At 42.6% G+C, this 144,179-nt stretch overlaps 1 protein-coding gene and 1 non-coding gene across 2 annotated transcripts; both read right to left on the bottom strand.

Moving 5' to 3' along the window:
* Window positions 1-65,478: 65,478 nt before the first annotated feature.
* On the bottom strand, window positions 65,479-142,409 carry HS1BP3 (HCLS1 binding protein 3). Its single transcript, XM_075201376.1, has 7 exons — window positions 142,302-142,409; window positions 136,487-136,652; window positions 114,499-114,706; window positions 111,477-111,681; window positions 70,530-70,699; window positions 67,663-67,795; window positions 65,479-66,363 (listed from the first exon to the last, which is right to left on the bottom strand). Exons 1-7 carry the CDS (start codon window positions 142,325-142,327, stop codon window positions 66,120-66,122), a joined length of 1,152 nt encoding a protein of 383 aa, XP_075057477.1. The 5' UTR covers window positions 142,328-142,409; the 3' UTR covers window positions 65,479-66,119.
* Window positions 142,410-142,583: 174 nt separating this feature from the next.
* Window positions 142,584-142,665, bottom strand: TRNAS-AGA (transfer RNA serine (anticodon AGA)). The gene has a single exon. It is a non-coding gene; the product is annotated as a tRNA-Ser (tRNA).
* Between the last annotated feature and the right edge of the window lie 1,514 nt (window positions 142,666-144,179).

Genomic DNA, 144,179 nt, shown 5'->3' with positions numbered 1-144,179 from the left:
GTGAAGTTGACTAGAATAGGGGTAGTGAAACTGGGAGGAGGGAAGATGATAAATTCAGTTTTGGACTTGTTGTTTTCCAGGTATTGTTGGAATATCCAGATTGCGCACTTTGGATAAAACAGAAGGAGAGAGGTCTGGGGAGGAGGGTAGATTTGGGTGTCCTCTGCATTAGTTCACCAAGAGAAGAGGTATGAAGAGAGAAAAGCAGATGGACAAGAACAGAAAGAGGAGTGGAGGGGAGGATGCCAGAAGTAGAGACACTGAAAGAGCATTTAGAGAAATAGGAGGTGAAACTCTATGGAATGAAGGGTGTCCAGGAAAAGATGGTGGTTAACTGTATCAAAAGCAACAGAGAGGTCAAGTAGGATGAGTAGGGAGAAGTGATCCTTTGACTTAGCCATGAGTAGACCATTGGTAACTTTATTGAGGACAGCCTTAATGGAGTGAAAAGAGTGGAAGCTTAGGGAGTTTAGGTGTCAGTGAGTGGAGATACAGTGAGTGAAGCAGTTTGGAAGCAAAGTGGAGGAGAAAATGGGGAGATAGCTGGAGAGAGAGAGGTAGGGTTGAGAGATAGTTTCTTAAGGATAGGCAATATACTATTAGGTGAGCTACAGCTGTGTTTTAAGACGGAAGGAAAAGATCCATTGGAGAGGGGCAGATTGGAATTGTGATCTAGGTGCGACAAGCATTGGGGGAGGGAGAGCAGAAGATTGGAGGGAATGGGTTTGTGGGTGCAGGTTGAGTGACAAGAGTAATAGAGAAGTATATAGACTGTCACGGTCACTAGGAGTCTTGACCCATAATCTACCAATAGTTGGCTTTACTCACCAGAGGCGCGGAGTCTAACACAGCGGCTGTCTTCTCCAGGAACTCCCGCAAGGAAGTATGGGTTTTAGCGGCTGCCACGGCCCTCTGGAGAGTATGGTAGAGTAGCGGATTACAGCTATACACGATGGGGGTCAGGTGTTAACCTGAACCAGGTAGTAGGAGGAACACTGAAGAAACAGGAAAGTCACTGGAGAGTTGGGACTGTACTGTAGACAGTGGATAATGAGCCATTGATGAGAAGGCTACTGAGATAGACAGTTCAAAGGTAGGTAGTATATAGATGAACTGCGGCTGACGGATATACCACGGACGAGGAGATGGGAAATCAGATGACGGATGCGGAGGTAGGTAATACAGGAGGTATACTGTGCTGGTAAGTATCACCACAGACGTGGAAACGAGTTATCCAGATAGCGGGTACAATAGCAGGCAATGGAAGAATGCACTGCGGTAGACAGGTATTACCACTAATGTGGGGATGAGACTTGTCCAGGCTGCAGGCACGATACAAGGTAACGTGGAGATGTCTGCGGCTGACAGGTATTACCACTAATGTGGAGATGAAACTTGTCCAGGCTGCAGGTACGATACAAGGTAACGTGGAGATGTCTGCGGCTGACAGGTATTACCACTAATGTGGAGTAGAGACTTGTCCAGACTGCAGGTATGATACAAGGTAGCGTGGAGAGGTCTGCGGCAGACAGGTATAGTCGCGGGTGCACTGGAGAGATTCTACGACAGGCAGGTAACACGATGCAGGAGCAGAGGACACCTTGGTTATCTCAACAGAATGAGGACCTAGAACAGGCAAAGGAAGTAGGGTAGGGGTGCCTTAAATAGTGAAAGGCAATTAATCAACCAATGAGAAGAGGGAGAAGGTTTTAACAGTCCTCAGGTCTGCACATGCGCAGAACCATAGCTAAGATGGTGGACGGCCGCGGCGCTGCACAGGCGCCGGCAGAGAAGTTAGTGACTTGGATCTTGGCCTAGAGGAACCAGCGATCCGGTGAGTGACATAGACCTTGTCCTTTGTAACGTGAGAGAAGGAACTAAGGGTGGGCAGATGAGTGGAAGTGAAGGTAGTATGGGATGCTAGATCAGGCAAAAGTAGATTTATTGAAGTTGGTGTCAAGTTTATCTTTGTAGTAAGTGGCGGTCCTGAGCAGTGAAAGAAGAGTTGGGGAATAGTAGGGGTGGGCAGAGAAGTAAGTTTAAAATGGCAAAGAGGCAATGGGTTTAGTAAGCTGGGTGGATATTAGGGACTTAAAGTAGGTTTTCTTGTTTAGGAAAAGAGGACAGTATAAAAAGAATATAGGACACCTTTTAGGAAGTCAGCATCATGAATACTTTTTACATTTTTCATTTAATATACTGATAATTTGTCTCACAGTCATTTTCACATAACTCCTAGCAGTGAGTACATCACAGCTGCCTTTATTTCAAGTATCACACATTTTTAGCATAACTGTTTCTTATACATGAAAGCCTATTCCACCTATTTACTACCCTTTCAATAAAGAAATTCTTCTTCAGGTTTCTCTATAAAACTACCATGCTCCAATTTTAGTGCATGTACCCTTCCTCTGTAGATTGCTCTCCTCTTGTGCCTTGTTAACACCTCAATATATTTTAACACATTATATCCCACCTCTCTCTTCACTGCCCCAAGCCATATACATTGTTACCCTATAGTCATCCTTGTAACTTTTCTGACGTAGACCATGTACCATTTTATTAGCCCTTCTTTGCACAATGTCTAATTTATTCATGGCTTTCGGGAGTTATGACCTCCAGAGCTGAACTCAGTATTGCAGATGTGGTCTCAACAGTGACCTGTATTATGGTATCACCATCCTTCTCTTTCTGCTACTAATCTTCTCTTCCTATGCAGCCTAGCATCTGACAGGCCTTTACCACTGCTGTCATCTGCCATCTTAAGAAAATAGTGACTCCCAGATCCCTTCCCTCCTCAGTAGTTGACACATTTGTGCCATTAAAACTATATTCTACCTTTGGATTTTTGAGACCCAAGGGCATGGTTTTGCATTTTTCGGCATTGAACTGTTCCTGCAATACTCTTGACCATTCACCTACAGCTTAGTCCACAGCATTGAGGACTGTCACCCCATCTGCTTTGGTCTGGCCATCATCCTGTACAATAATTGCTTAGTTCTCGTTTTGCCACATGCAACGCCATAAAAACTGGTGAAGGTATAAATACCTGGCAGGGTGGAGACGAAACAGTCACACATAAAGTACTTAAACAGCCTTGAACATACGGACAGCAATAGAAATAGAGACCAGAGCGCCTTATCCTTACCACCTGCTCCTAGCGTTTTCTGCCCATTGCAAATTGTGGAGCAGGTACATGACTCCGCTGCTCAACAACACTGTTCCACTGAATCACAAGTGACTCCCCTCATTCATCTACCACCACTCACATAATACTTCCTTCAACGTCCTCCCCGACCTGTCAGCTGCCACTGTGGTGTGGTTCTAATGACCATTTCTCTTCCCCGCTTGCCTCTGCCGAATAGAGCTGCATGAAACAATACTCAGCTGCCCAGGTGATACTGGTCCTTACCACTTCAGTAGGCAAGTCTCTTCTCAAATGCAGTTCCTCTATCTGAGTCATGTTTTCTCTTCGGGGTTGCAGATCTTGGCAAGGTCTACCAGGCGTTGACTCAGGAAACCCCTGTCTGACTCACAATCAATGACTGGTGATGACATATACACACTAAGAACAAGGTGAAAAGCCACTTGGCACATAACTTAGTAATGTACTAAATAAAGGTTAAGGGCACAGGACTCTGTCCTTGACAAAGGTAAAGTGGCTGACGTAACTGTAACCATTCAATGTAAACAACATGTAACAAAACTATGGTATAATTTCAGTGCAAAAGATTAACTTAATATTTATTATTAGCATCAGGGCCTGATAATCTAATAGTCTGACTAGGCAGCAGTGCCCTAAGTAATGCTCTTTATAGCCTCCGTTCTGCTAGAGTCCTGACTTTAATAAAAACTAAATGAGTGCCAAAGATTGCTGTGACCTTGTTAAAAAGTCAAGTGGGGCTGAGTTTTGAAAATAAAGGAATATAAACATCTGACAGGGGGGGCGGGGGGGGGGGGGGCGTGGGGGCGGAGGGGTGGACGCAAACAGATTTTAAATCAAGTACAAGTTTGTTTTACCTACCGTGTATTAACCTAGCGAGCTATTAAGCTCTTAGTCAATCTTCGCCTCCCTACATCTCCAATCTCATCTCTACCTACACTCCTACCCGCCCCCTCCGCTCTGCCTCTGACCGCCGCCTCACTACTTCACTGATCACCTCCTCTCACTCTCGTCTTCAGGACTTTGCCCGGGCTGCTCCCCTGCTGTGGAACGATCTTCCACGTTCCATCAGGTTAGCATCTACTCTCAAAGGCTTCAAGCGTGCCCTTAAGACTCATTTCTTTATTCAAGTCTATCAGTTCTCCTCCTAACTCTCTTGTCCTGGCTCTCTCCCCTAGTTAGTACCACCCTATTTGTGTCTCCCCCTTCCCTTTAGGTTGTAAGCTCTCATGAGCAGGGCCCTCTTTCCTTGTGTGCTCCTTCTACTGTTCCTTCACCCTCTGTACCTATTGGCCTGCTTCGCCAGCCCTGTTTTACCTGTTTTATTAAGCTTCGGCCTTCTTCCTGCTGATTTCTACCTTCCCTTTCACTATCTGTCAGATATAATCTGATTTGCTTTACCCATGCACCTGTGTTTGTATATATTTGTGTATCATGTTGTGTCTTGGTTCTGTTTTCTGTATATGTAATGTACGGCGCTGCGGACCCTTTGTGGCGCCTTATAAGTCAAAGATAATAATAATAATAATAATATTAGCCTGTGTCAGCCTGAACCCTTAATCAGAATCTGAGTAGCATGCACTAGGAAAATCAGTAGCAGCATTGATGAAATGTAAGAATCAGCATTGGAGGTACCGCTAAAGGCATACAACAGTATGAACAGTAATAACCAAGGAAAGCTCTTCACAATGAGGCAGATATTAATACCATGTTAAATGGTATTAATATCATGTTAAATGTTTCATTCATTGCATAAACCACTCTCCCATGGTGTGAACTTCACATTTAGACCTACAAGCTCACACCTTGGCTAAAACCACTTTCAGGAGATATGGATGAAGTGGAACTTTAAGACAGATCAATGCCAGACCTCAGATGTGTCACAATACTATTGATTAATCCCGTATATGTAGTGGGTTGCTCACACCTACCAGTTCTGGAAAGCTGTTCAACTGTTGAACTAGGAATCAAAAGCCTAGATGGATCTCCAGCGGTCCTCCTCCATAGGCCATAATGGAGAGGTAGTAGGAACAACAGGCACCTGGAACTGCTGGAACTGGTCAGGATACTCTGCAAATAACTGGAATGACTCTGGATTCACTCTGGACTGGATCTGGACTCCCTCATTGATAATAGCAATATTTACCTATCGATCCGGCGACATTATTGGTAGTGTTATTTAAGACATTATATGTTGGTCTATCTTACAATCTAAAGAAACTTGAGTGAGTTGTATTATATACAGTATTTCTAACTCCTAGTTTTGTGATGTGTATCTTCCATTAGTTGGGTTCTGATCATGTGATTCTTTGAGCATGTGATCTTCACAGAGCACTGGCATTAAACACTATGCATAGATATAGAATTTTTTATTCTGATGGAGCATTTTACCGTGTTCTTTGCTAAATTAATTGTTGGTTTTAATAATTATTATTTTATAAAATATGTGATCTACATTAAATACAATAATGACTACTTCTGTTTGAGCTTAAAAGTATGACTATGGGTTTATACAAATTTCTGTACATGTAGCACTTTTGCAGCGGCCCAGATGATGATCTTTTGATGAAGACGGTGCTATATAGTTCAGAATGATTGATGAGATCTGATGGAATCGTCTTTATGACACAAAAGCAGGGAATATGTCAGGGAATATTGAAAATTTGCTGGAGATTGCTGGTATCACTATTAATTTGAAGAGACTGAGTCTATAAGCTATTCAGACTGAGAAACAGAGCGTGGGGAGCACTCCACATAAAGATATTAATTGACAGCAAAGGAACAATGATAACAGTTATTGTATGTACATGTATATAGGTATTTATGATATTAAATATGTGTTTGTGATATAAAATTCACAGATCTCATCTATTTATTCATTTGAGCGCTGAGCGCTGTTTCCTCTTTTATCCTTTTATTTCTGGACTTCATGTAGACCTGTGACAGTTTACACTTTGTCAATGGCAGACTCCTCTCTGTGAATGGCAGTTCCTTTTGTGATTCTGGCAGCCCTCTCTAGTAACCTGACTGCTCTCTATGTTAGAATGGCAGCTCTATTGACAAGGCTGGCAGCTCTCTCTGTAAAGTTGGGAGCTCGCTCTGTCAAACTTGAAAGCTTTCTGTGTAAGACTTGCAGCTCTCTCTAAAGGATTTGCAGTCCTCCTCATCGCCTATAAGTTCACTGTAATGGCATTGTTTTTCCGCACTTCTACTTTTCCTCCTCTGGCACAAATTTCTTTCCAAATGGCGGGCTCTATTCATAAATGATTCCCATTACCTGTCATTTACACTAGACTGTTCAAAGCTAAATGTAATAATACTAATATAGTTGCCACACAAATGTATTCACTTATGATACAGTAAAAATCTTATGATCACTGTAATTTTACACTGTAAATGTTACAATATTAATAATGAAACTAACTCTTCCAAAGCACAAAACAAATCAGGGTCATGTGAGTGGTCAGTAAATGACAGGAAACTACATAAACATTGATAACAGTGTTTCCTTCTTCTGCATAAGGGTTAGTGATAATGAAGAGGCTTCCTTGAAATGTGATACAAATAAAAAATCAATGGGATTTTCCCAGTTAAGGGAATCTTATAAATGATGTACAAACCGTTCAAAGTTTTTTCTTCAATGAGGATAGCTGTTCTTAATTACAGACATGACAAAGAGCTGACATTGTCCTGTCCCAGGTATATAATTATTACTGAGCTCCGGAATATAAAGAAAACGCCTGAAAGAATAAATCATAAATGAACGAGGCCCGAGAACTGAGAGACAGGATCACTGTCAAATTTGGCATCTCCTGTGGGTGGGCAAGGTTAACGAAGCCTGGATGGATCACTAAGGATGTGCCTGGGGTCTGTTGGTGCAGTTTGAATAAGACCACACACACACATACACACAGGTCAATAGGGGTCATCTTTCAATTGCATTTACCAATATGCCAAGTAATGATCCATTCATATCTGCCCAAATTCCAGACAATGGCTGCAGAGTCCAGCACTTTATTATATTGCTTACTCTGTTCTCCCATCTAGGGGTATTTAATATGAACGAGGGAAAAGCCATATGGCCCTATACCTCCAACGATAGCAGTGCTGATGCCAGCGGTAACCCCACCAGTGGTTATTTGGTTATTATGATATGCCGGTGGTAGCATAGGGAAGCCTATTTAACAAGGATGGCGGCAGTACTTATTTATTTATTTTCCACCAAGTGGAACTGAAAGTGCAACTCTGGGCTTTCAGTTCCATTGCTGTAACGGTCCAGAGATTGAATAAGACTCCAGTGGCAAGAAGGAAGGCAGGCCACACGAGATCATATAATAAAGAATGGTCAACAGTAGCCGGGTTCAGTACACATTAATAAGGCAAAGGTTTCAGGCAGAGGCGTAGTTGAGGACAATCCGAGGTCGGTACACGAGTAGTAGATAACTGGAGGCAGAATGCAGCAACAGGGACTAGTTCACTGGCAGGAACACAACAATCTGGCAAAGAAGACAGGAACAGGCCAGGCTTTTATAGGAAGTCAAGGCGAGCAGCTAGAACATGATGGAACATCAGGAGATCGGTGAAACTGAGCTAGAACACAGAGTAAAGGCAAGGAGCTCTCCAGCAGCCAGAATAGGTCAGTCCGCAGAAGCCTTGGGTTCAAATACAAACAATTGCACTTGCACTACCAGCTTGATGGCTTGTGTAGAGACTGGCCCAGTGAAGCAACAAGTTAATCCTTGTTGCTCAGCTGCATTGGCAACATCTTATTGATAACCTATGATAATATAAAATCATAATTATCACCACTTAATAAACAGACAAGTAGTGTGGCTGAGGCTATATAAAAAAGTGATGTGAAGTTCCTACAAAGATCAGACAGGAGTGTCCAGTAAGCGCATGTGCAATTTTTTTTACAACAACTACAGCACTCCCTATAATAGATAGCCACCAGCAAGGCGCCAGTTTATCCAGCATTGTTCCTTACACCATCGCTCCTGATTGTTCTATTGTTTATTCTTGTAAGACCTTGGCTTCCTTCCCAGCTCCAACCCCAGTAACATCTGTCTAACCTCCCAGCTCTGCTGGCTGCATTCCTAGTTTATTTCTTGCTTAATTTACTACCTACCATTGGAACCCACCTCAGCCTGCACAGGTGCATGGTACAGGTACATGATCTACAACCTCAACTTCTGAGTATCTTACAGACTACCTACCATTGGAACCCACCTCAGCCTGCACAGGTGCATGGTACAGGTACATGATCTACAACCTCAACATCTGAGTATCTTACAGACTACCTACCATTGGAACTCACCTCAGCCTGCACAGGTGCATGGTACAGGTATATAACCTACAACCTCAACCTCTCAGGACCTTACAGACTACCTATCATAGGAACCCACCTCAGCCTGCACAGATGTATGACCTATAACCTCAACCTCTGAGGACCTTACAGACTACCTACCATTGGAACCCACCTCAGCCTGCACAGATGTATGACCTATAACCTCAACCTCTGAGGACCTTACAGACTACCTATCATAGGAACCCACCTCAGCCTGCACAGGTGTATGACCTATAACCTCAACCTCTGAGGAGCTTACAGACTACCTACCATTGGAACCCACCTCAGCCTGCACAGATGTATGACCTATAACCTCAACCTCTGAGGACCTTACAGACTACCTATCATAGGAACCCACCTCAGCCTGCACAGATGTATGACCTATAACCTCAACCTCTGAGGACCTTACAGACTACCTATCATAGGAACCCACCTCAGCCTGCACAGGTGTATGACCTATAACCTCAACCTCTGAGGAGCTTACAGACTACCTACCATTGGAACCCACCTCAGCCTGCACAGGTGCATAACCTACAACCTCAACCTCTGAGTATCCTACAGAGTACCTACCATAGGAACCCACCTCAGCCTGCACAGGTATATGACCTATAACCTCAACCTCTGAGGACCTTACAGACTACCTATCATAGGAACCCACCTCAGCCTGCACAGGTGTATGACCTATAACCTCAACCTCTGAGGACTTTACAGACTACCTACCATTGGAACCCACCTCAGCCTGCACAGGTGCATGGTACAGGTACATAACCTACAACCTCAACCTCTCAGGACCTTACAGACTACCTATCATAGGAACCCACCTCAGCCTGCACAGGTGTATGACCTATAACCTCAACCTCTGAGGACCTTACAGACTACCTATCATAGGAACCCACCTCAGCTTGCACAGGTGTATGACCTATAACCTCAGCCTCTGAGGACCTTACAGACTACCTATCATAGGAACCCACCTCAGCTTGCACAGGTGTATGACCTATAACCTCAACCTCTGAGGACCTTACAGACTACCTACCATAGGAACCCACCTCAGCCTGCACAGGTGCATAACCTACAACCTCAAGCTCTTAGGACCTTACAGACTACCTGCTATTGGAACCCACCTCAGCCTGCACAGGTACATGACCTATAACCTCAACCTATGAGGATCTTACAGACTACCTGATATTGGAATCCACTATTGTCTGTGCAAGTGTTTACAAATTGACAAGCTTTAAATGTAATGATATTAATAATGAATCTAACTCTCCCAAAGCACAAAACAAAGCATCATGTGAGTGGTCAGTAAGTGACAGGGAAACACAAGAAAAATTATAACAGAGTTTCCTTCTTTTGCATAAGGGTTAAAAAAAATAGTGAATATGAAGAGTCTTCCTTGAAATGTGATAGAAATGCAAAATTAATGGGATTTTCCCAGTAAAGGGAATAGTGCAAACTACCTCACAGACAGTTTAAAATAGTTTTACTATGAGGATAGTTGTTATCAATTGCAGGCATGCCACACAGCTGACAAACATTGTCGTTTACCAGGAATATAATTATTACACAGAGAAGTGGAAATGAAAGTCTACAATTACTAATTGGAATATAAAGTGGATGCCTGAAAAATAAATGATCGAGGGCTAAGAGCTGAGCAACAGGATCACAGTGGAATGGACGAACCACTATAGATGTGACAGTGGTCTGTTGGTATAAGAACACACACAAACACTATTTATTTTATTTTTTTAACTATTTCTATCAATGTATTTATTATTCTTTCCCTCCAAGTGGAACCGAAAGCCAAAGTCTGCGCAAGCATATCCCCTCAAATGGCCTGGAAAATGCTATAAGTTAACCCTTACCGCTCCAGTTCAGTATCCTCAGCGATACTTGATTGATAAATGGCGGCGATAAGTGATTTTCTATTGTCAAAAAATCAGCCTTACTGTCGCATATTAATAAATAGCCATCCTATATTCTTTCTTGCAACATATGTGGAATATGTGGAATATGTCTGCATATAATAAAGTACTTAGAGTCAGGACGGGCTCTGGGTTCTAATGAAACTTTATACCCAATAGACCATATTTAAAAACCATGGATGTTTTATAGTTAATTAGAAAGTGTGCAATGGAAGCCCATGGATTAATCATTGTCCAGGGTACAGGGTAGATTGAATTACTGGGAAGTCATGCTGTATCGTCTGGTGAATACCCAGGCTGCAGCTTGCCCTCTGCAATGAATTTTTTTTATTCTCTCTATTTAACATGAGTGCTCATAAAACAGCTATGTGTATATACTACACCAAACTAGTCCTAGAGGCTACTGGGCGACATTGGAATACATTAAATACATACTTACTAACATTCCTGGAGGGGAGATACCGCAGCAACGTGCAGATTGGAATTGCTGCTCAATGCAGTGATCCGTACATTATGCAGTGGGGCGGGATCAGGGTTATAAGATTCGCTGTGAAACGCTTCATTAAGCCCCACGCACTTCACTAAGGAAGTGGGCAGGTTGCAGAGGGCGCACTTCTCTCATGGGGGCCAACTCTAAGAAATTTGGGAGTCTCCTGGACATTTTGGGAGAGTAGGCAACTATGATTAGATGTGTGTAAATATAATGTAAGCACTTCGGTTAACACTGAGTAACTCATGTCTGCACATTACAATGAAGTCAATTTTAGGAAATTATGTCATCCAATGAGGAGAACTACAGTATCTGAATAATAGGAAGGACATGGTCCAAAAGAAACTGCATATATCTAAATACAGTGGGGGTCATTATGAAGATTTGCATATAGCTTACTGTGCAAAATAAACCCTGTAACTCACTGCAACCAATCAGATTCTAGCTGATATTTTTTAGAACAGTTCAAAAACAAAAGGCAGCTTTTGATTGGTTGCAATTTTTTTTATGTCAGCCTTTGGACAGTTTATATACAGACATAATAAAAATTATAAATCTGTTTAAATTTATATACTCAACAAAGTTGGAAAAAAACACTCGTTTCCATCAGGAGTGGAGTTCGTATGTTCTCCCTGTGTTGGTATGAGTGCTACAGCTTCCTCCCACCGTCCAAAAACATACTGGTAGGTTATTTGATTTGTGACAAAAATGCACCCTAACGTGTTTGTGTTGTGTAGCAGAGAATTTGGACAGTAAGCTCTAATAGGGCTGGGACTGATGCAGATTACTACATATTTCGTACACAGTGCTACGTAATATAGTGGCGCTATATAATTAAACAGTACTAAATAAGTACAACCTTTCATAAATTTTGATTAAGTTGATCAGAGAAACCAAGTCAATTCCTTAGGTGTGATAGTTACCAATTTAGCTTCACAGAAGGGAAAAATGTCCTTCCCAACTCCAAAAATGACACTCTGATGAATTCCCTGGATCAATCGTCCTTTTCATTTCGTCTATTTATTATAGCGACAGATACCATTTCTTGCCAGAAAAGCTGACAATCCTTTTTTTTACATTTCACCTGGTGCATTTGTCATCAACACTTAATTCGCAATTGATACCTTTGTCCTCTGTAGAAATGAAGCCGTTTGTATTTAATGCACATCTCTATCAAGGTTGGGGACCCAGGATCGTTAGTGGTAATTGCTCTGGTCTGAGATGAGAGGTGCTGACATTATGCTGTTCACTTTCCCCCGTCAATTATTCTCCCTCTTCTGACTGCCATTGTGGTGGTTTATAGTGTAATAAAGTAACTATATTAAACCATAGTTTCATCAATGACTTTCAAAGCTCTGCTTCTGAATCACGTTCTAACATCATTTATACTTAAAAGTATCTAGAATAACTTGATTCAGCAAAATGATTCTTAGCGGACTAATTATAATGAGTCACACGGCAGGTAGTGGTATCATGGTTCAGTTGAATAAGCACTTCTTTCTATAGACAGAATGTAATAATAATATAAATGCATTTAACACGTTCAAGTCTAACTTGTAATTTGATTTACAACGTAAAAACAGATCCAAGCTCCTTATAATATACATAAGAGCAGAGCTGGAATAACAATGAGCCTGATGCGGCTGCAGCCCAAAGCCTATCCACAAAAAATAGGCCCAGACCAGCCAGGAGCAAAAATAAAATTTGTTTGTGAGGGCACCTGGCGCAGGGAGGGGGAGAGGGCTTTGGGGCGATGAGCAGGGTTTGTGATGCGGACCTGGTTGCTGGGGGACGGCCCTGTTGTTCGAAAGTAACAGGCAAACTGTACCAACTTCCACCCAATCCCAGATGGAGGTCAGAAGTGCTCAACACAACAGGTAGAAAGTATTTATATTTAACAGGGGATATGTGACACAGGGGATATGTGACAACAGGGTATATGTGACACAGGGGATATGTGACAACAGGCCCAACAGGGGATATGTGACAACAGGAGTAACAGTGGATATGTGACACCAGGGGATATGTGACAACGGGCTTAACAGTGGATATGTGACACCAGGGGATATGTGACAACAGGCCCAACAGGGGATATGTGACACCAGCCTTAACAGGAGATATGTGACAACAGGAGTAACAGTGGATATGTGACACCAGGGGATATGTGACAACGGGCTTAACAGGGGATATGTGACACCAGGCCCAACAAGGGATATGTGACAACAGGAGTAACAGTGGATATGTGACACCAGGGGATATGTGACAACGGGCTTAACAGGGGATATGTGACACCAGGCCCAACAAGGGATATGTGACAACAGGAGTAACAGTGGATATGTGACATCAGGGGATATGTGACAACGGGCTTAACAGTGGATATGTGACACCAGGGGATATGTGACAACAGGAGTAACAGTGGATATGTGACACCAGGGGATATGTGACAACAGGAGTAACAGTGGATATGTGACACCAGGTGATATGTGACAACGGGCTTAACAGTGGATATGTGACACCAGGGGATATGTGACAACAGGAGTAACAGTGGATATGTGACACCAGGGGATATGTGACAACGGGCTTAACAGTGGATATGTGACACCAGGGGATATGTGACAACAGGAGTAACAGTGGATATGTGACACCAGGGGATATGTGACAACGGGCTTAACAGTGGATATGTGACACCAGGGGATATGTGACAACAGGCCCAACAGGGGATATGTGACACCAGCCTTAACAGGAGATATGTGACAACAGGAGTAACAGTGGATATGTGACACCAGGGGATATGTGACAACGGGCTTAACAGGGGATATGTGACACCAGGCCCAACAAGGGATATGTGACAACAGGAGTAACAGTGGATATGTGACATCAGGGGATATGTGACAACGGGCTTAACAGTGGATATGTGACACCAGGGGATATGTGACAACAGGAGTAACAGTGGATATGTGACACCAGGGGATATGTGACAACAGGAGTAACAGTGGATATGTGACACCAGGGGATATGTGACAACAGGAGTAACAGTGGATATGTGACACCAGGGGATATGTGACAACAGGAGTAACAGTGGATATGTGACACCAGGGGATATGTGACAACAGGAGTAACAGTGGATATGTGACACCAGGGGATATGTGACAACGGGCTTAACAGGGGATATGTGACAACAGGCCCAACAAGGGATATGTGACAACAGGAGTAACAGTGGATATGTGACACCAGGGGATATGTGACAACAGGAGTAACAGTGGATATGTGACACCAGTGGATATGGGACAACAGGCTTAACAGGGGATAGGTGACAACAGGGGATATGTGACAACAGGCTTAACAGGGGATAGGTGACAACAGGGGATATGTGACAACAGGCTTAACAGGGGATATGTAACAACAGGAGATATGTGACAACAGGGGATATGTGACAACAGGCTTAACAGGGGATATGTGACATCAGGGAATATATGACAACAGGGGATATGCGAGAAAAGGCCCAACAGGGGATATGTGACATCAGGGAATATATGACATCAGGGGATATATGACAACAGGGGATATGTGACATCAGGGAATATATGACATCAGGGGATATGCGACAACAGGCCCAACAGGGGATATGTGACATCAGGGGATATACGACAACAGGCCCAACAGGGGATATGTGACATCAGGGGATAAGTGACATCAGGGGATATGTGACAACTGGGGACATGTCTGCATGCTTTTATACATTGAGTTTCTGCCACATGAATGGTTGATTAGATATTTGCATTAACTAGCAGTGTTCAGGTAACCGAATAAAGTGGACAGTAAATGTGTATGTATAGTGAAGAGAGAGAGAAAGATCAATATAGATACATACAATAGACAGTGTATGTATATAAATGTATACACAGATTCAGGTTTTATTTTTTGTATTTATTGTTCTTCAGTTTTCACCACCCTGTTATTTGTTCAGTGTTAAAACCTGAAAATTAGCATTTTCATGTATGTTTCTGCACTTTATAAATAAAAATAATCAACCATTGTTTGTATTTATGTCTTCCATGGTCAATAAAATAACATACCTTTATCTCTCAACTGTGCTGATTCCATCAGGATAGTCCTGATTTTAGGGGACTATCCTGGTTAGCCAGGAGCTTGTCCCAGCATGAGGGACAGCTGGGACTTATTTCCACTCTTCACGTTACATATCTGCTGTGTGAACCAGTTAGTGGTGCACTCTTTATATAAGGGAGGATGGGAGGGAGATGTAGGTGGCTGGGGGGAAATGCAAGCTATGCCCTCCATGGTGCTGACCACACCCACACACACCTGACCACACCTGCACATCACTGGCCACACCTCCGGAGAGACAGCACTTCTCACAATAGACCCTTTATAATTTTCAGCCCCAGGCCCATGTGGCCCTTAATTGGTCCCTGCATGAGAGGGACTGTAAATGAATTACCTGTGTATGATATCACATTATTCATTGAAACTGAATTTGGCACCTATCCAGGAAGTTTTCTCTGTGTAGTAAATGGTTCTGTGCAATGTTACTCTTTGCCCTTCAGTAAGAGAACCGGACAATCCTGACTTGTAACGACCATACGGCTTTGTACAATCCGACAGAAAAGCTGATGGGATCTTAAGAGACTTATTCCAGTCAGATATAATGTTGATGAGGTGCAGTCTGTAATATATAATCTGCAACTATAACTGCGCGTTGAAGTGTCTGTACAACGTGTCAACAGCTTTTTCACACTTGAGATGAAACTGGATCAGTTGTTTTGTTATTGTTTCACACTAGCGTCCTCTTCAGACCGGAATTACTGTTTTTCTTCCCTAGTTTGTGTTTTCTGCTTTCTCCTGCTCTTAAGATTGCCACACAAAGTTCCATCAGCCAGTAATTACAGGTAATCAGTGATTGTTTGTGCTGGTATTTATGTATATTAAAGTACACGCTGGATATGTGGACTTTGTTTCATACAGAGGTGCGCTTGACACCACAATCTTCCCGCAGCTGCTATTTGACTCTCATTGTGGCTCTGAATAATGAAGGAACGTATCTGCTGATTTTGAGGGGAGAACTGGGAGATACATCCGTGAACACAGCTCCGTCAGCTCCATTTTTCGAAATTACTTCAGCCTTTGATGTCCAGGAGTGAACAGAACTGGGAACGGGTGTTGTGCCATAGACTGTGTACAGTAAGAGTGTCCCAAATTCAAGTGCACGCAGCCACGCCCAAATCAAGCTCTGGGCATCGCAATGTTATTTGTTTTTCTGCTGTATCTCTTGCTCCAGAAACAGGGCTAGTCTGAGTACTAGTGATGACAGTCTCGTATGCATGCTATAACATGTGTTTGCAATCAGGAGCAACTGTAACAATTTATTTTATGTTCAGTAGACATTAACAGCATCCTAATAAATGTATTTCATGAGATAAAAAAATAAACAAAAAGCTTATTTTTTTATCATTAATACCTTTATTATTAACAGGTGGCATTAATTATATGTTATTTTTTTCTGTGTGTTCTTATGCGAATTTAAATTCAAAGAGGTATTGGACGTACCCTGCAGTGTGTTGTGTAGTAGAACACAGTAAATCTACACCTGAATTCAACTGCGCGCGCATATCTTCAGATCCGTGCCTTGATGAATTCAGCAGTGCGCAGTCAAACTACATGTGTTTAATACCAGTCGCAGGTTACTCACAATATGCGTGCCTCAATGAGTCAGGTCCTCTGTGTCTACCTGCTGCCTCCATTCCCCTCCTCACATCATGTCATTGTCCCTGTCACATCAATTACACAGTCACTTGGACAGTCTACACCAGTGATGGGCAAATTTTTTCAGGAGCGGGCCAAATAAAAAAGAAAAACTTTAGGAGGGCCAATATAATTTATTAAAAAACGCAAATATTGAAATATATAGTATATATATAATACACATTTTTTGAATGGGACGGGAGGGTGTTATATAGCAGTGTTACCTCTATAAGTGCAGCGATCGTACAGACACAGCACTTATTTCAGCAGGTTGTTGCAAATCCGTCTTTCTGGAGAGCCACTAACTGACAACACAGCAGCCAGTCGAAATCCGCCTTAGTACATGGCCCAGCCCATCTCTTCCCACATGACTTTCAGCCATTAGGGGGCAGGCAGGTGTTTGAGTGATTGACATACAAAGTGTCCTTTTAGGAAGGAGGATGAAGTGTAATGGAGGAAATAGCTGGGAAGGCATAAAAATGAAGGGTCGGCCCTAATAATTTTATGCATATTTTAATGAAATTTTTTAAAATATTGGCGGGCCGGATAGAACCTCTAAGTGGGCCGGATCTGGCCCGCGGGCCGTAGTTTGCCCATCACTGGTCTACACTGTCCACACTGATATACTCAGTGCTGTTGATGATCTGAGGAAATAAAAAGAGGGACTCGGATGCAAGTCAAAAGCACCTTCAAAATAGGTAAGATGACAAAGCAGCAAACCTGCCTACTTTTCCTAACGTGCTGAAACTGGGTAATGACATGGTTTTGGTGAAAAGTGGGTGGTGCCATTCCCCACTCAGTGGCGGATCCATGGGGGCGATCGCAGCAATCGACCCCCCACCCCCCCCCACCCCCCCAACAGCACAAGTCTATCTTTAAATTGCGTCCAAGACACCGTTCAAAATGGGGAGGGGTCAAAGCCAATCATGAGCATGGGGCGGGGCCAACCGGGGTCAGCCAATCAGAATGAAGGATGGGTGTGATTATGCTAAATCACCCTCCCTAAAAATTAGGTCTAGGTCCGCTCCTGCTCCCACTTTCATACAACCCGAGAGCCATCACGTTCCTGCACTAGGGAGCATATTCAATTGTCTGTGGTTTCCGTCGTGGAAAAATTATTTCCGTTATTACGGTAATAGTAAGCTGGATTTCAGCTCGCTGCTCCCTGAGCCACGAGCTGAAATCCAGCGTGAAAAGTACCGTAATAAAGGTATTTATGCGCACTATTACCGTTATAACAGTAATAGTGCGCGGGGCGCGTTACTTTTGGCTTTAACGCCAACAATTGAATATGCCCCTAGGTGTTTACTGGGGTGGGGGTTATGATGCCAGGAGGTCTCCCCCAATTTCAGGCGTTACCTGGACATTCCGACACAGACACTTATAAACAGGCAGGCTAGAAATACCTGCGTAGCCAGTAGTGTGTCACAATACTTTTAGATGCCTCTAATAGTTGTGTCAGGAGGGTATCAGGTTTTTACTGACACCTATTTTTCTGCTTGTTGACTGTTGAAAAGGTTGTTTATTTTTTACTGACTTAAACAATCGATTAAAACAATCCAGTGATATTGTTTGTTTGGTCTTTGCATGTGAGTAGAGGTATGTAGCATTGTGCAGTCAAGGCTTGTGATTTGGTTCCCAGGCAACCGATAATAAAACACATTGCTTAGTATGGGATCTGCGTTCTCCAATGCAGAAGCAAAGCTTCCTCATTGGGGTTGTCATGGAAACGCGGTGATATAGTGATGATGATGATGATGGTTTCATGACTTCCTCTTTGAGGGGCTGGTGCTATTGGGGAAGAAAAAAAGTCCCTTTTACTCTATAGTAATAAATAACTATTAGCAGTGATCACTATTAGAAGTGATCTAGTATTTCTGAGGATCAAGTCCCATCTGCACCTCGACTTGTTACATGTTAAAGAAAATTTTATAAAAAAAATGTACAAATATAAAGAAAGTAGAAAAATTATTACCTTTGCCGATCTTGTAAAGGTCGGCCTTAGTAGTTGCTGCTTTCTGTGCCAATACTGGTGCCATCTTGGCTTCCCAGTTCGCATTCCAGATCCTTAAAACTCTCTGAGACCTTGGGTGTTTTTTGTCCCATTTAAATGTATTATCTTCCTTATGCAATAACCATCACCCCACCCTATAATCGTCAATTGTTTTTAATTTATAGTTACCTATGTGATGATCCAGGGCTGATCTAGCAATGTATCGACACTATATTTAGCTCTGCTAACTGCTCCACAAGGTGGCAGTTTTATAGAGCCTGCAGAAAGCCCAGCAGCATGGATGAAACATCTGTGAACAGAATAGGTGTACGCTGTGCTTGCTGCTAGCAGTGGGGCATGTGGTATTTAGCTCATACTTGCCAACTCTCCCTGAATGTCAGGGAGACTCCCTGAAATAGGGGTGATCTCCCTCACTCCCTGAAGAGTCTGGCATTCTCCCTGATGCTGAGCCAGTACAAGACGTGGTTGGCTTCACCATCTGTGGTATGATGACGCAGTTCAGAAATTTTGTCTTATGTCCATGTATTGATGCCAATGGAGGTGGCCATTTTCATGGAGACCAAGATGTAATCAAAGACTGACAGGTAAGACAACATGACTTCAGTAGTGGAGATAGAAATGTAAAAGACACTTCAGTTTCTAGAGATTCATTAGCTGCTTTTCTTTAACGCATAGTTGACTACTCTCCCGGAATGTCTGGGAGACTCCGGCATTTCTGGGAGACCTCCCGGGCTCCCGGGAGAGCAGGGCAACCTCCCGGTTCTCGCCCCCACAATAGATAAGTGACAGGGGGCGGGGCTTAATGAGGCAAATATCGCATAATCTTAACCTCGTTCCTTGCTGCAAATGGCCAAAATTGTGACAACCATTTAGGGGCAGGGCCAAAATGATGTGATTCATCAAGCCCCGCCCCCACCCACCTCCCCCTGGGATCTCCCTGAAGCCAATGAGGAAAAGTTGTGAAACTACAAGTCCCAGCATACTCTACCAGATATCAGCTGTCTATCTGCTGGCAGAGCATACTGGAGCTTGTAGTTCCACAACACCTGGAGAACCACAGATTAGCCATGCCTGGCCTACTTGGTCCATCCAGTACACATGAAGGTGACAATCTACTCGCGGGAGACACCTCCGCAAGCTAGAAATGCCCCATGTTTACAAATAGGTGGTAAAATCCTAAGAGCATCTCAGTACAACAGTATGCAGTCCAACCACTTAATACTTTAAAACCACCAATTTAATCTTTTTAATTTTTCCCCTAAATACTGCTCAGCTTAGCTTAAATCTCTCATTTCAATACTGCATAATGCTTACAAATGAAAGTTTTCACATAACAGAAAGAAATCGTTCTTTAGCCTCCAGCACTTTTTACTAACTTCCAAAATCCACAAGAACATTTCTGTTATTGTAAGGAACTTACCAAGAAAATATATCAGTGTGAGTGATGAGAAAAAAATATGGTTTAGTTGAAAAAAATATATATAATATGTCAAAATAATTCACTTTTTCTTGCTGCAATCCTGGATTCATTTATTATATGTGATCTGTTTATTTCTTCCATAGCTACAAAATAAAAGTGAGAGGCCGGAACACAGCTTTCAGCGTTCTATTAAAGAGCACCTGTCACCTTCTCATAGTGGAAACCACTTTATAGAAGTAACTGGTTTTCAAGTTAATGTTATCTACTAAATCGCTAAGAACCTGTGACATCACCAAGGCTCCAGCCACGTTGTGCTTTATGTGTTAGTGGTGTCATTGGCTTTTACTGAATTAATACAATACTAGTTAAAAGCTGGAAAAATTAAGAATAAGATCATGTTGGACCCATTTACACCCAATTGGACTTTTCCCTTGTGACAGCATTGATTCAATAGTTTGTAGGATGGCTGCTCAGCCGCAAGATACTTACCGTGGGAAAAATCACAAATACTGTTCTTGGGACCACAGTTATGAGCATTAATATTTGTTTCATCAAAGTTACCGGATTTAAGATTGTCGTAGCATCTTGTTCTCTGACTTCGTAGGCGATGACGTGATATTATCTCTGTGACTGAGGAGTCATACTTGCATGGTGATAGCGATCACGTTCTCGTTCTCTATGGTCATCAGTCATAGTTTGTCGTCAGCCTTTGTCCCGCTCCGCCCTTTATCCTTTTGTTGCTTCTTGCTGTACAGTTACTCCCACAGCAGACATTTGCCTTTTAGGTGGCATCGCAGTTACACTTTGTTGCTTAAATTAACTAGTATATTCCAACTAATTTAACACTAAGTGCAAATAAAACGCATGCCTAGAAAATCGAGTCAATTTAGAATAGCAAAGGTTGTTATAAATGGTAAGTGTCACACCAAAAACCTAAATAAACCAAACAAAATAAGCTGAAAAAAATTAGGTATATCTAGTCAGTAGGAGTAGTCAAATACACAAAAGGGAGCAGCATTAGCCTTTTATATATATACAAGTTAACCCGTGCATGATACTCATGCATTCTAGTCAAATCAAGCTACTTAAGGTCTTAAAAAGGTTCTTGTCATGCATTTGGGCCTAGCCCAGGCCTCCTCAGGGGAAAAGCGTTACTTCCCGACGCAAGCGGCCTTTTTAATGTGTGTTCATGAGGTAAAATTACCTCACGAAAATGAGTTTGACCCCTCAACTCGTAAATTTAGCCTTTACTACCCCTCCCACGGGGGGAAGGGGGGATGATGGAAGTTAACTGACTTAACTATTCTAATTTTTTTGTCAAATAATGTCAATATATTAAATTTCAGGTCAATTGGATGAGCCCTTTCTGAGAAAAGTTTTTTCCACACACACTAATGCACGCCTCTACACATGTGTGTTCATGAGGTAAAATTACCTCACGAAAATGAGTTTGAGCCCTACCAAATTTCAGCCCTTTTTTAATTTTTCTTTCCCACACACACTAAGAATTTAGTAGGTCAGTGTATAACTCCGCCCAGCAGGTGGCGCTGCAACTTGGGTTTTTTTCCACACACACACACACAGACAGACAGACGCCACTAAGCATTTATATATTAGATATATATATATATATATATATATATATATATATATATATATGTGTTCTCATAAATATCAGGTCACATAATACCTGCCTCCATTATCTGAAGGCAACAGGTGGACTTGAACTAAATATGGATGTTGCTGCATACTACCCAACTGTTTCAGTGGGACCGTCTTGAGGGCAAACGCAAGGGCTTAAATTTGCACTAGGCTGACTTATTTGTGCTTTAGCATTGCGTCCATAATAAAATAATAAAGTCCCAATTGTGCAACATACAATTCAACCTCCTCGATTGTCCAGCATAAAATGCAATCCTACTGAACTCATTTAATACAGTCACTACAATTGTCCATCATACCATGCAGACTTGTTACACTTGTCACTTAAAATGTTCACTCTCGTATGTTCTGTGTCCTTATCTGTCTCCAATCTCTTTGCCATGAGAACTCTACGAGGACACAGTATAATAAGACAGAAAGGTCCAGTCTGGAGACAACGGTCTAGAGACCCAACAAATCAGGTACCAACTGGCAGATGAGCAGGTCACCAGGCAGATTGAAGTTAGCTTTCCATCCATGTAAAAGGTATAGGCACGCTTACTGTATAAAAGAAAGTATGGACTTTAAAGGTTATGGGGTGTTTGCACAATCTTGGATTTTGAAAAGGAGGAAAAGTAAACACAGACTATTAGGCATTTTCAAAATGTAGAAAAACATGTACCTAAACAGTTTCCTAGGGGAGAGTGAAAAATGTATTATTTATATATGGAGAGTCAGCAAGACCACCTTTATTACATATGCCACATTGTGCGTTTGCAGCTTTTTATTACATTGGTCATATATTTCTCAAGCAGGTGAAACAAGGACGAGACCCGATCTAAGAGAGAGCTTTTATGGCTGAGCGTCCTTCCACAAAGCAGAGCATTACGCCTGTAAGCTCACTCTCTACCTCTGAATCTCATTTACATAATTATGTCCTGCAAGAAGAAATCTTGTTTCTGCCCTTCAATGCAAAATTAGGGTCGCTCATGTGCTCCAACTACATTTAGCAAGGAACGGCCCGATCTCTCCAAATCTCTCAGCGATGGTGTAAACTTTTTTTTGTCCCAGCTGATGTCGCCATCTTAGCCCACAAATCCATGTGCTGTCCCATAAAACCAGGTAAAATTTGTGCAAAAGTAGATGTGTGACATCACAAAAGAACATTCGCCTTGCAGTTTTATACTTTTGTGGATTGTTTAGCTGCTTTTATCTTGTTGAATAATTTATAGAGATAGTTTGTAAAATATTTTCTTTATCTGTAACTCAGATATCTCTTTATAATTGTAGAATTCCCACAGGCTCGCATGGGAACGGGTCCCATAATAAACCATTAATGTGTATATGCTAAATCGGCGGTTCCCAGGGGTGCCGCGGCGCTGTCACTGAGGTGCCGTGGGCCAGGCAAAAAAAAAAGAAAGAAAACAGAAACTTACCAATCTGCGTGGCGCCGGGACCCAGCAGCCTCCTCTCTCCCGCAGCAGCTGTCACTGACGTCATTCAGTGACAGCTGCGGGAGAGGAGGCTGCTGGGTCCCGGCGCCGCGCAGATTGGTAAGTTTCTGTTTTCTTTTTTTTTTTTTTTGCCTGGCGCGGGGCAGAGGGAGGGGGACAGAGGGCAGACCGAGGGCAGAGGAGGAGGAGGGCAGAGGAGGAGGGGGACAGAGGGCAGACCAGGAGCACAGATGGCAGAGGAGGAGGGGGACAGAGGGCAGACCAGGAGCACAGATGGCAGAGGAGGAGGGGGACAGAGAGCAGACCGGGGGCAGAGGAGGAGGAGGACAGATGGCAAAGGAGGAGGGGGACAGAGGGCAGAGGAGGAGGGGGACAGAGGGCAGACCAGGAGCACAGATGGCAGAGGAGGAGGAGGGCAGACCGAGGGCAGAGGAGGAGGAGGACAGATGGCAAAGGAGGAGGACAGAGGGCAGAGGAGAAGGGGGGCAGAGGGCAGACCAGGAGCACAGATGGCAGAGGAGGAGGGGGACAGAGGGCAGACCGAGGGAAGAGGAGGAGGAGGACAGATGGCAAAGGAGGAGGACAGAGGGCAGTGGAGGAGGGGGACAGAGGGCAGACCAGGAGCACAGATGGCAGAGGAGGAGGGGACAGAGAGCAGACCGAGGGCAGAGGAGGAGGAGGACAGATGGCAAAGGAGGAGGACAGAGGGCATAGGAGGAGGACAGAGGGCATAGGAGGAGGGGGACAGAGGGCAGACCAGAAGCACAGATGGCAGAGGAGGAGGGGGACAGAGAGCAGACCGAGGGCAGAGGAGGAGAAGGACAGATGGCAAAGGAGGAGGACACAGGGCATAGGAGGAGGACAGAGGGCATAGGAGGAGGGGGACAGAGGGCAGACCAGAAGCACAGATGGCAGAGGAGGAGGGGGACAGAGAGCAGACCGAGGGCAGAGGAGGAGAAGGACAGATGGCAAAGGAGGAGGACAGAGGGCATAGGAGGAGGACAGAGGGCATAGGAGGAGGGGGACAGAGGGCAGACCAGGAGAACAGATGGCAGAGGAGGAGGGGGACAGAGAGCAGATCGAGGGCAGAGGAGGACAGATGGCAAAGGAGGAGCACAGATGGCAGAGGAGGAGGGGAACAGAGAGCAGACCGAGGGCAGAGGAGGAGAAGGACAGATGGCAAAGGAGGAGGACAAAGAGCAGAGGAGGAGGGGGACAGAGGGCAGACCAGGAGGACAGAGGGCAGAGGAGGAGGGGGACAGAAGGCAGAGGAGGAGGACAGAGAGCAGAGAAGGAGGGCAGAGGCAGGGGCGGATCCAGAAGTTAATTGTACCGGGGGCGATTTAGGGGGGGCGATTTAGCCACGCCCCCTTTTTGACACCTAAGGCTGCTGACGGCTGCACACTATGTGCAGATCCGTTCAGCAGAGAGAGTTAGGGAGAGAGTCCTGCCCGGCTGTGTCAATCAGAGCAGTTGGGCAGGACTCTCTCCCTAACTCTCTCTGCTGAACGGATCTGCACATAGTGTACAGCCGCCGGCAGCAAGCCCCTGCTAGGGGGGGCGATCGCCCCGATCGCCCCCCCCCCCTGGATCCGCCACTGGGCAGAGGAGGGGGACAGAGGGCAGACCAGGAGGACAGAGGAAGGGGGCAGAGAGCAGAGGAGGGGGACATATGGCAGAGGAGGAGGACAGATGGCAGAGGAGGGGGAGAGAGGGCAGAGGAGGGGGACAGCGTGAGAGATGGCAGAGGAGGGGCCAGTGTGACAGAGGGCAGAGGAGGGGGCCAGCATGACAGAGGGGGCAACGTGAGAGAGGGCAGTGTGCCTGGATGCAGAGGGGGCAGTGTGCCTGGTTGCAGAGGGGGTAGTGTGCCTGGTTGCAGAGGGGGCAGTGTGCCTGGATGCAGAGGGGGCAGTGTGCCTGGTTGCAGAGGGGGCAGTGTGCCTGGATGCAGAGGGGGCAGTGTGCCTGGATGCAGAGGGGCATTTTTGCATACAACTAAATAAGTATTTCTGTCGTGACCTAAATACTTATTACAACTTTTTGACCCAACTACCTCTAAAACAGGACTGTTCAGTAATTATTTTGGAGGGGTGCCTTGAAAAAATTTGGAGACTCTAAGGGTGCCGCGAACTGCAAAAGTTTGGGAACCACTGTGCTTAATGCCTAAGGAACTAGACCCACTTAAATCTTGAAGGCTAGGTGTCAATGTGATTGGCGAAGGTAGTGAATTCTTATGTAGCACAAGAGATGTCTTGGAGAAAGGAGTGGGCTGTGGTAATAAGGGAGGATGATAGGCATAGGTCATTACCAGAACTAAGAGTAAGAGTAGCAGAAAACAGAGAAAATGGGAGATATTTAGGAGGGTGCAACAGTGAGAACTAAAATTCTAAACTGTATTCTAGAAGAAGCAGGCAGACGGTAAAGTGGCTGATAGAGAGTATCAGCATTAGTTAAATGTTTAATGAGGAAAGTCATCCTGGCAGCTGCATTGAAGGTGGATTATTGTACCCCCTGCTTAATAATGGAAGGATGTTTAGTGAGGGATCACAATAGTCAAGATAGGAAATAATGAGGGCATAAATAAATGTTTTAGTGCTGTCATTATTGGGGTATGTGTTAGTGAGCAGGAATGGTCCCAGCACAGATGTTTGTGGTACTCCAACTCACAGAAGAAGGTGGGGGGGGAGTAGTAGCGACTCTCCACAGATGGAGTGCCAGCGACCCCAATGTAGAGAGAAGTGGACCTGTAGTCAGAACAAAACCCTAGGAAGCAGGACAGCTGACTTAGTGTTTATTAGGGAGGATCAGTTGTAGGGTTTGCATAGTTAAATAAACACAAATAGAATTAGAAAAATCTTATAAGCTAAAGGTGAACACCAAAATTCCATTCTTAGTGATACCTAGTCGATTATGTTAGCATACACTTTTTGCTGCAGCAATTTTCTCGTTAATGTTAATGCAAATTTTAATAGTAAAACAATTGAGTTTTCTCACCTGTGAGGCATTTCCTTTCAACAACAAAGTAAAAGTAATAGGTCTGGCAGGTTTGGTCTTCTAAATCTGCAGTCACATTGTACTGTGTTATATAGGTAACACACAAAGAGGAGAGCTCCATTGCTCCAATGCTAATTGTCATTGCTAAATTGAAATAATAGGGCTGCCAGGCTTGGTCTTCTTGCAGTCACATTGTACAGTGTTATCAAAATGGATTCACAGCAGTACACAGATGACCAGGAGCACCAAGCAGCTGCTGGCACCAGTCATGATGATAATAATCCCTCTATGTCATCTGCTAAAGCCTATATTAAAGTGCATAGTGTTTTTAAGTCAGGGAAACAAAAATATAAAAAAACACCTTTTACCTTGGTCAAGAAAAAAAGACCTATAATACAGGCAAAGTTATCTGTAGAAAAAAATAAAATTGCCAACATGCCATTCTACACACGTAGTGGCAAGGTAAGAATAAGGCCTTCGCCTTTCTCTATGAGTGCTAGTTCTGCAACTGTCACTGAGGCATCATCTTGTAAGGTCAGTCATGACCAAGCAAGACCTTGTCATTCGGACTCCAAAAGTGCTGTCCAAATACTGTTATGGAAGAAAACATTAGAGCATTAGAGGAAAATGTATGCTCAGATTCAGAAATGACACAAATCCCTGAGGAGAGTCTATCCACGAGTGCTATGTGTAATCCTGACCTGTCTGATAGTGTACCCATAAAGAAGGCCCCTTTCAGCATTTCTGCAGATGTGTGCATGAACAGTCCAAGTGTAGCCGGTGATACACAGATTGAGGATGCCACTTTGGAATTGCAACAGGATGAGGGGGATATTTGTGTAGCTGACGAGGTCCTGCACCATTGAAAGCAGTTCTTGCACGTGATACGAAGAAGGCTATTATCATGCCTGGGCATAAGACCAAAAAAATCCACCTTTTATGTGTGGAATTATTTTTACCCAAATCCTGACAACAGTTGTCTAGCCATTTGTAGCATTTGTAAAGTCACAGTCAGTAGAGGTAGGGACCTTAACCATCTAGGAACCTCATCCATGTTACGCCATTTGAAGCGAGTTCATGGCAAGCTGTTGGAAAAATTGGAAACTTATGCTAAAAAAAATAACAGCAGTCCATCATCAACTAGGTCCCTTCTCTCAGCTAGATCCCGGCACTTGCAATCTACACCCACAACACCATCCTCATCAATATCCTCAATAGCGATCGGAGTTAGTCCTGCATCCAAGTCTAGATGACTCTTCCAATATCCTGGATTCCTCAGAAAAATTCTTGAGCGTTAGTCCCACTGCTGCTGCTGCTGCTGCTGGGGGTGAATATTCATCCCAGAAGCAGATGAAGAATAAGACTACTAGTAATTTACAACAATTGAATGTTAAACAATCCTTTGCAAGGGGAAGCAAGTATGAAAGCTGTCACCCAGTCGCAAAGCGGATCACAGCCACCATGGCGACTATACTAGTATTAGATCTGCATCCAATATCCCCTATTAATGCAGCTGTTTTTAGACAATTACTTGAGATCTTGTGTCCCCGTTACCAAATTTCGTCACAACACCGTTTTACTAGAAAAGCTATTCCTCACCTCTACCAGAAAGTTCGTAAAAATGTAATTATTGGGCTACAAATGCCATTCTACCCACTGTACACTTAACCACAGATATGTGGACATGCGGAACTGGGAAAACTAAAGACTATATAACTGTGACAGCCCACTGGGTTGGTGATTCGCCTTCACCAGCAGGAACAGAATGTACCCAAGTACACAACATTTTTCAGAGGCAGGCTACTCTGTGTATCACCAGCTTCACTAAGAGGCATACAGCTGACAATCTGTTACAAAAACTAAGGGATGTCATTGCAACATGGCTTATCCCGCTTGGACTCTCCTCAGGATATGTAATTTCTGATAACTCCACCAATATTGTCAGAGCATTATAGCTGGATGAATTCCATCACATTCCCTGTTTTGCTCACACAATAAACTTGGTGGTGCAAAGCTTTTTAAAAAATTACAGGGACGTACAAGAGATGCTGTCTGTGGCCCGTAAAATATCTGGACATTTCAGGCATTCGGCAACAGCGTGTAGGAGATTGCAGCAGCTGCAAGAGCAATTTAATTTGCCTTGCCACCAACTGAAGCAAGAGGTGGTGACAAGGTGGAATTCCACCCTGTATATGCTTCTGAGGATGGAGGAACAGCGAAAAGCCACCCACACTTATTCCACAAGCCATGACATCACCAGGATCCAAGAGATATCAAAATCTTGAAATCGGATCACTACATTTTGGCGACTGTGGTTGATCCTCGGTTTAAGACCTATGTCTTCTCTTTGTTTCCAACTGACCCAGATCTGAAGAGATGCATGGAGCTCCTTGTGAGCAAGATGACAGCTCAAGTGTTACATGACAGGATGGTGTCTCCTCCTTCAGTTTCTCACTCAACTGCTGCTAGGAAAAAACTTAGCTTTCCCAAGACACCCAGGGATGATGCAGATGACTCTGCACCAAATTCTGACATCTGGTCTGGTCTAAAAGAATTGACCAAAAAACATGATACCTCTACCGTAACTCCACCTGATCCTACTATCAGCATCCAAAGGATGGTGGAGGATTATTTTCATGACAGCATAGAAATAGACATATCAGACAGTCCCTTTACATAGTGGGAGGAAAAAAACGGAATTTGGAGACCCATGTACCAACTCACTTTGCACTGCCTAAGCTGCCCACCCTCGAGTGTGTACTCGGAAACAGTTTTCAGCACAGCCGGGAACCTTGTCAGGGATCGGTATTACTTCAAAATACTGATACTTCTGTAATGGTGGATTCCAGCAGTGATGAATTAATAATGTGTGAGGATGATGTACACACTGATGAGGGTGAGGATGAGGCTGATGCTGAGGATGATGACAACATCTTGCCACAGTAGAGTTCATTAACACTACTGTTACCTTAGGTGGCTTAAGGCCATTGTTACCTTATTTTGTGGGAGCCCAAACAAACCAAGCACTTCAGCCACAAGGAGTGGCACTTTTGTGGCTGAAGTGCTTGGTTTGTTAAAGTGTGCATGTCCTTTTTAAGATCCAACATAAGGGTGGGTGGGAGGGCTCAAGGACATTTCCATCTTGCACCACTTTTCTGCCACTGCTGTGTGCCAATCAGGCGCGGGCTGGGAGAGGGATGGCCGGTGGGCACACAGACGGCCGCATCGCATGAAACGGGATGCGGCCGCTTCATTGATGATGCGGCCGCTTCCCCTGTCATGTGATGCAGCCGCCTACCCCCCGGCCCTAATAGCGGTCTGACCGAGCGGCCCGGGGGGCCTCTGCCCCCCAGGCCAGCCCGCCCCTGGTGCCAAGGTTTCCTAGATGTGGTAGGAACTGCCGTGTGTTTGAGTCATTGCTCTGTCGCTTACCATCCAGCCAGGTCGCTGCAGTATTTGTTTGAAAGTGTATTAATATAATATTGTGACGTGTGAGGTGGTCAAAATTGACTGCAAATGACTTGAAATTAGTGTTAGTGAGGTTAATAATAATGTAGGAACAAAAAAGGAGCAAAATGATGTGATTTTAGCATATTTTAGCAATTTTTCTAAAAAAAAAAATACAGATCCAAAACCAAAACCCCTTCACAGGGATCAGTGAGCATCTCTAATATATATTAATGTCAAATACTGGATGTCTTGCATGTGCCAAATAAATAGGTAAGTATCATCATCATCATCACCATTTATTTATATAGCGCCACTGATTCCGCAGCGCTGTACAGAGAACTCATTCACATCAGTCCCTGCCCCATTGGAGCTTACAGTCTAAATTTCCTAATACACACACATACACAGACAGACAGAGAGAGGGAGAGAGAGACTATGGTCAATTTTGATAGCAGCCAATTAACCTACCAGTATGTCTTTGGAGTGTGGGAGGAAACCGGAGCACCCGGAGGAAACCCACGCAAACACGGGGAGAACATACAAACTCCACACAGATAAGGCCATGGTCGGGAATTGAACTCATGACCCCAGCATAGTGAGACAGAAGTGCTAACCACTTAGCCACCATGCTGCCCTAAGTAAAGGTGGAAACTGTTAGTACGGTACCCTGACGAGTGTATACTTTGATGCAAAAAACCATCTCTCTGGGGGTGGTATTGCTGGGCTTTAAGCATAAGCTCTTGGTCTTACAAATTGATTTCCTGTATTTCACTTATTTTAAACCAGTAGGATGTCATCGTATTCTTTAACTATTTAAGTGGATTACACAGCTACATTTGTATTTAATAGTCAGGATTTTAAAAATAAATAAATATATTTGATCCTGTTTTTGTTGTGCATTTTATAACCTGCATCGTTGCATGCAGAGGCCGAGCTAAGGAAACAGTGTGGGTGAGCTTCCTGTTTGGAACAATGGGATAAAGTATCAGGGGGATAGATAATAAAACCCATGTCCTGCTTAGCGACCGCTGTATTTTATGTGTTACAGTATACACACTCCTGTCTCTGTTAGTTTAGCGATTTGAACAATGCGCCCTGTTCTTGTTGGGTATAATATGTTCATCAAACATGTTGTCTCTGCACCACAAGCAGTTTTCAGCACTTCAGTTATCCACATACTCACTGAAGAGCACTCTAGGCTAAACTTTGACTTTGTTTGTCTTTTAATGATGTCAACCATGTCCGTTTGCTCGGATCACTTGGTAACAGCAGTTCATGATGTTTCTTTACAGTTCAGCTACACTGTTATGGGTTAGAGTGTCTCTGAAATCTGTCTACGTGGAGACAGTTCATCTTAAAACAAAATTGTTAATTTTAACTCATCTTGACTAGTTAATCTTAACTAAATGCCCATCCAGTAATTCCATAACTGGTATTCAATCTCATGGAGTATTTGGGGGTGAGGCGCTAAGCCAGATCTGAGCTTCAACCCCTCTTGCAGATGCTCTCCCCGTAATTTATTTCATTTTATTGTTAGTTGCCCCTCTAATAGACTGGAACTGTGACTGTTTAGCTTGGATTAGTGAAGGGGTGCAGTAGAAATGTGCCCACCATACTTACAATACAATAGTATGTCATGTGAGGCCAATCATGTGACCACACAACAGATTGAGATTGATTCACAGGGGGGCGACTCAATTAGGAATGATAGCCCTGTAATTTCCTAGCGCATTCTTTTGCTGCGCACATTGTAGGCAGTTATTATACTGATTTACTGTAGTACTATGTCTCTATCATGCACTGACACTGGAGGGAATTTGAGGAAACATTACTTCACAGATATGGTAGTGGATAAGTGGAATAACCTCCCATCTGAGGTGGTAGAGGCTAATACAGTAGAGTAATGTAAACATGCTTGGGATAGGCATATGAATATCCTTACAAAAAACTAAGGATCAAATAGGGTTTGAGTTTACCATAGGTTAAAAAATGGGCAGACTAGATGGGCCAAGTGGTTCTTATCTGCCGTCAAATTCTATGTATTTGTGTTCCTATCATGTCAGTACAGTCACGGAGGCCAGCAAAAGCCATCAATAGATGATTATTATAGTTTATTAAGTTTATCTACTACCATTGATGCCCCTCTTAAGGCATCTAAAGAAAGGACCAAAACATAGTTACCTGGCATCAAACTTCATAATTACATAATTATATGTTTACTCCAGTGTTTGAGAGGAATTCTTTCTTCATATATATTATAGTGATGTTCCTAGCGAATTGATAGGCTGCATTCATGCAATCTCATAACTACTGGTTCAGCCCACTAAAAGGCCGTCTCCAAGGTGTTTGTGAGACAGGTGCAAGGTAAAGGATTGTCCACAATGACATATATGAAGCATTTCCCTGGTGCAGCTTTCTCAGGCATCTAACTGTTAATCATGGTCAGATAATGACCCCGATAACTGCTGCAGCATAAACCAATAAATGAAAGATATGCAAAGGCAGAAAAGCGACTTAAAGAAGCAATGACATATAATCACACGGCATTACCGAATAAATTGTACTTTATCAATTGATATTTCCTCTAGATTATCTCTGTCCTTACAGCTACCTGTCCATTCGTTAGCATGGCTTAGAAGACACTAAAGAATGCAGCTTTGTTCTCCATTTAGACAAACATCTGCAGGTCTCGCTGCCTAGACCGTCACACACCTGCGTCCTTCTCACTTTACTTTGATCATAGATGGAGCCTAAAGGAAGGACATTCCTAAACCATGACTTGTTATTCTTACTTCTTGAAGAGGCATATTCTGAAACTGATGTCACAGAGAAACCTCTTGTGGAATTGTATGAAATAATAACAAACAGTAGTTAATGAACAACCTGTGAAGAGCATTGTAAATATATGTTGTAATCCTAAATACTGAGTGCTGTATAAGCACAAAGTAACCGTCGTATTTAGTGTACAGCCTATACTCCTATGGATAAATAATCTGGCCACACCGGGCACTTATACTGCAATGATATTAGTAGATTATATTGGGATGCAGCATCTAGTAAAACAATGTATGTGGTACAGTGTACTTTGTTGGGGGATAAACATTTCCAAAGCCCTAGTGGACAAAACCCAGCATTCTGAAGGAGATATCACACCTGGCTTTATAACAAAGCAGAGAACAATACTGAACGGGAGCAACTGGCGTCTGTGTCATGTGACCTCTTCTACACATAGTAGGGTAGGCACACAGCTCAACCAATCAGAGGAAGTGCAGGGAGTGCAGTTGTTCCTGCCCCATGTGCTCTCCCTCTTCCTGTGTGGGCTTTCACAGTCAAATATTCTTTAGACCAGTGGTTCCCAAACTGTGCACCTAGGCTCCTAGGGGTGCCTCGGCGATCTCACAGGGGTGCCTTGGCTAGGGTCGGTGGTAAGCAAGGCAGGGGACTACTTGGTAATTATTTTGGCTTAGGGTTTCCGTAATGGTTTCAAGGCACCCCTAAGGGTGTCTTGAACTGAAAAAGTTTGGGATCCACTGCTTTAGACTGTCAGTGAGTGGAGGGCGCAAAGCGAGTGCACTAATTTATGGGCATGTGGAGAGTGCTCGTGAGAGGGGGCATATGGGGAGCTCTATAAAGTGGGGCATGTAGAGAAGTCAAGGTGGCATGTAGGGAGATGTTAGTGGCATATTTAGAAGTCTGGATGGCATGTTGGAGGATGGGAGTCGCATGTGGAGGCATGTGAGGTGATCTGAATCACTCGTATTGAGGTCCGAATGGCACGTGGGGGGTATGTGTTGAGGTCTGAGTGACATGTGGGGAGGTCTGAGAGGCCATGTGGTGGAGCTGTGGAGTATATGTGGGATCTGAGAGCTAGTGGGCTCTGAGGGCACATGGAGACATGTTCATGCAGGGTCTGAGTGCATTGATGTGGCATTCTGTGGCAAGTGGGGGTCTAAGGGCATGTTTGGGAATTTTGGAGCATGTGGGAGATCTGAGTGGTACGTGGGTGAATTTTGGAGCAAGTGTGAGGTCTGATTAGCACATGGAAGAATTTTGGAGCAAGTGAGGGGCATGTGGGTCATTTTTGTATGAATGATTTGGGTGCAGAGTTCGTTTTCGGACTGGTTATACATTCTTAAAATTACGGTTAATGTGCATCCATTTTGAATATTGGAGTCCTTTGAAGTACAGGGTGATTCAAAAGTTACAGTACACCCTTTTATTTCAAAAACTCTACAGGAATTGGGCCGATTGGCCGATTTCAAGATGGCGCCCATGTTTGGTACATACTGTAAAAGATAGACCACGTCACCCATACCTTACTGGAGTATTCAGGTTTCCCAATTTCCTGTAGAGTTTTTGAAATAAAAGGGTGTACTGTGACTTTTGAATCACCCTGTATATCAGTGTGACCATTACTGTTATAGAGTCTACTGTATCCTCTGTGAAAACATCATGGGATAACGCACAACTAGACACAGCAGTGGAGTTAGGACATACTGGTAGTTTCAAAGGACCATTTCCAATGACTCATACACTAAGCTAAGGATCCCCCTCCTGGGGAGAAATTCAACCTTCAGAGCCAGGCACAAATAAAGCTAATAACTAACTGATCATTAAGGTAGAAAGATAAAAGTATGTGGAAAGCGAATAAGTAAAGTAAGAGGAAATAAAGTGAGGAAATATAATATTAACCAGAGGGAAAGAAAGAGCAAAATAAAAGAAAAAAAATAAAGGAAAGAATGATAAAAAAAAGATAAAAAAGAATACTTGTACATACCAAAGCAATAAGCTGAGCATAGCATTAGGGATGAGTGAATCAATCTGGAGTCTTGAAATCGCCTTTTTTTTCAGTCAACTAAATTCTGCAGTAGGTGGTTCAATTTATCGTAATATTGTAACATGAGTACCAAAAATTGTGTGTTCACTATTGACAAATCTTAAAAACACCTTTTGTCAAGCTCATAACCTAGCATCAGGCATTTGAAAGAATTATTACATATGTTATACCAACTGCAACAAAGAATTTTTCAGTTCAGCACGGATAATGCACCTTTATCAGTTTAAGAAATACAGAAATAAGTTGCTCAAATTACTGCCATATATTTTTAGAAATAAAATAAAAGATAATAAGTATACAACTCAAAAAAAACCAAAAATAAAATGACAAAAGCTGAAAAATAAGTTACCAAATGCCCGCCCTAGCTCCCAAACAATAAGTCAAACCAGACCGATACCCTAATATCTGGGTGAAGTAACCTAGCTACACAAAAGCTTCCTGCAGGGAACATCGTTTTAACTGGCGAAACACTAAATTAAGTCACAAAATCACAAATTATAAATATGGTGAATTGCTCACTAATCTAATTTTCGGCGGTTTGCTCATCTGTACAAAACATCTATCTTAAAGATAAGATAAAGATAAGCAATATAATGAGGAAGGTATCACAATCACCTGACAGAATGTTCCATGTCTCCATTATCGCAGTACAGGGGTAACGTTATTTTTGTTTATTGCAGAACAATGTCTGAACTCAACACTGGCCTAAGGCTCAGTTTACACATTAAAGATATTTATCTGCAGTGGGACGGATTGCAATAAAGCACGATTGCAAATGCTAATTACATTTACTTCCTATAATTTAATGAACTGTTGGTTTGTTTTACGTACTGGCTGTTCTGCATTTCGTGAGCTTACACAGAAATGTACAACAGAAACATATTTTGCGGCTGACAAGGAACAGAGGCGCCTAACAATCAATGGAACGTTAAGGAACATTGTGTCAAGAACCCGAATTCTACCGCAGTTTATCTCATTAAGTGCATATGTTGACGTGCTGGATGCTGATGTTACGCAATTACCAAACAATAACAACCATTATTTAAAAGACATTTTATCCAGACTCTTACTCTCTGTCATCTAAGCCTTCTTATAGTAATGCCAAAATATCCACCTGATTTGGCCCCTGTAGATAATATTAAACATGTATCTTTTGTTGGGGCAGTGGTGGACGACAGCTGGCTAGTGGCCCTTCAAGGCAATATCCATCTGGATTAGGGATGTGCACCGGCGACTTTTGAGGTCTCGTGTTTTGTGTTTTGGATCCGGATTTTCTCGATGTTTTGGGTTCGGATTTGTTTTGCAAAAAAACTAAAAAGTGTAAAAATCAAGTTTTTGGGCTTATTTTCACTCCTTTTTTCATTTTGCAACGAGGTATCTTTCTGGACTGCGTAGAGGAGTGTTCCCCACAATATAATTAAAAACCCATCGACTAGTCTGAATTACACCCAAAAATAGTATCTGGACTGCGTAGAGGACTGGCCACTGGCCACCACAATATAATATATAGAAAACCTTCAACAGGTCTGAATTACACCCAAAAATAGTATCTGGACTGCGAAGAGTAGTGGGCACTGGGCACCACAATAAAATATATAGAAAACCTTCAACAGGTCTGAATTACACCCAAAAATAGTATCTGGACTGCGTAGAGTAGTGGGCACTGGGCACCACAATAAAATATATAGAAAACCTTCAACAGGTCTGAATTACACCCAAAAGTAGTATCTGGACTGCGTAGAGTAGTGGGCACTGGGCACCACAATAAAATATATAGAAAACCTTCAACAGGTCTGAATTACACCCAAAAGTAGTATCTGGACTGCGTAGAGTAGTGGGCACTGGGCACCACAATAAAATATATAGAAAACCTTCAACAGGTCTGCATTACACCCAAAAATAGTATCTGGACTGCGTAGAGTAGTGGGCACTTGGCACTAGGGATGTGCACCGGCGACTTTTGAAGTCTCGTGTTTTGTGTTTTGGATCCGGATTTTCGCGATGTTTTGGGTTCGGATTTGTTTCGCAAAACACCTGCCGAAAGGTTTTGGATTCGGATTTTTTTTGAAAAAAAACTAAAAAGTGTAAAAATCAAGTTTTTGGGCTTATTTTCACTCCTACGCTATTATTAACCTCAATAACATTCAATAACAATAATTTCCACTAATTTAAAGGCTATTCTGAACACCTAACACCTCACAATATTTTTTTTTTTTTAGTACAAAACGTTGCAACGAGGTATCTTTCTGGACTGCGTAGAGGAGTGTTCCCCACAATATAATTAAAAACCCATCAACTGGTCTGCATTACACCCAAAAATAGTATCTGGACTGCGTAGAGGACTGGCCACTGGCCACCACAATATAATATATAGAAAACCTTCAACAGGTCTGCATTACACCCAAAAATAGTATCTGGACTGCGTAGAGGACTGACCACTGGCCACCACAATATAATATAGAGAAAACCTTCAACAGGTCTGCATTACACCCAAAAATAGTATCTGGACTGCGTAGAGTAGTGGGCACTGGGCACCACAATAAAAAATATATAGAAAACCTTCAACAGGTCTGCATTACACCCAAAAATAGTATCTGTACTGCGTAGAGGACTGGCCACTGGCCACCACAATATAATATAGAGAAAACCTTCAACAGGTCTGCATTACACCCAAAAATAGTATCTGGACTGCGTAGAGGACTGGCCACTGGCCACCACAATATAATATATAGAAAACCTTCAACAGGTCTGCATTACACCCAAAAATAGTATCTGGACTGCGTAGAGGACTGGCCACTGGCCACCACAATATAATATAGAGAAAACCTTCAACAGGTCTGCATTACACCCAAAAATAGTATCTGGACTGCGTAGAGTAGTGGGCACTGGGCACCACAATATAATATATAGAAAACCTTCAACAGGTCTGCATTACACCCAAAAATAGTATCTGGACTGCGTAGAGGACTGGCCACTGGCCACCACAATATAATATATAGAAAACCTTCAACAGGTCTGCATTACACCCAAAAGTAGTATCTGGACTGCGTAGAGGACTGGCCACTGGCCACCACAATATAATATAGAGAAAACCTTCAACAGGTCTGCATTACACCCAAAAATAGTATCTGGACTGCGTAGAGGACTGGCCACTGGCCACCACAATATAATATATAGAAAACCTTCAACAGGTCTGCATTACACCCAAAAATAGTATCTGTACTGCGTAGAGGACTGGCCACTGGCCACCACAATATAATATATAGAAAACCTTCTTCAGGTCTGCATTACACCCAAAAGTAGTATCTGGACTGCGTAGAGTAGTGGGCACTGGGCACCACAATAAAATATATAGAAAACCTTCAACAGGTCTGAATTACACCCAAAAGTAGTATCTGGACTGCGTAGAGTAGTGGGCACTGGGCACCACAATATAATATATAGAAAACCTTCAACAGGTCTGAATTACACCCAAAAGTAGTATCTGGACTGCGTAGAGTAGTGGGCACTGGGCACTAGGGATGTGCACCAGCGACTTTTGAGGTCTCGTGTTTTGTGTTTTGGATCCGGATTTTCGCGATGTTTTGGGTTCGGATTTGTTTCGCAAAACACCTGCCGAAAGGTTTTGGTTCGGATTTAAGGTTTTGGATTCGGATTTTTTTTGAAAAAAAACTAAAAAGTGTAAAAATCAAGTTTTTGGGCTTATTTTCACTCCTACGCTATTATTAACCTCAATAACATTCAATAACAATAATTCCCACTAATTTAAAGGCTATTCTGAACACCTAACACCTCACAATATTTATTTTTTTTAGTACAAAACGTTGCAACGAGGTATCTTTCTGGACTGCGTAGAGGAGTGTTCCCCACAATATAATTAAAAACCCATCAACTGGTCTGCATTACACCCAAAAATAGTATCTGGACTGCGTAGAGGACTGGCCACTGGCCACCACAATATAATATAGAGAAAACCTTCAACAGGTCTGCATTACACCCAAAAATAGTATCTGGACTGCGTAGAGTAGTGGGCACTGGGCACCACAATAAAAAATATATAGAAAACCTTCAACAGGTCTGCATTACACCCAAAAATAGTATCTGTACTGCGTAGAGGACTGGCCACTGGCCACCACAATATAATATAGAGAAAACCTTCAACAGGTCTGCATTACACCCAAAAATAGTATCTGGACTGCGTAGAGGACTGGCCACTGGCCACCACAATATAATATATAGAAAACCTTCAACAGGTCTGCATTACACCCAAAAATAGTATCTGGACTGCGTAGAGGACTGGCCACTGGCCACCACAATATAATATAGAGAAAACCTTCAACAGGTCTGCATTACACCCAAAATTAGTATCTGGACTGCGTAGAGTAGTGGGCACTGGGCACCACAATATAATATAGAGAAAACCTTCAACAGGTCTGCATTACACCCAAAAATAGTATCTGGACTGCGTAGAGGACTGGCCACTGGCCACCACAATATAATATATAGAAAACCTTCAACAGGTCTGCATTACACCCAAAAATAGTATCTGGACTGCGTAGAGGACTGGCCACTGGCCACCACAATATAATATAGAGAAAACCTTCAACAGGTCTGCATTACACCCAAAAATAGTATCTGGACTGCGTAGAGGACTGGCCACTGGCCACCACAATATAATATATAGAAAACCTTCAACAGGTCTGCATTACACCCAAAAATAGTATCTGTACTGCGTAGAGGACTGGCCACTGGCCACCACAATATAATATATAGAAAACCTTCTTCAGGTCTGCATTACACCCAAAAATAATATCTGGACTGCGTAGAGTAGTGGGCACTGGGCACCACAATAAAAAATATATAGAAAACCTTCAACAGGTCTGCATTACACCCAAAAATAGTATCTGGACTGCGTAGAGGACTGGCCACTGGCCACCACAATATAATATAGAGAAAACCTTCAACAGGTCTGAATTACACCCAAAAATAGTATCTGGACTGCGTAGAGTAGTGGGCACTGGCCACCACAATAAAATATATATAGAAAACCTTCAACAGGTCTGCATTACACTGCACATACGGCTGCTCCTCCATCCTCTCCATCATATACATGTTGGAGTTTCAGCGTGTAAAAACCTCTTGTTTTTGATAATGTCAGTGCATTTTGAATATTTTTCAATTTGCCCCACAACACTGAATGTACTTTATCTATGATACGCATCTATCTTTCTTGACTGCGTAGTGTGGTGGCCCCGGTACACAATTTGGTACCGAGGCCACAATATAATTAAAAAACCCTCCACGGGTCAGAATTCCACCAAAAAAGGGTATGGACTGCGTAGTGTGGTGTGCCCGGAACACAATTTTTTAGAGCGCCAACAATATATTTAAAAAATTGGGCATCAACTGTCACCGTTGTTTAATATCTGATACACCTAAATATGGACTGCACAGTGGAGTGGCCCCGGTAGTAAATTTGGTGCCGGGGCCACAATACCTCCTCCAACTTCCAAGTGTAGTGTTTATAAAGACAGACAGCGTCGAAGTGTTATTAGTTGACTTTCTTAACCCTAAAATTGTCCCTGTTGCAAATATTCGTGCAATGGAGAGTTACTTTTTCATTGAAAGACTCAAGCTTTCAAGTGTAGTGTTTATAAAATATAAACAACAATACAGTAGTTTTAGAGCACGTCAATACCTCTTGTTTTAAATTATGACAGGGCATTTTACTTTTGGTTTAATTTCTTGAATTTGTTTAAATTTGGTTTTACTTTTTGAACATGGCAAACGACTGTTGATTGGTCATATAATGCAAAAAAAAAAGTTCCAAGATGGAATTGTCCTTGGGCCCTCACACCCACCCTTATGTTGTTGAAATAAGACATGCACACTTTAACAAACCAATCATTTCAGCGACAGGGCCTACCAAACAACTGTGGCTGAAATGATTGGTTTGTTTGGGCCCCCACACCAAAAAAGCTATTCATCTCTCCCTGTACAGACTAAACATGCTCTACTGAGGCAAGATTTCGTCCTCATCCTCAACCTCTGATTCCTCTCCCAGTACAGTGTGTACTTCCTCCTCATCACACATTATCAATTCGTCCCCGCTGGACTCCACAACCACAGGTCCCTCTGTACTATCTGGAGAGCAGTGCTGTACTTCATTGAGGAATTGATTATTCATTTTTATAAACATCATTTTTTCAACGTTATGAGGCAGCAACCTCCTTCACCGCTCACTGACCAGGTTCCCCGCTGCACTAAAAACTCTTTCCGAGTACACACTGGAGGGGGGACAACTCAGGTAAAATAGAGCCAGTTTGTACAGGGGCTTCCAAACTGCCTTTTTTTCCTGCCAGTAAGAATATGGACTGTCTGACATGTCTACTTGGATGGTGTCAGCAAAGTAATCATCCACAATTTTTTCTATTGTGACAGCATCCAATGCAGCGAGAGTAGACATGTCTGCAATGGTTGGCAGGTCCTTCAGTCCGGACCAGATGTTATCAGCATCCCCGCCAGCTCCTCTTTTAGGAAAACTGAGCTTTTTCCTCGCAGCCATAGATGTGGAAGAAAATGAGGGTGGAGCTGTTGGCATGTCACGGTCCTCTTCAGAGGACAATCTCCTGACCAGCAGGTCTTTGCACCGCTGTAGACTTGTGTCCGCCGGAAACAGAGTGTCACTCACCGGACCGTGAGTGCCTCTTCCCGGACATTTAGGAACCGTGGCCGTCCTCTATCCTGAGGGTCTGCGCATGCGCAGCCCTTTCCTATACTTCTGTGTATGTCCCTTTAACTTAATTGGCAGATCAGGCAACCTCCCTATATTAAGCACCTGTGGTCAACACCACGTTGCCTGATCTTGGAGTCTCATTCCCTATGAGTCTCTGAAGGTGTTCCTGTATTCCTCGTGTTTTCAGCGCTGCTGATTCCTGTGGTTTCCAAACCACTTCTACTTCTGTGGTTTCCAAACCACTTCTACTCTGTGGTTCCCATACCACTTCTACCATCAACTATATCATCGTGACTGTTAGCTGATTCCTATCCGCTGCCTCCGTGCACTACAGTCTTCCAAACCACTTCAACGCTACTACTTATTATTGTGACTGTTTGCTGATTCCTATCCGCTGCCTCCGTGCATTTCAGTCCTCTAATCCACATCATCGCTATTATATTTCACTGTGACTGTTTGCTGGTTCCTACCCGCTGCCTCTGTGCACTCCAACCGTTACTTTTCATCCACTCACCTGTTCCTCATCAAGTCAGTGAGCTGATTCCTATCCGCTGCCTCCGTGCACTACAAGCCTTCAGCCTGCAACTCGCCTGTGTTCATTATCGTGACTGTTAGCTGTTGTCTATCCGCTGCTTCCGTGCACTACAGCCTCCAGCCTACAACTCGCCTGTGTTCATCATCGGGATTGTTAGCTGATGTCTACCCGCTGCTTCCGTGCACTACAGCCTCCAGCCTACAACTCGCCTGTGTTCATCATCGTGACAAGTTAGCTGATTCCTATCCGCTGCTCCTGTGCACTGCAGTCTCTTCTCAGCTCTCCTGTGTTTCCTCGAGTCTGCTGCTCTCATTGCCATCTGCTACTCTCCGTGATCAACAGCTCCTGGTCTACTCTGCTATCCCGTGTTCCATCGCTACTGACAACTATTGGTTGCTACTGGTTACCTCCGTGTACCGCAGAGCCCTGCTGCTGCTGACCGCGCTATCATCCATCTACTGCTGATCCGCTCTCCACGCCTTCACGTGTCCCGCAGGTCTACCCTCCTGTCTGCATTGGATTTATATTTCATCTACTACTCCTCTGCTGGATCATCTCCACTCTCCTGGGTCCTGCGTGAGTCCAGTTCCACGTGTTATTGGTTCCTGTGGATTCGTGTCCCTGTTGGTCTACTTATCTGTGCGCTGCACCTACTGACCGCTGCCTCAGGTATCCTGGGCCTTCTCATCCAGTCGGCCTCCTGCCGCTCAGGTATCCCTGCACTCCTATCTGACTACCTGCTTCTGAACCACGGTATGCATACTTCTCATTGACTGTGCTGGTGTATTGCATATCTTGCTGGACTGTGTTGGTTCTCCTCTGGAGTCTGCTATCCACTGAGTTTATTGCCATCATTGACTGTGTTAACTTGTGCTGCACTACTTCAAGAGACTTCCTATATTTGCAGACCTGTTCAGTCATTTATATATATATTGTGCATGTTACTGTGGATCGTATATAAGGTGCCTGTGTATATCCTGTGTTGCAGTCTCTTCCCGTGCACCTCCTCACATATATATTCAGTGGTACAACTTGCTAGTAGCAGACCACTGATCCCTGTTTCCAGTATCACCTGTTCCAGTATCCTCTCACATAGCAGTGGTACAACTTGCATCGCAGACCACTGACTCCCCGGATATCTCCACTTGGATTCCATTCCTTCACTCAGACAGCGGTACAACTTGCTATCCGCAGACCGCTGACTCTCATCACCTCCTCGTTTCTGTTGGACATTCCTCCTCACTATAGCAGTGGTACAACTTGCTATCGCAGACCACTGACTACCTTCACGTGTCCTTGTCCTACAGTTCCTCGTGTACTATTACCTCCATATTACCAGTGCTGCTAGTCATAGACTTTCCTGAGCATCTCATCATCTGCTGTTTCCTGTTCCGTGATCACCCAGCTACCAGAGTACCCTATTACCATCTACATTGCTCTGGTAAGCCTACCACCTGGTGATCCCTGGGTAAAGACTCCTAGTGCCCGTGACAGTAAGATCAGGCCATGACAGACCCAGATACGGAACCTACAGCCAGAGAGATGCTGCAGCATCTGGTCAGCCGTGTAGAGCAACAGGATGCCCGCCAACAGCTGTTACTTCAGTGTTATCAATCGTTAACCTCCCAAGGAACATCTGGACAGACAGTGACAGCTACTACGGGGGCTCCTGTGCTTTCCTCCGTTTCCCCAGTGCCATCCCAGGTGTCTACAGCTTCTACGCTTCACCTGCCTACTCCGTCAAAGTACGATGGGGACCCCAAAACTTGTAGGGGTTTCCTTAACCAATGTTCAGTCCATTTTGAGCTCCAACCTCAAAATTTTTCTACCCATCGTTCCAGAGTGGCCTATCTTATCTCTTTGTTTTCTGGACAAGCCCTGGCTTGGGCCTCCCCTCTGTGGGAGCGAAACGACCCAATATTGCAAGATAGTGCCAAATTCATTGCTACATTTCGAAGTGTGTTCGATGAACCAGGTCGTGTGACCTCCGCTGCTTCCAGCATCCTCCGTCTGCGACAAGGATCTCATACAGTAGGACAGTACGTCATTCAATTTAGGATCTTAGCCTCTGAACTTCAGTGGAACACTGAAGCCCTAGTTGCCGCCTTCTGGCAGGGGCTCTCCGATAAAATTAAAGATGCACTGACTACCCAGGAGCTTCCTTCGTCACTTGAAGATCTGATCTCTCTTTGCCATCGTGTGGATATGAGATTTCGTGAAAGAGAGGCTGAGAAAACAACTTCTGCTAAAGCACCTCTTCGTTCTAACCCTCAATTTCGTCCAGTTTCACCCTCTGTGATTCCCATGGAGATAGGACGTTCCAAATTATCTTCAGAGGAGAGGAAACGAAGAGTAAAGAATAGACTCTGTATCTATTGTGCTGATTCCACTCATATGCTCAGCTCTTGCCCTAAGAGATCGGGAAATGCCAGGCCCTAACTAGTTCTGGAGAGGTGAAGTTAGGGTCCCTGGAGTCCTCTCCATCTTCCATGAAATCTAAAGTCTGCGCCTTTGATGTTACGATTTCCTGTGCTACCAAAACCTTTGAGTCACAGGCATTGATTGATTCCGGAGCAGCAGGAAATTTTATTTCCAAATCATTAGTAAATCAATGGTCTCTACCAGTGATTACCTTAAAAACACCCATTACTGTGACGGCTATAGATGGATCACGTCTCATCAACGGTCTCATCACTCAGAGTACGTCTCCAGTAACCCTTCAGATTGGTGCCCTGCATCATGAAGAAATATCGTTTTTAATCCTTCCTGTTACGACAAGTCCAATTGTCTTAGGCCTTCCATGGCTTCAGTGTCACTCTCCCCAGATTGACTGGCGTACCCCTCAAGTCACGTCTTGGGGGTCTGAATGTCACCATCGTTGCCTTTCCCAAGTCATTCCTCTCAAAGTACAGCAATCTTCCATCTCATCTACCTCACCGGGACTCCCTCCTCAATATGCTTCATTTACTGATGTTTTTGATAAAGCTCAGTCTGAACGTCTCCCTCCTCATCGTTCTTGGGATTGTCCGATCGACCTTCTACCTGGCAAGACTCCCCCCAGGGGCCGGGTCTATCCACTCTCGTTACCTGAAACTCAAGCTACATCTGAGTATATACAGGAGAACCTCCAGCGTGGGTTTATTCGACCTTCCACCTCTCCCGCTGGAGCTGGGTTCTTCTTCGTTAAAAAGAAGGATGGATCTTTACGCCCTTGCATAGATTTTCGTGGACTCAATGCCATTACTATCAAGAATCGGTACCCCATTCCGCTGATCACTGAGCTATTCGATCGCATCAAGGGAGCCCGTATCTTTACTAAGTTGGATCTTCGTGGTGCCTACAATTTAATCAGAATCCGTTCCGGTGACGAATGGAAGACAGCGTTTAACACCAGAGACGGGCATTACGAATATCTGGTAATGCCTTTCGGGCTGTGTAATGCCCCCGCTGTTTTTCAAGGTTTCATTAATGAGATCTTCCGGGACTTATTATATGTATGTGTCGTCGTCTACCTGGACGACATATTGATCTTTTCACAGGACCTGCCTTCTCACCACCAACATGTGGCAGAAGTCCTTTCCAGGCTACGGAAAAATTCATTGTTCTGTAAATTAGAAAAATGTTCATTCGAATTACCCCAGATTCCATTCTTGGGGTATATAGTTTCCGGAGTTGGCCTGAAGATGGATCCCGACAAGGTGAATGCTGTACTACATTGGCCCCAGCCAACTACTCTTCGTGCTATCCAGCGTTTTTTAGGTTTTGCCAATTACTATAGACGCTTCATTCAAGACTTTTCTTCCATTGCATCTCCTATTGTGGCCCTGACTAGGAAGGGGGCTAATCCTAAGCAATGGTCACCTGAGGCTCTTCAAGCCTTTCAAACACTAAAAGAGTCCTTCTCTTCGGCTCCAATCCTTCGACAGCCTGATGTGACACTCCCCTTCTTCCTGGAAGTAGATGCCTCTAATGTGGGCTTAGGAGCTATTCTCTCCCAACGCTCGGAACAGCAAAAATTTCATCCTTGTGCCTTCTATTCTCGGGGTCTCCTGCCCGCAGAGAAGAATTATACTATCGGGGACAAGGAGTTACTGGCTATCAAAGCTGCATTAGAGGAATGGAGATACTTATTGGAAGGAGCTCGCCATCCGGTGACGATCTTCACAGATCATAAGAACTTGTCATATCTCCAGTCTGCCCAATGCTTGAACCCTCGTCAAGCAAGATGGTCTCTTTTCTTTTCCCGTTTTGAATTAATAATAACCTTCAAACCAGCTGCCAAGAACAAAAAAGCTGACGCTTTATCTAGAGCTTTTGTGACGTCCTCTGATCTAGAAGAGGTTTCCAACCATACCATTCTAGACCCCAAATGTATCTCACTGGCTGCTTCATCCACCAAAACGCTACCATTTGGGAAGACCCTCGTGCCTCCTACTCTAAGGAGGAAAATCCTTTCGTGGTTCCATGCCTCTCGTTTTTCTGGACACGCCGGTGAACACAAGACCTTTGAGATTCTCTCTCGAAGTTACTGGTGGCCCTCAATGAGGAGAGACGTCAAAGAGTTCATTGCTTCCTGTGAGCTATGTTCCCAGTTCAAATCCTCCCGCAGAACTCCAGCAGGGTTGCTGCGACCACTACCCATTCCGTCCAAACCGTGGACCCATATTAGTATGGATTTCGTTACTGACTTACCACCTAGTAAGAATCATAACACTATTTGGGTGGTGGTGGACAGATTTTCGAAGATGGCTCATTTCATTCCTCTGACTGGTTTGCCTTCCTCGTCTATTCTGGCTGAACATTTCATTAAAGAGATCTTCCGTATCCATGGATGTCCGTCTGAGATTGTGTCGGATAGAGGAGTACAATTCGTTTCCAGATTCTGGCGAGCCCTTTGTAAAACCTTGGGCATACGATTAGCACTCTCATCTTCTTACCATCCGCAATCTAACGGACAAACTGAACGTGTCAATCAAGATCTTGAGACTTTTATAAGGATGTTCTCTTCAGCCAATCAAGACAACTGGGTAGAGTTGCTCCCTTGGGCTGAATTCGCCCATAACAACATGTACCATGAGTCATCATCCAAAACTCCATTTTTTGTGGTCTACGGTCACCATCCGTCTTTTCCGGAATTTCCTGCCCTCCCGCCCACCCAAGTTCCTGCGGTGGAAACTGTTTGTCAGACCTTTAAAAATATCTGGTCTCAGGTTAAAACCTGTTTAAAGAAGACATCTATCAAATATAAATCTTTCGCAGACAAGAAGAGGCGGGCTATTCCACCACTAAAAATTGGAGATCGTGTCTGGTTATCCACCAAAAATATTCGTTTGAAGGCCCCATCTATGAAATTCGCCCCTCGTTTTATTGGTCCATATAGGATCATTCAAGTAATCAATCCAGTATGTGTGAAACTTCTTCTTCCTAAGAATCTTCGGATTTCTAATGCCTTCCATGTGTCTTTACTCAAACCTCTTATTATCAACCGTTTCTCTAATCCTCCCTCAGCTCCGCAGCCAGTTCAAGTTCATCAGGAGGAGGATTTTGAGATTACTGAGGTACTAGACGCAAAAATTTCGCGAGGAGTCCTCCGTTTCCTTGTTCATTGGAAGGGCTTTGGTCCTGAGGAGCGCTCTTGGATCAAAGCTGAAGATCTTAATGCTCCTGCCCTTTTGAAGAAGTTCTACTCCAAAAATCCGGACAAGCCCGGTTCCAGGCGTTCTGTGCCCACCTTTAAAAGGGGGGGTACTGTCACTCACCGGACCGTGAGTGCCTCTTCCCGGACATTTAGGAACCGTGGCCGTCCTCTATCCTGAGGGTCTGCGCATGCGCAGCCCTTTCCTATACTTCTGTGTATGTCCCTTTAACTTAATTGGCAGATCAGGCAACCTCCCTATATTAAGCACCTGTGGTCAACACCACGTTGCCTGATCTTGGAGTCTCATTCCCTATGAGTCTCTGAAGGTGTTCCTGTATTCCTCGTGTTTTCAGCGCTGCTGATTCCTGTGGTTTCCAAACCACTTCTACTTCTGTGGTTTCCAAACCACTTCTACTCTGTGGTTCCCATACCACTTCTACCATCAACTATATCATCGTGACTGTTAGCTGATTCCTATCCGCTGCCTCCGTGCACTACAGTCTTCCAAACCACTTCAACGCTACTACTTATTATTGTGACTGTTTGCTGATTCCTATCCGCTGCCTCCGTGCACTTCAGTCCTCTAATCCACATCATCGCTATTATATTTCACTGTGACTGTTTGCTGGTTCCTACCCGCTGCCTCTGTGCACTCCAACCGTTACTTTTCATCCACTCACCTGTTCCTCATCAAGTCAGTGAGCTGATTCCTATCCGCTGCCTCCGTGCACTACAAGCCTTCAGCCTGCAACTCGCCTGTGTTCATTATCGTGACTGTTAGCTGTTGTCTATCCGCTGCTTCCGTGCACTACAGCCTCCAGCCTACAACTCGCCTGTGTTCATCATCGGGATTGTTAGCTGATGTCTACCCGCTGCTTCCGTGCACTACAGCCTCCAGCCTACAACTCGCCTGTGTTCATCATCGTGACAAGTTAGCTGATTCCTATCCGCTGCTCCTGTGCACTGCAGTCTCTTCTCAGCTCTCCTGTGTTTCCTCGAGTCTGCTGCTCTCATTGCCATCTGCTACTCTCCGTGATCAACAGCTCCTGGTCTACTCTGCTATCCCGTGTTCCATCGCTACTGACAACTATTGGTTGCTACTGGTTACCTCCGTGTACCGCAGAGCCCTGCTGCTGCTGACCGCGCTATCATCCATCTACTGCTGATCCGCTCTCCACGCCTTCACGTGTCCCGCAGGTCTACCCTCCTGTCTGCATTGGATTTATATTTCATCTACTACTCCTCTGCTGGATCATCTCCACTCTCCTGGGTCCTGCGTGAGTCCAGTTCCACGTGTTATTGGTTCCTGTGGATTCGTGTCCCTGTTGGTCTACTTATCTGTGCGCTGCACCTACTGACCGCTGCCTCAGGTATCCTGGGCCTTCTCATCCAGTCGGCCTCCTGCCGCTCAGGTATCCCTGCACTCCTATCTGACTACCTGCTTCTGAACCACGGTATGCATACTTCTCATTGACTGTGCTGGTGTATTGCATATCTTGCTGGACTGTGTTGGTTCTCCTCTGGAGTCTGCTATCCACTGAGTTTATTGCCATCATTGACTGTGTTAACTTGTGCTGCACTACTTCAAGAGACTTCCTATATTTGCAGACCTGTTCAGTCATTTATATATATATTGTGCATGTTACTGTGGATCGTATATAAGGTGCCTGTGTATATCCTGTGTTGCAGTCTCTTCCCGTGCACCTCCTCACATATATATTCAGTGGTACAACTTGCTAGTAGCAGACCACTGATCCCTGTTTCCAGTATCACCTGTTCCAGTATCCTCTCACATAGCAGTGGTACAACTTGCATCGCAGACCACTGACTCCCCGGATATCTCCACTTGGATTCCATTCCTTCACTCAGACAGCGGTACAACTTGCTATCCGCAGACCGCTGACTCTCATCACCTCCTCGTTTCTGTTGGACATTCCTCCTCACTATAGCAGTGGTACAACTTGCTATCGCAGACCACTGACTACCTTCACGTGTCCTTGTCCTACAGTTCCTCGTGTACTATTACCTCCATATTACCAGTGCTGCTAGTCATAGACTTTCCTGAGCATCTCATCATCTGCTGTTTCCTGTTCCGTGATCACCCAGCTACCAGAGTACCCTATTACCATCTACATTGCTCTGGTAAGCCTACCACCTGGTGATCCCTGGGTAAAGACTCCTAGTGCCCGTGACACAGAGACACAACATACGCTTTAAACCGAGGATCGAGCACGGTGGCCAGAATGTATTCCTCTGACTTTAAAAGAGTGACCACCCTCGGATCCTGGCAAAGCGTACGAAGGGCTACATCCACAAGAGCTACATGCTTGGTATAATCGCAATGGCTTACTAGCTCCTCCTTCACTTTCTCCAGCTGCTTCTGCAACAGCCTGATCAGGGGAATCACCTGACTCAAGTGTCGGAACTGACTTCTCGTGTGGCAAGTTCAAATGGCTGCAGAACCTTGCACAACACAGAAATCAGTCTCCACTGCGCTTGACTCAGGCGCATCCCCACTCCTTTGCCTATGTCGTAGGTGGCTGTGTAGGCCTGAATGGCCTTTTGCTGCTCCTCCATCCTCTGCAGCATATAGAGGGTGGAGTTCCAGCGCGTCACAACCTCTTGTTTGAGGTGATGGCAGGGCAGGTTCATGGTTTTTTGATGTGCCTCTAGTCTGCGGTAGGCACTGGCTGAATGCCGAAAGTGTCCAGCAATTTTGCGCGCCACCGCAAACATCTCCTGCACACCCCTGTCACTCTTGAGGTAATGCTGCACCACCAAATTAATGGTGTGGGCAAAACATGGGACGTGCTGGAAATTGCCCATATTTAATGCCCGCACAATGTTACTGGCATTGTCTGACACCACAAATCCCCATGAGAGTCTAAGTGGGGTAAGCCACTGGGAGATAATTTCCCTCAGTTTCTCTAAAATGTTGTCAGCGTTGTGCCTCTTATTAAAGCCTGTAATACACAATGTTGCCTGCCTTTGTACGAGCAGCCATTTTGTAGATGCTGCTACTGATGCAGCTGCTGCTGTTGCTGCGGAAGGGGATGCATCTACCCAGTGGGCTGTCACAGTCATATAGTCCTTCGTTTGCCCAGAACCACTTGTCCACATGTCCGTGGTTAAGTGGACAGTGGGTACAACCGCATTTTTTAGAGCACTGAGGACACTTGATCGTACTTCTCTGTACATTTTTGGTATCGCCTGCCTAGTGAAGTGGAATCTCGACGGGATTTGGTACCGGGGACACAATACCTCCATCAACCCTCTAAATCCCACTCCACTGATGGCGGACACCGGGCGCACGTCTAACACCAACATTGCAGTTACAGCCGCAGTTATACGCTTTGCAATAGGGTGACTACTATCGTATTTTGTGGTCATGGCAAACGACTGTTGGACGGTCAATTTTTTTGTGAAAGACTTAGCGGTCTTACGACTTCCCCTCTGGGAAGATGACCGAGTTACAGCAGCAACAGCAGCAGTGGCAGTAGTAGGCGTACCGCTGCAGGATTCCTCGGATGAATCCCGTATTGAGGAGGACTCAGTCTGGCTGCTGACTTGGGCTACAGGACTGAATCTGATGGAGATTGTGGAGGAAGTTGACGAGGAGGGTGTTGCTGGTGTGTATCCAACTGGACCACGGGATTTAGGTGTCCCTGTACCGATGAGGGTCCTAGCCCCAGTTCCTGAACTAACCACTGAACTATGAAGGTTATTCAGGTGACGTATAAGGGAGGATGTTCCTAGGTGGGCAAGATCCTTACCCCTGCTTATTTGAGCTTTACATAAGCTACATATTGCCATACATTGGTTGTCTGGATTTGGATAAAAATAACTCCAGACCGAAGAGGTGCATTTTTTGGTCTTCTGACCAGGCATGACGATGGGCTTTTTCATCCCATGGACATCAGCTGTTTCCCCCATTGGTGCCTCATTTACAATAACCACATCACCATCCTCATCATCAAGTTCCTCCACAGCGCCAGCTACATCATCAATAGGCTCCTCCCGAGCCACCTCTTCCCGTACAGTGATGGGAAGGTCAGGCTTGACAACCACCAACACCCTTGGACTCGCCTTGGAGATTTGTGATAATTTCTCTTTAGAAGGCAGAGTTGTTTGCTGTTTTGTTGCTGACAGCATAACTCTCTTCAATTTTTTGTAGGGGGGGGGGGAGGAGGAGGGCTAAGATCCGTGGGTGAAGCTGAACCACAAGTCATGAACACGGGCCAGGGCCTAAGCCGTTCCTTGCCACTCCATGTCGTAAATGGCATATTGGCAACTTTACGTTTCTCCTCAGATGATTTTAAGTTTCTCTTTTTGCTACTTTTTCTTAACTTGGGCTTTTTGGATTTTACATGCCCGGTACTACGAGATTGGGCATCGGGCTTGGAAGACGACGTTGATGGCATTTCATCGTCTATGTCATGACTAGTGGCAGCAGCTTCAGCATTAGGAGGAAGTGGGTCTTGATCTTTCCCTACTTTATCCGCCAAATTTTTGGTCTCCATTATATGTAGCACAAGATACTGCAGAATGTGTGAACTTGGTAATATTGCAGTACCAATGGACTTATACTGCTGGATTGGTTTTGCAAATTTGGTTATAATTATTTTTTTTTTATTTTTTATTTTTATTTTTTTTATTACTTTTTTTTTATTTTTTAAAAACTTGGGAATAATGGGGAAATAACTATGCCCTTAGGAGCACAGAGCACAGGACACAGCACCACTGGACTGAACAGGACACAGCACAGGACCCAGCAGCACTACTGAACTCAGCAGGACAGAGCACAGGACACAGCACCACTCGACTGATACTGCAGAATGTGTGAACTTTGTAATATTGCAGTACCACTGGACTTTTACTGCGGTACTAAACAATGAGAGTCCCTATTTTATATCAATGTGCTTGGGGATTTTTTTCTCTGTATTTCTTCTTTTTGGATAACGCCACCCATTTAAGCACCTGCCATGAATCTATAAATGATTAAGCAACTTCCACTTCTGCATTGTTTGATTGAGAGGCATATTGGTATCAGTAGCTGATGGGGAGTACTGGGGCTGTATTGCCATTTGGAGGCTATTTGGGGTACCCAATTTAAAACCACATATATGTATGGCCCAAAAATAGGGACTCTCATTGTTTAGTTAGGACCACCCTATTACCCGAAGCGCCGTGAAGTGGCTGGTGGCTTAACAAACTTTTGCAAATGTGTGCCACTGCGAATTCTGCATTTTTATATACAAGTAATAATATAAGCTGCTTTGCTGGTTATAGCAGTGTGCTGGGGGATTTTATTCTCAAGACATGTATGTAGTAGAAATGTACACATGAAAAAAAGTGATAACAAAAATAAAAAAAGCTTACTTTGAGACAAAAGTTTTTTGCTCAAATAGTTTGCGCTTCTAATTGAAATCTCTCCACTAGATTTTCATGTACTTTTCCCTGTCCTTACGACTCTCCCTTGAATGTTTATTAAAGCTCTGGATCACATTAGCTATCAACAATAAAACATGCATGTTTACACTGATAATTACCTAAAGAGCTGTAACATAAGAAGTGTAAATTTGTAGTGAACATGCTGTTTTGTGAAATCAATCATCTATATTTCTGCAAATGAATCTGCTTGCGAATGGACTTGTGGGCAAAGTTTGGGTACCGTTTGCATCTGATGGGAGGAGCTGGGTGAATTTGGGGTGTCCTTTGCAGAGTAATGCTTCTAATTATGCACCCACACCAAAGAATGAGATTTTACTTTGCGGGTTACCATTATTTGGATGAGATCAATCTGGTGGGGAAGGTGCATTTGAAAGCATTCTCTGCTTTTCAGGAAGCTGAACTGCAAAATGATTCTACAGGTACTCAAAGTTGCCACTAAAAAGGAGTCACACTTCACTTTAAATTAGGGATGTGCACCGGCGACTTTTGAGGTCTCGTGTTTTGTGTTTTGGATCCGGATTTTCGTTATTTTTGGGGTTCGGATTTGTCTCGCAAAACACTTGACGAAAGGTCTCGGTTCGGATTTAAGGTTTTGGATTCGGATTTTTTTTGAAAAAAACATAAAAAGTTTAAAAATCAAGTTTTTGGGCTTATTTTCACTCCTAGGCTATTATTAACCTCAATAACATTCAATAACAAGCATTTCCACTAATTTACAGTGTATTCTGAACACCTCACAATATAGTTATTAGTCCAAAACGTTGCAACAAGGTATCTTTCTGGACTGCGTAGAGGAGTGGGTCACCACAATATATATTAAAAACCCTGAACTTTTATGATTCGCACCAATAAATGTACCTGGACTGCGTAGAGGAGTGGGTCACCACAATATATATTAAAAACCCTGAACTTTTATGAATCGCACCAATAAATGTACCTGGACTGCGTAGAGGAGTGGGTCACCACAATATATATAATAAGAAAACCATCAACTTGTTTGATTCGCACCAATAAATGTACCTGGACTGCGTAGAGGAGTGGGTCACCACAATATATTAAAAACCCTGAACTTTTATGAATCGCACCAATAAATGTACCTGGACTGCGTAGAGGAGTGGGTCACCACAATATATATAATAAGAAAACCATCAACTTGTTTGATTCGCACCAATAAATGTACCTGGACTGCGTAGAGGAGTGGGTAACCACAATATATTAAAAACCCTGAACTTTTATGAATCGCACCAATAAATGTACCTGGACTGCGTAGAGGAGTGGGTCACCACAATATATTAAAAACCCTGAACTTTTATGAATCACACCAATAAATGTACCTGGACTGCGTAGAGGAGTGGGTCACCACAATATATTAAAAACCCTGAACTTTTATGAATCACACCAATAAATGTACCTGGACTGCGTAGAGGAGTGGGTCACCACAATATATATAATAAGAAAACCATCAACTTGTTTGATTCGCACCAATAAATGTACCTGGACTGCGTAGAGGAGTGGGTCACCACAATATATTAAAAACCCTGAACTTTTATGAATCGCACCAATAAATGTACCTGGACTGCGTAGAGGAGTGGGTCACCACAATATATTAAAAACCCTGAACTTTTATGAATCGCACCAATAAATGTACCTGGACTGCGTAGAGGAGTGGGTCACCACAATATATATAATAAGAAAACCATCAACTTGTTTGATTCGCACCAATAAATGTACCTGGACTGCGTAGAGGAGTGGGTCACCACAATATATTAAAAACCCTGAACTTTTATGAATTGCATCAATAAATGTACCTGGACTGCGTAGAGGAGTGGGTCACCACAATATATTAAAAACCCTGAACTTTTATGAATCACACCAATAAATGTACCTGGACTGCGTAGAGGAGTGGGTCACCACAATATATTAAAAACCCTGAACTTTTATGAATCACACCAATAAATGTACCTGGACTGCGTAGAGGAGTGGGTCACCACAATATATATAATAAGAAAACCATCAACTTGTTTGATTCGCACCAATAAATGTACCTGGACTGCGTAGAGGAGTGGGTCACCACAATATATTAAAAACCCTGAACTTTTATGAATCGCACCAATAAATGTACCTGGACTGCGTAGAGGAGTGGGTCACCACAATATATTAAAAACCCTGAACTTTTATGAATCGCACCAATAAATGTACCTGGACTGCCTAGAGGAGTGGGCACTGGGCACCACAATGAAATATATAAAAAACCTTCAACAGGTCTGCATTACACTACACATACGGCTGCTCCTCCATCCTTTCCATCATATACATGTTGGAGTTTTAGCGTGTGACAACCTCTTGTTTTTGATAATGTCAGTGCATTTTGAATATTTTTCAATTTGCCCCACACCACTGAATGTACTTTATCTATGATACGCATCGATCTATCTTGACTGCGTAGTGTGGTGGCCCCGGTACACAATTTGGTACCGAGGCCACAATATAATTAAAAAACCCTCCACGGGTCAGAATTCCACCAAAAAAGGGTATGGACTGCGTAGTGTGGTGGCCCCGGTACACAATTTGGTACCGAGGCCACAATATAATTAAAAAACCCTCCCCGGGTCAGAATTCCACCAAAAAAGGGTATGGACTGCGTAGTGGGGTGGCCCCGGTACCCAATTTGATACCGGGGCCACAATAAAATAAATACACCCTCCACGTGTCAGAATTCCACCAAACAAGTATCTGGACTGCGTAGTGGGGTGGCCCCGGTACCCAATTTGATACCGGGGCCACAATACCTCCTCCAAACATGGTACAGACAATTCGTCATTGAGATCCCATCAAGTATGTTAAAGACAGACAGGGTCGAAGTGTTATTGGTTGACTTTGTAAACCAAAAAACTGTCCCTGTTGCACATAGTCGTGCAATGAAGACTGACTTTTTCATTTAAAGGCACCATCTTTCAAGTGTAGTGTTTGTAAGTCTAAGTCATATTATACTTTTGGTAAAATTGGTTTATTTTGTTCCTCTTTATGGTAACTACTAATAGAATTAAAGTATTAAATAGAAGCGGCAGTTCCTCTTTATGGTAATTAGTAATAGAATTAAAGTATGAAATAGAATTAAAGTATGAAATAGAATTAAAGTATTAAATAGAATTAAAGTATGAAATAGAATTAAAGTATTAAATAGAATTAAAGTATTAAATAGAGTGGTATAGAGTTGTAGTGTGGTATAGATAGAGTGGTCCCCACAATATAATAATAAAACCCTCAACTGGTCTGAATTCCACCAAACAAGTATCTGGACTGCGTAGTGTGGTGGCCCCGGTACACAATTTGGTACCGAGGCCACAATATAATTAAAAAATTGGGCATCAACTGTCACCGTTGTTTAATATCTGATACACCTAAATATGGACTGCACAGTGGAGTGGCCCCGGTAGTAAATTTGGTGCCGGGGCCACAATACCTCCTCCAACTTCCAAGTGTAGTGTTTATAAAGACAGACAGCGTCGAAGTGTTATTAGTTGACTTTAACCCTAAAATTGTCCCTGTTGCAAATATTCGTGCAATGGACAGTTACTTTTTTATTGAAAGACTCAAGCTTTCAAGTGTAGTGTTTATAAAATATAAACAACAATACAGTAGTTTTAGAGCACGTCAATACCTCTTGTTTTAAATTATGACACGGCATTTTACTTTTGGTTTAATTTCTTGAATTTTTTTAAATTTGGTTTTACTTTTTGAACATGGCAAACGACTGTTGATTGGTCATATAATGCAAAAAAAAAAGGTCCAAGATGGAATTGTCCTTGGGCCCTCACACCCACCCTTATGTTGTTGAAATAGGACATGCACACTTTAACAAACCAATCATTTCAGCGACAGGGCCTACCAAACAACTTTGGCTGAAATGATTGGTTTGTTTGGGCCCCCACACCAAAAAAGCTATTCATCTCTCCCTGTACAGACTAAACAGGCTCTACTGAGGCAAGATGTCGTCCTCATCCTCAACCTCTGATTCCTCTCCCCCTACAGTGTGTACTTCCTCCTCATCACACATTATCAATTCGTCCCCGCTGGACTCCACAACCACAGGTCCCTCTGTAGTATCTGGAGGGCAGTGCTGTACTTCATTGAGGAATTGATTATTCATTTTTATAAACATCATTTTTTCAACGTTGTGAGGAAGCAACCTCCTTCGCCGCTCACTGACCAGGTTCCCCGCTGCACTAAAAACTCTTTCCGAGTACACACTGGAGGGGGGACAACTCAGGTAAAATAGAGCCAGTTTGTACAGGGGCTTCCAAACTGCCTTTTTTTCCTGCCAGTAACAATATGGACTGTCTGACATGTCTACTTGGATGGTGTCAGCAAAGTAATCATCCACAATTTTTCCTATTGTGACAGCATCCAATGCAGCGAGAGTAGACATGTCTGCAATGGTTGGCAGGTCCTTCAGTCCGGACCAGATGTTATCAGCATCCCCGCCAGTGCCTCTTTTGGGAAAACTGAGCTTTTTCCTCGCAGCCATAGATGTGGAAGAAAATGAGGGTGGAGCTGTTGGCATGTCACGGTCCTCTTCAGAGGACAATCTCCTGACCAGCAGGTCTTTGCACCGCTGTAGACTTGTGTCCGCCGGAAACAGAGACACAACATACGCTTTAAACCGAGGATCGAGCACGGTGGCCAGAATGTATTCCTCTGACTTTAAAAGAGTGACCACCCTCGGATCCTGGCAAAGCGTACGAAGGGCTACATCCACAAGAGCTACATGCTTGGTGTAATCGCAATGGCTTACCAGCTCCTCCCTCACTTTCTCCAGCTGCTTCTGCAACAGCCTGATCAGGGGAATGACCTGACTCAAGCTGGCAGTGTCGGAACTGACTTCTCGTGTGGCAAGTTCAAATGGCTGCAGAACCTTGCACAACACGGAAATCAGTCTCCACTGCGCTTGACTGAGGCGCATCCCCACTCCTTTGCCTATGTCGTAGGTGGCTGTGTAGGCCTGAATGGCCTTTTGCTGCTCCTCCATCCTCTGCAGCATATAGAGGGTGGAGTTCCAGCGCGTCACAACCTCTTGTTTGAGGTGATGGCAGGGCAGGTTCATGCTTTTTTGATGTGCCTCTAGTCTGCGGTAGGCACTGGCTGAATGCCGAAAGTGTCCAGCAATTTTGCGCGCCACCGCAAGCATCTCCTGCACACCCCTGTCACTCTTGAGGTAATGCTGCACCACCAAATTAATGGTGTGGGCAAAACATGGGACGTGCTGGAAATTGCCCATATTTAATGCCCGCACAATGTTACTGGCATTGTCTGACACCACAAATCCCCATGAGAGTCTAAGTGGGGTAAGCCACTGGGAGATAATTTCCCTCATTTTCTCTAATATGTTGTCAGCGTTGTGCCTCTTATTAAAGCCTGTAATACACAATGTTGCCTGCCTTTGCATGAGCAGCCATTTTGTAGATGCTGCTACTGATGCAGCTGTTGCTGTTGCTGCGGAAGGGGATGCATCTACCCAGTGGGCTGTCACAGTCATATAGTCCTTCGTTTGCCCAGAACCACTTGTCCACATGTCCGTGGTTAAGTGGACAGTGGGTACAACCGCATTTTTAAGAGCACTGAGGACACTTGATCGTACTTCTCTGTACATTTTTGGTATCGCCTGCCTAGTGAAGTGGAATCTCGACGGGATTTGGTACCGGGGACACAATACCTCCATCAACCCTCTAAATCCCACTCCACTGATGGCGGACACCGGGCGCACGTCTAACACCAACATTGCAGTTACAGCCGCAGTTATACGCTTTGCAATAGGGTGACTACTATCGTATTTTGTGGTCATGGCAAACGACTGTTGGACGGTCAATTTTTTTGTGAAAGACTTAGCGGTCTTACGACTTCCCCTCTGGGAAGATGACCGACTAACAGCAGCAACAGCAGCAGTGGCAGTAGTAGGCGTACCGCTGCAGGATTCCTCGGATGAATCCCGTATTGAGGAGGACTCAGTCTGGCTGCTGACTTGGGCTGCAGGACTGAATCTGATGGAGATTGTGGAGGAAGTTGACGAGGAGGGTGTTGCTGGTGTGTATCCAACTGGACCACGGGATTTAGGTGTCCCTGTACCGATGAGGGTCCTAGCCCCAGTTCCTGAACTAACCACTGAACTATGAAGGTTATTCAGGTGACGTATAAGGGAGGATGTTCCTAGGTGGGCAAGATCCTTACCCCTGCTTATTTGAGCTTTACATAAGCTACATATGGCCATACATTGGTTGTCTGGATTTGGATAAAAATAACTCCACACCGAAGAGGTGCATTTTTTGGTCTTCTGACCAGGCATGACGATGGGCTTTTTCATCCCATGGACTTCAGCTGTTTCCCCCCCTGGTGCCTCATTTATAATAACCACATCACCATCCTCATCATCAAGTTCCTCCACAGCGCCAGCTACATCATCAATAGCCTCCTCCCGAGCCACCTCTTCCCGTACAGTGATGGGAAGGTCAGGCTTGACAACCACCAACATCCTTGGACTCGCCTTGTGGATTTGTGATAATTTCTCTTTAGAAGGCAGAGTTGTTTGCTGTTTTGTTGCTGACAGCATAACTCTCTTCAATTTTTTGTAGGGGGGGGGGAGGAGGAGGAGGGTTAAGATCTGTGGGTGAAGCTGAACCACTAGTCATGAACACGGGCCAGGGCCTAAGCCGTTCCTTGCCACTCCGTGTCGTAAATGGCATATTGGCAACTTTACGTTTCTCCTCAGATGATTTTAAGTTTCTCTTTTTGCTACTTTTTCTTAACTTGGGCTTTTTGGATTTTACATGCCCGGTACTACGAGATTGGGCATTGGGCTTGGAAGACGACGTTGATGGCATTTCATCGTCTATGTCATGACTAGTGGCAGCAGCTTCAGCATTAGGAGGAAGTGGGTCTTGATCTTTCCCTACTTTATCCTCCAAATTTTTGGTCTCCATTATATGTAGCACAAGATACTGCAGAATGTGTGAACTTGGTAATATTGCAGTACCAATGGACTTATACTGCTGGATTGGTTTTGCAAAATTGGTTATAATTATTATATTTTATTTTTTTTAAAAAATTTTTATTTTTTTTTACTTTTTTTTATTTTTTAAAAACTTGGGAATAATGGGGAAATAACTATGCCCTTAGAAGCACAGAGCACAGGACACAGCACCACTGGACTGAACAGGACACGGCACAGGACCCAGCAGCACTACGGAACTCAGCAGGACAGAGCACAGGACACAGCACCACTGGACTGATACTGCAGAATGTGTGAACTTTGTAATATTGCAGTACCAATGGACTTATACTGCTGGATTGGTTTTGCAAATTTGGTTATAATTATTATATATTTTTATTTTTTTTTTAAATTTTTTATTTTTTTTTACTTTTTTTTTATTTTTTGAAAACTTGGGAATAATGGGGAAATAACTATGCCCTTAGAAGCACAGAGCACAGGACACAGCACCACTGGACTGAACAGGACACGGCACAGGACCCAGCAGCACTACGGAACTCAGCAGGACAGAGCACAGGACACAGCACCACTGGACTGATACTGCAGAATGTGTAAACTTTGTAATATTGCAGTACCACTGGACTTTTACTGCTGAATGTGTGAACTTGGTAATATTGCAGTACCAATGGGCTTATACTGCAGGATTGGTTGTGCAAATTTTGTGGTAATTAAAAAAAATTAAAGTAGTTTTTGGTATTTTTTTAAAAAACTTTTTTTTATTTTTTTAAACACAGGGGAATATTGGGGAAATAACTATGCCCTTAGAAGCACAGAGCACAGCACACAGCACCACTGGACTGATACTGCAGAACACAGCACAGCACAGCACAGCACAGAACTAAACAGCACAGCACAGAACTAAACAGCACAGCACGAGATCTACCAGGACAGAGGATCACCTAACACACCCTCCCTCTACCCTGATCAATGCCCGAGTGAAGATGGCGGCGACTAGCGGGGAATTTATAGGATCCGAGTATCGCGAGATCCGACAACGGGATTATGAGTCAGAGCCTCAGTTTCACATTTGAATTTGGCGCCAATATCCGGATCTGTCTCGGATCCGACTCGGATCCGCAACGTTCGGGTGGGCTCGGATTTCATAAATCCGAGTGCGCTCATCCCTACTTTAAATGGGTCGTATTTCACACCTTTCTAGGTATTTAATGAGAGTGAATTTCTCAAGCTGGGTACACACTACAGAATTTTCCGCCAACTTTTTATGGGCAGCAGGGTGGCTTAGTGGTTAGCACTTCTGCCTCACATCACTGGGGTCATGAGTTCAATTCCTGACCATGGCCTTATCTGTGTGGAGTTTGTATGTTCTCCCCGTGTTTGCGTGGGTTTCCTCTGGTAGGTTAATTGACTGCTATCAAGATTGACCCTATTCTCTGTGTGTCTCTGTCTGTCTGTGTCTGTGCTTGAGTGTGTGTCTACATTAGGGAATTTAGACTGTAAGCTCCAATGGGGCAGGGACTGATGTGAATGAGTTCTCTGTACAGCACTGCGGAATTAGTGGCGCTATATAAATAAATGATAATCATATGCCGATCGATTTTACATGCGATCGATGGTCCGATCGCTCGGTCCATGGACTGCATACACACTAGCCTTATTTAGGATGATAAAGGGAAGAGCCGACGTCCCTTTAGCGACTTTTTACAGCCATGTTGTCGTGAGCAATGATTGCAATTTCGTATACACTGAAGCAACATTTGCGGCGCATCGGTCGGAAGTTTATACACACTACACAACGGAAATGAAATTGGAACGAAAATATTTAACGGTGCGACCAACCAAATGAGGTGACAATCGTCCATTTGGGCAGACTTTCGACCATCGTGTCACTGCACACACTGACCCGACTATTGAACTAGTGGTCGTATGTCGGCTGGTTGAGCCGATTATTGGACAAAAACCCTGTGTACCTAGCTTAAGTGCTCTTTGATCAATGTTCTAAAAACCTCACAAAAGTTAAACAGACCCAATGACCCCTCACTCTCATTATTAATTTACTGATGTCATTGATTATAATTTGTGAATTCTTATGTCATCACTTTGTGTTCAATAAGAAAACTTGTGTATAATAAGGGACGATGTACTCCTTACTGTAAAATATTACAGATGTTAAAAGTTACCTTGAATTTCTGTAGCCTTTATAAAACCATCAACCCACAACCTAATGCTTTTACATGGTCAAATAACTTCATGTTGACTTAAAATATCCATATAATTTACAGAAGGAAGTGCATTATCCCAATTATAAACATGTACCATCCAAAACATCATAGTTTTTTTTAGAGGGGCCCCTTTACTTTTTCTAATGATCGTTTACAGATCGTTATCAGATCTTCAGAACATTGCCATGTTCAAACTATCACTCGCTAGATACATATTGATACCTTCTGAGAAACATCTCGAACCTAGTAGCCAACTAGAAAAAAAAATCATATTTTCCACATATCCCCTAACGATATATTATAATGAATGAGAATCACTGCTATCCTGTCACAATGGAAACCCTCCAAAGCCCTCTGGCTGTGGAGTTTGGAAGTGATTACTTGCAATAGGAAAGGGAGCTTTCTCCACCCTGAAGGGCAGCATTGCAAATTTGCTGTTCAGTGCAACCCTGCATAAACAATTTCACCTAATAAGCTTGCAACACAAACATCATTTTTTTGCAGTAACTGTGTTGCCCTAATGTATACATGCTGCATATTCATTTAGGACCCCTCCATCAGGGGCAGGCTGGTAAATGTTAGCCCAGGGGGCAAGACTAAACTCAGCAGCCTATTAGGAATATTTTAAAGGAATAAAAAAATGCAGGTGGCCCAGTGACTCAGTCCAAGGTAGCCCACTATAGGACCGGCCCGGGGCGGGTCAGATGCCCCCTTCCCTCCATCACCTTGTGTGAATAATAAATTAAATTCATTGGACCTTGTGCATTTTTCTCTCAGGTCAGCACACAGGAATGTCAATACTGCAGTGTCATTCCACAGCAGCAGTTACTCAGTAACACACGAAGGATTTATTCGACTAGACAAGAAATTCCTACCTGTTTCAAATCAATTTTATAGCGAATGTTGAGTCATAGGGTAAGTTCACTTGTAAGGACAAGTATAATCCAGGAAATGTCTGAGGTAACCCAGACAGAAGGCTGGTGAAGCCACCGCTAAGTCTAGATTGATGAGTATGATGCAAAAATTAAATTAAATTAAAAAGGAATAGAATACTGAACAAATATTTTGAAAGTCTGTTTTCCGTAGATGTGGAATATAAGACACATTCACAAGATTACAAGTATGTAGGCTAAAAAGAGATCTAATGGTATTATAGCATCATGGATAATAATATATCTATATCGGTTATCTCTCTGCCTTATTAAATAACATTTGACAGACCACGCTTTATTCTTCCTGGCTGGGTAAAATAACCAAGGGAATCGAACCTTAAATAGTGGCACCAGACACCATGTGACCCAACCGTATTGGAATGAACCAATCAGCTGCAAGTTAAACACTCATGCACAGTCTGGAGTAATCCTCAAATAGCTTTTATGCCTCTTTTAGCTGAACTGAGGTAAATTCATTATAAGTTAGTAGCACAAATGTGGGGCACACAATGACACTTTCTGACTAACTTTTTGAGACTAAAGGAATTCTCATATTTTCAGTCACTTAATTTATGCATATAATTTCTCAGTGAACCTTAAGACGGAAACATGCACTTTAGCCAAAGTAGAGAGATACAGATGAGATTTTTATTGGTGTTTGATCAGCATTTTAACCAAAGAACCCCTGACTGTCATCCGAATGAAGGTAAAACCCTATTGCAGGCAGCAGGGTTTGAGAGTTCAATTCTGAAATGTCACAGGTCCATTAAACATGCCATAATGTATGGCACCTAATATAAAAATATTATATACTACCAACAGTCCCAATTATGGCAGGCGTGTCTTAATCCTCAGACCCCCCCCCCCCCAAAAGGCGGACTTACAAGAAAGTAGGAGTGGCTATATGGGAGCGTGGTAGTGGTTTTGCAGAGATTTATAGTGGTCACGGCGTATTCTGTACTGATTTTGCTTTTTAAAATGATAAAAGATTTGACACTGTTATAATTCAATGCATTACAATATATGGGGTTACTTTGTTTCCTTAGCAACAGTTAGTGACTATCTCTGTATTACTCTTCCTGTATCTATACGACATAACACTGACATATTAAGTGAACATGTACATTTATTATTAGAAAAGTTTCAGGAACTAGTTTATTGAGAAACAATTTCAATTTTAATATACAATGCTCTGCAAATGATCATTTCAATTATTTAGTAGTACAGGAGATAAATGCAGAGGTAACATGGGGAAATAGTAGCGATGGAATTATTACATTCACTTATAAAACACATTGGGGCATATTTACTAAACTGAGGGTTTGAAAAAGTGGAGATGTTGCCTATAGCAACCAATCAGATTCTAGCTGTCATTTTAAAGAATGTGCTAAATAAATGATAACTAGAATCTGATTGGTTGCTATAGGCAACATCTCCACTTTTTCAAGCCCGCAGTTTGGTAAATCTAGCCCATCATCTCTCTCAGATTGTAGTAAGAACGCAGACATTATTGTTGGTCAGTATGAAACTGTTTTTCTGGTGGGTAACATTAATGTAGACCCATCGCCTACACACAGCAGAGGTAGCCATTTTGTGGGTTGAACGAATAATTATGAGAATGCAGTATATCAGTTTATAAGGAACTAGTGGCATCCTAGAGGCATGTGGCATTTTAAAGTGCCTCGTGCCTCAGTGGAGTCTCTATTTCCAAGCGAAATGATAGGCTGAGTTCTTAACGATTTGTTCGCCTAACAAAATGGCTGCCCCCAGTGTGTGTAGAGTATGCATGTTAAGTTTTTTTTTTATCTTAATTTTGGTAAATATGTTAACATTTTCCTTTTTAGGTCATGTTTTTCTAATCCTAGATAAAGGATAGCTCCACTCAAAACTAAAATGTTAACCATTCATTAAGCTAAACAATAATTGTGAATACTATTTACCTGAAATCAGTAATTCCTCAAAATGAAATGTTTGCTCGATCTCTGCAACCATCCAGTTTTGAACCAGACAACAGAGTTGTCAATGCCCCTCCTCCATGAACTTCCCATTTGCACAGGGGAGCGGCATTGACAACTTGCCAGGTGGAGCATTGAGAAAGTTGACTCATCAGATCGCGAGGTCACTATACCCCAGATAAGTAACATTCAGTATTATTATTTAACTTATTGGGCACCAGACTAAACAGATTTTTTAGCTTTGGGAAGAGGTACACTTTAAGTTTACAAAATGCCTTTATGACATAGGCACCCAAATTATAAAGTGACTAAAAATAGTGGGTGCAATTATAGTACCATCAAGGAGGGGACATATTTTTGGGAAGTCTGTCATTGTTTTTAACCAAATTATACATAACAGCAAAAATGTTACATTCTTTACTAATTAACAAATATGCCAGAAATGTTTTTTTTAAAGTGTGAAACCAAATTGTTCCATCGAAATTAAATCAATGTTACATTTTGACCGAAGTTGTAAAATGTACTAACATTGTGTATTTGCATATTGTTATTAATCCAATGACCAAAATGTTCTGTTCTTGTTCTGTGTTGTACATAACAGAGTCAGCAAAGTCGTTTTTCTTTGTTTGTGAATCACACATTGTTATGATCATTCCTAACAGCAAATCTATAGACAAATCTAATTAGACGGTTAATGCATTTCAGTTTACAGAGTGCTATGATTGGCCACACTGAAATATAGGCTCAAAGTGGGACTTATTAGATTTCAATGTTTATTAGTTTCCAAACAAGTGCATTAAACATACTTATATTGTAAGCACTGATTGGTTGACACTAGTGTCTATATGTGTTGCTATACAGGGCACCGATTTTGTGTATTCCACAAGAACCAATGACAATGACCTACGTTGTAGTTATTAAGCCACAACTCCCAGCACGATCTGAAGACCAAAGCATTCTGGGAGGAGCAGTACAGTGACTGCGGAATAGTTCATTCTCGCTCTAGGGCGACTTCACATTCCAAGTGGATTTGAGTTAATGTTTGTTAAAGTTTTGCCACGTTTATTAAACATTCAAGGCAGGTAGCTAATGAGCCCTCCTGTGTATGTAGAGGTGTTAAAGGACACTTTAAAGAGAGAGATCAGTAAAATTCCTTCAGAACAGACTGAGTGAGTCACTGTCTGCAGACTCGTTCTCTTTAATGTAATTGAGGATGTCGGATTCATCCATAGCCTGTATGCTGGGCTCTGTGCGCTTGGAATCCGTGTGCGACGGGCTGGACGACTTCTTCGTCTCCTTTAGAAAAGTGGGTTTCATCGGTATTTTGGGCTTTGGTTTAGTTGGTTTATTCTTTGACTTCACGCCGAGATTCAAGAGTTTCTCCAAATCTTCTTCAACTCTGCAGGCAAAATAAACAAAGGAATAACTGTTATAATCCAATGTAGTTACTAATTTAACCAGGGACAGAGTGCCTTTTGCTAGCAATATTCATTTCTTGCTCATCCGGGATTGAAGTGGGCGGGGACAGAACAACCAGCCAACCAGATCACCAGGATGGTCACAGAAGCAGGAGATGAACTGGTCATGTGACCTGCCCTCCCGTGCGATTATATGAGGACAGGGCTGCATGTGACAGGGGCAGTGTCACGTTGTCAGGAGGAGACTGGAAGTAAGCAGGAAGCCAAAGGCTCTGTGTAAAATAGAAGGAGCGGGGTCCTCCAACAGCACAGCAGTCATGTGAGGCTTCTGTCGCATTGAAACGGAAAGATTGTCAAATGTATCTCGATATAAAGGTTGTGTTTTTACAATGCAAAACTCTTCTATTATATTAAGTTACTCCGTGGATCTCCCTGTTTATTTGTGATGCTTTCATTGCCATAGCTTTCCGTGTCTGCCAGCCAGGAATTTGCATAAATCTACAACCACTTGATTGCCGATTCACGCATGAAGTATTATCTAAGACTAACCCAGTTTTTCATTTATTTTCTTCTGTTATCGCCAACCTGAGTAATGCGGTGGTGTATGTGCCTCTGCGAACCGTGTTATGCAAAGCATGGGGAAGCATTGCCGGTGAGATTTGGTGAATCGTAGCACTGGCGGGGGTCCGTGATCCATAGAATCCTTATCTCAGGGAAAAACCCTATTTCTGGCTTTTTGCTCTTTAATAAGTAGACCAAACAGTCCTAACTGCACAGAATGGTCTCCCCAAATCAGGACAGTTGTACATTAATGATACTAAAGGGGGTTTCACCTTGACGCTATTTGTAAACACCACATTAGTAATTTGTAAGCATTACTGTAATGGGCCTCCTGTGGTTTGATTAATTCAGAAGTGCCCTGATAATTAATGGGGACCTCTGCTGGTCAGCCTCTCTAGTAACCTCTGGCCGAATAGAGGAGGGCAATAAAATTAAAATATATAGAAGGAAAGTGTAATGTCCCTTCAAATCCCTTATTCACTTTCATTCATCCAATGATCTTATTATCCAGAACCGTGGTGCAATATTAATGAAATACACTCACTCCCCCTAGATTATTTTTTTTTTTTAACAATGTCCCACCCACTCCATTAAAAATCATAAGGACAATTAAGGACAAGCATAAGGACAATTAAGATTTTGTGTAGGAAAATATTACCCGGAACACGATGAAGGCGTAATTGAATAGTAATTTAATGCTCAGAAAACGCAATCACTACCTGAATAAGTCATCCGTGTCCTCCGGAGACGATGGTCTGAACAGCGGATCATTGCTGCAGGCGGACGGCATGATAAGTGAGTCTCCAAGTTTCACAGTCCCTCCCAGATCTTGTTCTTCAAATAACTTTATATCTAGAAAAAAAACCAATGTATAGGACATCAGATACTAATGGTGGCGATCCATTATAACATAACTTACACCTGTGCTTTACTGATCTCCTAATAATATTTATTGACGCCTGCATTATACTAAGATGAATAATACCTGATAATGTGAGTGTTCGTCTTTCTTTTCCCCATTAACTTGGCGCGTCTATGTAATAATGTCTAGGTACTATAAGTAGGACAATCTGAGAGGTCTCAATAAATCTGCATCACTTTGGAAATGTGAAACGCAACAGCACGGAGTATATTACACTTTGCTTCTCAGAAACTCTTTATGTGCAGGTTGTTTTGGTGTGTTTACTGCTGGTTGTTACGAAGGAATACAAAACACTTTATCACGTTACTTTTAAAGCTGTAATGTAAGACTGAAGATTCTATTTTATCTCGCTGCAATCTCAGCATCCGACCCCCATCACTGCTTACTTTATAACAAATAAAGGGATTCTATCATTAAAACAATGTTTTTATGTTCTGTACTGTGTTAGGTTAGTGTCCTGTAATCAACAGTAACATAACAAAAACACGTCAAGCTATATTCTTGTGCGCAGGCCTAGTGTGTCTCTGTGCCCATGGTCCAGCCTACTTACAACACTGCCGCTAATTGCTACTTACCATTCTATGAACGACATTAGCTGCTAATTACTAATAATCCAGCTACTTCTTTCTTGCAGTGAAAAGCAACAGATTATGTAGCGTTTAAAACTACAGTGATGACAATTGCAGCTCAAATAAGGAAACAGCACAAATGAAACATTTTAGGCAACTTTTATCCACATAAATAAAGTAATAACTGTGGTCTGTGAATTCACACTTACTGGGCTGCAAACTTAAAACTTGCATTTTTGGACTTGTCCCGTATACATTTTCCAAAATTTCCTGTATTATATATGGTGCTTTGTCCACGGACTATAACTTATGACAGCAACGTGGCACATTGGCTCTCTTTATGGCAGGGTTATATTCATTGATTTGATGTATATGCCGATCACCAGGGATTGGGCTCTGATACACTCACAATCAGGTACAGAGCTCTACATTATATACCAATCATCAGGGATTGGGCTCTGTATAGTATACTGACAATCAGGGACTGAGCTCTGCATTATATACCAATCATCAGGGACTAGACTCTGTATAGTATACTGACAATCAGGGACTGAGCTCTGTATAGTATACTGATCACCAGGGACTGGGATCTGCACAGTATTCTGACAATCAGGGACTGAGCTCTGCATTATATACGGATCACCAAGGATTGGGCTCTGCATTATATACGGATCACTAGGGATTGGGATCTGTATGGTACACTGACAATCAGGGATTGGGCTCAGCATTATATAGCGATTACCAGGGATTGGACACTGTATGGTACACTTGACAATCAGGGCTGAGCTCTGCATTATATACCGATCACCAGGGATTGGGATCTGCACGGTATACTGACAATCAGGGACTGAGCTCTGCATTATATACTGATCTCCAGGGACTGGGATCTGCACAGTATGCTGACAATCAGGGACTGAGCTCTGCATTATATACTGATCACCAGGGACTGGGATCTGCACAGTATACTGACAATCAGGGACTGAGCTCTGCATTATATACTGATCTCCAGACACTGGGCTTTGTATACTAGATTGGCCACCAGGCAATGTGCTCTGTCCCGTACACTGACCATCAGCAATGGACTCGCTTTGTACACTGACCACACACTTAAATGTCTCCCTCATGACCAACTTGAAATGTCAGCTGCTGACAGTAAAGATAGGATGGTCTCCACTGAGTTCTGTTAAAAAAACCTTATGAAACTACATGGTAACTTGTGTATCAGCATGTTTTACAGAGTCACCCCCCTGGTGTTCTCCCATCTGCAACATATTTCTCCCTCTATAGCAGAGAGCAGCAATATATCATGTGTGTTATGACAGCCTTAATGTCTGGGATTACATGTTCTGTACTACTCACACGTCAAGCCCTCACCCGTACGCTTCCATAGAACAGGAAGTTACGAGCAGAAAGGAAATTATTCTTCAAATTCTACTAATCGCATTCAGCATGTTAAAATACATATTTATCAGACAAAAATATATATAGAAAAAATGGGCAGTAACAAGTATAGAAATACATTATTATGTTTTGTTTTTGGATATTCACCATGACTATATGCATAGATTGTATTCTTTGTGTGAGCTGGATGTTCTGGGGTCATCTCCAAAAGCAGCAACATCAAAATGTGTAAGAAATCAACAATCCCCCTTCTCTGAGTTTTGGGTGCCTTTTCCCCAACACTCTTACGGTCAATGCACTGGGCCCGAATTCTGTATTATTGCACCATTTTGCGATGCTAAATAGTTTAGCATAATGTTGGGAAAATTATCCATAATTGCAGCAATAGCTGGAAGTAGTGCGGCTGCCAGATCACTAAACTGCGGCCTACTCACAAAATCAGGCCCCGGGACATTAGCAGCGCGTCGGGATTTAGGGGAAAGGCCACCAAAAATTCAGGTAATGTAGTCAAGGGGGTGGGGGATTACTTTATTAAAAATATTAATTAAAAAATTGAACCAGCCTTTAAAGACACACATCTCGCTCATTCACTGTATACCTGGTATCACATGTGTGTCTCTGAAGATGACATGGTCTTGCCTTTTATGTAGATTTTTATATTAAGAGAAATAAATACTTGTATAAACGTACTCACCATCTACAGCCATCAATGTTTTCTTGTTGATAGAAGAAGTTCTTCCATTTGGTTCAAACAGGTCTGCATCTGGATCGACTTCATCAGTGAACAGACCCATCGTGGGCCTGGGCATTACCTTGGCGTCTTCCATGATCCTCGTAGCGACTTTCTTCTTCACTCTTTTTGTCCTGGAATAATGTGATCAATAATGTATCAATGTGGACATATGATACATACTTGTACAGAGGTTAGGATATAACATACACCGATGGGGTGTTCCCAGCATGCAGTGGTCAGTGGTCGGTACCTAGCAAAAGTGGTCCAAGGAAGGACAACCAGTGAACCAGCGACAGGGTCATGGGCACCCAAGGCACATTGTTGCGCATGTAGAGTGAAGGCTAGTCCGCCTGGTCCAATCCCACAGAAGAGCTACTGTAGCACATATTGCTGATAAAGTTAATGCTGGCTATGATTGAAAAGTGTCAGAACACAGTGGATCGCAGCTTGCTGCACTTGGGGCTGTATAGCTGCCATGCTCACACCTGTCCACCTCTAAAAACGCCTACAATTGGCATATGAGCACCAGAACTGGACCATGGAGTAATGGAAGAAGATGGCCTGGTCTGATGAATCATGTTATATTTTACATCATGTGGACGACTGGGTACATGTGCATCGTTTACCTGAGGAAGACATGGCACCAGGATGTACTATAGGAGAAAGGCAAGGTTGTGGAGGCAGTGTGATGCTCTGGACAATGTTCTTCTGGAAACCTTGGGTCCAGGCATTCATGTGGATGTTACTTTGACACATACCACCTACCTAAACATTGTTGCAGACCAAGTACACCCCTTCATGGCAACGGTATTCCCTGATGACAGTGGCCTGATAATGAGCCCTACCACACTGCACACAACTGTTCAGGAATGGTTTGAGGAACATGACAAAGAGTTCAAAGTGTTGACTTGGCCTCCAAATTCCCCAGATCTCGATCTGACCGAGCATCTGTGGGATGTGCTGGAAAAACAAGTCCGAGCCATGGAGGCCCCACCTCACAATTTAGAGGGCTTAAAGGATCTGGTGCCAGATACCACAGGACACCTTCAGAGGTCTTGTGGAGTCCATGCCTCGATGGACCAGAACTGTTTTGGTGGCTCAAGAGGGACCTACGCAATATTAGTCTGGTGGTTTTAATGACTGATCGGTCGTTTTACTATACCAATAAGCCCCAGGATTATAAACACAATCACAGGTACAAATAAAATACATACTCAGAGGTTGTATGATAAGATCAGGTATGTTGTACATAAGATAAACCACACCTTCCTTCTATCACACAATGGTGATACTCCAATCACATTGGTTGCTCAAACTCCTGAAATATACAAAAGGGCCACCACTAAATATGACTGGTCAACAGAAATAGTCCACATACTGTACTACTAATGAATGATACACCAGTCCATATTGATATTAAAATAACTCCAGTGAGATGTATATACAGCGTTCCGGTAGGAATGCTGTTGGAAGAAAAGCCCGTTGCAGCGCGGTGGCTTAGTGGTTAGCACTTCTGCCTCACAGCACTGTGGTCATGAGTTCGATTCCCAAACGGGGCCTTATCTGTGTGGAGTTTGTATGTTCTTCCCATTTTTGCATGGGTTTCCTCGGACACTCCCAAAAACATACTAGTAGATTATTTGGGCTGTGGACAAAATTAACCCTAGTCTGACTGTGTGTGTTAGGGAATTTAAACTGTAAGCTCCAATGGGGCAGTGACTGATGTGAATGACAAATATTCTCTGTACAGCGCTGCGTAATTGGTGGCGCTATATAAGTAAATGGTGATGATGATGTAGAAAACCCAAGTGCTTATCCCTATTTAATAGTGGCTTCTTCGAAGCTACAGTACAGCTACTTGAATACCGTGTATACAATATAACAATGAATTACTAATGTGCAGCTTCTAATATTAATTATTACTTAATTCTGTTGTTAAATATACAGAATGCTGGTACATTGTTTTTAAATTGTGATCAGTCCTCATTATTTGGATATTTGCTTTGAATGCTAATTGATTTTTTTTTTTCCAATTATTAATAAAAGTATATAAAATAAATCTGGAGAAAAATCAAGTGCTGTTTTCAGCCTATCTTTTTTTTAATTAAGAGACTGCAACTTCTAACAGGGCTTATAATGAGCAGCGATAAGCGTATAGCCAATGTGCTCACTAGGATAATGGGATTTTAAATGGCACGGTACTTTACAGTTAAAAGCTCTAATTATACCGTTTTAATAGCTCTGACGGTAATATAAGGGAAACAGAGAAGGATTCACATAAAGCCACAGCATGGGAAATGCATGCGGAAAGAGACACAAGTGGTCCGGAACTGATTTAGGTGACATTAAAGGGTCAAATGTTTTATCTGAGTGATGTCACTGGTTGATAATACATTGATAGGCACAGGAATATGGTTTCAGCACACAGGATGGCTGTCTTTGCTCTGAGTGTAGAATAATGTTTCGTACAATTCTATTATTTTCCTTGCCAAATTTTGAGCCACTGCTATTGGATGATTAAACAGTTATCACCACAGCTGGTACATTTATAAAATTGTGCTTTTTTAAAAAAAAAAAAAAAAAAAGACATTTAATGCTAATTTCACATTTATAGCGGGAATTTGTGCATCAGAACTCCAGTTTTGGGGCCCTGATACAATTCAGATAAAGAGACTCAAAAAAGGGCAACAGCTTTTAAAACTGCTCTTCGCCAAGATATCCATTTATTTTGTTTTTGCAAAAGTGAAAGAGATCCAAGATGAGCACATCTAGCATCATCTAGGCACAAATTCCAAATTATAAATATATCATACTGCCTACCTTGGGCAAGTTCTATCCGGGAGAGGGGCGTGTCGGGAGGGCGAGGGACGCAGCCAAACGCGTCATTTTGGCCCTGTCCCCACGAAGAAAATGCTGTTTTGCCGTGACGCGATTCACAGTGAATTGCGTCATTTTGGGACGGCAATAGCGGGATGCGGGAGATTTGCCTGCTCTCCTGGTAGTCCGTGAGACTGACCCGAATTTCGTGAGTCTCCCGGACATCCGGGAGAGTTGGCAAGTATGAAATATATCTACATCCCAAATGTTCACATCATAATAACACGATCACCCTGTGCGATTACAGCACATCCTGGTTGATGTCAACGTAGCTTTTAACAGACATTGAGCTCCATTTTTATGTATTCCCAGTATGCACGCGAAAAGGGTTGCATTAATATATATGGGTTGGAACCAATATCACCAAAATTCAAATGTAATACGAAGAAATCTAGCAAATTTGTTTGGGAAGATGGGTCCTTGGCAATATGCTCCTGGCCCTCCAGATGGACAGCCGTGGCTCAGATCATAGAAGTGGAGATGCGGTTTCCTTCTCATGCATATCTCTGAACGCTCAAACAATATGGCAGCTCCCGCTACTATTTATTTCTACAAACAAGACCGTGTGTTCTCTGGGGAAGGGCTATGCCCACATTTTACTGTGCTATTATGAAACACAGAAAAAGTGGAAAGAAACTTATTTCAGTACAAAGAAGGCAACTTGGGAGGCCTCATTAATAGACTGGAGAATGCATCTACTCTAGCCAAGATTGCTTTCAATGTAGGTTTAACACAATAACATACATAAGAAAAATAGACGTGCATTCTTTGCTGTCTAAGTTTAAATGGCCTGGCTAAATGCTCTCCAGTGCTATCGCTGAATAGTAAACTTTAGTTAAGAATTCTTCCTGCTATGGAACAAAACGTCCTAATTATGTGTAGCATCTGGGAAAAGTTCTTGTGGAGTGATGGCTGCTGAGAGGACTGTGTAATCATAACACATACCAAGAGCACAGTCTGCTCCCTTGACAGCTCAGAGATGTGCCCGAGCCGCAGGTTTCCCCATCGTGTACACACAGAGAGAAGATGTGTTAACAGACTGGAATATTTGCAATTTTCCCAGTTTTCAGGCAGCTTAAAGCAACAGTACCATGTTATTTGTAAGTAACCAAAATGCCTTCTAATTACTCCTAATTCCAAAGATAAATGCTAAAAGGATGACATTTTATACAGCAAGTCATGCCTGTGTATCATATCACCCAACTCTGGAGTGACTGTGACAGGCGATGTGGCCATGTTGTGATGGGGCGCGGCCATGTTGTGATGGGACGTGGCCATGTTGTGATGGGGCGTGGCCATGGCACACAAAAAAATGGGGGTTGGCCACACCCCTAGGGGCTTTCCTAGCGCTTTTGAAGTGATAGGTTGAGCCTTTCCCCCCTCCCCTTCCTTCCATTCACTGTCGCACGCACTAGTGGCAGGTGTGCGCTGCACCGAGAGATACCTGCCAATTTTCTGACCCCAAGGGACAAAGCTGGTCCAATGAAAACGGCGGGACAAAGCCTTCAAATCGTGACTGTCCTATCTAAAAAGGGACAGTTGGGGGGGGTATAATGTATTACTCAGCTGTATGAAATACATGAAATAACGTCAGTGTTTATAAGTAACACTATACTCTCTTCCATCCCTCTGCAGCAGGTTACCATGGTAGATGGCAGGTGCTTCTCTAACTTAGCAGAAGCAGGGTGACTGACAGACTTGTAGACTTGCTCTACAAAAATGCAAGTGATTTGTTAGAACCAAACACAGGGATAGTGATGTTTCTGTATTTGATTTATGTCAGATACGATAAGGTCACTGTGCTACTGTGGTAGAAGATTAGGCTGTCTGTAATAGAGGGGTAGGTAATGCTTGAGGTAATACAATGTATTTTACCTCCATAGTTCATACTTGATAATGTAAATGTTGGGTTTTAGTTGTCCTTTCATTTAAAATCAGGGTTAATTGTGGCTTTGAAGTCGTCATGGCCGGACGCACCCTACAGGAGCTCCGGTTCTAGCAGCCAACGGATCCCTGATTGATTACCCTGCATCGGGTCCTGGCATCTGCTGCGGAGACATCCGCTGTATCAAAGGAGCATTTTCCAGTGCTTCCGGAAGCTTTCATCAAAGTTTTACAAAACCTCTATCAGTCCCCTTGCACTCAAGTCCTCCCCGTTTCTGGTGGTGAAAGGCACGAGACAAGGCTGACCCATACTTGGAATGTCCGGGAGACTCCCGAAATCCAGGTCGGTCTCCCAGACTCACGGAGAAGGCAAGTCTCCTGCGTCCCGCAATTCCCGGGCCAAGATAACGCGATTCACAGTGAATCGCTTCGTTTTGGCCCCGTGACAAAACGGCATTTCTGTCGCAGGGGCCGGGGCCAAAAATGACTTGATTGACTGTGCCCCGCCCCCTCCCGCGGACTGCAGTGCCTAAAAGTAGGCAAGTATGGGCTGACCAATGTCTCCGCTATTGTTTGCAGGAGTTCTTGAGCCGCTGGCGGTGACTGAGGATCAACCCAGATTTTATGGGTATCCACATGGGGTGCTGCGATAACAAGCTTGCACTCTTTGCGGATTATTATATGCTTCTCATGGTCTCCAATCCCAAATGTTCTATCTCGCCCATGCTTAACACTGTCCATATTTTTGGCTCTTTTGCGGGATACAAAATTTATTTGGAAAAAAATCTGAATTTATGCCCCTCACAGCAAGCAAACATATCCTACGCGATGTGGACATTACCTCACGGTTTACTCTATCTCCAACTAAAATTAAGTACTTAGGGATTTATATTCCCGCTAAAATCTCTAAAATACCCCTATAACTGATAAAAACACAACTCTTTTAGCAAATTAGTCTAATCTGCCCCTGTTATTATGTCGTAATGCTGCCATCAAGAGTGCCACTTTCCCCCAAGCTATCTTATCCCCTTCGAGATGTTCCCACGCAGCCTTACTAAATTTGATTTATATACCTGTACTAGGCTATTTTACCATTTTCTATGGCGTAATGCTAAACCCCAAATTGCCAGGAAAAAGACTGACTCTTGGTAAAAGTCGCAGAGGCACAAATTGCACTGGGGTCATGAGTTCGATTCCCGACCATGGCCTTATCTGTGTGGAGTTTGCATGTTCTCCCTGTGTTTGCGTGGGTTTCCTCCCACACTCCAAAAACATACTAGTAGGTTAATTTCGTCCACAAAAGTTATGTTTGATCCTGGGGGCAAAATATATAGTTTTCAACAGATTCGTGACAAATTTGGCACACCTAATACTCAAATTTTCATGTTCCTTCAATTGAGGCTTTATGTTTTCTCATTACTGACAACTTATAAACATCCGGAATCCACGGATACCCTGGATTCTCCAATATCCTTCTTGAAGTCTAATACATGTAGGATCTGATATTTATATGCAGTCCTGGGCCAAAACGTGGAGACCATGGCAAAAAGACGCTCCTACAATGAATAACATAGACTCTTTGTAAAAGCAGTTTGATTCCTTGTGGAAGTCTCTAACATCCTCACAACTCCAAGAGATGCATTTCAAAACAATTATTACCTATTTCCCAACATTAGCATCCATACGGGGTGGAGGGGGAGATGGAGACATGTCCTTAATGCAAACCGCAATGTGTGAAATATAAACATAATATATGGAATTGTAGAAAGATTAACAAATTTTGGAATAAGGTTGTTATCTTTAGTAATACCAGTCTAGACACCCGCAAAACTAAAGATCTGCAGCACAGTGGCTCACAGCACTGGGGTCCCGAGTTCAATTCGTGACCATGGTCTTATCTGTGTGGAGTTTATATGTTCTCCCCGTGTTTGCGTGGGTTTCCTCCGGGTGCTCTGGTTTCCTCCCACACTCCAAAAACATATTAGTAGGTTAATTGGCTGCTATTAAATTGACATATGTGTGTGTTAGGGAATATTGACTGTAAGCTCCAATGGGGCAGGGACTGATGTGAAAGAGTTCTCTGTACAGCACTGCGGAATTAGAAGCGCTATATAAGTAGCTGATGATGATTTGCAGACCCTTTTGTTTGCTACATTTGAACCTTGGAAAGACGTTTCGCCCCCTTGTACACTAATTCCTGTGCTAACAATTAATGATACCATTGCCAAGCAATTGCTACTACACCAGTGAACGTCCCCATCCCCACCTCTCCTCACTACATTAAAATGAGACCTATTACATACTTTATATATATAGATAAGGGAGCCACTCTCCTGGGTATTGAAAGGGGTGTAAAAAATTGTAATCAAGGACTATATCTTAACTCGCTGAATGCTGTTGTGCAATCTAATTTTATGAAATTGTTTGAATCCACCGAGCGGTTTCTGCTCCGATAACTTCAATAATGTATCAATGTTTATCTACTTCACAATCTGTGGTTTCTGGTCTCCCCGTTCCTCCTTGTCTTCCCCTTCTACTGCCCACCCCCCCTTTCCGCGGTTCACCACACCACCTATGTGTTTTGGATTTGGAGGAGACACACTGGGGCACATATTTGTTTAGAGGTTATTATGTTTAGAGGTTATTATGTTTTTTTTTATTAGTTTGGTTTGGTATGTTTTCTTTTTCATTTTTGATATTGCTTCCTTTTTCTTTTAGTGTAATGCAATGTTCTCCACGTGATATTAACGCTTTATATTTTTATCTGGAAGGACATGTGATCATTAATGTTTTTTTCTTCTTCCCTTTTCATGTTTGACTATAATATATATCGCTGAATGTCTTCATGGCTCGTATTTGTATTGTGATATTCCTGCAAAATTTTTAATTTTTATTTCAATTTTAATAAAAAGAGTTTGAAATAAAAAAACAGGTTTGTATACACTGCTTGGTAGTCTCAGTTAGTCCAACATAAGGGCACAGGTAAATATCACATAATTATGTCATTTGGTTCAAGTGAAAAAGCGTGTGCTCAGGATGATGTTGTCAGGCAATCCACCAGGACTAAAGACTAAAGCTGGGTACACACTACAGGATTTTCGCCCAATAATTGGACAAATCAGCCGACATGCGACCGTTTGGTCAGATATCGCGTGAGTCTGTATAGTGACACGATGATCTAAAGCCGCCCCAAAGTGCCGATCATCGTTTCATTTGGTTGGTCGCACAGTTTAATATTTTCCGATTAATCACCTAACGATCATGTAGTGTGTATGCACTCATGCTCACCATCTCCATAGATACAGAGTCGGGGGATCTTTTCAGCCGATGATAGCCCTGAGTGTCAGAGTGAATAACTGTAGTGAGGGCAATAAAAGGAATCATTTATTTGTTCGTTCTGAGGCAGAATGTCCCAGCTTCTGTGACTCAGAATGCTTCAGAGTCACAGAAGCTAACAAAATTCGTTAGGACATGTGGACAGCTATAACAAGGCCGTTTTAATCAGTGTGACAAAGTGACAGTAGTAAATGAATGAATATTGTGCTGTCATTCTCCGGACAGGAGGACCAGACAAACGACCAGATGAAGAGCACAGATCTGAAGGTAAATCGTGTCAGTGTGTATGGATGAATCGTCAGAGTGATCAGACCTTCAGTCGTAGGTATAATCGTTTGGGATAACAAAAAATTAGACAACGGAAAAATTCTTTAGTGTGATAATGAATGTTTTCACTAACAATAGAGCATTGTCTTATACATCAAGGGTTCACTGTCGGTGGGGAACAAGATTCGCCAGATTTCATCATAGATCAGCCTCCCCCATAATATTTTTAAAACTATTTATTTTATCATCAATAAGAACTATTTTATTATTTTTATTACTCTGGCCCAGTATTGCCAGGGCGGATGAGTATCGTTCAGCCACCCTGGCGAGAGTTTAATGCGCATCGGGGTGCTAACAGGATTTTTAGCGCTGGGATAAAAAGCAATAAAGCAAAAAAATTAAGAAAATCACAGTTATTACTGCATGTTCACTTTAATTTAAGTGTGCACAAAAGCAAGGTTGAAACAATAAAAGCATAGGATCATTGACTATTGTCAGCTCACGTCTCTGTAATTCATCAAACATCTATATGATATAATACTCGGCTCTGTTTTTCTAGGAAGGACATGTAACTCATTATTGAAACTATTTGCAGAGTTTGCCAAATTCCACGGTCAGAGTGGGTGTTAGCGTTCCATAGTTTTACTGATCTTTTTGAAAAAAACAAAAAACTTTTCACACCTCAAGATGAAGAGGTAGATTTACTAAAATGTCTGAAAAAGGAAAAGTGGAGATGTTGCATATAGCAACCAATCAGATTCTAGCTGTCTTGTTTTACAATGTACTAGATAAATGATAACTAGAATCTGATTGGTTGCTATGGGCAACATCTCCACTTTTCCTTTTTAGACATTTTAGTAAATCCACCCCAAAGTATATTTCCTTCCAACCACAAGAGGTGGTGTTATATGCCTTATCTGTGTGGAGTTTGTATGTTCTCCCTGTGTTTGCGTGGGTTTCCTCCGGGTGCTCCGGTTTCCTCCCACACTCCAAAAACATACTTGTAGGTTAATTGGCAGCAATCAAAAATTGACCCTAGTTTCTCCATGTCTGTCTGTCTGTGTGTGAGTGTGTGTCTATAGTAGGGAATTTAGACTGTAAGCTCCAATGGGGCAGGGACTGATGTGAATGAGTTCTCTGTACAGCGCTGCGGAATTAGTGGCGCTATATAAATAAATGATGATGATGATGATGATGATATAGTGAGCTTTTATACAGGCCATAAATATAATGTTAAACAGTGATGACATCTCCCCATATATGTATGTTATCCAGTATAAAGAAATGTTTCTTGGATAGAGTTCTTTCCAAAACACGTTCTTCCACCTGTGCTATTAATTTAGATGTTCTTCTCTGAAATCTATAGTTCCAAGATATGCTTTCTTGTTAATTGTTGCCCAAAATTGTACTATATAAAGTTCAGTCCGGACAAAACAATTATTTTGGCTTCCTCCTACTCTTGAAATACTGTATATGTCGTATTTGATTTGCTGGCATAAATCATCTATATAGCCCTGGGTTAAAGTTACTTTGACTTACACACATAACTATTCCACAGAGGTATATAAAGAGCACTGAAAGTTCTCCTGGGAACTGTAGCTACCACTTTCATTATATATTGGGGCAGCACGGTGACTGAAGGGTTGGCACTTCTGCCTCTCAGAGTCGTGAGTTCGATTCCCAACCAAACTCCTGTGAAGAGTTTGTATGTTCTCCCTGTGTTTGCATGAGTTTCCTCCGGGTGCTCTGGTTACCCCCCACACTCCAAAAACATACTGGTAGGTTAATTGGCTGCTATTAAATTGACATTAAATCTGTCTGTATAAGTGTGTGTTAGGGAATTTAGAGTGTAAGCTCCAATGGGGCAGGGACTGATGTGAGTGAGTTCTCTGTACATCGCTGCGGAATTAGTGGTGCTATATAAATAAATAATGATGATGTTATCCCAGCACCTTACTCTGACTCTGCTTCTGAGATTTCAAGCAGTAATAATAGAGTCAAACCCAAATCCAAGACCGCTGTAGACATGTGACCTTATGCTTACTCACTCACGAGCCAATCATGTCACTAGGCTCTTCCATTCCCTTTCGGACGCACACATAGGTGGCCAACATAGACGAGATACTGCCATGTGGCGCTCCAGCCAAGCGCACAATCATTTCATCGATACTGATCGGATCATTATGGCGTATTGCGCTTGCTTTGGGGCCAAACACATGAAAACGTCATGGTAAAATATATAAAAAGTCACAAACACACCTATATAAAACACACCTGCATTAGACAACCATATTTGAGGTCAGAATAACAAGGGAGGGGGCAATGTAACTGAAGCTCAAGGACACATTTACAAGTTTGGTTACACCCTTGTACCTCCTAATATTATTAAATAAAACTCTTCACTTTATCACTCCGCCCAGAACAGGCTTCAATTAGTTGTGCCCCTCTCCCCAATTGATAGGCCCATAGGAAATTTAAATTGGCCCTTAGGGAATTGCAATTGGTCCACAAAAAACTTGATCCTCTAAAGAGAACGAAATGACTCAGCACACCCAGCAGAAGGCAAAAGGGAAACTTTAAATTCTTGCAGCCATAATTTTTTAGAGGTTATTAGAGATGGTCACAAAAAGCACCCTGTAATTTTCATTTCCAGATACCCAAAGGTCTTAAACCAGTACGGACTATCTCGTTGACGTCATCGCAGGATATTATTGGTCAAGTCCGTATCCTTATCATCATCATCAGGTTTAATATTGTTTCCAACAGCTTGGAGTAAGGCTAAACACTAAAATCTAATATAAATTCAAACAGTGACAAATAATTTGCCTAAAATATATGAAACTGTTAAATATTAAATCGGGATTGTGAAAAAAAAACAACACACAGTTCAGGCAGCTTATGTTGTTTCCCAAACTAAACCTAATCTAGGTAGAAGCACGAATAGGTGAGGGCAGAGTGGAACTTTTTACTAATTATATGGAGACTAATAATATGCCCAGAACTTGGCAGCAATTTATAAACATCCTATGAATTTTTGGAATGGAAATGGAGAACGCTATTTATAAAAGTGTTCAGGTTTATTCCAGAAATGTTTCTGAGCATCCAAATTTAGAAGCATTAAATTGGCAAAAATAGGGTAAAAAAAATGTAGGATTGTGCTCTCTCTCTTGATACACACATATCTCATATTGTTACAGCCCCTGTGACATCCCTATAACAATCTGGTTGTGTTTATATCCTTTAGTCCTGGGAGGTCCAACCAGCCAGAGATTACGAGACCAAAAATATCTATAGATACCACAAACAAACCCTGCCCCTCAGACCCCCCCACATGCCCCTTTTACGACTAATCAGACTTCTTTCACATGCACATCAGGCCCCTCCCGCGTACCAACAGACCACTCCCGCATGCCATCAGACCCACTCCCGCATGCCCATCAGACCCCTCCCACATGCCCCTTTTACAACTAATCAGACTTCTTTCACATGCACATGAGGCCCCTCCCGCGTACCATTAGACCCCTCCCACATGTCACCAGACCCCTCCCACATGCCATCAGACCCCTCCCCACATGCCCCTTTTACAACTAATCAGACTTCTTTCACATGCACATCAGGCCCCTCCCGCGTACCAACAGACCACTCCCGCATGCCATCAGACCCACTCCCGCATGCCCATCAGACCCCTCCCACATGCACATCAGACCCCTCCACATGCACATCAGACCCCTCCCACATGCACATTAGACCCCTCCCACATGCACATCAGACCCCTCCCACATGCCCATCAGACCCCTGCCACATACCCATCAGACCCCTCCCGCATGTCCATCAGACCCCTCCCACATGCCCATCAGACCCCTCCCACATGCACATCAGACCCCTCCCACATGTCCATCAGACCACTCCCACATGCACATCAGACCCCTCCCACATGTCCATCAGACCTCTCCCACATGCCCATCAGACCTCTCCCACATGCCCTTCAGACCCCTCCCACATCCGCTTCAGACCCCTCCCACATGCCTTTCACTTACAGCTGGAGAACGCAGACTCTGCCCTGCAGCTATAGAACATTGGTTGCCAACCTTTACCATGCTATGCTGTGCCTGCTGACACAGATGCCAGGATTGTTTCATGACCACCAATATTAAATTACTGCAATAAACAAAACTATGGTCATAAACACTGTATATTTGAAAACCAAAAGATAATTACATGTAGCTTGTTTTGGGCACATTTAAAATCCAGCACACATATAATCTCTCACATATCGTTATGACATACACACAGGGTTAAACAAAAAATAGTATTTGACCTCGGCACAGTTTGCTGTATTCACTGCACATTAGACGCAGGTAGAAGACCAATCACTATACAGACCGTAGATCTCTATGGTAAACACAACTTCTGTCTCCCCAAAAGCAGAACGCACCTGAAAAAATCATGTACTATTATGGTCATGTCCTGCTCTGTACGAAGGGCTTCTTTGCCATAGAGATTAATAAATCGCTAGTGACTGGTGTGTACGTATCCTGAAAACTATCCCTAGTCTCCTATTACCTGTAAATTCTTGTGACACATCCACCCTGGCACAATGACACATCCACGTGCTCCAACACGCTGCTTTGGGATTAATGCACAAGAAGTAGTAGCAATAATTGCCAGTAATGCAGGTACAGCTGGAATGAAATGCTTTGAGGCCCTAGGCACAGTACAGTTTTTAGTTCTATCCTATTTTAGAGCCAAGTACATTAAGAGACTGTAAAGATGGTGCTATCATTACAAGATAAATCTTGAAGCATCATTCATTCTATTCTAGAACACAGAACTGTTTCTGTAATGAGAAATCCAGAGAGTGAATCGGAGCTGAGAGACGGCTGAGGGAAGGGTAAGACTGGCTTAATCACTCATAGCAATCAAAGAGCAATTTCCAGTTCGGCGTCTTGTCATTTGCATCCCCAACGGCTGATGCTGCCTCCTGGGTAATCTGCGCCTAAGCCCAATTAATTAATTAAGTTCTTCGAAAGATATTATTTACAGAACAGTCGATGTAAGTAAAAGAAGGGAAAAATAAATCCATTTTCCCCATGCTGCTACTGGGTTTCTTAGTGAAAATGCTTAGTAAAATACTGCACATCAATATGTAACTGGTGAGTGCTCTGCAAATATCTGAATATCATTACCAATAAAAATGCAATAAGTAGTTTTGGTTTGAGGTTGCTATGGTAGTATAAACTACACCTGGGGAGCACAGTTATCCCAATGCGGATAGCAGTGACGGATGCTACTGAACCTTGCCGGTTTCAGACTGGCAGCAATGTTGTCGATGACCCTCCATTGTTAACTTTTCCATTCGTCATCATCATTACCATTTATTTATATAGCGCCACTAATTCCGCAGCTCACACACACACAGACACACACACTTGGGTCAATTTGTTAGCAGTCAATTAACCTACCAGTATGTTTTTGGAGTGTGGGAGGAAACCGGAGCACCCGGAGGAAACTCACGCAAACACGGCGAGAACATACAAACTCCTCACAGATAAGGAAATGGTCGGGAATTGAACTCATGACCCCAGTGCTGTAAGGCAGAAGTGCTAACCACTTGCCCGTGACAATCCAGTGGCATTGACAACTTTGCTGCCGATTTGAAACAGACAAAACAATTGGAGGCTTTGGGGAACATACCAGATTGGAGAACGCATTACCTCCTGTATGCAACTCGGTTTTAGCTTTATATAACAAACTCCACACAAAACTACATTTTACGTAACTCCACTCAAAGGAGATTGCCTGATTAAAAATATGCTGGGTCGCACAGCTTGCTGAAACATCTTCATACTTGAAACCGGACTTCTGCCTGAAATTTTCTGTCAAAAGCTCAGACACACACTGCTGCAGTTGCCATCTGACAAGATGTGAATTACTGACTTTCCTTAGTGCCCTCTGTAACCAACCATGTAAACAAACAATGGACTGAATTGATTGTTTCCACTGTTACAGATGTTGCATCGGAGGGCCAGTTATTCCCAAACTGTCAAAATCTGCCAAATAGCAACAGTGTGTTTCTGACTTTTCAACAGGTGATATCATGCAAAAGTCGTATTTCCAATAAGCAGTTCAACAACCGTTGGAGAGCCACAGGCTCTCATAGTGTTCTATTCAGCATGAATATAAATGATCCAAACTTTGAAGAAAGGAGATTTAGAAAATAATGCAATGCAATTGTGACTAACGGCAATTCATTTCTGGCCATCAATAATTCAGTTGTTTAGCTGAGATTCTGTTTTTAGGATGAATATAACAAAAGCAAATCACAAGAGACAGGAAATGGCAAAGAAGAGAGCAGACACAAGTCAGGCGTCCTCTAATAACGAGAGGAGAATGGGCCAATAAAGACAGGAAGTCAAGTTCACCACAGAGGTCATACTTTTATTGCTTATTTAATTGTGTGAGCAAAATATATATTTTACTGCATTGTTCTATGTACTTAGGCAGTTATACTAACTATTTTAGTTGATTTTAAAGCCACAGAGGGTCTAAAACATCCATCTACACTAAACTCCGGCAACTCCTAAAGAGAATGCCCATTGAGTCAACATTTCCTGCATTTCACCAAGGTCAACAGGTTATCAGGGGAGACTGGTTAACTTCAATAGAAAACTTAAACAATATGGAATTACTGATGCCAATGAAGAGATACGGTTGCTTGGCAAGAACTCTGAATGACTGGATCTGTTGCAAGTTCTGTTACACATATAAAGGACAGCTTTTACAGATCTAGTTGTTTGGTGGTCAAGATCATCACCTAGCGCCTGATTCATTAAGGATCTTAACTTGAGAAACTTCTTATTTCAGTCTCCTGGACAAAACCATGGTACAATGCAAGGGGTGCAAATTAGTTTTCTGTTTTGCACATAAGTTAAAAACTGACTGTTTTTTCATGTAGCACACAAATACTTCATAGCTTATTTGTACACTGACATTTAAAGTTGACATTTGTGTGCTACATGAAAGAACAGTCAGTTTTTAACTTATGTGCAAAACAGAATACTAATTTGCACCCCTTCCATTGTAACATAGTTTTGTCCAGGAGACTGAAATAAGAAGTTTCTCAAGTTAAGATCCTTAATGAATCAGGCCCCGGGTTTTCAAAAGTATACACAGCGGCTTAGTGGTTAGCACTGGGGTCATGAGTCTGACTCCCAAACAGGGCCTTTTCTGTGTGGAGTTTGTATGTTCTCCCTGTTCGACTCAAGCTCCAATGGGCCAGGTACTGATGCCAATGGCAAATATTTTCAGTACAGCGCTGCGGAATTGGTGACGCTAGATAGATATATATATATATATATATATATATATATATATATATATATATATATATATATATATATATATATATGTTGATGATGATAATAGCTTTCCAAGTGTCAATGACACATAGTAACCAATAGGATTATTCTTCCAGCTCAAATGTACAGAAAATCCAAATAGACTGTGGTCAGATCAGACTATCGTCTTATGGTTAACACAGGTAACAATTCATGGCTAATTTGATCAAAATGAACCAAACTGTCAGACACAATAGCAATGTATGTTGGCAGTTCCACGTAAAAGATCCAATAGGTAATTTTAAGGTCACAGGGGGAGGTAAATTTAAAATGTGGGAAACGATTGATAGTTGGGGCAAGACATGTCCTAGATCAACTTTAAATTTCAGTGTAAAAATAAAGCTATCCAGTATTTGTGTGATACATGAATAAATGACCAGTATTTTCCTTACGTGCAACATAATAAACTAATTTGCACCCCTTGCATTGTAATATGGTTTGTCCAGGAACACAGTTTCTCCTTTTTTTGCTTTACTTTCCTTCATGTCTCAGGCCCATAATGTTTTACTTAACATATAATAAGGTATTTTTCGAAAAATGTTTATCTTTGTATAATTATTAATATTACTCTCGTATTATATAAGGTCTCTCTGAACTTACTGAACTTAAGAAAGTGAATGCAATCCTAAATTAGTTTCTAGTTTTTGTGGTTCCTGATAATAACAGGGATCACAGAGGCTAAGGGGGATCCAAGGGAAAACCTAGAGGCTACACCAAGCCTGCTGGTGTCATCACTGTTCTCCGGGATCCAAGTGATTAGTGGGATCAGCAAGTACAGAATTAGAAGCCACTTCATGACAACCCCTCTATTTAATTGGTCCACCACATGCTGCAAATCATTGGGTAGTCCCTAACCCTCAGAGCCCCTTTAAAGCATTGAAAACGGGGGGGACGACGACGACGACGACAAAGAATTCAGTGTGGCACAGATCAAAACGGCAACAACCAAATGCAGTTAACAGATATCAGTGGGTGTCAGAGGGGACACCCATCCTAAGCAACCAATAGCATCCTCCCATCTAAGATACCCACCCCAATTGCCCAATTATACCATACCACATAGATGAAACACCTCAAACAATCAACAGTACTTTTATGTGGGGACACTGTTCTGTGGCAATCATCACAGTCATCATTTATTTATATAGCGCCAACATATTCCGTAGCGCTTTACAATTGGGGACAAACACAGTAAACTAATAAACAAACTGGGTAAAACAGACAAAGAGGTGAGAAGGCCCTGTTCGCAAGCTTACAATCTATGGGACAATGGGAGTTTGACACATGAGGTGAAGTCTACATTTTGCATTTCGGCCCAGCCAGACTGCAAAGGTAAAAGTGATTCGTCAGCTAAATGATCCTTTCATACAACAATGTTGGTCAAGGGGTAGTTGTCTTATGTGAAATTGTGTAACGGGTGGTAATAGGGTAATGTAGTGAGGTTAAGAGGGTGGTTGAGGAATATAATAAGCTTGTCTGAAGAGGTGGGTTTTCATAGAACGTTTGTAGACCAGGGGAGAGTCTTATTGTGCCAGGGAGGGAATTCCATAGAGTGGGTGCCGCACGAAAAAAGTCCTGTAACATTTTGACCACTTTTTCTGGGCACACGTGTATAGATACCTAAACAAATCTAGTATAAAAGAAAATGTGGTTTTATATATTTACATTTTCTTAAAACCTCTACCGCTGAAAGGGTTAAGCCAATTCTAATGGAAACACACAGACAGTAGACCTTTGGAAGGCCCAGAGTAAAGATCACAATAGGAGTCTCCCTAAACGGGGGACTTGGAACCATATGCCAAAAGTAGAATGTATCAAGTGAAGAGAATAGGACAGGCTTAGACGTGACGTCTTTCTTTGAGTTTTGCGCTGGTACACGTTGCACTTAAGATTTGTGTGGTGAGAGCAAAGATTTCTTAAGACTTTATATATTTGTACATCAGCTAGGTGCACAGTAATTATTTAGTCCTGCTTTAAGGCTTAAGCTAATATTAGGACTATGCAATATTTGGGACTAAGGCTGGGTACACACTGCAGTGCTTTCAGACGATTACCGGGTCATCACACGACAAACAAGCGTTCGGGACGATATTGCATTAGTGTGTACACATCCAACAATGAACGTTTATCAATCCAAAGCACACTGTACTGTGTGATTTGATTTTTAAACCGGACAAAAATCTTGTTCAACGAGGGAACGATGTCGTTCCAACTCTGCAGTGTGTATGCACTCACGGCCGGCAGTGTCCATAGATCATTATGGGGGGTGCAGTGTCACGATCTTTTTAGCCGATGGTTATGACAGATGAAGAGCACAGATCTGACGGTAAGTCTTGTACAACATTTATAGTGTGTACGCATGAATCAGCCTGTTGACCGGGACATTTTTTCCCAGTCATTGGTAAAATCGTTAACTATATCGCGCCAGGAGAAATTTTTTGTATTGTGTACCCAGCTTAATAAATGACAGTGTCTATATATAGAAGTATCATGAACAGCGCATTGATGAGAAATAATAGAGAGAGTCACTGTCCTCAGTCACATTCACCTTCAGCAAACGAACCACTATCAGAATCCTAGAGTTATGCTCCTCATGTGAAGACAGTGTACACTATTTAAATCTGCATTTTCAGTTACTAGGTTGGATTTTACTGTCCTGCTGCTGAAACACTTTTTCCTGGGGCTCCTCTGTTTCACTCGTAGAGCCGGAGGACCTATAAGTAGCTGCAATCTCCGTGATTGTGTCTTCTTATCGGTCCGCGTGGTCACCCCTCCCAGCATCATACAGTCCGGGGTTTACAGCCAGGGCTGGGAGACAAACCATGGAGCATAGGGAAAAATGGCTGCATGGAGCAGACTCCAGTTACGGAAGCCCTGGGTAGGGTACCTGGGAATGTTGTAATGTTTCCTTTGTTCCAGCTGTGTCATCTAATGTAGTTACTCTCTCTATAGTCTCTTGTATTAGTTTTTCTGGTTATTTTTTCTTGATTTTGCAGGGTTTTGCAGTTCTGAATGATAGCACATGTATGCTAGAGTTTGTATGTTGGGCAGCACAGTGGCTTAGTGGTTAGCACTTCTGCCTCACAGCACAGGGGTCAATTCCCGGGAATGGCCTTATCTGTGTGGGGGTTTGTATGTTCTCCTAATGTTTGCGTGGGTTTCCTCTGGGTGCTCTGGTTTCCTCCCACACTCCAAAAACATACTAATAGGTTAATTGGCTGCTATCAAAATTGACCCTAGTCTCTCTCACTCTCTGTCAGTCTGTGTGTATGTTAGGGAATTTAGACTTGAAGCCCCAATGGGGCAGGGACTAATGTAAGTAAATTCTCTGTACAGCGCTGCGGAATTAGTGGCGCTGTATAAATAAATGGTGATGATGATGATGTTCTCCTCCCACATCCAGAATACAGGCAGACTGGTAAGATTAATTTGCTGCTGGCTAATCTGGCCCTGGTGTGTTTGTGATATGTACATTAAAAGTAAACACTCTTTAGGCAAGCACTGATGTACCTGTATAATATTCTCTGATTGTACAGCGCTATGGATTATGGAGCGCTATATAAAAAAATGGTAAAGGATAATAATATAAGCATACATGTCAGAAGGTGAGAGACTGCAGACTACTTGAAGAACTAAGTCCTGTACACGCGTATATTGTTGGTCCGTTATAAACACAGTAAATCATATAAAGCAATATTACGTAACATTCTATTTAGTCTTCGTCTCTTCATCTGAGTTCCGTTTGCCAATAAATTACCATTAGCACTTACTTTTCAGCTATTGATCTGTTTCTTTCAGTACATACTCCCTGCGGTCTTCTCTACTTCCCTTTGTCATTACAAGTCATATCCTTTCACAACATAAAATTAATTACTCTAACTAAATTACCTATTAACAACAACATTTAAAAAATATCTGATAACTTAAAGGATCAGATCCTGGTTTTCATCTGCACTAACTGTGATTTTCTACCTCCAGATGACAGTAAATCCCAATGTACCCAGAGAATATGATCTTGAATATGTCCCCCATGTACTCAGCTAGTTGTGTCATATCTCAGGGCAACATAAGTAAATTGGTATAATGTCATGGTTGAAATGCACAGAATGAAGCTGCAAGGAAAAAACTATGTATTTAGTAAAAGTTACGGTAGGGCTTGTAAAATCCAATATACTAAAAAGTCAATTGAAGATGGAATGACCCAACTAATGATGCTAGAGGTGTATATGCAGGATGTTTATGGAAGGGATAACATGTTCACATTTTGCAAAATAAAAATTGCAACATTATATTCATCATATACCAGCTGCATGTGAATATAAATGCACAATATGGCTACAAGCCAAAAAACATAACTTACAAAGCTACAAAACGAATAAAAATGTGTCCCGTTTTGTGACACCTTATTCCTGCTTTGTGCAAATGCAAATTCACTTTTAAAGAGAAAAGCTTGGTTCTGGACAGCAGAATAGTGGCAATGCTTCCAATGCCATAAAAACATTCAAATGTACTGTCGTGGCATGTAGTAAAGACTCCAAGTCCACTCACTCTCAGGACAGGATTTATTTAAGGAATAAGTGAATTGACGGAGCAGTATTTTAGGAAAAACAGGCAAAAGTTGAAATGAATGAAAGGGGATGGTCCAGAAGTGATAGTAGATAGGACCATATATCTTTTACACATGGCGCTACAATTCCACCAAAATTAGCCACATAGGGATTTAATGAGGCATATCCCAAAAGTGTGAGTATGCTCCCTATGTCTGGTTTGTAACACAGTCACCTACTACCATAAATTGTACTACAAAACGCTGTTTAAAGCTTATAATTCTGCTTCGTGTAGCAGAATTACAGTGGCAACCAGTCACATGGCACAAGATGCAGTGAGCAGAGAGGCTTTGGGACACCCCTCTGAGCTCTCTCTGCTCTGTGTAAAGTAAACCCCTCCTCCTTCTATCTCCCCCCCCCCCCCTTGACAATCACATGACATGCAGAGAGCTATGAGCCTGTGTCTGTGTAGCAGACTGACTGTCTGGCAGCCATATTTTGTAACCTCCAGAGAGATTTTGAAAATAGATAATAATTTGCAGAAGGCCAGCTAAGAAAAATCAGACGCATGCTTAGAACTTGTTATTCTAAGAAAAAAAATGTTTTATATGTGGGATTGCTGCTTAAAAAAAAAAAAATAAAAAAAAAATCCTTTACACAATTTGTTAGTACTATGGGGTGCCAGACATTTGCATCTCTACATTTTCTCCCAAACAAATAACCTAGAATGGGGACAGAGATACAGAGTAAGAAGCAGCAACTTAATTCAGTTACACATTTGTCAATCAAAAATTACTTTGAAGCAGAACTCAAACGGACACCGCGGAGAGATTAATTATAGATTAGTCACAAAATGGAACATAGGATCAAATCAGACATAACATATCATGCAAGCTGCCATCAGTGTGAGACAAGAGATTAACTACTTCAGGTCATGGAAAACTATGATAAAGAATTAAAAATAAAACACTTTGGCTTCTCTTTAAATATTCATCTAATAAATCGGCAGAAACAGCTACAAGGAACTTTCCCACATACTTAACTTTAAGCGGTTATTAAGTAAATCTGTTTGTTTTATCTGTGCATGATTGCTTCTATTGCTGGATAGGGAGAAGAAACCAACTCAATTTTATTCCCCTTGCAAGTAATCTTTTCCACTACACAAGGGGATTAAAGATGTAATTTATTCCCGTCATTTGCCAACTCACTGATGAGCCGCTTGCTAATGAGTCTTTCTATGAAATCATTTAAGTATTTAAGTAACAAACTGGCGGCTTTGTTTGTCTCAGATTAAAAGGAAGTAATATCCAACAACAGGTTAGAGTTGCTAAACTTTAGAAAGCTACACGGAGACTTGGAAATAAACGTTTTACTGTTGTACATAACAGATACTGTTTTGTTTTTTTCCCCAGTAACTAATGTATCATCAGGTCACAAAGGGGTCTATTTATGACCTCACACATTTTCTCTACATTATAATTTCTTATCGCAGTTATAAGAAATTAGTTAACAGATATTTATTAAAAATCTTTAGCCGGAACAACAGCTCCGATAAGAGCCTGTCCCGGGGTCTAGTCTACAGTAAAGGAATCACAATCGCTTCCAGGTTGTAACCTGGGCTATGCACTGTGAATGCACAGAAAACAATTAGCGAAAGAAGGTGGGCGATTGGTTTGCACGTAGCCCGACGTAAAGGAACAGTTTTAAACATTACTGTGTGCGTTGCATGGTAACATCTGAGGATCAGCAGAGCAGGGAGTGACAGTTGAAGATGGAGAGAGAGCTGACAGGAATCTTCTGTAGAGAAATAAAGAGAGCTGACAGGAATCTTCTGTAGAGAAATAAAGAGAGCTGACAGGTTTTATTTGTTAAAATAAGGTAAAAAAAAAATAGCTGGAGAGAAATAAAGGAGGCCAACATGAAAGCTGTCTATGAGAGTGGTTAAGAGAACATCTATAGTGAAATACAACAGGAACAAGAGGTCATCGGAGACGGATGTAGTACCCTGAAGAGGGATCATATACACCTCTCAGAAAGATGTAATAATACGCAAAGACTTGTACATTACATTTACCAAAGAGCGTACATAAAAGCACTGTGCATGACTTAAGAGAGAATAAGAGTATTGAATCCTTAATACTGAAGATTACTGACTAATTTATCAATAGAACAAAAGCCCTAGGTCCGACGAAAATGGTTTTCGATCGATTTAGAGCTTCGCCTTCTTTGACAAGGCCCAATGAATTGGTAAAGACTATCAACGGTAGTTGCCTGGCACTGGCCGACAAATTGATTAGAGTCCCGGCAACCTTTTAATGGCAAATTGGGTTTTCTATCGTAATGATAAATACACTCCTTAGGCATTTATGACAGTGATTTTACCTTTAGAAAAGAAACCAAGATCATAGTTTGGATTGTTGTAATCATCTAAGAACTCAACTCATTTTTTGATTGTTTATAGAGTAATGTTCAGGTATTGGGCAATTTAAGAATACTGCACATCCTTTTATAGTAACTTAAGTAAGGGTTTTGAGAGTCGCCTTTTGTTATTTTGTTTTAATGGTTGTGAGATGCTACCCCCAAATCCTTCTTCAATAAATGCATACATGCCAACTTTTAAGATTTCTCCACGTCACATGACTTCTCCCCCGGATCACCAGAAGTCATGTGATCAGTCATGTGGTCCGTTCATTGCCGTGAATTTCGCCAAATGCGGGAGCTTTGCCTACTCTTCTGGGAGTCCGTGAGGACTCCCCGAAATTCGGGAGCCTCCCTGGGAATTCCGGGAGAGTAGGTAAGTATGAATAAATCCTATTCTGACACGGTGCCAGACCTCTCACTTCCTCTGGGTCTCTGCCTGGCTGGGGCCTTGCGCTTCTCTCTATGCCTGCGCTGGTCGCGCACTCGCGGAGATGCCGCCTGAACCAGTGCTCCACCTTGCGCCACACCGCATATATATATAGTATATTGCATGTGTAATATACATAGGCATCTCTCGCTATACGCTAGTTACTTTATGCATATATGTACTCTATACTGTATATTGTATCATTTAAACAATATAATTATCTTTCCAGGAATATAATGTATTTAGCTTTCATTCATTTACAATTCATTTTAATTATGTGCGGAATAAACCTATTAAAACAGCTTATCTTGCAACATGTAAAATAAAGGAGACCGGTGGCAAAATAATAGCAGAACATTTTGTGGTTACTGTGGGTCATGTTCTGCCACCAGCTGGCACACCTATAATTATAGTAATAAATTATGTACTAAAGCTCCCTAATATACCAGCCGCACCTTTTTTTTTTTTAATATCTGTTTACATATTTCAGCTTCCTATCAGCAATGCTAAATGAATAGTTGTTCTGGTATTAGAAAAGCATCTAGGTATGTAGGAAAAAAAAAGCTTAGACTGTGGTTAGAAGTCTATGTGCCCGATTCATTAAGGAAAGTAAGGCAAAAACAGGAATAAATGTTCTCTGGGATAAACCATGTTACAATGCAAGGGGTGCAAATTATTTTTTGCACATAAGTTAAATACTGGCTGCCTTTTCATGTAGCACACAAACACTTGATAGTTTTATTTCTACAATAAAATGTAAAGTTGATAAAGGATATTTTGCCCTACCCCCAACTATAAATCTGTACCCACGTTTTATTTTTTTTACCTCCCCCTCCAAAGCGACATGGTTTTGCCCAGGTGCAAAGTTATTCCTTTTTTATGCTTTGCTCTCCTTAATGACTCAGGCTCCAGTAGGGAGAACAGTTTGTTCTCCCTACTTCTGCAGGAACACATTGTTAATCATTATGTAACCGCCCTATTAAGTAACAGAGAGTGAGAACTGTCCTGTGTGTTCCGCCTTATTATTTCACTTTCTCGGTAAAGCTTTCGTAACACACTATAAAAGCCAATAATAATTTCAGAAGGTCTAAATATGGAACAGAACAATTCCCCCGTGCAGTGATAAATGTGTTTTGTTACTCTGCAGCTGTTTAAAAATCACTTTTACTTCAATTCACACATCGAGTGCAGAAAGGGGTGCACACTGCTTGGCGCCCATAGATAGTATAAACAGTCATTCACAGCTCCTGGCATGAGACGCTGGTCTGGACCGGTTCTAAAGTATACATCCTTATAAACATTAATCTTTCCTTCAGCTTGAATCCTTAGACGACACCAGCAGACCACCTTGTTAGGGCAATATTCATCAGTAAGGAAATTGGAGATAGAAAGTAAAATGGTTTAAATAACGTGAAATGATTCAAGGCCAAAGGGCACAGTATCTGAACGCATCACCAGTACCTCAACGCACCACCAGTACCTCAACGCACCTCCAGTACCTCAACGCACCTATAGTATCTCAACGCACCTATAGTATCTCAACGCACCTCCAGTATCTCAACGCACCTCCAGTATCTCAACGCACCTCCAGTATCTCAACGCACCTCCAGTATCTCAACGCACCTCCAGTACCTCAACGCACCTATAGTATCTCAACGCACCTCCAGTATCTCAACGCACCTCCAGTATCTCAACGCACCTCCAGCATCTCATCGCAGCTCCAGTATCTCATCGCACCTCCTACACCAGGATTAACAGGCATCAAGGCAGCACCGCTACAAGTGCAGAAAGTTTGTATAAACTTTAGCGCAATCCTAAGCAATTTTCCCTCAGATAATGAGTATAGGGCATAACTGGACACTGTATTACGGAGATGTAAAGAATCTGAACCTTTTCCTCTGCCTTTATGAATTTGTTTCATATTACTGCGCATGCTTCAGTTTTAATGGAATAGATTCTAATCACAGGCGGATTTATCTTACTATATACACAGTATAAACTCCCGTAATAATAATCTGTATAAATGGTGAGTTCTAATGTCAGTGCATAAACGTGTTATGTTCTCACCGCTTCAGGATTCGTTTGGAAAACTTAAATAAAATTACAGACTCTAAATTATTTTGGATGTCATGTGTCTTTATGTGGTCATGGAATGTCTAGATAATTTCTAATATCCTGATAATTAACAGTAGGCGAGTGTGTGATTGGAAAGTGATGTCACAGAGTGAGTGATGTCACAGAGTGAGCGCAGTCACACAGTCTATATAGCAGGTTAGTGTGTGATTGGATGGTGATGTCACAGAGTGAGCACAGTTCAGCTACACAGTCTATGTAGTAGGTCAGTGTGTGATTGGATGGTGTCACAAACTAAACAGCAGGTTAGTCTGTGACTGAATGCCGATGCATTCTCACAAGCCTGACTTGGCCAACATACGACAACGTACTGCAAAATAAGTGTGCATCTCCTTTGTGAAGCCCCCTCTTTTCTGTGTGCAGCTATCCCGAATAACAGGTCAGTGGCAAGTTCTCATTAGGCTCATACACATACAACGATTACAATGCACTTTGCGCCATGTGTTGCTTTAACAGACACATTGACATTAAATAGAGCAAACATCAGAACCGGCGACCTGTTGTCAGTGCACACCCAGTGTGCACATACTAGTGTCTGCTTATATACAGCATGCCGAAACACTGGCAGTGCTTCCTGCAGCTCTGGGTATTCTGTACAGAGTACATAATGTACATAAAGTCCTTTCACCTAAGTATTTGCTGACTCCTTCATCCGATTTTCCACCAACCACTTCCTTCAGGTAGGAAAACTTTTCCTAGTGGCAAGGCAGTCAGTCCCCAAATGCTCACATCTGGAGACATTACCTCTTGGAGTCTCTCTATAATGCTGGCAGCTCTCCCCGGCTACACAGACCAGAGTCAGGTGACAGATTCTGGTTTCATATACAGCCTAATTGTCACGTATTTCACTAGGAATATCACTGACTGGTATTGGCGCAACTAAACTGAGGCGCAGAGTCTAACGCACCACCGGTGTTCGCCAGAGACCCCCGCAAGAAGGTTTGGGCTTTGCTGCGCGTGATGCGCAGGTCGCGATTCTCCCAGATAGTCACCAGTGCAGTGAATGGAGAGTAGTCAAACAGGCCGAGTCGAAACCAGAGGAGCACAGTACAGCGGAGAGAAGGCAAATCGTAGTCAGGAACAGTCCAAGGGTCAAAACCAGTGCGGGCAGCGAAGAACAAGGGATGATCCGGAAGAGAAGTCAAACTATAGCCAAGGAGTCAATACACAGGAGTACCACAGGAACAACAATGCTGGAGCTGGAAGAACCAATACTCTGGCACTAGACATGTGTCAGAGGTTGCGTTAAGTACTCTAAGGTGCCTCCTGATAGGATTAGCTAGATTTAGGCGGTTTAGACATGCTGGCTGCAGACAGGTGAGTAGAGATAGAGTTCTGCTGCTAGGCAACAGGACGTGGATTGCGGAGAGAAGGTGTCCGTCTCCGGCGCCTGTGGAGAGACGGCACCTGACACTAATGATAAGAACATTTATGTAACGAATACGAGGCAGCATAAAGCATTTTTTTCTGGTGGTAATCCCTGGCTATCTCCATCCTGACACTTGTACCCCCACTGTCCATCGTAAATAGGCTTTGCATGGGTAAGTTTCATCAGACAGACCTGGCTATAGCAATTGATGTCAAAAGCTATCACTGGCAGGGAGGGCTTGTTAAATAGATAGACATTTATATCAGACATTTACTGCATGTTGTAATACTCAGTTACAGATAAGTATTTCCATAACTTCCTTCTGCATAACAGGAAGTCACAGATTGAAAATCGCTTACTGTGCAACAATGGAAGCATTACACAATGGGGGGTATAGAATAAGCCACAGCAACAAAACAGCACTTTCCTTAGATCAGTTTATTGGGATCCTACAATGTCTGAGTGTTTGCTACTGTGTTTGGACTTAGTACACTTACATTTAGATAGTGAATAAACTCCACCCTCCTTTTCTGCACAGTCTAAAATCATACTCGCCAACTCTTATACCCTCCCCTCAGTTGGTAAGTGCAGGATGGGACGAGGCCCCGCCCCTGAGCCTGTTGACTCGAGTCGCATCATGAAGCCCCACCTCTGCCGGTATCTGGTAGGGTGCTTACTCTCCTGGGAGTAATTCGGGAGCCTCACAGAAATTCCTGGAGAGAAGCCAGGTATGTCTAAAATACATCTAACTTTTAGATCTTGAGAGGGGATTCCTCCAAGCCTATTGTCTACCATGTCAGGCAAGTTTGCATTTGGTCTCGCAAATTAATTTTCAGTCATCAAAAATATAAGCTCATATTCATACTCTCGCTTTCTTTTTTCTTTTTTTTTCTCTTCTCTCTAGCCTTTCTATGCCTAAGAAGTCGGCAAGTACAGACAACATATAATTAAAGGTGTTCCAATTACTTTGTGCTAGAGCCCATGTACTGGCAGGAGCATGATCCCGGTGCTCCTAAGAAACCTCCTGTGACATCATCAAGCTGCCAGCTTTCTGTTCATTGGCTCTGAATGATCACATGAGATCACAGGAACTTCTGCCAAAACCAAAAGCTAATTTTAAATAATGCCTCTGGCAGTTTTGACACAAAGAGAGAGGGGAATGGTTTTTCAGATTTTCTCTTTAAGGTGTTAATAATTTTACGTTGCAGTTTGGTTTTAAGTCAGGGTGTACTATTAATGGTAGAGTGACATGAGTAGCATAACAATTTTTATTGTTTCTTTAGTTCCTTTGCTCTTCTTTATACACTTTTACATTATTACTTTGCTTTTTACAACACTTCGTAATACCACTTTAAGGATTTACCTCCTTCGCCAACTTTTTTTTTTTAAATCCTAAAACATGCACACCGCACCCAAAAAGACTTGTCTGTAAAATAATGCCTAACCCATCTTCAATCATCAGTTGGATACACTATCTAGTTCAGTGTATCCGACATGTCTGTCCTATGCCGGTCTTCACATTTTCAGGGGCAGAGTGTATGAAGTCCACACTGCATCGTCACATGCTTGACGTCAGCTGGTTTGTAATCTGGGCTACAAACGTGCTCAATTTGGTTGAAAAAGACTAAATCTGATAACAGGATCTGCAAGGGTGTGGCCAGCTTAAATGAAAGCAGAGCTACCATTGTAAAGCTATTACTGCCAAAAGCGAATGACAGTCAACCGGTTTTTCTAAGGGGGAGCAGACACTAGTTCCATTGGTCATGTCCTCTTATGTTAGTACCTGACTGCAAAATAGAAGGTTTATATTTGGCCAAACATAGTCCATATAATTTTCAAAAACTAAAATGCAAATATTACAAATATATCAGCATCGAACATTTAAGTGTGCATGTTCTCTGTACTCAATTTTCAGTGTGGCCCTTTCAAAGCCAGGGACCCCGACATCTTAGTACGCTGCGAGTTTATGACCACTACGCTCTAAGGCTGCGTACACAATGCAGATTTGGAACAACATTGTTCCATCGTGGAACGAGACTTTTAGTTTGTTTTAAAAATCAAATGAAACGATACGATGAGCTTTGGGAACGATAATCGTTCATCGTTGGAGCATGCATGCACCGCGGCATGCAGCATTTTGCGCAGTAATGCGATGTCGGGCTGAACGGTAGTTAATCAGCTGTAACCTGTGCTGATTTAATTAATTGATGATACGTGTGCTCATTTATTTATAAGACTGCAGCCAGGATATAACTAGGAACATATATAAATATAATTTATATCCACGATCTATAACACTCTCGGGGCTCACAAACAAGGAACTCCGTGACCTTTGCAGCACTGAGCCACTATTTAGCAGGTTACACTGACAGCTTTATAAGCTTAAAAGCAAAACAAGACTGTTCCTGGCCAGACTTCAGCTCTTGGTGTCCACATATAAAACGTGTGTTCTTTCACGTGTCCTCCCTGTGAGCTCCCAGCCCAAAGAAAATATGCTCCTTTCCGGCAGATCGTTAGTATCATTTTAAAGGAAAGATCCGAGGCTTTGAAATGTTCCACGTGCTAAAATGTCAGCAATTTGTGGGTTTACTGCAAGACCCATAAAGCAATTTACTTTCTGTACCTCCTTTTAAGCTCATCGTACAAACGTGAATGAGCACCACTTGGCTACTGCAAAGATTCATCGTTAGCTTGTTCTGAAGGCTTCCAGTAATGCCCGTCTCAAGATATGTAGGCTACTGTAGCAAAGAAGAAAAATCCAATTTATTTTGTAAAAAGAAAACCACTTATACAGAATGTTCCTTTTATGCTCAAGTTCTTATTTCAGCCACATGCACTTGTCTCCCTGTACTGCTGGCGTCATGAATAATTCTCCTTTGTCCCAACTGGCTCGCTTGGGCTCTAAGTGATATGAAACGCGTCAGGCACTTTCACACTGACCTAAAATACTTCAGGTCTCTATTTTGGTTGTAGGAATGAGTCATTCTGTTCTAGGAATATTGAGAAGAATGAAAATGCCACTCAGTATAAGCTATGGTACAATTGAAGGCTAATGTCACCGCGGCATGCAGCATTTTGCGCAGTGACAGAAGAGAATTCATTTTCCATGTTCATTTAAGCAATCTGTGGCTTTGCCATTTGGGAATTCTTACCCTGTTCACCTGTGACTACCACAGTAGGAGGGGGTTTAGATGCTACATAGCCTCAGCTGCAGTGGGCCCCGTGGCCCTGTCAATGTCTCATCTTTGGGTGGTACATTGAGACCCTTCCAATTTTTTGCTCTGGGGCCCACCAATATCTAGTAACACCCCTGCCCCCCAAACATTATTTATTTTTTTTAAATCGGGACAAAGTAAGCCCTGCACCAATGTCCACCAAAACCATGCCTCGAATTTTCACAAGCCCGACCATGAACCGACCAACCATGCCCAAAGTCCAGTGAAGTCCCACCAGATTTCTGATAGGTACCACCATTCTTGGAGTCAGAGAGATATGAAACAGTTCCACCAAAATCTGGACCGGTATGTAGGCAGAATTGTTCAGACCATTAAAGTTACACAAGATTAAAAAGCTTAAGTGGACTTCAAACTACAGTTTACCACGAAAATTGGAAAACATGCAACTTGGCTTCAAAGACCCAAATGCTGAATATAGTATTCATGGCACGAAGATATCAAGTACGGAGGAGGATCTGGGTCTGGTTGTCACTATTTCAGGACACTGTTAGGTTGGACAGGGAGAGGATTCCATGTTTCTAAGTGATTTCACTCCCCTGTGGTGTAGAGGTGCCAACCTCCTGAACTAGAAGTGTAATGTATGGGGGACATCTGTCGTCCTCCGGGAGATTATAGTGACGGACTAAAGTTTGTTATAGCAGTAGAAGCAACACCGAAAGATTTAGAAAACAAAGTAGATAGAGAAGCACCACATTCCATGAAAATGGTATTTCTATGAATATAGAACAAACATCCGTCTGGATATATTGTAATTAAGTTCAAATTTACATGCAAAATGGTCTTCTACAGCTGATCCCTGCATTGGCTGCTTGTACTTTACCTCCAAATCTTCAAGCGCTCCCTGAAAATTCATCTCTTTAGGCGAGATTCCTGAGCCGCCTTCTTAACATCCCTCGGCTGTTCTACCTGATTACACTACACAGCTCACACAAACTTACATTTGTTCTCCTTCTATACTCAAAAACCCTCTGACCCCTGAATGGATCACACTGACACACTGTGCACCTTTCCCTCTGCTATACAATATGCAACATGTAGCACTTATCCTCATATATCAAGCTCCCATTATCCTATAGAGTGTAAGCCTGCAAGCAGCACCCTCTTACCGCTTTGTCTTGTTTTATTACCGTTTTTGTTCCCAACTGTAAAGCGTTAAGAGGTATGATGACGCTATATAAATTATAAGCTATTATTAATAATAATAATAATACCAGTTATTTCAGGTATATTACTTAACTCAGCAATAAACAAGCTTTGATGTGTATTAGTGTTTAAAACTTACTTGTTCTTTAAAGGGTACAAATTCATCTTATCTGTAAGTGAAGTACTTTTGTATTCATTTATATTTTTTTTATCCAGTAAAACCTCGGATGTGAGTCATGCAGCACAGAAAACCTACATTATTGATGCGAGTGGAAGCAGCTCTCCCAGAATCCCATGGGGGCTATTCCTGCTCGCCACACACTATGGCCAGCTCTTGCTGTCTGCCCTCCGGGATCTTGTCAGCTGGCAAAGTTCGCATTACCACCGTCACCGTAGCCCAGTCCCCAGTAGCTGCATTGTACTGCGGGGCTTAATGACGTGAGTTGTTGGAGACACTGGTGGGAGCACTCAGACAGACAATCTGGCAGTGAATCAGCTGCTCTCTGATTCGTTTCCAGACTGTCACTCACATACCGTGGTCAGAGCTGTCAGTCTCATGTTGGAGAGGTGTTGTGACAATAAGCTGGGCACCGTGGCACCAGACTGGGCTAGACCTGTGGCAGACTGTCCTCCTTGTTGCCGCTACATGGTGGATATTGCCAGCCAGGCACCACGGGTGGGTAGTTTTTCAGGGAAAAAGTTTTTCTTACACAATTGCTGGCTCCTAACTTTTGGCCCTGGCTCTTTGGAGAAATTATAAACAAGTACCTAAAAGTCTCAATTAGACATTATTAACAAGTAACAACAAGTAGACAGTCACATGATCCCAGCTGCTACAAGACAATACACAGAACCAGCAGATAGATGATTAATAAACCAATGCATTATGGGTAGAACATGCACATCGTCACTGTTTCACTACATACTATGTGCATTATTTTATGCAAACCTGTTAAACACAGCGGCTATTTAACCATATATACAAATAAATTACTATAACCAAATCCAACTTGAAGATAGAGGTTTCAACACTATTAGATCTCATCAGTGCAAGATATAGGCTCTGGCTTTGGAGGGGCTTGGGAGTCTTTTACAGAGCATCTATTTAGGGCAGAGACTGAAAGCCTCCACTGCACACAATACAGCAAGAATACATTCACAGGCTCTACTGTATTTCCACACAAAACCGGCAGACACAGGACACCAAAGAAATGAGGGTACGTACGTGCAAATAGCCACCGTTTCACCTTGTATTTATTAGAGATGCTCACTGACCCCCGTGAACTGGTTTTGGTTTTGGGAAAAACCGCCCTCGTGTGTTTTCGTTTTGGTGTTGTATTTATTAGAAAAAATCCTAAAATATGCTGCAATCACATAATTTTGCTCTTTTTTTGTTCCTACATTATTATTAACCTCAATAACACTAATTTCAAGTCATTTGCAGTCAATTTAGACCATCTCACAGGTCACAATATTATTTTCATACACTTTCAAACAAAGACTGCAGCGACCTGGCTGGATGCTAAGCGACAATGACACAAACACACGGCAGTTCAAACACATCTAGGAAACATTGCCACACAGCAGTGACAGAAAAGATAAATGGGGGTCCTCCCTCCCACCCTCCGTTATGTTGGATCTTTAAAAGGAATTCAAAACTTCGCGTGATCCGACGATGTCACAATGATGTTTTGCCTCGTTTTCAATTCCGAGGGCGCGACAGTACCGAGCCGGCTCGGTACTCGGATCCCCTAAGTTTGGGTGTGTTTGGTTCTCGAGGAACCGAGCCTGAGCAACTCTAGTATTAATACACTGCAGATATCTCAGCATAGAACCAGCGAAAGAAGCATCATAGATAGATGTTTTGATCTCATCACTAAAAGGGAATTATTTTGGCTTCTGGTGGGTAAGGTATGGGGCAGTGGTGGGCAACCGGGAGCTCAGGAAGATTTATCCTGTGGCCCCCATCTCTCTTATTCTCCAAAATATGACATAAAACAGAGAGTAAGCCGGAGAGAACAAGCAGCTTCTACACAACGTGTCAGGAGGAGGGAGATCATTGCAGTCTTCTTCCCGTGATCTCCCTCCCTCCTCTGTGGGCTCCAAATTAAAGGTAAGTCATTTTTAGGTGCAATTCAGTTATTAGGCATGTGAGGAGGTCTGAGTGGCATGTGGGGGCAATTTATGACAATGGGGGGGGGGGGATCTGTGGTCAAGTCGGGGAATTTTGGAACACATAAGTGAGGAATTAGTTATAAGTGAACAGCACCATAGGATGACAAGAATGTACTGACAATCTGCAGCATTAGCAGATTATATTTGGTGCCAGAAGGAAATGTGAGACACCAAACTGACCCATTATATTTTTTCCAGCCCTAAAAGGGAAACACATTTATTTCCACAAGAAACAGCTTAACCCCCTTAGGTTATATTTACGGCTGTCAGTTCACTAGGAGACAAGTAGCTATAAACTAAAAACTAAACAGATTCAAATCTTTCTCCACCTAATTAAAATACTTCTCCATCCCCCCTTCTGGAGACAATTATGTTTTAATAGATGGGAGAATTTTAAAGCAAGTAAGAGACATTTTAGGATGAGTGGGGGTGCCGAGGTCGTTTTGGGGCCTTTTTTCATTACTTAAATTAAGTGTTTGAAGGTTAGAGGGTAACATAAGTATATATGTCATATGTCACAATTGCTTGTTGGCCAATTTTAATCCTGCAGATTCTGGGCCTGATTCACGTTCATCATCATCATCAACATTTATTTATATAGCGCCAGCAAATTCCGTAAGCGCTTTTACAATTGGGAACAAACATTAATAAAACAATACTGGGTAATACATACAGACAGAGAGGTAAGAGAACCCTGCTCACAAGCTTACAGTCTATAGGACAATGGGAGTTTGATACACAAGGGCATGTGCTACATCATATTGCACACTGGACCAGCTAGAATGCAAAGGTAAAAGTATTGAGGGGCTGTGTGATCAGTCACACAGCAATGTTGGTCAGAGGGTTGTTGTCTTGTGTTCGCTGTGATAATAGGGTAACATAGGAAGATTAAGATGGTGGTTGAGGAATATTATAAGCTTGTCTGAAGAGGTGGGTTTTCAGAGAACGTTTGAAGGTTTGGAGACCAGAGGAAAGTCTTGTGCAAGGGAGGGAATTCCATAAAGTGGGTGCAGCCCGAATAAAGTCCTGTAACCGGGAATGGGAGGAAGTGATTAGAGTGGAAGAGAGACGTAGATCTTGTGCAGAACGGAGGCATCGAGTTGAGAGATATTTTGAAACAAGTGAGGAGATGTATGTTGGTGCAATTTTTCACGTCGGACGTAAGTCCTGCGTGTGAAACAGCTCTGCGCAGGCTCAGACACAGACCTTACACCAATGATTGCAAGTGCAATACTAGTGTTTAAAGGGCGGAGTGGGGGCAGGAAGGAACAGACTAACATAGGCAATGTACAGTAAGGGTGCTGAGGACGTTCTGCCGCAAATGCGGCTGATACAAGTCCTCGGTTTCTCGTACATACGTTTGTTTTAGCCGTATGACTCGGACCAGGTACAGGGCACAGTCCGTCTTTATTACAATTTACAGATACATGTGCCACTAGAACACACAGAACGTGAGTCTGCAAGGAAAAGGGAACAGAAAAATGCATTTTATGTACAGTGCGCATTAAGAACATCTTGATATATTTATTTAATGATTACAAATTTATTTTTTAAAAACATTTTGGGGAAAATACATATTTTTAATAATGATTACAGTTTGTGTTGCTTATTTGTTTTATACAAATAAAAATAGTTTGCCTGTGTTCTGACCTTATATTGCAGATATGAATGTGCGCTTCCCACGCTCTGCTCTGTCTGTTAACATACGGTCAGTTGCAGGCGGACGTTAACATTAAATCGAAACACATCCGGAGATCCGCTCAAACTTGAATACGGGTGGAATTACGTGCTTAATTTTTAACCACAAGTTGTGTGCAGGTTGAGTTTGGACTGGAATCAGGCCCTTGGTGTGGAAATGGATGAGGATGATCAAATTTGATTTAAAGCTGCACAGCCACCTAGCAAAAGTATGAGACACAGGGCAAAAAGTGCTCTGCTCGTGAGAACTTAGTCTAGTGGGAGGGGGTAGTAGAGGCAGTTGGGGGTAAATAAGACACAAGTGGACGTGGCGGGTGGAGCGCGTAGAGGGATTGGTCAAAAAGAGGTCACGGAGGTAGGGTGGAGTAGACAATAGAGATGGGGTGGGTTTTGAGAGAGTGCTTGAGAGATTGCAGGTTGAGGGAGAGTCTTGCTGGGCAGGTTGAGGGAGTTCCATAATTGGGGAGCAGCGCAGGAGAAGTCTTGGAGTTGGGAGTGAGAGGTGATTATCGGAGGAGAGAAAGAGCTCAAGCTGGGGTCAGTCTTGTGACGAGGTCGGAGATGTTGGGGAGGATGAGCACACCAGTGCTGTATAATCACACTACAGAACGTGACTGTGTGCTGCAGAATACATTGGTTACTGTAACTGAGAATGTAAGCGTGGAATAAGCAGCACATGCTTAACGCCATCCGATTAGCTAGAGTCTGATGTTTATTTTTTGTTTTTCACAGGCAAAGCTGTGAACACTGCAAAGCCCCAAATAAGTGAGGAATTAGTTATAAATGAACAGTACAAGAGGATGACACGAAAAGTGCTCTCAATCTGCAGCATTAGCAGATTATATTTGGTGCCAGAAGGAAACGTGAGACAGAAAACTGACCCATTATCATTTTTTTCCAGACCTAAAAGGGAAACATATTTATTTCCACAAGAAACAGCTTAACCCCCCTTAGGTTATTTTTACTACTGTCGTTTCAACAGGAGACAAGTAGTAATAAACTAAAGAGATTTAAATCTTTATCCACCCAAATAATAAACTTCCCCACCCCACCCCGTTTAGAGAGAGCTATGGTTAGTAGGTTGTACTAGTGTTACTTATCTAATAGTCACGTTAAGGATGAGGCCCGATCTTCGCCAGCTTAGAACTGCCGTGCCCCTTGCTTCCTCTCCGCCCCCCTCGTTTTAATCATTTTACTCCTCAAATCTAAATCTGGTTTTTGCACAGCTCCGAAAAACTAGGGCCATGGTGTGCCTATACCGGATAACGCCCTCTCTCAACACGTCTCCTCCTATCAGCCTGCCGCTGATCTCGCTCTGCAAAACCATACACTATGGTGGCAATATAGGCGCACCAGGGCAACTTGTCAGCAAAGGGGGTTGGGCAGCACGGTGGCTCAGTGGTTAGCACTTCTGCCTCACAGCACTGGGGTCATGAGTTCAATTCACGACCATGGCCTTACCTGTGAGGAGTTTGTATGTTCTCCCCGTGTTTGCGTGGGTTTCCTCCGAGTGCTCCGGTTTCCTCCCACACTCCAGAAACATATAGGTTAATTGGCTGCTATCAAAATTGACCCCAGTCTTTTATTCGTTAAAAAAAAAAAAATTGACCCTAGTCTTTCTCCCTCTCTCTCTCTCTCTGTGTATGTTAGGGAATTTAGACTGTAAGCTCTATTGGGGCAGGGACTGATGTGAGTGAGTTCTCTGTACAGCGCTGTGGAATTTGTGGCGCTATATAAATTGATGATGATGATGATGTTTCTCCCCTCTGATGCCCTTCCTAAATGTGGCTCCCCAAGTGCTTTTATGTAGGGCAGTCGGTATATTTCACAATAGGGGCTTTGTGGTTTCATATAAAACACATGAGCAGTCATTTATTTTTATAAAAAGAAGAAGGAAAGCAGTCACATAGAACGGATTCTGAGCCTTGTACAGCAGCCAGTCACACAGCCCCTTTTAGAGATATAGCTTCAGAGCAACTAAAAACAAAACAAAAACAAACAAAAACTAAAAAGGAGGAAATGTGCTCCTGGACAAAGCATGTCGCACTGTAAGGGGTGCAAATGTACTTCTTTATTTTGCATGCAGGGAAAATGCTGGCTGCTTTTGCATGTAGCACACAGATATTAGGGGAGAGGCTGATAGGCAGCAGGGGTCGATTAACTAATACATTTCTTATTCAGAAAACCATAACAAAGGCGGCCCAGACCCCACAACCCACCAGCCCAGGCAAAACAGGTAAAGGAAAGAGATCCTCCTTCTATGATTTAGGTAAGTCATTTGCCGTTCTCCGCCTGTAGAGGAACTACAAGTCCCAGTGGGCGATGTCAGCCTCTGATGGGACATTTAGTCCCACAACAGCTGAAAAGTCACAGGTTGCCCATCTTTAATCCCAGAAGAAAGGAACGGCCGTATTGTTGGTGAGGAAATGCATGTTATGGTGTCCCCAATTTTCGAAATACCCTTCTCTTTCCTATACGGACATTCCGTATATGTTACCAACAGAATGCATATTACAGCATAACTCCCCTAGTCTGATCACGGACTGAGACAATGTCACAACCTATACAACATTAATGGTCTTAGGTCTCTTCCACTATATCCTTCCTGGGAATATTTATGTTACCTAATGGGAGAAACAGCGCTGCCTCCGACTTCCTCTTATTCTCCATAGAACAGCTGTATAAATATTTGTACTGAACGGGGCGCGTTTTGTTTCTAATGTAAGACCATTATCTTATCCAAAACAGCAATAGCTATTAATATCCTGGTGACAGAGCTAAAACAATACACAAGGCCTGGAGATGGGAGAGATGACTACATGACCAGGGGGCTTCCCTCTTTAGGAGAGGGGGCCGCAGCCTGGGATCTGTGCTCATCTCTGAAAGGGTTATACAGGAAAATAAAGAGTTATGTAATGGTAAAATGCACATTCCTCTTAGCTAGCTGCTATCCATGTATGGGAAAGCCCCAACTTCCTGACACTACAAGTAACAGTGCACAGTCTACGATGTTTGGTGTTATTGGGTTTATAAGAGTTATTAATTTGAAATTTATGAGACCTCCGCCCATTTATGATCTTACCATAAATCTAGGACAGGATTTAGTTCCACCTATTAAGCCAGCATACAGGGGGTTTAATTAACTTTGGCTGATGACGCTAGGCCAGTGATGGCCACAGACGTCCTTTCCCTGCGGCTTCCCATCTCCATCTCCTGTCAGCTCAGGCTTCTTCTCTGCTTTATGCTACTTACTGAATAAGAGCTGCGGCCACATGGGCAGTGTGTCATAACACAGAGAATAAGACTGAACATCTTGTTGTTTGGCCAGCGAGGGTTCAGTGGTGGCGTTGAGTGACATGCGGGGAAGACAGAATGGAGTTTTGGAGTAGACGTGGGATCCGAGGGCATTTGGGGCACTTTGAGGTTAATGGGAACATTTTGTAGCAAGTGGGAGGTCCGAGTGGCAAGAAGAGGTCTCAGGGCATTAGTAAATGCATTGTGTTTACTTATTACGGAGAGTAATATTAATGTGTGGCCACCTGAAGGTGAGAGGGCCGGGCTCTGTCCATCAGGTCACCCATCATTGCATGAGGCCGTGTTATTAACACAAATCAGAACAATAACTTGCTGCAAAACACAATAAACACAATGACAGATTGGGCTGTGATAGGGCAGATGAAATATTCTATAGATAAATGTAGGGTTGTGGTTATGCACCTAAGCCGTGGTAATAACTATACTACATACACTTTAATAGAACACAACAGGGAAAACGGAGATGGAAAAGAACATGGGAATAACTGTCAGAAATCTGAGTAGCAGTGATGCATATAAAGGGGGATAAATGCATGTGACATAAACCTAGTATTACTATTGTATAAGTCACTAGTTAGACCACATCTTGAATATTGGGCACTGTTTTTCGGGAGCGATGTCTGTTCTGATAACACCAGCTGAGCAGGGCGTTACCAAAGCAGCAGCATTAAATACATTGCTTTGTTCTTGGAATAAAATATTTTTTAACGCAATATCTGTGACAAAGAGGGTTATTTGCACCCCCACCCACCCCTTGAATAGGGGACAGGTGAAACCCCAAAGAGTCTGCAGGTACAGGCTGCAGACAGGGTTAAATTCCCACTCATGCTTTCATACAGCACACAGACACACAGGTACACCACATGGGTGTAATTAGATTGCTATTTTCTTTGCTGATTAATTAGTGCTTGGGAGGAGAATAAAAGACTGTTTAGTAGTTGTGGGTGGGATGACCAATGCCACTTAGTTGGCCGGTGACTAGGCAGAAGATGTATGTCTAGACAGAGACAAGGGGTCGCAGGGATTTTAAATGGCTACAGGTGTGACCAAACTGCTGTCCATAGCACCCAGACAATAAAATTGGACAGATATCCTGGAGTGAAGTGTCATGTATAAATCAACTTCATCGCAATTGTTTAAATATTTTTTAAGTTATAGATTAAAAAGAATGCTGCTGTGTGGTTTTGTTTTTTTTCATTAACTATATATATTTTTATATCACAGTTTGCTATTTAATTTACATCCCAGTATCCCAGCTACTGCACCTACAGTAGATTGGTAGGTAATTCTATAGATCCCCAGCTGCCACACTGGAAGGCCGCCATTTTCTCTATATGCGTCGCAGTGAGCAGAGTGTTAGTGGCTCCGGCTATCATGCGCACTCCCTCCAGTTCTACTAGGTGCAATGTGCATAGCAATGACCCATAGCAACCAAGCAGACTTCCGCTGACAATAAAAACAGATATCTGATTGGCTGCGCTGATATTTGTGCATTTACACTTTATAAGTAATAACCCCCTAATGTTTATTACAACTGCATGGTATCTGGTACTTATATTCACATAGCAGTTTAAAGTCTATTGGAAAAAAAAAATTAAAAACATTGTATCCTAGCATCTGATCAGTATTTCACAACTTACATATAACAGCTGTGTCACAGCGCCCTCAAGTGGCAACATAAGTTAATGCACTTTCACAAAAGCAACACACTCCGCTTAATGCACTATCAGTATCTTTATTCTTAAACACCTATGTACCCACATTTATAGACCATTTTCTCATACACAGGTCCACCGGAGATTACTAACTAAAACCATTAGCAACCAACCAAAAACATATTGTGTCATGGGAGCTTATATAAAGTGTTCTTATTAGATGCAAGATATTATAAGCCGCATACTCAGACTCACTGTATAGTTCACATCCCACATTGTTAGCTCTCTTTGGGGTGTAACGTTGATGATTTTATTATACATTAATGGAATGATTCCACTTTTGGATCTAAATTTAAGAAAATGCAAATCTACGCCAGCTTTACCTAAATTATAGGACTCTCTCTATTCTGGGATTCCTGGACTCTACAATGTTCTTCATCCCCAATTATTAAAGCCTCCACAACAGAGACCCTGATTTGGGAGTGGACCGTACTATGTTGCCACTACCCCCAGCCCAGACATCATGCCGCTTTACGCTGCTGGCACAATGGTCGCCGTAGTTATTTGGGCAGAATGCAGCGGGCACATAGCCCCCTGCCACAGATTACTACCAAACTAGGTCCTCCTTTGCAGAGGTGCAATTTTATCGTGGTCCAAAATGTCGCCCACACTTAGTTGGTGGGTGAGGCGTTACTCAACCGAATAGGTAGAACTAATCCTAACGTTACGTATGTAATTGTATACAGTATAGAAAAATGATGTGATCATATTTTTTCAATAACTTATTTCCCTCTAAATAAGCCGGACAGGGCCACGTTGGCTAAAAACTAACGGCCTCCTCTAAGCTGACGGCTTCATTCTTCCCCAATTCTCCCATGTTTGAATGAAAAAGTGATGGCTGCCCACAAGCAGACCTACGTTATGTACACACAGTAAGTACCATCGTCCTGGGGCCATTATAGCGCAGTCCCCACCACGACCCTTCTTGGTTTATGGCCCTTAAAAGACAAATAAAATCAGGTACTTACTTCATGATTCCAAGCGGATCGAAATCTACTTCTTCCTCCTCGTCTTCCTCCTCCTGTACTACAATGTTCTTGTTTTGCAGCGTAGAAGCGACGTGTAGGAGAGGTCCGTCCAATGGGGCTTCATCTTTAAAAAAATCGTCATCTTCCGATGCCTTTACATGAGGCCTCACGTAGCTCGACTCCACAAAGTCCCCGATGCTTGAGACTGTCAAACGAATCACAAACTGATGAGATGATCATGAAGCCGGCAACCAGCATTAATGGAACTTACATTTATCAGAACAAAACACTCCTTCTGCACCTATACAATTTTCTAAATTCTATTTCTGTACAAATGTGCCCGTGTTTACAGTGTGGCGGATGGGTCTGTACAGAAACATGTCTGTAAGATGTGAAAGAGTTTGCATCTCCTGATGGGGAGAACTTTGGCAGACTAGGGCAGTGGTCAGGGAACAGGGGTAAATTACCCCAAATGGGGTAAAAATGAAATTCCTGGGGGTAATGCTGCTGATTCACATGCTGTCAGTTGGATTGTAGACCCCTTTAAATGTGAAATTGCTGTTGTACCAGAAGAGCCTCAGGGGTTGGCAGAGGCAGTTCTTGAGCTTCGATGCAATAATGAAGCACGTATTGCATTTGAAAACGAAGCAGATCTGTCATATTTTAGGATGTCAACAGCTGCAAAGGCATCAAAATTGCACATGAGGAGGCAGTCAGAAAGTTGCTGCCTTTTGCAACAACCTACCTTTGCGAACAAGGATTTTCCACTCTAACGAACATAAAAACAAAGCAGAGAAATCGATTGGACGCTGAAGACTGTATCCAAATTGCTCTGGCATCAAAATGCCCCAATATTGATGCTCTCGTATTAAAAATAAAGCAACATCATTTCTCCTAAACCTGAAGTTTTGAAGTTGAAGCTTTCAAAGAAATTTTGAATAGATTCAATAAAATTTTGAATTCCAATAAGTAATAATATATGATTTCCTTCCTTTCAAATCAAGGGGGTAACGTCGGCGTATATAAATATATTTGGAAGTAAAAGGTACAAAAGTTCCCTGACCCCTGGACTAGGGTGTTACTAGCTGAATGCAGACTGTGCCTTGATTTGTAACCACAATCAATATTTTAGGAAAATATATTTAAATGAAATTGAAGTGGTGGAGAACATGTATAATCATTTATCTGGTTAGTGGGTGACCAGAAAGCCCTCTCTCCTCCGTAACACACATACCTAGTGAGTACATACCGACTGACAGATTTCATGGCATGATAAGGGTTACCTTGTCTTTGACAAAACACACCCAAACATTACACCCATGGAATGAATGCACAGCAAATAAATCTGGACCGGTTTTGAGCTCAGCCATCCATCTGTCTTTCTAGGGTTATCGGAAAACTTGTTGTATCTTAACAATAGAATATTATAACGGCTTAAAATAAAATTATAATGAATAGCTTTATACAAATCAATATATTATATCATTAGGAATAGGTATAGTTACACATGTATAGCAATACACAAACAAGGAAACACAATAAAGTGTAATACATTTAAACCACTGAGATACAACATTACACTTATGTCCTTGCAGTTAGTTGTCCTCTCTGACACCTGTACTCCCCAAGGTGTATGAAATGTAGAGGCTTCTGATAGTTTAGTGTTACAAGGACTGTGGATGTAAGCACAAATATAAAGATTGTACAGGTAAGTGTTTGAAGAATACTTATCTGTTCCTTAAAGCTTCTCACGGATCCCTCAGGTAATGGAATAATCCTTAGCTCTCCGGGATCAATCCATCTCAAGACAATTATATATAGGAGAGGATGAAACAGAAAAAGAAAAGGCGCCGCAAATAGGGCTTTATCAAAAACTTTTCTATCTTTAAAAATAAATACAAAGCATGTAAAATACGTAAAATTAAAACTGGCTTACCTATACCCAGTATAGCAGATGGCTGTGCTTGGCTTGGTGTCTCTCTTGTATCCTGGAAACGGGTCACGCGCTACCCATGGGTAGCTCAGTCTCTCCAGGTAGTAGGGCAGGCAGATCAACAAGAATCAGGTTGGGATTGGATACAAAAGACAAAATCAAAAAGGGTAATCCATCTGACACAGTCATAAATGACGAAACGCGTCGGAAACAGTCTACCTTTTGGATTTTGACATTTGTATCCTTTATACAAGCCTGATCTCTGGTTCATCTGCCTATCCTGCTACCTGGAGAGAATGGACCACCCACAGGGCTGCAGAGAACATATCCAGGGAATATACAGGGGATCCAAGCTAGACACCGCCATCTGCTATGTTGGATACAGATATCCGTTTTCAATATAAGTCTTGTAGGTGCTTTGATATTTTTAATATAGTAGAATTAGGGCAGCACGGTGGCTCAGTGGCTAGCACTTCTGCCTTACAGCACTGGGGTCATGAGTTCAATTCCCGACCATGGCTTTATCTGTGAGGAGTTTGTATGTTCTCCCCGTGTTTGCATGGGTTTCCTCCGGGTGCTCCGGTTTCCTCCCACACTCCAAAAAAACATACTGGTAGGTTAATTGGCTGCTAATAAATTGACCCTAGTCTGTGTCTCTGTCTGTCTGTGTGTATGTTATGGAATTTAGACTGTAAGCTCCAATGGGGCAGGGACTGATAGGAGTGAGGTCTCTGTACAGCGCTGCGGAATTAGTGGAGCTGTATAAATAAATGGTGATGATGATGAATTAGTGGTGCATTGTTTTCCCCGTCTCTTCGTTTCTTATATATAAATCGCCTAAGATGATTAACCCTGGAGAACTAATAATTACTCCACTGCCAGAGGGGTCAACGAGAAACTTTAAAGAACAGATAGACCTTATTGAAATGCTTAGTCCTATGGGCATTACACCCACGATCCTTTCAATGCTGCGCTGTCGGATCACCTCTCTTTAGTCTCTTTCTTTACAACACATTTTTAGGTAGGTCTACGGTTATGGATGAAAACGTATAAATGTTAGAGAGTAGATCAAACGGAATTGATGCTGACCTAAGAAATCCTGCAGTTCTCGGCATGAGGCCAGGTCTCTCTCCCGCGCGATGGCCTTCACAATATCATTGAAGGCTGCTCTCCTATCTCTTATGTCCGTTTCCCCCACAAACAGCACCTTCCGTGGGAACGGCGGAAGTAAACACCTGGGATAAAGCGTGGAAAGTTTCTGGTAGATTTCTTCAATCTCGCTGTACTTTTTAGACACCTTGAAAGACGAAAGAGAATGAGTGAGGTAGCCCATCTGTGTACAATTAAATTATTTAAACTGATTTAAAAAATAAATACACCTGTCTGTCTGTGAGAGGTCCCATGATTGATTGGTGCAATTTCAAACAACAGCTTCATCATGAAGATCAAAAGTACATTGAAAGCAAACCTGATCAGAGGTTATTTGAAAAGATCATTTAGGTGAAGGATATAAGAAGATTTCAGACAATTTTACGACCCCCTCAGAGCACATTCGTGTTTACCATAAAGAAATGGAGAGATGTGGCACATATTAATGAGTCGAGAACATGCAGTCCTCTAAGACGGACCATCCAGATGAGAAGAGCACTTGTTAGGGAAGCCAACAAGAGGCCCATGGTCTCTGTGCCAAAGTTATAGGCTTCTAGTACCTTCTAGTGCAAATCTGCATTTTATTGCATATTGTGATGGTTAGGGGTAAAAAACTTGATTCTATCTATTTTGATTCCATGATGTAAGACAATAAGTGAGTTCGCTAAAATACTCGCGCTCGAAAAATATTACCGTTAATACCGTAAAAAAATGAAAATATATATATATAATCAGGCTAGGGGTGTCATCTCCTGGGCTTAAGTGGCTGCACTTCCCATGTAGCAGCTATGTATAATCACACCAGTCCTGTGCCTCGGTACAAGTAGCCACAGCTAGTTTTATTTAGCAGCTCAAACTAAACAAAACATAAACTTAAATCCTCACCTGTCCAGCTCTAACTAATACAATAAGGAGTTCCCTCTGTAAAGTGGAAGGACCTAGTGTCCCACATACAAAATAGCTGAACTTACTGGTAACAATGGCAGCATCTCTCAGCAGACCTCTGACTTCTCCAGGTAGTGAGAGACTAGGGGAACAGCTTCACGGCCTAAGAGCACAACACAGGTGCAACTCCTGATTACAAGCCAAGGGTCTGGTAGGTTGGAAGTCCTGGAATGGGCCTAATGAAAGGAGCCCGCTCTTCTCTCTCCATTCATAACCCCAGGGTCCCTATTGTCGAAGTCAGCAAATTGGATAAAGTCATTTCAATTAAAGTCTAGCAAACTTGGTTGTCTTTGTCTGAAAAGATGCGTACGGTACGCATCGACGTACAAGGGCACGCTACGGCGTGAAAGGGCGTACGCATCCACTACACATGGCAGCAACAGTAATTGGTCTTTTACCATACATTTGCACAAACACGCATACTTATAAAATAGTACACATTATTGGTAGTTGCAACACATAGTCAGTTATGTCGAAATATAGTAGTATTTATATGTTATATCAGAGTTACATGCATATTAGTGAAATACACAGAACGGGTTAAAGGAATAACATCATGAGTGGTATCATAATGAACCTTGTTACATATCCTACTGTTTGGTGCGCTCTGCGAGGGAATCGCAGAGTGCATACGCAAGTTATGAATGATAGGGAATTATGAACTACTTAAGACTAAGGAATTCTGGCGGGAAGAGCAGAGCATACCCCCTGCAGAGATGACCCCCTCCTTTGGATTCCCTAGGATGAACCAGCCAATGATCGACGACCCCTTGGACATTCCTGAGACCCGGACCAATAGATGCAAGCCATACCATCTTCATTGTATTACTGTACTTCATTGTGTATATAAGCAGCAGCTTGTGATCCAGAGGGCAGACTTCTTGTCCCCAGACTTCAGGATTGAATGACTGCACTGGATCCAGAGCGCCTGCGTTAAGTAACGGCTGTATTTACTATTACATCGCTTGAGCATATTTTTTCCACTTATTGCGAATAAATCTTTGTGCGTTGGAAACACAAATCGAGGTTCGACAATCGTTATTGGTTAGCGACAATACGCACATTACAATTTGGGGGCTCGTGAGCTTTGGAGGTTTCGTTGCCGATGATACGCAAGACCAACGGATTTCGGTTCCTCAACAAAGGGTGGAGACGCGTCATAAACGGGTAAGAACGCATTGTGTTCAAAACCTGAATTTTACTCTGTGTTGTGAAACCGAATGTCCGTTTTGCATTATCTAGGGCACGCTAACTAGAACCTAGGGACAAAAGAGAAAACTGTTTCTTTTTTCTGTCATTGTGCGTTTTAACTGTATTGCATTGTTTAGCGTATGTGTACTTCCTGCTGTGCGTACGCGAACTTCCGGTAAACTTGCCACGTGGTTAAACAATCGTTTTGATAGTTATTATACATGCATAGTATAATTACTTGTGAAAGCCTCTGAGACATTATTACTATTGTTGGGAACTTTTGATTTTCTGCGCAGAAAAGGTGTATAGTGTGTGATGTTGTAACGTAGATACACTGTTTTATTGTTGAGGTGCTCAGTTGCTGTCTGACGAGGCGGATTGCCCAACTGAAGGACGGTATACAGGGCAGGTATACCGAATGCGAAAACTGGGTTTTCGCAAAGCGCTACCAATAGATCGCAAGGTTTGCTAATAATTAGTATTGGTAGGCAGTGCGATCCGGTCGCACCGTTAGTGCGAATTGGTGAAGCAGCTAGGAGGAATTATACTGGAAAGGCAGGTTGATTGTATCGACTTTGCGCTCCCAGCGATAATAAACTCAGCAGATTTTGTGGTTTAGCCAGGGTATCGAGGAGCTGATAGCCCTTGGGGCCCACAGTGATATTTCTGTATTAGGGATCCTCGCCAGGGGCGAGAAAAGCGAGTGAACGCGGCTAAAGGAAATACGTTCACCGAGGATTATAGATCTCTAGCGGTGAGTATAGCAACAGAGTTGAAATTATTAGGTGGAAAGAACAGAGCATTGCGGTGTGTCTGTATTTCACATTTGGCCGGAAGGAACAGAGCATTGCGGTGTGTCTGTGTTCCGGGTAGAAGGTATATTGTTCAACATGGGTGCTAAGCATACGCTAGAGATGGTCAGTGTACTGCCTAAGGAAGGCCCTATTGGTTCAGCGAGGTTTCTCATGTATAAGAAGTATGGTGCATATGCAACTGTGTATTGTGACACGTGGGTCGGGATGACCAAAGCTTGTGATAGGCCTTTCCCAACAATAGGGAGTTTTAATGCAGAGGTACTGAATACTGTAAAAGATAAAATATGGTTGATCAAGTCAACGAAAAAGAGAAATAGACATAATGATTGTTTAAAATTGTGGCAAATGGAAGGTAACACGTGGCAGAGCAGCGAATACAAACCGGAAATAGGCGTGGCGAAAAGCGCGCGCAAGGCGGATGTAACCATTGAGAAGCGTGGCGAACTCAGCGCAAGCGCGCCCCCGCCACCTTATGTGGCGGGAGGGGTAAGTACAGCCGTTGTTAAAACTGAAAATAGAAAAATTACTAAGTTGTACCCTGTTTTAAATCAGTTTCAATCAAGTGTATCTGAAAACGAAGATGAACCCACTGTGATTTCGGCCATTGCCCATGCTGTTAATGTACTAGAGGCTCAGCGCAAGTATGAGAAAATGGCTGAGATAGGTGAGAGTAGCGTGATCACTAGGAGTGAAAGTGTTCTAAATCTAGGGCCTGTAAATCCTGTAGCGTCCCCTGAAGTTAGTGTACCAGAGGGTGTGTTCCCGGTCCGCACAATATCAGTTCCCAATGGGAAACCGGATAAGGATGGTGTAGTTCCTTTAAGAAATGTTACAATGCATTGTCCCTGGACTAGATCAGAATTACGTTCCATTATGACTGAATTCCCAGATCCTAGAAAAGAGTTAGCTAAATGTCAAAAATTTGTTAAAGACTTAGGGAATGCTCATGAACCAACCAGTAAGGATTGGCGGGTAGTGTTGAGGGCGTGTCTTCCTCCTAATACTAACATACAAAAATTTATTGGAGATTGTTTGTTGGAGGAAGATGACACCCTGACTGATGAGATTAACCAACGGAATATAGAACAAATTGTCAAACACTTAGCCATCTGTTTTCCAGTAGTAGTAAATTGGAGTAAGATTTTCACCATTAAACAAAAGGATAGTGAAACTGCCTCAGATTACTTTGCTAGAGCTATAACAGCGATTGCACGATTTACTGGGATATCCAACATAAGTGAGGACCCACATCACAGAGAGGTAGCTGTAGGGGTACTGATGGATGGCCTTAGGGAAAATTTAAAGACGAGAGTACAAACCACATTACCTAATTGGAGAGGCGTCACGGTAGACTTCCTTAGGGAGTCTGCTGTGGAGCATGACAAGAACCTTTTTAGAAAAAGGGAAGAGAAAAGTGATAGGTTAATGACGGTAAGTATACAGGCTCTAGAAGGGGTGCATACACGACCACCAGCATACAACCCATATAACAGGAAACCTAAAGTGATCAGGTGTTTCAACTGTAACGAGGAAGGACATTACGTTAGAGATTGTAATAAAGAAAGACTCAATACACATAAGGGTGGGTCACATAGATATCCTCCAAGAAAGGATTCACATAGACTAGAAGACTCACATCTACCCGCGCATATTACGGCAGCAAATGCTGCGCGGGAAATCACTAGTCAGCGCTAGGGGTCAGGTCATACCTGTAGTCTACAGCCAGTGAGGTTAACTGAGAGTCAGAGTGAAGAACCAACAATGATAGTTGACATAGCTGGCAGGAAACAAACTTTTCTTGTAGATACAGGGGCGGCCCGATCTGTGATAACCTCTCCTTTCAATCTACAGGTGACCAGCAAAACTATTCCAGCTATGGGGGTGACGGGAAAAGTGTTACATTATCCTCTAACTAAACTCGCCGAAGTTACTATTGGGCCTCTGCATACTAAGCATTCGTTTCTCTTGGCTGCAGCGGCTCCTACTAACTTGCTAGGGAGAGACTTGTTATGTAAAATGGGATGTGTCATATACTGTACTTCAGATGGTGTGTTCCTAGATATACCCGAGAAGGTTGCACATGAGGTACAGGACATATTGGACACCCCTCCAAGGTTAATGTTACACTCTCCTGTTATAGAACAAAGTCCATCTCAAGTAAAGGGGATGTTGCTGGAAATACCAGGTTCCCTATGGACCAGAGATGGACAGGACACTGGACTGATGGCAAACGTAGCCCCTGTCATGGTCAATCTAAAAAGTGGTAGGATAGCTCCAAAAATCCCACAGTATCCATTAAAACCGGAGGTGGAACTAGGGGTATATCCTGTTATTGAGAGGCTGTTACAACAAGGGATTTTAATTCGTACAGCCAGTACAGCAAATAGTCCCATTTTCCCTGTGAAGAAGAGTGGGGGGAGGGGCTATAGATTAGTCCAGGACTTAAGGGGAATTAACAAAGTTGTTGAGAGCCAATTCCCCGTAGTGCCGAATCCAGCTGTCATCCTCATGCAGATTCCACCGTCTGCCAGTCATTTTACTGTCATTGATCTATGTTCTGCTTTCTTTTCAGTCCCTCTTCACCCTGACTGCCAATACCTTTTTGCATTCTCCTACAGGGGAGTGCAATACACATGGACCAGACTACCCCAGGGGTTCATTGACAGCCCCAGTATTTTCTCCCAAGCCTTACATGACTGTTTGCAATCCTTTCAACCCCACAATGGGTCTGTTCTAATTCAATATGTGGACGATTTGTTGTTGTGCTCTGATTCTTTTATGTCATGTTTACATGATACTAAATTGTTGTTGCTTCATCTTTCACAAACAGGGCACAAGGTGGCAAAGGATAAATTACAGCCATGTCAGACTAAGGTCAAATACTTAGGACACTGCCTCACTAAGGGGCTAAGACACCTGACAACTGACAGAATTGAGGCCATACAACACATGACCCTGCCGCAGAGCCAGAAGCAGATTCGTACTTTCTTGGGGATGTGTGGATACTGTAGGTCCTGGATCCCAGGTTTTTCTATTCTGGCATTACCATTGCAGGAGCTAGTCTCTTCCTCAAAACCAGAACGTGTCATACACACAGAAGAGTCGGAGCAAGCGTTCTTTAATCTTAAAGATAGTCTGACAAGAGCACCTGCATTGGGAATACCTGATTATGAAAAGCCTTTTGAGCTATTTTGTACAGAAGCTGATGGCTGTGCAGCAGGTGTCCTCACACAGAAACATGGTGACGCTAGCAGACCGGTAGCATACTACAGTGCACAATTAGACAATGTGGCAAGGTCACTCCCAACATGTCTCAGAAGTGTAGCAGCAACGGCCCTTCTAGTAAGTAAGAGCGAGGATGTAGTATTAGGACATAATTCAACCATCTATACACCCCATGCTGTATCAGCTCTGTTAAATTCAGCCCAAACCAGACATGTTTCTTCAGCTAGATTCACAAAGTGGGAACTAGCCCTGATGGCACCCTCAAACATCACCATCAAACGATGTAGCACCCTAAATCCAGCTACATACCTTCCGTATGTGTCTCAAGAGACACAAAGGGTGGGAAGTGAGGAGACCCTGGTTGATGATGAGTTAGGCAAGAATACTGACACGCATGACTGTATGGAACACCTGAATCAGACCTTTACTGCAAGGCCCGACATATGTGACACCCCCTTAGAAAATGTAGATTTTACGTTTTATACAGACGGAAGTTGCCATAGACAGACAGAGACAGGAGAGCTATGTACTGGTTACGCTGTTGTAGACGATCAGGATGTGGTAGAAGCTGAACCCCTTGGTCCACCTCACTCAGCCCAGGTGGCGGAACTAGTAGCACTAAGGAGAGCGTGTGAATTGGCAGAGGGTAAATCAGCCAACATATATACTGACTCTAGGTACGCCTTCGGGGTAGTGCATGATTTTGGGGCCCTTTGGCGTCTTAGAAACTTTACGACAGCAGCAGGTACACCAGTGGCACACTCACAACACATAAAAGGACTTCTGACAGCGATACAGTTACCCAGAACAGTAGCCGTCATAAAGTGCAAAGCCCATACCTTTGAAGAAGACCCAGTGTCATTGGGCAACAACAGGGCAGACGAAGCTGCTAAACGGGCAGCAGGGCAACCTATGACTGTATCGACCGAGACTATGATGGTTTTTCAGACATTAGACACGCGGAAATTAATTGAAATGCAAGATTTGTGTTCCCTGCAGGAGAAGGCGGTCTGGAAGGCGAAGGGATGTGGTCAAGAGTCCTCAGGACTCTGGAGGGATGGACAAGGTAAGCCTGTAGCTCCCCGAACATACTATCCAAGCCTGGCTGAAGCAGCACACGGCCTGACTCACCTGGGTAAAGAAGGTATGTGCAAACTGGTGAGAGCATACTGGTGTGCTCCCGGATTTTCCTCTCAAGCTGGTAAGAAAGCAATGTCATGTCTTACTTGTTTGAGGAAAAATGTTGGGAAAACTATTCCAACTGAGCCATCCCACATCCCTCCTACAGACGGACCTTTTCAGGTAATACAAATTGACTATATCCAACTACCACCGTGCAGGAATCTGAAGTATGTGTTAGTGTGTATTGATGTTTTCCGGTTGGGTAGAAGCATATCCGGCAGCCACTAATACTGCTGTGTTCACTGCAAAGAAAATTGTACAAGACTTTGTGTGTAGGTTCGGTATCCCTAGAATCATTGAAAGTGATAGGGGTACCCATTTTACTGGTGATGTCTTCCAAAATATGTGTAAACTCATGGGAATCAGTAGCAGACTTCACACCCCTTACCGACCACAAGCCAGTGGTAAGGTGGAGAGAGTAAACGGTACTATCAAGAACAAACTAGGTAAGATAATGGCTGAAACTGGGTTGGCATGGCCTGAGGCTTTGCCGTTGGTCCTCCACAGCATTCGAACCACTCCTAGACCTCCTCTTAATCTGTCCCCCTTTGAGATACTGTTCGGACGACAACCTCATTTGATCGTGAGTCCACAAGACGACTTAAAGTGTAATAATGAAGTGACTGTACAATATCTTATAAGAATGAGTAGACAGCTGAAACAACAACAACAAAAACTAAAAATGCTGTCACCTGGTATGCCAGAGACGAACTGTCATGATGTTGAACCTGGAGACTATGTTATGATCCGCAATTTCTTACGTTCAGGTTGTTTAACAGACCGTTGGGAAGGCCCGTACCAAGTGCTGCTGACCAGTACTACATCACTGAAGGTTGCAGAGAGAGACACTTGGGTCCATTCCACCCACTGCAGGAGAGTCCATAATCCGGAGAAAGTGCAAGACAAGACTCAGACCGACGACATAGAGCTGTCACTTGTGAGCCTGTTCCGGGAGACCTAAAGCCTGCAGTTGAGACACCTGAACCAGAGACGTTACCTCAGAACTATCTTTCCAGCGATGGAGTGGCGGTTTTTGTTTTTCTTTTGTTCCAGGATTTTCCTTGTTTTTACTTTTTCTAGGACATTCTATTTTTGTGAAGGAGGATGGAGGACGGAGGAGAGTTCTGGGAGTGATACGGATGAAATAGAGGCCGAAGAAAAGTTAATAGGATATCCTGAGCAGCCCATTATCAAACTTGGTCCAGGGGTTATGAAAAGGTCTGCTAGCTCAGGAACTCGGAGGCAGTGTGAGGGGCTATTGTCTGATGAGTATTGTATCTGCAAGTTCTGCAACTCCCTAGTTGACGAGAGATGCATCCAACGATGCCAGTCCCCCAGTACTCTGAATATAGGCGGGCATCCATTGGAGGATTATCACTCCCTGGTGGGTAAGGTGCTAAACCAAACTGAGTGTTGGGTGTGCTCTCACGTGCCTCAAGGGCAGCATAACATAGGACTAGTGCCATTCCCGCTAAACATATCCGAAGTACTCGAATTAAGGGGTGGGAGGCCCATAGAAGGGAGGTACAATAACACTAGGTCCCCTAGTCTGACGCTTCGACAATACTCCGTAGGCAGATCGTTGCTGTGCCTAAACATATCTCATGCAAAGCGCCTGGAGAATTGGGAGGCTGACCTATCAGATCAGACAATGGCTCGCCACACTCATTTTAGAGAGAGACTCACAAGGTCACTACTAGGCAGGAATGTTGATGGAAGTCACAAGTTAGGGCGTATAACCAAACATAAGAAGGTATCCATTGGAAAAGTCTCTACAGATAAATGTGAAAATATCATTAATGCCGACACGTGTCTAGAGCAGATGGAGACACTAGGCATGGGTAGTTTTATCAAAACTCTGTGTGATATAATTCATGGGCATACTGTTCCTTATGTTCTCCCTGATGATGTGTATTTTGTTTGTGGGAGGAAAGCTTATTCCTGGGTGACTCCGAGTTCCAAGGGCTTGTGTTTCTTAGCTAAACTGGTTCCTGAAATCATGACTATTACTCATGAAGAAATGGTAGATATTCACAAGACTACATCACCACCATACATACACACACAGTATGAACACCGTGGCAAGAGAAATATGATTCCTGGTGAGGAACCCATAGCTACAAAATTGATTAGTGAAACTGCTGGTTTCCAAGTTATGGTTGCTCTAGATCTCACCAGGACCGCTCGGGGAACATTAAACTTTAAATATATCCAAGACCTAGCTAAATTAATAGATAATATCACCGAGATGTATGATGACACTTTCAGGTATACTGGAAGGGAGCTACAAGCGTACAAGAAGGAGTTGGTGCAACATAGACTGGTACTAAATTATCTCACCTCCATTACTGGTGGGTACTGTGTGACACTGGCCACCCAGTTCGGTGTCAAATGTTGCACGTACATTACTAATAATACGGAAGACCCTAAAGAGGTTATAGACCGGAAGATGGATGAAATTTTGCAGCTGAAATGGGAATTTCGAAAGAGCCATAATTCTTCGTTATATGAGGTCGGGGAAAAGGTGGCGGGTTGGTTCTCATGGTTGAACCCAGCAAAATGGTTCTCCGGTCTGGGGGAGTGGGTACAGGAAATGGTTGCTAGTGTAGGTAAGCTCCTTCTCCTTATACTGGGTGTCATCTTAGCAATTGGTTTAGTTGTCAAATGTGTTCCTACTGTGTTGAAGTGTGGAAAACGGTCTCATGGGAGTAACACTGAGAAAGAGACTGAAAGGGTGGTACCAGATACCGAGATCATGGTCTGTGAAGAAGTATTGTATAATCCTGAACTTGAAACGGTGATTGGGTGATAGTTTATTACACTATCAAAGGGTGGAACTGTCGAAGTCAGCAAATTGGATAAAGTCATTTCAATTAAAGTCTAGCAAACTTGGTTGTCTTTGTCTGAAAAGATGCGCACGGTACGCATTGACGTACAAGGGCACGCTACGGCGTGAAAGGGCGTACGCATCCACTACACGTGGCAGCAACAGTAATTGGTCTTTTACCATACATTTGCACAAACACGCATACTTATAAAATAGTACACATTATTGGTAGTTGCAACACATAGTCAGTTATGTCGAAATATAGTAGTATTTATATGTTATATCAGAGTTACATGCATATTAGTGAAATACACAGAACGGGTTAAAGGAATAACATCATGAGTGGTATCATAATGAACCTTGTTACATATCCTACTGTTTGGTGCGCTCTGCGAGGGAATCGCAGAGTGCATACGCAAGTTATGAATGATAGGGAATTATGAACTACTTAAGACTAAGGAATTCTAGCGGGAAGAGCAGAGCATACCCCCTGCAGAGATGACCCCCTCCTTTGGATTCCTTAGGATGAACCAGCCAATGATTGACGACCCTTTGGACATTCCTGAGACCCGGACCAATAGATGCAAGCCATACCATCTTCATTGTATTACTGTACTTGATTGTGTATATAAGCAGCAGCTTGTGATCCAGAGGGCAGACTTCTTGTCCCCAGACTTCAGGATTGAATGACTGCACTGGATCCAGAGCGCCTGCGTTAAGTAACGGCTGTATTTACTATTACATCGCTTGAGCATATTTTTTCCACTTATTGCGAATAAATCTTTGTGCGTTGGAAACACAAATCGAGGTTCGACAATCGTTATTGGTTAGCGACAATACGCACATTACACTATACTGGCTCTTTCTGCAAACAAAAACAATCTTTGGAAAGCTCGTTCCCAAAAACAAACAATCTCCCAGGGGTTTTAAACACAGAGAACTGAAACCTCAGACATACATATCTTCCATTAACAATGTCCCAGGGCTTCTGTCACAATATATTATATATATATATATTTATTTGATTTTATCCCCTACCAAAAAGTCTCAAGGTAGAAATGACGACTTCACTATTTTTATAATTTATACTGCTCAAGATTGGGTTCTTAGGTGAACATTGAAGGCATTTAAGTGATGGGAGTAAATCTACCAGTCAGGTGCAATAAAACAAAAACAAAAATCACTGTAAACCTTTAAGTAAAAATTACTCCGCAAAAATAGTAAATGCAAAAAAAAAAAGTTACATTATGAGAGTGCCCTCTACTGGAAAGATAGAAAACTACATTGCTGAGAGACCTTTGCATGATTACAAATACAAGATTTGTGCGCCCTCTGCTGGTCTCTAATAATATAGCCAGTTTCACTCTGCAAGATCATATTTGAGTGATTTTAAAGTTGTTTTAGAGTATTTAATACATATTTTAGGCACAGAGCAAGATAATCCTAATGCAAAGGTAAAAAGTCTATACACTGTACTCTTTGGAATAACAACTTCTTTGAAAGCGAAGTCGACTGCTCCACTTCTTACATTAATGTCCCTCTTGCTTATTCTACAAATACATCTCTAATCCAGTATATACAAAAGGGTAGACAACAAACAAAAAGCAATAAGCACATAGAAAAAAAAACCTGTCTATAAGAAGTCCAATACAGTGAAATTGAGAGTTATTACAGGTTATTGAAAAAAATGGGAAGAGGAGGAATAGAGAAAAGTTGAGTCACTAATAAAAGTATACTCTAGGTATATATATAATGCCTCAACCAGTGTTGCCAGAATAAAGATTTATGATGGAGGAGTTTACCGAACAGTCCTAGTTCGGGTGTTGAGCATTAAATAGTCCCATTGAAATAGTCACTGATGGGTGGGGGGGGGGGGGGGGGGGGGGGAATCGGTCATTAGGGCAATGGTATCCATTCTTTTCTGCTACACAGAACAGCGGGGATATGGGATTGCAGACAGAAAATGCTGTACAGGAACGACAGGAGCGTAAACCAAAGGGTATTACCATAAAACACAATGGAGTATTGATAATCACTGCAGTTACAGTCAGTTGTTGGGGAATAGTGTTAGATATATCTCTGACCTTGGGAAACAACCCGAAGATTCTGAAGGTGGATATTTGAGTTCTTTACACAAGATAACAGAGATAAGGGCGAGATACAATTAGCAGCTAGTAATGTATCACAGCTTAGAAGCCTAAAGGCCTTCTGAAACCTTCTTATATCCAAAGTTAAACCATCACATAGAGAATTTAGCACCTATTCTGCCTCAATCACATAAACACACAAATACTAACATAAACCTACCAGTATGTTTCCGGACTGTGGGAGAAACCTGGAGCATCCACAGAAGACACAAGCGAAACACACGGAGGACACACAAACTCCGCACAGATAGGGCCCAAGTCAGCATATAATCCATGGCCCTAGTGATGCGAGTCAACAATGCTAACCACTGTGTCACCGTACTTCCCCACTATAGATTTTTTTAAGCTCTTTATTTCTTAGAGCAGCGTGTGAACAACAACAGGCATAAACAATAGTGAATAAGAAATTGAAAACATTCAACTGAAAATGTAAGTATATAACAAATAAACTGGAACGTAATTACCAACAATCTGCCAGTATATTTAGCTGAGCTCCAATCACTCACCTATGACAATAACATTTATATGTAGCACACACACTGGGCCTGATCCATTAAGGAACGTAAATGCTGATACGCGCCGTACTTAAAGCTGCTCTGCACATGTCCATCAACAGACCGAAACACCAGAGAACACAGCAATGTCCAATTCATCTTCAAACATAAAGGACTCTTACTACGGCCTAGGGGGGCAGAACTGGGGGGAGGGAAGGGGCTTATGTGTGTGTAGGGGATGTACAGTGAGGGCGTGCCAAGGCCGAGAGCACGCACATCCGTCCAATTAAAGCTCTGGGCATCGCTCAGGTACCTGATTTTCCGCCGTATCACTTGCACCAGCTACAGGTCAGGTGTAAGTCACGAGTGACAGTGATGACAGCTGTGTATGCATGCTAGGACATGTGCTTGAATGCTAGGACATGTGTTTGCATGCTAGGACATGTGTTTGTAACCAGAAGCAACTGTAAAAAGGCATTTCAGGTACAGTACATAAATAACATCCTAATAAAAAGGTATTTTATGTAAAAACATTTTTTATGGCATCTTATTAATGATTATATTGTTAACAGGTGTTAACGGATGTATTTTTGTTTCTGCGCGTTCTGATAGGACTTCATATTGCGCATATGATTTGTGCATATCCTGCAGTGCGTTCTGTCCATCTAAATACAGCAAGTGACATATAGGCAGAGCGCACTTATACCTGTATTCAGCTGGAAATGTTTCTTGGGATCCTCTTCTGTTGAACACGGGGTAGTACCGGTTTGTATTTTCCATCCCTTACAAAAAAAAAACACAAATTGTGCTCGCCTTGCGTTCCTTAATGAACCAGGACCACTATCTTTTAGTCATAGGTACTTGATGACCTTTGAGTTATTGTACACTGGCCATCAGACTGCTATCTATATGTGTATACTAGCTATCAGGTTGGGGTCTGTATCATATATTATAATTTCACACTATTCTTTGCCGCATTCTTCTACCAAAGACAAATTCTTAGGTTTGCTTGTAAACATCTTTGTTCTCTCCTCTCCTTTCCATAATATTAAATTGCAAGTGCTTTGAATATCATTCCAATACCTTCCTCTTTCATTCCTGTAAATACTTTACGGTTGACTTGCAGGTACGTTATGGGCAGTTATTTTGTAGAAACATCCAACCGCTTTTCAGCCGCGGTTTCCTATTGACTCTGGGATATTAGAATTTAAGGTTTGTTGATATTTAACCGATTCCATCCTCCCTCCCCCTGGACACTTCCGGTTCCACAGCTGGAGAGGCTCAAGAATTTTAATCCGGTTCGAAAGACCATAGAATTTAAGCAGTTTGATGGCCACAAACGTTTCCAGTACAATCTTCAACACACCCTGGTCCAAATCTGCCATTCTAAATTTGCAGCTTGTGCTCGCCATTCACAACCGAGGTTCACCGGCTCAAACATGGTCTTACCTTTTTGACTTTCTGAAATTAAGATTGATATCAGGCAAACCTTTAAATTGTTGCACCGACACAACAAACCGGTTTCAAGAAACGGTTTGCGGCCAGTTTGAGCATATCTACACATAACCCCAAAGCATAATATATCCAACCACCCGCTTAACAAACAATAAAGTCATATTTTCTCCAAATGTTTCTTTTGTGGTTGTGGTCAAAAAAGTTACATTTTGGTTTCATCAGTCGACAGCACTTTAATCCAAGACATTTCTGGCTTATCGAAGCATTGTTTGCAGAATTCAGATGTTGACCTTTGTGATGAAGTTGAAAGAAAGGTTTCCATTTAAGACAACTCTTACATACAAATAATGTTTGTGTACGCAATGCTGTACTGTGGATCTAAGTTCCCCTTAACTTCAATTTCTTAATGATTTGTCCGGCAGTAGATATTGCAGGTTGGAAGTGTTTAGATATCTTTTTGTAGTCTTACATGTTTTGTAACAATCAGTTATTTCATTTATTTTTAAGTCCTCGGTCAGCTGCTTTGAGAAGCCCATGATGATGGATTAGAAGGTTCAGAGTATTTATTCAACAGACTTAATTTAAGGACAACTGTGTCAATCAAGTTTTGGTTTCACCTAACCAAGATAATGACTTTTAAAGCAAGTAGGCTTGTGCCAACAGCACTGGTGTATAATTTAGAGGGGAAATGGCCGAAATAAAAGCTTTGGCACCAGATGCGCCATCAGAGGCCACCTACGCCGGACTACCTCTGGAGCTTTCACATATGACCGCGACGTTAAGAAATGATCAGCGCCCAAATAACATCCACCTCCAGCCAGGGCTGGATTTCCCACTAGGCAACCTAGGCAGTTGCCTAGGGCCCAGCGGTCCCCAGAGGGCCCTCCCAGGGCCGGCAGTGAGACAACCCTTTAAAAATGGGCCGCTACTTATGGGCCAATGCTATATGCTTTGCCCCCCAGGCTAAAGTCTGCTAGCCAGCCCCTGAATAGGGGTATATGTTATGCTAAGAAAATATAGTGCTATTGATTTTTTCAGGGAGGGGGCCCTAAACTAGTATCTTGCCTAGGGCCCCATGATGTCTAAATCCGGCTCTGCCTCCAGCCAACAACTATAGGACATACCGGAGTCGACATAGGCCAACATTCCAGAGTCGCACTTCTTACACCTTCTTATAGATTAAGGCTGTGAGGTATACGCACCTGATAAAGGGACTACTTCGTGTGGGTGTGTAAATAATTATTATTAGTAATAATATAAGCGTATAATCTCCTGCAGAGCTGTTCAGTGAAAGTAGCACATACTAGAATTAGTTTAATTAAAGGATGTTATAAGGGACAAAATAAATGAGGACCGTTATGCACACAAGAGCTTATAATCACTGCAGGGGATGGGAGACTGCACTGTCCACCGGAACAATCTGAGGGTTCTAGAACACACATCCCCGTACGAACAAGTACCTCCTTGCCCCCATACGTCATCCTTAACACAGTGAGGGTCTATAACTCGCATCACGTCATAATGAGAGATGAGTATCAATTGGGCAAGGTTTCGGAGATTCACCTTTGGCGAATTAATTTGCGAATGGATGGCGATTTGCTAAAAATTGACAGGAAAAAATCCCCTCCTGGTGAATAAGGCCAATACCATTGCTTGGAGCATAAATAAACCAATTAAATCAGCAAGCATCAACAAATGTCCATAGAAACTCATTCCCCCTGGATTGTACTAAGGGGCCATCTTGGCACTTTTTACACCAGTAGAAGCAGCCACACAAACACAGCGATGATTTGTTACTCTTGTCTGCATGTAGCATACTGAGTAATTTGTGGTTTCATAGTAACATAGTTGATGAGGTTGAAAAAAAAGACACCAGTCCATCAAGTTCAACCTATTTTGGATCTCCTGCGATCCTGCACTTATATTTGAAATTGATCCAGAGTAAGCAACCGCCAATCTGTTTCAATTGTGAAAATCCCCCCAGACCCAATATTACGGTCCTATTTTTACCCTATATCCACTACTATCCTTCATTTTAATTAACGGTCGTATCCCTGGATACCTGGATACACTTTTCCGCTAAAAATTTGTCTAACCCTTTCTTAAACATATCTATTGAAATTTCCTCTCCTCTAACCTTAGGGGGTGACCGTGTGTCCTGTGTATAGACGCCTCTTTTCTAAAGTAAACATGCTTAAACTGGCTAACCTTTCCTCATAACTTAATGACTCCAAACCCTTTATCAATTTTGTCGCCCTTCTCTGAACCCTTTCTAGTTCCAGAATATATTTTTTATATAGTGGTGCCCAGAACTGTACTGCATATTCAAGATGAGGTCTTGCCAACGAATTATGCAGTTGCAAAATTACACTGTCTTCCATTGCATCTATGCCACTTTTTATGCATGCCAATACTTTGTTTGCCCTTGCAGCTGCTGCTTGACATTGAGCACTATTGCTAAGTCTACTGTCTACGAGCACTCCCAAATCCTTTTCCATTATAGATTCTCCTAAATTAATTACATTTAATTTATAGATTGCATTCTTGTTTTTGATCCCTAAATGCATAACCTTACATTTATCTATGTTAAACCTCATATTCCATTTGGCCGCCCAATCCTCCAGTTTATTTAAGTCCCTCCTAACACCCTTGTGCTGATCACCTCTACAAACATTGCAGGAATATTTAGTTGAGATAAGCCTAGTATGAAGACCGTTACTTCCATATTTCCATGTGCTGTATAAATATACCACTGTACTTACTCAGCTTAGATAATATAACTCCAAGGGGTGTATTTACTAAACTGTGGGTTTGAGAGCGTGAAGATGTTGCCTATAGCAACCAATCAGAATCTAGTTATTATTTAGTAAGTAGATTCTACAAAATGACAGTTAGAATCTGATTGGTTGCTAGAGGCAACATCTCCACTTTTTCAAACCCAGAGTTTAGTAAATATACCAAGAGTACAGCACACCTAGTGGTTGGTTAACAGTGGAACACATTTATGCATTCTTATGTTATTCAGGGAAAACATCTCAAAATATTATTTAGAATAGCTAGTCTTTCATTATAATGTTCCTATAATAACCAGGAATCAAAAAATAAATTAAGAAAACTCTAAACATAAAAATTTGCCAAAAAATCAGCCCCAAAACACAAGTTTGCCAGTTTGAAAAAAAAAGTAAAAAGTTTAGATTTCAAAACAATTTTACTAAAAAGCTGCAAGTGCACATTTCTTCTATACAGCGATCGCCATGGTTGGCTCCGGGACAGCTTGTTATTTGTTGGCAATCCTAGCCCCGAATTCAAATGAAAATATCGTGAGCGTTCCTGCCAGGGGTAGATACTAATAATTTAATTTAGTTTGTTTGAATATCAGGCAAGGCTTCACACGTTTCATTACCACACTAATGGCTGTGGAAGGTCTGGAATCAATCTGGTGTCATTTGAGTCTCTATCAAAATAACAAAAAAATGCCAATAACTGTAATATTATCCTAATTCAAAGAGTGTGTCGGGGACTGCGCACCCAAGTTCCTCTTTCTTTCTGGGGGCTCTCATTTAACACATCGTCACAATAACAGCGGTGGACTACAGTGTTCTGTTCTGTGATCGTTAGCCCTGCATTAAATCTGCATTTCCCCAAAGTAAACTGCGGCCTGCATTGTTTTACCATGTGTTCTTTCTGCGTGTCTTCATAAATAATTCATCTGTTTGTAACGTGCCAGAATCATGTCAGTCTGTAAAGTCCCTACTGTGTGATCGCTGACATCTGTCACGTTATTTTACTGCCACGATAAAGAAATAATTTTTTTGCAATTATGCCCTGTCAACAGCCGTGTCAATATTAAGAGCTAACCCCTATAAAAAAAATAAAACCTCTGTCTGTCGGTGTATGTTAGGGAATGTAGACTGTAAGCCCCAATAGGACAGGGACTGATGTGAGTGAGCTCTCTGTACAGCGCTGCAGAATTAGTGGCGCTATATAAATAAATGGTGATGATGATGATGCTCTCTGTAATAGGTTAGTTCTTGTGCCACAGGATCAGAAGTTCTACAAGGATCATTGTGACATCACAAGTCAGAAGTTGCGGCCGCTTTGTCTCTTTTAACAGCGTTAACGGAGACTTATGAATACGGGGATTTGGTCATACCTGGGAGGGTGGCAGAATCCTCAAGAAATACAGAATATTTACAATATTTGTCAAATTTCTTTGGGGACAGTCTCAGTCTTTAAAGATTAGTCCCAGGGAATGTGTGCCCTGGTTGACTTCAATTTTTCAATATTAACTGTGCAGTATATTTCCTCTTATTTTTGTACATATCAGTTAGTTCTCACAATCTCTTCTTATTCTCTTTAATATATTACTATGTATTTAACACGAGCTTTTAAAATGCAGAAGAATGACACTGTAACTAGACTGACTGATGGGGGTTTGTAGTGCGCCGAGATACAACTAAACGCATACTTGCCAACTTTCTAAAGTTGGCTTCCCGGAGCCTGCCGGGGGAGGTGGGTGTGATGGGGGGTGGGGCTCCAAAAATTGTGTCATCTAGGACCCGCCCCCATGACGTAATGACGCAAACGTGTCATTTTACGGCAGGGGGCGGGGCCAAACACTTCGATTCCCGGTGAATCGCGGCGTTTTGGACCTAATTCTGCCCACTTCACTAGGAAGTGGGCCGATCCGGGAGATTGCCACACTCTCCCGGGAGTCCGTGAGACTCACGCGAAATGCGGGAGTCTCCCTGACCTTCCGGGAGAGTTGGCAAGTATGACTAAACGGCACAGCAGGAAACCTGTTCAGCAGCAAAGCGTCTCTGGAAATGACTTGAATATATCAACAACCATGCTAATGATGCAGCTGGATAAAGGGTGATTTTGCTAAATAAACCAATGTTTAATTTTGCAACCAGGGGTGTTAAAGTGGACGGGGTGGTAGGGTGACCAGAATGACCATATAAGTCTGCACACGTATGAATTACACATGCAGTATGGCTGCAGTGGACATTCATCCTGCACACTAATGTGCAACACACACGTGTCCGGACTTGTAGGTTCATCTGGTAACCTTAGTCACACATTACTACATTGATTTGGGGGTATTTGTGTTAGTCTTCTGTTGCCATCAATGTTAAAGTTGACAAAACCTCTCCACACTCAATATAGCTCCATCTGCTGGACGGAAAAAGGTACTGCATTAAATCAAAGACACTAAAACACACAAATAACATACCTTATGGATTAATACATATCTTTTCTATGTAGGTGGCCAAACTCTATAACAGTGTGAAGGCCATTGTACTTATTATCAGGAAGAATCCATGTCTGACAATGATCATTATTAGATATGCCTGAACGTTCAGTAAAAAAATGACCATTTGCCGTCGGTCATCTGCCGATGGCGCTCAGTCTCCCATGTGACCTGGCTGCTTGGGCCAAGCTCGGAGTCTATGGTCTTGTCTAACTCACATGTGGGGCCAAATTGGAAATCAATTCTTGTACTCAAGAGTTTGGGCCAAGTGTCAGTGTCAGCCCAGGTGGCCAGGTTTACATGGACAAATAATACCGGTGGCGTAAATTCACAATGTCGCCAATCCCATTGCATAAATGGTCCTATAGCCGCTTTATAAATGTTATCATTACCCTGTCTCTCTTCCTTTTTTACTCTTAGTTTCTTGGTCATTTTTAAAGGTTGCAACATAGCTGCGTGCTGATACCATGATGGTGTATTAGAATGGGGTCTTGTTATTTTACTCATACTTGTCAACGCTCCCGGAATGTTCATGAGACTCCCGAATTCCGAGTAGGTCCCGCGGGCTCCTGGGAGAGTAGGGTATCCTACCTCATCTGCCCACTTTCTAGTGAAGTGGGTAGGATTAGAGCCGCCATGACGTGACTCTCAGGGAATCGGAGAATTTTGGTGAATCACCAAGCCCTGACTCCCTCCGCCCATATTCCCCCTCCTCCCCTCTGGGAACTCCCAGAGGGGAACATCAAAAAGTTGTCAAGTATGATTTTACTGCTCTTATTCCAAATGCTTTACCTATCTGCCTAGTACCATTGTTGAAACGTTTTGAAATGTAAAAATAGAATAAAATTGGAAAAATGTATTCTTAAATAAATTGAAATATAATCAGTAGCTCATATCCCTCCCTGTCCCATGCAAGGTGCCCACAGTTAAAACACTTCCTATATGTAGGTTCTCATCTTGTCATTGGCTAACTGGTTAGCACTTCTGCCTTACAGCACTGGGATCATGAGTTCAATTCCCAACCATGGCCTTATACGTGTGGAGTTTGTATGTTCTCCCCGTGTTTGCGTGGGTTTCCTCCGGGTGCTCCGGTTTCCTCCCACACTCCAAAAACACACTGGTAGGTTAATTGGCTGCTATCAAAAATGACCCTAGTGTGTGTGTCTGTGTGTGTGTGTCTGTGTCTATATTAGGGAATTTATACTGTAAGCCCCAATGGGGCAGGTACTGATGTGAGTGAGTTCTCTGTACAGCGCTGTGGAATTAGTGGCGCTATATAAATAAATAGTCATAATAACATCAATTTACATAAAGGTTGTTATTATGCCCAGGACACTAAACTCAATACTGTCTTATATCTTTGCTAAGAATGTACTGAAGAATAATATAGTTATTATAGTATTACATGCTAATCTTGCTTTATCATTGTCCATTGGTCCGATATATCTCCTTGTATTTTTTTTTTTTTACTAAATTGACAAAAATGTGAAGTCTGTGCACTGTTTATTTATTATTATCCTTTATTTATAAGGCGCCACATGATTTCCTATATCACAGGTGAGGTACGAGGCTCCCAGTGTTGGAAGCTGACGCGAAAGCAATATAAGACTGTAGTGATACTTTACCTCCGAGCCAGCCACGTGTGATCACTGCTCATGTTTACAGAAACACAATCTAGAGCCCAATAAACCCTCTAAAACACAACTCACTTATCCCTGAGTAAATAACACCTGCTTGTTGTACATGTCTGTTGGAATACATTTATAAGAATACAGGTCTGTAAACACACAGGTACACAGTATAAGGTTCTGTGTATAGCTGACTGTCCTGAAAGCGTACAGGTATGACAGTCATTCCCAACTCCAGTCCTCATCGACCCATAACAGTGCATGTTTTCCAAATCTCTTGGCTGGAGCACAGGTGTATTCATTACTAACTGACACATTTTGAAAGATCCACAGATGGTACCTGGAAAACCTGCACTGTTAGGGGTCCCTGAGGACTGGAGTTGGGAAACAGTGAGGTATGCCATACCAATGACAGGTATTTTGCCATATCAGTGTTAGAAGTCGAGGATGAGAGCGTGGTATCTGATGCTGATCACAATACAGCCATCTGATTATCAGAGACCACTGTACAGAGCGTTTCAAGGTCAAACAATGCTAGTCACTGGGTTCTGATCAGACTTGATAGAGTCTATGGCACAGGTAAGGTTTGTCCAACAGTGCATGATTTCTGGATCTCCTCCAAGGAATAAAAGTGGAGCACCAAAAATGCCATAAGTGATTAATCCACCGGTATTCCTGGAAGGAGACTGGTGAAACATACACCAGGGCGCAGGGCAGGCACAACAACCAATGACAGCGAACGTCTCAGCTCTAACCTATACTTACAACGAACTGTACAACGTCCTCCGGCTTATGTTTGGCCGATTTGAAAGCAGGCAACGTGGTGACGACAACAATCTGATATTCTACGTGTCCGGTCATCATCCTCCCGCGAATCTCCTGATATTCCGGAACCCACATGTCAAGGGATGTGCGGACATTCTGTAGCTGCCTGGAGAGAGGAAAGACACAGTTACTAGGACGTAATGTTACCACTGACCACCAGACAAGAAGTTGGCTTTACAATGGATACGGTTACAGTAATGGCACAATGGGTTGGTGAAACAGGTTTTAACTGAGAGATTTACTCACATGGATGTTTTAACTGAGAGATTTACTCACATGGGAGATATTTTGGTGGACAATTGTGATGCCACCAGGACCAAGCTTCCCTAGTATGGTGTAATAAGGGGAATTATTTAATAGACTGGTACAATGTGATTGTGTTTATAACGACACCTCTCCTTCCAATCACTGCGTAACATAGTTGGCTACATATATGTATAATAATATCACTGAATACATAGTGGCTGAGGTTCAGTTTGTTACATTACAATGTTGTTCGTTATATATTTATATAACCATAGGCAGAAGCCTCGTTGTTTACACTTAATTTTAAAAATCTAATAAGTGCCATTTGTATTGAAAGTTTGTGTACTAGGAAACATCCTTGTTTGTTACAATAAATCGTTATTTGTGCCAACAGATTGTTTGAGACCTTTTTGTTTAAGTCCTATTTTGAAAACTTTTCAGTAAGTCGTTTAAGAGACCTTGGAAAAAAGATCATGATGTGTAGAAGACGACGGCCACAGAAGGACAAAACGTTTGTATCAAATACAAAAAAAATCGAAAAAGGAAAAACATTACCAAAGGGCAGAAGAAGCAATGTGTGCCATGGGCAATTGTGCCCAGTACCCAGTGCTGTAAGGGCACTGCCATGTCAGATGTAAACACAAAGGTCTTAATGCTTTGTCTGTCTGTTAAAACCCAGTACTGTGTTTATCCCAAATTGTACAGCGCTACACAGTATGCTGGTGCTATACACCCAAACTTGCATACCCACATTCATTTTGTGCATCCACTAGTATTTTGTAATGCTAGTACGGCACATGTAAACAGGTCTGAAATTGCACCCCACACCTGCGTTGTTACACGGGGTGGGGTGTTGCATTTTGCTTTCTGAAGGCAGGTTACTCCACTCACTTGCATTTTAAGTGAAAGCATTGATAATGACGAGGTGACCTCAATCATAGGCAAACCAAGGTGGGTTTACTAGTGCCTGGAAACCCCCCTCCAAGCTTGGGGCACTGTATAATTGAGGTGGCTGGACCCTGCTCCCGCTTCACACGGCTCTGCTTGAAAAGGGAGAGCTGCGTGCACCTAACAGTAGTGCAGGCAGCATTGCCCATGTATATTATGGGGATAGGAAGAGTTGGAGAGCAGCCAAGCACTGTCTAAAATTATAGCCACGCCCCCATGCATGCTGGTCACGCCCACTGGTGGCGTGGTGTGGAAACCCCCCTCTACAAATCCTGTGTTTGCCCCTATCAATGACTACCAGTAACAACCACACTAAGAGGGAAGATGGGCTTCCAGACATAAAATGATAGTAAAAAAAACAAACAAATGTGAAATATAAAAAATAAATAATGAAACTCAATTGCCCTAATGACCAAACACTAACAGATCTCAGCAACTGGTGATGTCATTCCAAGTCTCTTCTGATTGGTTGAACTGCACCTTGACTTACAAACTTTTTCTAATAATTCGATCTTTATATATTGTAAAGAACAAAAAAAGAAAACCTATTAAAATAGCTGGACGTTTGGACAATAAACTGATGTTTGGAGACAAAGTGCCAGAACCAGAGAACATAAAATTGAGGCAGTAATTTGATTTGAGGCTTAAACAACATTATTTAGCGTTATTTGGCCATTCTTCGCTTTATGGCTTGATACGAAGCCTTGGACATTGGCCGCCAACTGTAATTCCCAAACACTAAACTCCTAATTTCAGCTATGAGGACCTCCAGGCAGTTTAAGTTGATGACAGAAGATACTTTGTAGCAAAGCAGGCACTGGATACACACCAAGGAAAGGTTAGTACAGGACAATATGGATTGCTGCAAGGTAATGGAGACCATTTATAAGACTTTACATTGAGAGCCGTGTTTCTCATTCCTCTCCTCAAACACACAGGTCAGAATTATTTGGGTTTCCTTAACCCCTACAAGACCGGTGGGTAGATTTATTAAAACTTCTAAAATGGAAAAGTGCAGGTGATGTTGCCCATAGCAACCAGTCAGATTCTAGCTATCATTTATCCTGTACATTCTAGAACTCGATAGCTAGAATCTGATTGGATGCTACGGGCAACACCTCCACTTTTCCTTTTAAGAAGTTTTAGCAAATCTACCCCACATGTTTGGCCCCATATGACCTTTCACATTTGTCTATGAGTCGCTTTCCCCACGAACACCTTCTTTGTTTAATAGCATTTCCCAAGCAAATGTTAAATGTCATTTGTGGAGTAAAAACACCTTTTCATTTGGTATTATGCATTTGTTGTATTTGGATATTACAGGGGGGAAAAAAAAAACACCAGTAACCATGGTTTTGCCGTGTATTATTTCCACACAGTTAGGGGGGAATTCAATTCCCCCCAATGTACCGCCGCGATAAAGCATTTACCGTTATTACGGTAAGTTTAACCCGGCTTTCGCTGCGAGCAAAAAGCCGGCGTTAAAACTCCCGTAATAACGGTATTTCCGCACACTATTACCGTTATAACGGTGATAGTGCGCAGGCCGCTAAACCACGGTTACTGGTGGTTTTTTTTCCCCCTGTAATATCCAAATGCAAAAAATGTACAATACCAAATGAAAGCGCGTTTTTACTCCACAAACGACAAAATTCTTCTGCATAGCATTCTACATAGAACACTGACCAGGATCTATGTTATGATTTCTGGCCAGTGCACAGTGACAGCTCCTGTTTCCTGTGTGGGCAATGCTGGCTTCATATAGTATGTAAATATATTGCTTGATGCTCAGGCAAAGGCAAATGTCCTGGTGTGGGAAGGGGTTAATCACGCCCCGCAGTTAGGCTTGGGGATACCACCAGAGGAGGAGGTAGAACTAGCGAGCTGTGGGCCCCGATCAAGGGCAAACGCAGGATTTGTAGATGGGGGTTTCCACACCACGCCACCAGTGGGCGTGACCCGCATGCATGGGGGCGTGGCTATAATATTAGACAGTACTTGGCTGCTCTCCAACTCTTCCTATCCCCATAATATACATGGGCAATGCTGCCTGCACTACTGTTAGGTGCACCCAGCTCTCCCTTTTCAAGCAGAGCCGTGTGAAGCGGAGGGGGTTTCCAGGCACTAGAAACCCCCCATTCTGTTTGCCTATGCCGATGCAGGGAAGCGGGGAGGAGAGAACCAGAGCCCACAACTCAATAGTACCACGTGCCGTGGGTCCCATTATCTCCCCGGGCCCCGATGCACCAATGGTAGTTCTGTCACTAAGCTAAAGCATTTGCTAAAACCAGAGTTTGGGCAGGAAAACAGGCAGATTGAAACAAGATTCAAAGCAATATCTTCATACATTCCTGATAACCAAAAAGGCAAAGTAATCACACCATATGTACCATCCACAAAGTGTGGGGGCCTCGTGTTCTTCAACACAGACGTCTTTTGTTTTTCACAAAGACACAAAAAATAGAAATGTTTCAGGGGTACAGCCCCCCTCTGTCAAGTAAATGTAGAATATATGTAAAGTATCCCGAGTAGTATATGTGAAGTATCCCCAGTAGTATATGTGAAGTATCCCCAGTAGTATATGTGAAGTATCCCCAGTAGTATATGTGAAGTATCCCCAGTAGTATATGTGAAGTATCCCCAGTAGTATATGTGAAGTATCCCCAGTAGTATATGTGAAGTAGCCAATGCAACCAGATCAAGCTACAAATTGACAATAGCCATGTCCTCTATTTTAGAGGCCAGAGTGAGGAAGTAGAGGAAAAAAAGGATTGTTGGAGTAATGCCACATTTAAAAATAACCCCCTGTCTTTCTCCACACTGCCCCCAGCACCCCGCTCCTCATTAAACTGTTTAGCAGAGCTCCTCACAGTAACTGCAGGAGGAAGTGCTAAGTGATCACGTTTGTATATGACATTTCCACCAAGCAGGAGCAATAATCATTTTATTTTTCCTTTCAGAACTTTCTGGATCACTGGTTCCCTGGATTAGAGAAAACCTACCAGCACCACAAAGCGATACTCAGGGGACGAATGCCGGAGGGGCCAGGGAGTGGCCAGTTTCTGCTGCCAGAGGTCACAGCTCTCTCCTCCCCCGACTGTCAGTGCAACTAGGCAGCATGTGTGTTTCATATGTGCATAGGGTCATATGAAAACCCAGTTGTACATGTATTACACATGCTACATGTCTGCACTGCTCTAACTTCACATGCAAACATGCAGCTTCTACTCTGCAGGTATAAAGTACGGTCTCCCATGTGTCCTGCTTTTCCCAGAACAGTCCACTTTTTATTTTTTTGAACTCCCAAAGCTTATTGTCTGATAATTCAAACTCCTTGTGCACACATATTAGCAGGCTGATTGGGGAAAGCTTAGGGGCTTCTCTACTGCCAAAGCCGCCCCTGCCGTCTATATGAAGGATGGGCATATGCATCCGCCCACTGCAGAGACCACTACTCAGGTCTGCTTGGGGCCAGTAGATACACAGTGGGGCTCTGTTAGGCTTTCTCTTTCATACACAAGAAAGCAGAGGCCTCTGGAACAGCGATTGTAAGTACTCCCCTGGCTGTTTTACTTCATTCACACACAAAAAAATAATTAGTGGATCTTATGTTATGATCAAAGCTTATCTCTTATCTAACTATACATTGTGCAAGGGCACCCATGCAACACATGTAATTTATATCTGTCTATATTGACATGGCTGACCAGATAATCCTACGTGGGTCCTGTGTTGAATGGCTGATCTGTGTGTAGTTCATAGGAGTATGGATTTTAAATGTACAATGTGAAATGAGGGAAAGATATGCAGTAGGGTTATAACTGGATAAAGTGATAGTGTAGCCAGGGCCGGATTAAGGGAATGGAGGCCCATGGGCTAAGGGGGCCTCCATTCCCCCGTGAGGGCCCCCTCACCCCCGACATCCGAGCTGCCCCCCCCCCCCCCCGGACTTACCTCCTTGTCCGGCGCGCTGTACGCTCTTTACTGAGGAGATCTCGTGAGAGTGAGACTCACGAGATCTCCTCAGTAAGGAGACTACAGCGCGCCGGGGAAGGGCCGCAGTGAAAGTGCTCAGCAGCACTGATCGTGCCGGGGGCACCCCCGCCCCCCGACCGATCAATACTGCTGCTGAGTACTTTCAAGGGCCCCCTGGATGCCATAGGCCCCTGGGCTGCAGCCCAGTTAGCCCTATGGTTAATCTGGCCCTGAGTGTAGCTGAAGAGGGGTTAAAGAGCTAACCATCTGGTTACCAATCCAAACACTGGACACCAATAATTTCAACTGCTATTCCACAACTATATATATATATCAGCAAAAAGCCTAATATCAGAGCAAATCCTTCCACACCCCAATTTTACCTCCTCTCGGTGTATTGTTGTCTATCAGCTATCACATATATAATGACCACATAGAGGCAGACAATCAATAACAAGGATGAGGAAGTGAGCCCTGCACGCAGCTGGAGAGTACAGGATATAGTTCAGCATTGATAGGAGATTACAGTGTAACCCTGTACTACCAGAGGGGTAACCTGGGCATGGGAGTGACACAGAACACTGACCTGGATGTGAGCACCGGAGCAGCCATGGCGGGCACAGCGTCCTGCCAGTCACGGGACAGGATACCAGAGGGCTGTGTACATAGTGCACGTCCCACATGTTCCCCAACCCTGAGTCACAGCTGCTGCGGGGGATTGTGAAACGCTGCTGCCTGCAGTGCATTAGTGGAGGGAGTTGTATATTCTCGCTCTTAGGTGTTGCTAAGCAACTAAATGTTCCGCAAAAAAATTAAATATACAGCAGGAGATGGTTTTTAGATTTAAGGAAAAAAATAAAAATTAACACGTAGTCGGCAGGATTCGAACCTGCGCGGGGAGACCCCAATGGATTTCTAGTCCATCGCCTTAACCACTCGGCCACGACTACTGCTGTGATGTAAGAGTGTGCTGATCCTTTTTTCTTCATAGTGTATTGTATATTATTCTCCTATTGCTTTCCCTCTTCAGCTATGACAGTGCTGAGATCATTATAAGGTAAGTATTTGTGATGGAGATTCCCCTTTGTTGTTTTCTTCCTTTGCAACTTTTTTCACATCTTATCTGTAAAAGGAACGCAGCTTGGACGGACTAAGTACAGATATTGTGACATATTTAACAAAAATGCAACATTTTTAAGACATTTTGCAACATTCTGGAAACCCACACAAGCTGCACCATTAATGTCAGTATGTGGCAGGCGTAGGGGCCATTACACAAAAGTAGTGGCAAATCTTTTGAAGCTGTTTGACATTACTATACTTGTAATTCAGGGAGGAGGAGCACTTTGGGGTCCATTTAAGGCCCGTTGCACATTTTGCCCATTAATTAATATTTCTCATCAGCTGCTATTCTGAGGTAATAATGGATCAATTTACCAACATACTGAAGCAGGGACAGCTGCTTATCAGAACTGTCCCTGGCAAAATAATGTTTAATAAATAGGTCACTTAAAATATAAAAAATAAAAATCTGCCCTATTTCTACTATGCCCTGATTTTAATATATGTTTTCCAAAATATAGAGATATAAGAAGATGGCATGTGCATTGTTTAATGATAAATAATACAGATGTATTACACAAGTTAATCTCCACCCAATGCTTAAAATCTGGTTTTGGGTGCACCTTCCACTGTCCCAATTTAGACAGAACAGTCCAAGTCATCTGCACCTTTGTGCCAATGGTCGGAATGTTGGGTGTGGCGGTATGAGGATATGAAGGATGACTGTAAAAAAAATATAAAAAGTGTATCCCCAAGCAACAATATTGAATCATTAATTAAATGAATTATTGCTAAAAAATCACTGGGAAAATTATTCAGTTGTTTATGCACAATATTTTCACATGAAATGAATTATTATAATCATTATTACTTTAGGTGAAACAATTTAGGGACCACAGAATGCACAAGGTCTTGAATCTCACTATGATCAATAAATAATGTACATTTTATTATAAAAAAAAAACAAAAAACTTTTAACCTTTAAAATCTTGCATAACTACTTTGTGGCTGTTACCGCCATCAGGCATAAGTATCAGCTGTGATGCCTGTTCTGTTAGCGTCATCTCAGGTTGGTGCTAATAGAAGAGACTAGCGAAAAAATTCTTACATTTTTTTCAGCAAGTCTCTTGGCCAGTTCCCCATATTGTGCTTGTGTCTAAAAAACAAACGCTTTTATGCTGTTCACTTATGGCTGCAAATGCATCCAAACACAAGCAACATGGAGCTTTTTCCATTCATTTCAATGGCCCATTAATTTCTATAGCCCATTCATTTCTATAGCCCATTCATTTTTATAGCCTATTCATTTTAATGAGGTGACCAGCACCAGCGCTAGCTCCCACTGATACAGGAGGACAATGGGGCCCCCTGCTAAAGTGGAAACCATCAAGCTAATAACGGG

Source organism: Mixophyes fleayi, chromosome 3, assembly GCF_038048845.1.
Source record: "Mixophyes fleayi isolate aMixFle1 chromosome 3, aMixFle1.hap1, whole genome shotgun sequence".
NCBI classification, from domain to species: domain Eukaryota; kingdom Metazoa; phylum Chordata; class Amphibia; order Anura; family Limnodynastidae; genus Mixophyes; species Mixophyes fleayi.
The sequence above is the reverse complement of the archived record's forward strand: the minus strand, read 5'-3'. Positions and strand labels throughout refer to the sequence as shown.

Excerpts from the sequence above, each read along its gene's own strand:
- HS1BP3 (XM_075201376.1), bottom strand. The coding sequence starts at position 142,327 with ATGGCTGCTCCGGTGCTCACATCCAG. Across the intron at positions 114,707-136,486 it reads AGGACGTTGTACAGTTCGTT|GTGTCTAAAAAGTACAGCGA; the intron begins GTAAGTATAGGT and ends TCGTCTTTCAAG. Across the intron at positions 67,796-70,529 it reads AACATTGATGGCTGTAGATG|ATATAAAGTTATTTGAAGAA; the intron begins GTGAGTACGTTT and ends TTTTTTTTCTAG.